The 134,393-nt window shown below is 36.2% G+C and overlaps 13 protein-coding genes and 2 pseudogenes across 25 annotated transcripts; 6 read left to right on the top strand and 9 right to left on the bottom strand.

The window, feature by feature from the left end:
* The first annotated feature begins 2,747 nt into the window (after window positions 1-2,747).
* LOC117913655 (histone H3.3) lies at window positions 2,748-4,817 on the top strand. Its single transcript, XM_034828690.1, has 5 exons — window positions 2,748-2,919; window positions 3,027-3,129; window positions 3,945-4,021; window positions 4,240-4,330; window positions 4,435-4,817. The coding sequence occupies exons 2-5, from the start codon at window positions 3,058-3,060 to the stop codon at window positions 4,603-4,605; spliced, it is 411 nt and encodes a 136-aa protein (XP_034684581.1). The 5' UTR covers window positions 2,748-2,919; window positions 3,027-3,057; the 3' UTR covers window positions 4,606-4,817.
* Window positions 4,818-10,012: 5,195 nt separating this feature from the next.
* Window positions 10,013-14,233, bottom strand: LOC117912270 (NAC domain-containing protein 37). 2 transcript variants are annotated; one of them, XM_034826797.1, is made up of 4 exons: window positions 14,147-14,233; window positions 12,288-12,464; window positions 11,563-11,834; window positions 10,013-10,706 (listed from the first exon to the last, which is right to left on the bottom strand). In XM_034826797.1, exons 2-4 carry the CDS (start codon window positions 12,451-12,453, stop codon window positions 10,134-10,136), a joined length of 1,011 nt encoding a protein of 336 aa, XP_034682688.1. In that variant the 5' UTR covers window positions 12,454-12,464; window positions 14,147-14,233; the 3' UTR covers window positions 10,013-10,133. The 2 variants fall into 2 exon arrangements, with proteins under 2 accessions (XP_034682688.1, XP_034682689.1); XM_034826798.1 differs by lacking the exon at window positions 14,147-14,233 and adding an exon at window positions 12,695-14,114.
* A 6,426-nt stretch (window positions 14,234-20,659) lies between these two features.
* LOC117913486 lies at window positions 20,660-26,170 on the top strand (annotated as a pseudogene).
* Window positions 26,171-27,633: 1,463 nt separating this feature from the next.
* LOC117913308 lies at window positions 27,634-29,335 on the bottom strand (annotated as a pseudogene).
* Window positions 29,336-35,558: 6,223 nt separating this feature from the next.
* LOC117912975 (probable LRR receptor-like serine/threonine-protein kinase At4g36180) lies at window positions 35,559-39,894 on the bottom strand. Its single transcript, XM_034827800.1, has one exon. It carries the CDS (start codon window positions 39,695-39,697, stop codon window positions 36,287-36,289), a length of 3,411 nt encoding a protein of 1,136 aa, XP_034683691.1. The 5' UTR covers window positions 39,698-39,894; the 3' UTR covers window positions 35,559-36,286.
* An 8,544-nt stretch (window positions 39,895-48,438) lies between these two features.
* On the bottom strand, window positions 48,439-57,733 carry LOC117912881 (kinesin-like protein KIN-7F). 7 transcript variants are annotated; one of them, XM_034827655.1, is made up of 16 exons: window positions 57,572-57,733; window positions 57,332-57,421; window positions 57,031-57,219; window positions 56,319-56,742; window positions 55,622-55,711; window positions 55,426-55,526; window positions 55,218-55,331; window positions 55,065-55,146; window positions 54,924-54,991; window positions 54,775-54,840; window positions 54,538-54,662; window positions 52,317-52,653; window positions 51,425-51,529; window positions 50,353-51,339; window positions 49,326-49,639; window positions 48,439-48,996 (listed from the first exon to the last, which is right to left on the bottom strand). In XM_034827655.1, exons 4-16 carry the CDS (start codon window positions 56,527-56,529, stop codon window positions 48,675-48,677), a joined length of 2,922 nt encoding a protein of 973 aa, XP_034683546.1. In that variant the 5' UTR covers window positions 56,530-56,742; window positions 57,031-57,219; window positions 57,332-57,421; window positions 57,572-57,733; the 3' UTR covers window positions 48,439-48,674. The 7 variants fall into 7 exon arrangements, with proteins under 7 accessions (XP_034683546.1, XP_034683551.1, XP_034683548.1 ...); XM_034827660.1 differs by having other exon boundaries at window positions 57,031-57,249; window positions 57,360-57,421; XM_034827657.1 differs by having other exon boundaries at window positions 57,360-57,421.
* A 4,269-nt stretch (window positions 57,734-62,002) lies between these two features.
* LOC117912181 (lactoylglutathione lyase-like) lies at window positions 62,003-63,153 on the top strand. Its single transcript, XM_034826679.1, has 3 exons — window positions 62,003-62,238; window positions 62,330-62,444; window positions 62,530-63,153. The coding sequence occupies exons 1-3, from the start codon at window positions 62,018-62,020 to the stop codon at window positions 62,857-62,859; spliced, it is 666 nt and encodes a 221-aa protein (XP_034682570.1). The 5' UTR covers window positions 62,003-62,017; the 3' UTR covers window positions 62,860-63,153.
* Window positions 63,154-75,249: 12,096 nt separating this feature from the next.
* On the bottom strand, window positions 75,250-76,065 carry LOC117913307. The gene has a single exon (XM_034828253.1). It carries the CDS (start codon window positions 76,063-76,065, stop codon window positions 75,250-75,252), a length of 816 nt encoding a protein of 271 aa, XP_034684144.1.
* Window positions 76,066-78,250: 2,185 nt separating this feature from the next.
* On the top strand, window positions 78,251-81,410 carry LOC117913666 (B-box zinc finger protein 19-like). 2 transcript variants are annotated; one of them, XM_034828703.1, is made up of 5 exons: window positions 78,251-78,630; window positions 79,648-79,744; window positions 79,854-79,969; window positions 80,062-80,304; window positions 81,122-81,410. In XM_034828703.1, exons 1-5 carry the CDS (start codon window positions 78,538-78,540, stop codon window positions 81,164-81,166), a joined length of 594 nt encoding a protein of 197 aa, XP_034684594.1. In that variant the 5' UTR covers window positions 78,251-78,537; the 3' UTR covers window positions 81,167-81,410. The 2 variants fall into 2 exon arrangements, with proteins under 2 accessions (XP_034684594.1, XP_034684596.1); XM_034828705.1 differs by having other exon boundaries at window positions 78,254-78,630; window positions 81,105-81,410.
* A 2,705-nt stretch (window positions 81,411-84,115) lies between these two features.
* LOC117912515 (probable serine protease EDA2) lies at window positions 84,116-92,731 on the top strand. Of its 2 annotated transcripts, XM_034827117.1 has the most exons (14): window positions 84,116-84,157; window positions 84,247-84,500; window positions 84,983-85,108; window positions 86,119-86,274; window positions 87,304-87,486; window positions 87,674-87,790; window positions 88,783-88,836; window positions 88,920-88,991; window positions 89,347-89,552; window positions 89,724-89,818; window positions 90,950-91,024; window positions 91,505-91,588; window positions 92,273-92,371; window positions 92,468-92,731. In XM_034827117.1, exons 2-14 carry the CDS (start codon window positions 84,342-84,344, stop codon window positions 92,473-92,475), a joined length of 1,434 nt encoding a protein of 477 aa, XP_034683008.1. In that variant the 5' UTR covers window positions 84,116-84,157; window positions 84,247-84,341; the 3' UTR covers window positions 92,476-92,731. The 2 variants fall into 2 exon arrangements, with proteins under 2 accessions (XP_034683008.1, XP_034683007.1); XM_034827116.1 differs by having other exon boundaries at window positions 92,273-92,731.
* Window positions 92,732-93,109: 378 nt separating this feature from the next.
* Window positions 93,110-95,152, bottom strand: LOC117912516 (fructose-bisphosphate aldolase 1, chloroplastic). Of its 2 annotated transcripts, none has more exons than XM_034827118.1 (6): window positions 94,908-95,149; window positions 94,456-94,725; window positions 94,252-94,361; window positions 94,063-94,153; window positions 93,698-93,967; window positions 93,110-93,557 (listed from the first exon to the last, which is right to left on the bottom strand). In XM_034827118.1, the coding sequence occupies exons 1-6, from the start codon at window positions 95,076-95,078 to the stop codon at window positions 93,279-93,281; spliced, it is 1,191 nt and encodes a 396-aa protein (XP_034683009.1). In that variant the 5' UTR covers window positions 95,079-95,149; the 3' UTR covers window positions 93,110-93,278. The 2 variants fall into 2 exon arrangements, with proteins under 2 accessions (XP_034683009.1, XP_034683010.1); XM_034827119.1 differs by having other exon boundaries at window positions 93,545-93,615; window positions 93,646-93,967; window positions 94,908-95,152.
* Window positions 95,153-97,296: 2,144 nt separating this feature from the next.
* LOC117912301 (protein CHAPERONE-LIKE PROTEIN OF POR1, chloroplastic) lies at window positions 97,297-110,945 on the bottom strand. Of its 3 annotated transcripts, none has more exons than XM_034826837.1 (5): window positions 109,880-110,945; window positions 109,532-109,758; window positions 109,344-109,447; window positions 97,963-98,407; window positions 97,297-97,748 (listed from the first exon to the last, which is right to left on the bottom strand). In XM_034826837.1, exons 2-5 carry the CDS (start codon window positions 109,681-109,683, stop codon window positions 97,598-97,600), a joined length of 852 nt encoding a protein of 283 aa, XP_034682728.1. In that variant the 5' UTR covers window positions 109,684-109,758; window positions 109,880-110,945; the 3' UTR covers window positions 97,297-97,597. The 3 variants fall into 3 exon arrangements, with proteins under 3 accessions (XP_034682728.1, XP_034682729.1, XP_034682730.1); XM_034826838.1 differs by having other exon boundaries at window positions 110,397-110,945; XM_034826839.1 differs by having other exon boundaries at window positions 110,536-110,945.
* A 957-nt stretch (window positions 110,946-111,902) lies between these two features.
* Window positions 111,903-113,727, top strand: LOC117912300 (probable pectinesterase 53). The gene is made up of 4 exons (XM_034826835.1): window positions 111,903-112,324; window positions 112,442-112,631; window positions 112,729-113,171; window positions 113,273-113,727. Exons 1-4 carry the CDS (start codon window positions 112,014-112,016, stop codon window positions 113,421-113,423), a joined length of 1,095 nt encoding a protein of 364 aa, XP_034682726.1. The 5' UTR covers window positions 111,903-112,013; the 3' UTR covers window positions 113,424-113,727.
* LOC117912299 (UPF0183 protein At3g51130) lies at window positions 113,453-119,742 on the bottom strand. The gene is made up of 15 exons (XM_034826834.1): window positions 119,531-119,742; window positions 119,112-119,194; window positions 118,435-118,509; window positions 117,834-117,901; window positions 117,653-117,758; window positions 117,494-117,554; window positions 117,251-117,417; window positions 116,800-116,862; window positions 115,818-115,865; window positions 115,478-115,591; window positions 115,275-115,374; window positions 115,115-115,188; window positions 114,167-114,271; window positions 113,925-113,986; window positions 113,453-113,753 (listed from the first exon to the last, which is right to left on the bottom strand). The coding sequence occupies exons 1-14, from the start codon at window positions 119,625-119,627 to the stop codon at window positions 113,939-113,941; spliced, it is 1,209 nt and encodes a 402-aa protein (XP_034682725.1). The 5' UTR covers window positions 119,628-119,742; the 3' UTR covers window positions 113,453-113,753; window positions 113,925-113,938.
* Window positions 119,743-123,384: 3,642 nt separating this feature from the next.
* Window positions 123,385-124,074, bottom strand: LOC117913306 (squamosa promoter-binding-like protein 15). Its single transcript, XM_034828252.1, has one exon. The coding sequence runs from the start codon at window positions 124,072-124,074 to the stop codon at window positions 123,385-123,387; it is 690 nt and encodes a 229-aa protein (XP_034684143.1).
* Window positions 124,075-134,393: the final 10,319 nt, after the last annotated feature.

The raw sequence follows: 134,393 nt of genomic DNA, 5'->3' as shown, positions 1-134,393 counted from the left end.
GAACCACTTGAAGATAATTTATCTAAAAGGATATCAATCATGCCATCATTACTTGAACAATTATCCACGGTGATTGTAGATAGTTTCCTATCCATATTCCAATCCAATAAAAAATCCAATAACACATCATAAAGAACTTCTTTTGTATGTGGAGGAGGCACATAAACAAACCTACATTAAACAATATATAAAGACATATTATTAATATAAGTGACATCATTAAACAATAATAAAATAAAATAAAATTTGAAAACTTGAACAAATAACATATCTAACCTTACAATATGATGTCGTAGTAACCAAGACTCATCAATGTAATGCATAGTGATAGCCATGTAACCTTTCTTTTGATTAGATGTCCATATATCAGTTGTGATAACCATTCTAGTTTCAAGCTTTTCCAAGTAGCTATTCATTTTCTCTTTCTCAAACTCATAAATCTTCATTATGTCGTCCTTAATTGTATTGCGGGAAACCATCTTAAACAAAGGTTGAAGGCTACTAGCAAAATCTCTAAAGCTTGCATGGTCAACAATTGAAAGAAAGTACTCATGCAATATAATTGCACATGTAAGCTTCTCTCTTGAGATATCTTGATCAAATATGAAACCACCAATTTGCACTTTTCCATAGCCTTTTCTCTCTACCGCTAATAATTGTTGCTTAATATCAACATTTCTCCGTTTGATGCACCTATCTAAATGTACATGCAAATGTTTAGTCTCATTCTTACTATCGGCCTTGAGTTTTGATTTACAATGCTTACAAATAGCATAATCTTGTCCATCTACTATGACTTTCTCAAAATCATTCCAAACAATTGAAGTCATCTTTCTTTTTTTACATGTCAATGATCCATCAGTAGTTGAAGTACTACCTGTAGTTGGATTAAAACCAATACTTGGCATGAAAAAATTTTACTCTCATTTTGATGTCATTTGCTAAATCCTTAGGATATTCTGAAATAGTTTGAAACCAATTTAGCCACAATAAAATTCTATTTGTATGTTTCTGGAAGCATGAATAATATGTTTCCAGAAGCTGTTTAGAAAAAAAAAATTAGGGTTTTCATCCATGAAAAAACAACATGAAATTAGATCATTCTCTTATAACAACTTGTTTATGCAAAAATGTGAATACCTTGAACCCTAAAATAATGAAAATCCCATAAATCATCATTCTTATTCTTATAAGCCTCAAAAATCAGTTTATATGTGGATGAAATTGATTTGGACAGGGTGAAAATTAATGTCAGAAACATGCACAATAAGAGCCAAAGACGAAAATTGATTCAACTGATATTTATGATAAAATGCATATAAGACGAAGACCAAGAATGCATATAAATTACAAATCTACTGATAAAGAATTGAAAAAACCTCAAACCCATAAACTAAAACCAAAACAAATTTGAAAACAAGCTAGATTTTTAACAAAGCTTCAAAAGTTAGGGTTTTTTTACCTGGAAGGAAGGGATCCATAAGAACTCCAATAATTTGTTGTCTACAAGACTGCAAATTTGGTTTTTAGAGCAAAAGATTTTGTTTTTAAGGTAGTTTGAACTGAGAAAACGAAGCCTTTCTTTTGAGAGAAAAAAACCTTAAAAATCTAGGAAGAATAAATTATATATAGGGAGGAGATTTTGGGTATTTTGTAATTTTTTAAGGTAAATTGGTAATTATATATCTAGGGTGGGGCGGATAACTACAAACCCATACCCGCCCCGAACCTGATTCGGTTTTCACAAAACTTTCCCATACTCGTCCTATACCCGATTAATTTATCCCATACCCATCCCAATAGGGGCGGGGCAGGGCGAGTGACCCGATTGGCTCGTGAAATTGCCATTCCTAGTCTAGTGCTAGAAAAAAGGAAACATCTGTAGGAAGCTGATGACTTTTGTTCCAAAGACATGAGTTACAATAATCCAAATGATTAGATGGAAATAGGAAGAGATTGACATCACACAATTTTTTTCAATATCCTAGATGATGGATGATCAAGGCAAGATATCATTGATTTAAGGAAACTATGATAGTGATAAAGGCTTATGTAGAAGTGGTTATGGATGGCAATGAGATAAGTCACTTGTAGTTACTCTTTATTCGATTCTAATGAGTGATGCTTTCACTCTCGAATCTTTCATAACAAAATTTTTTGGAAAGAATTCAACATAGTTGCTATTATTTTTGTAAAACCAAGAAATCGAGATTAGTTCATAATGTGAGGTGAAAAAAATGAAAACAAAAGAATTCTTGGTGAAAGGATACGTAATGAAGTGACTCGACATTTTGAAATCAAATCACACTTTTTTCTTTTTCTTTTTTTAAATTAATTAATTTTATCTATTTATAAGATTGTAAGATATTAGCAAGTAGTATTGTTATTGCTCCATGTTTATAAATAAGAGTTTTAAGCCATTATAATCCATTTTAATTTTAAAAAATCAAAATTAGCCTTAAAAAAAGTCCAAAATAATAATAAAATGCAATTAAAAACTGAATTTTGAATCTTTTATCATAGACAAAATCATAAGTCATAAGTCATTAGTCATTGACTACCCAATTTTTTTTTTTTAATCAAAATAATATAACCTTATAATGATAAATATATTTTTATATATAGGCGTATGCGTGTTTAAGAAGTAAGAGTTTAGAAATTTTTTAGTTATACAATCTATTTGAGGGATTTCTTCTATATGATGGAAGTTATAGCGGTTCAAAAACCCTATACACAGCCATTCAGATTTATCATACTTTTTTAATTAAGCATCCAATCAAAATTAGCCGCATGAAACGTGTAGTTTGAAGCTTGAACCGAATCAGTCCGTTCCATAAAAGCCCAATACCTGACGTAAAATCCCAATTTTCCACATTGTTTCCACCTACGATTGCGGCGAGCTTCTCTTCTCTTCTTCTGGTAATCGAAGATACTGCAAACCCTAATAAATTTTTGTAGAATCTGTATTACTTCTTTCTGTAATAATTTTTCTGTGTGTTATTGAGCTTTTGGAAATTGGTTTGCAGATATTCGCGGTTTAATCTTCATCTCATCGGAATGGCACGTACGAAGCAAACCGCTCGCAAATCCACAGGAGGAAAGGCTCCAAGAAAGCAGCTTGCCACAAAGGTAGGGTTTCTCTGCTTTACGTTTCGATTTTTTTTGGTTTTGTTTTCTTCTTCGTCCTTTTACCCCCTGGTTTTACGATTTTTGTCCTTTGATTTCGTTGTGTTCCTTTTGGTGGCTGAAAATGTGAAAAATGGGGAGGCTGTGGTTGTTTTAAGATTTCAGGTTGTTTTTTCTTTGGCTTCCAAATCTGGTTGGTCAATCAAACAGGGTGTTAGGGTTTTACAACATCTCAATGGCTTTCTTTTGGATTTGATTAGGGCTTTGCGACGTTTTTCATTCTTGGCTTTTATTTTCTGTTAAGCTTCGTTTGATTCCAAGAAAATTTAGGAAAAGAAGAGAAATTATACTTTTGAAATTCAAATTCTTTGTTTTTCGAGTTCTATAACAAAATTGTGGAAAAAACAAACTTACAAACTTCGGACGTGTTTGGCAACCTTTTCGAAATCTCAATCATTTTCAGGAATAAAATTTTGTTTCGTAAATCAAATATGAAAGCAGTTTTGTTGGCTCATTCTTCGTGAGGCACGGCACACTTATGTATGTTACTAAATTTTCAGAAATATTTTCTATCTTTTCAATTATTTCTTACAACATTCTACAAAAAACAAGTCAAAACACCTCAAATTTGTTCTCAAAACAATTTGTTTCATAACAAATTTTGAAAAAATTTCTGTCAAAGGTTTCTCAAAGAAACTCTCTGTTCTTTAGACAGAGAATTATGTTCAGCCTCCAAAAGGGAGCATCGACTGTGTCTCGATGAACATGAGAATTCTTTAACTGATAACCTTTTTTTTTTCTTTGTTTAATATGTGAAGGCTGCCAGGAAGTCAGCTCCCACCACTGGTGGAGTCAAGAAGCCCCACCGATACCGTCCAGGAACTGTCGCACTTCGGTATCAATGCTTCATTCATTTTATCATTTACTTTCTTTCAATCTGCTAAATTTGGGTTTTGTTTGAATCTTGGGGAGAACAGTTCAAATGAGATGAAACTCGTCTTTTTACTCACAAATGTTTTCTCTTCTAAGTTTTCCTTTACTGTTTTCTCACTGTGTCTAAGATTCAAATAGAGCCTTGAAAAGTTCTCAAGTCCTAATCTAATTTCTCCACAGTGAAATTCGGAAGTATCAGAAAAGCACTGAGCTCTTGATCCGCAAGCTGCCCTTCCAACGACTTGTCCGTGAAATTGCACAAGACTTCAAGGTAATAATTCTTGGTCTAGAGGCTTATTTTCTTTCCTTTAGTTATTTGTTTAATTTATGTAGGCTTAAATGTTAGCTTACTTCTTTTCTGTTCTTGTTGTTTAGACGGATTTGAGGTTCCAGAGCCATGCAGTTCTTGCACTTCAGGAAGCGGCTGAGGCTTACCTTGTTGGTCTATTTGAGGATACCAATCTCTGTGCCATCCATGCCAAGAGGGTGACTATCATGCCCAAGGATATCCAGCTTGCCAGGCGAATTCGTGGTGAAAGGGCCTAGATGTTGCTTGTTGTCTGTTTTTTAGTTCCTTTTCATGCACTCCAACTATTAGGTTTACTATGACTCTAATCTGAATCCCTGTATATTGGTTTCCCTACTGCAGTACTGAAACTGTTTTAGTTGTTCTATGAGGTGGCATGCTATTCTAAATTCCCCACATTTATTTCTTCTTTTTCTATATTCTGCAATGAATCGAGGTTCTATAATCTGCCCATGCTTTGGTTAGTGGGAAGGCAATATGAGTTTGAAGGGTGGCATGGATTTGTAGAATTTCATCATCCATAAGACAATAGCATGGTGTGTTCTATTTATAAAACACAACTGGGCTTGTTATAGAACATTGACCTTTTTTGGTTGTGTTTCAGCACTGGTCCATCCCTCTTGATTATTGATTGCAAGAGTGGTATAATTTGACATTCTGAACTGGGAAAGTTATATCGATTACTGGAATTATGATATGTTGAATCGAAGTAGAGCATTGTCTGAGTGTTGCTTTAAACCCAAAATGTTTGTTCTTCTGTTGGTTGTCTTGATCATCTTGGAGAAGGTATTTGTTTAGTTTGCTTGTATATTTTGATGCTGAAGTTCATTCCATGTAACTGTTCTAATTCAATTTTGCTGCTGCTAATTATTTTTCAAGTTATAAAATCCTTCTTTTGGCTATTGGAGAGGGAGAATATGCAAATGAGATAACCCTATAAATAGAGGTTTTGTGAACGGGACTGTCATCAGTGAGGGATGCAATTAGAGTAAAGACTCATTAGATAAGGATTCTAAACAGAAGAAATGACAGTATTATTCATGTTCTTGTGAATAGTGTTCATCTATTCAAGAAGCTTCCCTTCTTAGGATCTCTCATATTTGCTGCCATTCCTACTCGTCTATTCATGAAATCTCCCTTAAGACCTCTCTTATCTGCAAAGCATCATAGATTGGTTCATGTCATTGCAGTGCCTACAGTTGATTCATTACAGCTACAAATCACCATTGATTGGATCAGGTCATTCAAACCTGCCTCTTCTTTAGGATTTAATTATAGTTTTAAGGTTTGATGTTGTGTGGTTTGATGAACCAATTATGGGGAAGTTGGCTCATTCCCTCTTCAAGATATTATTATGCTGCTCGGTTAGAAGAGGAATTTTGTTAATCTTGGGCAATGGATTTCCTGGGGCCACTAGATAATGAGTGACGACCTCCTCCAGCCCTGCTATGTTGAAGCCCAACTCTTTGGGTGGGTATTGTGCATAATAACCGAATGTGATAGAGGATCAGCATTTTTGGAAACCTCCAAGCTGTTCTCTTAATTTAACCTCTGCTCTATGAATGAAATGGCCTTTCATTTCATCCTCCTAAGCTAATGACAATCTTTGTGAATTATTCTAATTCTGAAAGCAACACTGAGCTGAACTTTCTTTGTTCTTGCTGCTCTCCATCCAACACCGTCATTAGATTCTAAAACTCTTCTGTGTTGCTCTTAACGCCGAGAGGAAGATATAGATATGAATATTTCGTGGGTCTGAAATATAGTAGAATCATTTCCTTCAAGAGTTGGCTTGTATGGTTCAAACACTTGTTAAAAGTCATTTTGATATTTAATTGTAAAAGAATTAGTTCGCCTTTTGGTGGTTCACAATTTTGACTATGAAGGGAAGTTATTTGTCAGATTTGCTTGCATCTTTTTCTGAATTTAGTGAAATATGGTCAATGATCTTCTGCACCTGGAGCAAGCCGTGGGGTATGTAGAGTCTCCAGATTGGCCCCTGCTGAATCTACGAGAAACCAAATTTACGAGCTCAATGTGAATATGGCAATACCTGCCACAATATACATGATCTTTATTATACGCGTGACAGAGGGCTCTTTCTCAGACTTATAGGTTGAGATTGGAAGGCGACATAAACTTAATTCAGAACCTTTTTTGCAATATCTAGGATGATGCTTCACCCAGAGCTTCATGCTATTTTGGAACTAACCTTAGTCAGCTCATGTAGTGTAACGTTCTGATAGGATTTCACTTACGGATGTTGCTGTTACTCCTTAAATGCCTTCCATGAATTGATCTTGCTTTCATCTCAGCTGAACCAGTAGGCCCGTTTATCAACGTGGGTTTTAAGTTTAGAATCACCATTTGTGGTTGCAAAGATCCCTGAGGCTTAACAAAAGATGGTTGGTTCCTTTCCAGTTTCTCGCTGGCCTCCAGCTTTTTCTCAGGTTTCAATGTTTTCTCCATACAACCTTTTTATTTTTATTTTTTTAATACTAGTTAGGATACCATGATTCTTAAGGAACAAATCTTATAGTTAACAGATCCATTTCCTATAATATGATTATGTATGAAATTGATGGCTGTTTATAAACCCAATTGAAGTGGAGTTCACAGTGAGTTGAAAAATGGGCTCTCATAGCCTTTTTTTTAGGTGGGTGGCACTATAATGTTATATGTACAAAATATTAATGGATTGTGGGTGCGGAAATTGAATGAAATTATGATATGAAGATGCGAAATCATGTGATATGGATGAAGATAGTGGAATCCATATTTGATCTATATGGAATTCCAGGCATTGAGGGGGGTCTAGACAAAATGCGTATGCCAGAAGGGATGGCTATCACCTGTGGTGTCACGACTCTCGCCCCAAGGTTCATCAGCACCTCAAATCATGGTATGATTGAAGGGGATATGGGCAACCAAATAACTATAAAGATTATTAAAATCAAATTTAAATATATTAGTGCCCAACTCATGATACTACGGTAACTCCAATTAAATACAATATTATTTTGTTTCTTGTCCTTTTTACACTAACACGGCGTGATGTGATTGGCCTCAGCTAAATTGAAGTGTGTGGGTAGCATGGCATCTCCCAAGTTAAAACGCTCCCAAATGATTAAATTATTGAAAATCTGAAAGACATGGTTTTCACCTCCAAACAATAATGAGAGAGAGAGAGAGAATTTCCATTGTGAAAATGTAAGTGGGGTTGTGGATAGGAAGGAGGGGAGGTTTCCCTTTTCCCCCATAGTAGGTTTTCTAAGCTTATCTTGCATGAAAAGCTCATCAAAGATGGGCCTGTGATGCATTGATGCGCACCATCATGGGTATCATTGTTCTTCCTAAAAGGAAGCCTTGTTTGGTCAACCATTACATTAATTGCCATTCATCTTCATTATTTTTTTTCCCTTTCTTTTTTTTTCTCTCCCTTCGCTTTCCACAATTTCCTCACATTCGAAAAAGAGGGGAGTAGTTAAGGCGCAAAGCTCCGACCAAGCCTGAGATGGCATGTGTTTCATTTTATTTTCTCCTTAGACAATCAAGTGTGTCAATCACAATAGCAGAAATATTCTTTTTACACTGCTGATTAGTCAACATGGTTTCGCTCTACTCATTTAATGGAACGTGATTAGTCTGGCCCCCTCGGCCCAGCTGAGTGGGACGTGCCCTGGTGGAGGGGTCGCTTTGCCATAGGAATAATCCCGTTGAACTAAATCTATGAACAATGTACACCTATAGTCTTTGTTAATGGGTAGGTCTACCCTTGTTCATCTATGGACAGCTTTCCTACCAGACGATCCACACCTATATTTTGTAACATTCTATGATACTTAGGTCAAGTTGCAACAAATGGTATTTCTGGGGGCATTTTCTATTCAATGATTCAGCCATTTTGGGCACGTTTGTTTTACTTGCCAAAGAGCATTTATGAAAACTTTTGGAATACAAAATATTTTTGTATATTAAGTCAAAATACAACGCTATACAAGCCCAAATGGCTAGTACTTGAAATGCCTCACTTGCCATCTTTGCAAAAACCATCCTCCATGTTAAAGCTATTCAACAAAATAAATCAACTTTTTACCCATTTTTCTTATGACGTACGTTCCACTTTATTCTAAAGAGTTGGCTCGAATGGCCATAGCTCATTTTGTAGCTAGTTTTGAAGGAAGTTGGTGAAGGAAAAGTGGCTTCCTTTTAGTTAAAATGACTAGTTGGGGATGGTTCAAAGAGCTTGTACATGAAAAAAGATAATACTTAAACAAGAAAGCAAAAATGTCTTAGCAGGTGGAGAATATGAAAAGGTGTAAAATCAAATCTCCTTTGTTAGCCAAAATTAATTAAGAAAATTTTAGCTGTGATGTCAGTTTAGAGTGATGTGTCGCACGAGGAGGACATGAAGAGTGAAGCAAATAGGGTCAAAAAAAATCCATAAAGAGAAGGAAGCATGCCCAACAGGAGCGCCACGGTACACAGCGCATGCTAGACAAGTCATGGGCCCACTAAAACCATATCCAGATGCTCCCATGCTCAATCTCTTCAATCAACCAAGCTTTCTCATCTTCCTATTACTTTGGTTGGTTAAGAGATTCCTTTATGCTAGGTTTGGTGCTTGAGAAAGAAAAAGTCAAAACAAAAATTCTCTTCATGCCCTGTTTGGTTGCCCAGAAAAGGAATTACAAAAAGTCAAATATTTCAACCTAAAGGAGTAATAGATGATAACATAGATGTGAATGTTTGGGAGCAACTTCAAAAAGAAATGGTTAATGCATCTTGGGATGAGTATATATGATGCCTTCATCAGTTTAGTAGTGCTGTTCACCGGGCTTAGGCCACACTTTTGTGCAGTGCTTTTGGGAGCTCAGTACAGTAGGAGAAAGCATTGTGTTCCTATAATCAGAGACATAAAATTCTTCTTCTCCTATATTTTAGTGAATGTGGGCGTTGGTCTAATAGTCTGTCCTCACAATATCATCAAACTTTCACGTTCGGTTCGAACCATATATTTTCATGGTTGAAGTGACTGATAAGAGCCTTGCCTTTTAGAAGGGGCCAGCTTGTGATTCTTACCACGCTCTAAGTCAGCTGTCACTCAGTTCAACATGGTCATGAAAGTCGAGCATTTCCAATAGATGGTATACATTCATGATTGATCTTGATCATAAAACCTTTACATCACCATTTGATTGGGACACAGTCATCAGTTCGGCTTCTCCTAAGAATTAATTCTTCATTTCAATCCTTCAAAAAAAAATTGCTGTTACTTGATTAGATCGACATTCCACCTTCAGCCTAGTTTGTTGTGGAATTTTTATCAACAACTTAAAGAGTTCAGTATCCATGAAGGATTCATTATTTCTCAAAGCCTAAGAAACCAGCAAATTAAGTAGAGATGAAGTTGTTATCTTAGGTCTTTCTCATTTTCTCTATCTTGGTCTACGAAGATTGTTACTGTTAATATTCTGAGATGAAATATCATTTCTGCTCCCAATGTTACGTACGTAGCCATAGATGGGGTTGTGTTTTTTATAGGTCTATGTATCATTTTACAAGAACAAAGAAGATTATGTAGAAGATGGTTGCTTGTTTAGGTCTGTATGTGCATCAATTCATACGTCCATTAAGGTTATGAAATGAGTAAGCAAGAGAAGGAGAGGTATTTAACAACCAAATTTTTACAAATATATGTCCGAAGATTCATTAAGCCTTAAACATTGAAAATAATACCCATAAAAGCCTTCCGTCTTTCCACTCTTCATTTCTCAAATACACATATTCCGATGTCGCAGTCTGAGCTTGAATTCAAGAACCCATTTAGCTTGTTGGCTTCATCCCTACTACTCTGCAATAACAGCAACGCCATATCCGAATTATGATGTGCTCCAAAGCTTGAAACGCCATCACCCTCATATCTGTCTTCTTGACTCAACTGAGAAGCAACAAACTTGTCGAGGGCCCTCCAATCTGTGACTTTCTCAGCGTTGTTGCACCCTCTAGTCTGATCTTCCTCCTCATTGTTTTCTGATATTAAAGAAACTGAACTTGGCCTCTTCATTAATGGCAGAGATGGGCTTTCTAGCTGAGGAAGCTGCACAAAGTGTTCGGTAGCGTGCATGAAATTCAAATTATCTGCCTCTATCTCTTGCTTACACAAGAAATTCTGCCCCAGATAGTTCTGGGGCTGCCTTGAGATGTAATCAATTGGATCCATGACTGTGCTCACACCACTTGGTTCATCGTAGAAGTAGCTTGTGTCCCACCCTTCAATGCTCTTGCTTTGGCTGGTGGTTCTCTTTTTGAATGCTCGGCAGACTACCCATCCTTCTTCCTGCAAAAGCTTCACCCAGAAATTTGTTAGATAAACTCAAAAAAATAAAAAATAAAAATTTTCCGGTCTTTTCATTTTTTTTTTCTCTAGCATAAAGGAGGTTGAGAAGTTCATCCTTATTCAGGAAAGAAAAGTGGTTTTCCCTTTCTCTTTTTTGGTATATTTTCTTTAAGCTTTTGCGAGTCTTCTTTCTGTTTGGTAAAGAGAAAGAGTAGCGGGTCAAAGGCTACTGATCAGAGTCTAAAACTGAGTGGAGAATTGGAATTTTTCTTTTGACAAAATGAATAAGAACCAGAATGTTCCCACCAGAAAAAAGGAATGAAAAAAGAAAGGGATTCATATGCTTTTAGAATACAAGCTTTTGACTTGAGGTTGTAAACTCGTGATTGATGAAGTCATGCCTCTTTTTTCTGGCCAAACATTCACTGTAGTAAGATTGCAGATACATGAAAGCAAAAGCGATTACGTTTAGTTTGTAAAAAAAGGGGTTCTGGGATCCAATTAAAAGTGAAGAAAAAAAATATTGATTTCTTATTCAGGTTAGGTATGATGATGAATTTATGAGGCACTCACCATCTTGCCCCGAAACATGAAAGAGAGAGCTAATTATAGATGAACTGTTAGTAGTGAATTCCAAACCCTTGTCCATACACAAAAACTATGGGAAAAAGAAAGTGGCAATACTCATGTTCTTGACGACTATTAAGAGAACTTTCACCTTTCAGTAACATCTACGGGGTGAGACTTTTCTCAAACATCCCACTTAATGGCTAAATGGAATGATTGAAAGACAGGAAAGAGGTTGCATGATGGCAAGGGTTGATTAATTAGTCAAAAAAAAGAAGGTTATACTTGCCTGTGGAGGTCCATTCTCTTCCGATTCGAGCCTGTACTCGTGCATAATCCAGTCAGTTTTCTGCCCATTGGGCGCTCGCCCTTTGTAAAAGACGAGGGTTTTCCTCATGCCGATGAGTTTTGTCTTATCATACACTGCTTTGTCTCGTCCCGTCGCCTTCCAAAACCCAGCCATGGTCGCTCTATTGGTCCTCGTCCCTGTTGGATATTTCTTATCCTTGTGGCTGAAGAAATACCACTCATTCTGCTCTTCATACCCGATCCGGCATCTCTCTGTCCATTATAATTCAGATCAATTATTCGCTTTGAACAAGGAAAACACAACGGATTTACTTATTAGAAATAAGATGGCTAGCTTATGAAAGTGTTAGCCAGGAGCCTAGAATCGATTCCAGTTTCTGCCAATTAATCCTAGATCAACCACAGATCCAGGAAGGGCAGTCCAGGAAAAATCATCTGAATTATAATATGGTGCAACCAGTGACACAGTTGTGGAGCTAACTAGGGAAGAATATATGAAACACCATCCATGCTGAAGGTGAGTTCTTGGAGGCATTAGATTTGGAAAAGAAACCCATTATAGGTTTTGCAAAAAAGAAAAAGGGAAAATTATCCCGGATGACATAAACCCTAATGAGACTGATCTGAGCTAGACTGGGGTGGTGTGGGATGATATTCCAGTATAAAAAGACAAGAAGGAAAGGAAGGAAGAAGGTGAGTCAGTACCTTGGAGGTCCCAAGGTTCAATCCTATACAGATCGATATCCCTGATAACGTCGAGATCAATCTTTTGTGATGCGACCTTCTTCTTGAGGTAATAGCCAACAAGTTCCTCGTCAGTGGGGTGGAATCGAAATCCTGGAGGGACGCATGATTCCATAGAGTCCATCATATCCACTGCAACTGCATCAAATTCACCACCAAAACAAAACACCACCCTTTACTCCATCATCTTTAAATCATAAGCGATATAAAAGAGAGAGGATAGAAGCCAAAAAACCAGAAGCAAAAGGCTAAAAAGGCATAACAAAAATTAGAAAACTCTAAAAGGAAATAATGAACCCTCCAAATCAAAAGGTGACAAGTGTTATCAGATACAATCATCAAGCCATTTGGTGGTGAGCAACACTCACCATGTATCTCCCAAAGGAATTAAGCGCGTGTTATAAACAAAACCTATTTTTTCACATTCAATGATTTTTCTAGGGATAAAAGAAGAAGAGATGAAAAGGAAAAGAAAACCGAATCATGAGAGTTTGTTTTTGATAAAAACCAAGAGGAGTTGGAGCTTTGCCACTGAATGTGCAGTTCTGAAGAAACGGACAAGTAGAGGTTTGAACTAATGATGTTGTCTTGTGTAGGTGAATGGTGGAAATGATGCATCAAGAAGCGGGTTTTCATTACAATATTATATAAAAAAACATATTTTATCATTATCTAAATTAAATATAAACACACACCTAAAAGAGAAACTGAAAATGCCTAAATTACTTCAGTTGAAAATTCTCATTCCTAAATAATTTTTTAAAAAAGAAACCCGTAACCCTTAGATTAGAGGGGAACTTATTCTTCCATTTTATATTAGAAGGTTCAGTGGCGAAAATGGACAAGGTGGATGACGTTATCACAATTTAGCATGCGTTTCTCGAAAGAGAAAAGGCTAAGAGGCAAAAAGAAGGGCATCGTTCCAGAGGATCAAGGCTGCCATAGGTGGACAAGAAAAAGAGAAAAGAAAGCACTCTCAAGCGACTCTTGCAGGGCCTCATGTCTCACTCCAGAAACGGGACTCTGACCCTCTTGTCTCTTTGTCTGGAATTTCCATAGCACACCTGACTTTGATGGACTGCAGAGAAAAATGCTCATCTAATTAACAACAAAATTACTTCTTTTTTTTCCCGGTAGGACTCCTTCTCAAGATGGGGCGAATTTATTCTGCAAAGGTGGGTGCCTGGGAGAGATGATCATCGAAAGTGTTCCCAGACCTGAATTTTGCTTTGGAATTTGGGTATATGCTGAAGAGGGAAACAAAAATCTAGCCAACAGAAAACGCGTGTGCAGGAGAACGGTGAGTTTGATGGGCGTACCCCCCATTAAATGAAGAGACATAAACATTCTAACCATCTTTCACCAAATCTTATCCTTGTTCAGGTGTCTTGTTCAATTTGTGTTTTTCCTCTCTTAAGACCAAAAGTGAAAGAGACAAAAATGGGTTATGAATCTAAAACGAAATCTAGGTGACTGAGGTGATGTGCTGAGGGAGGTAATGTGGGCAGAAATGATAGGAAAATCACACAAGGAAGAAACCCTTTGAATTGGGAATCGAAACAATTCTACACCCCCATGTAATTCTATCTTCTTTTCTTGATGTAAAATCTTACTCCCCAGATCTTTTGAAAGCTTCATTCCGTTTGTTGAGACTTATTGAGAGAGAGAGAGAGCGCCCACGTAAAACATGACCTCAGTAATGAAGATAATTAAGTGGCAGCAGTTATTATGGAATAAGAGAAGTGTTTGTGAAATCAGAATTTCATTTCCATGCAAAATACCAAAGCTAAAAAATTCAAAATAAAAATGAAGAGGCTTACCTGGGAGTGGTAGTGTAATTAGTAGTTAAAAGACAGGAGAAATAAAGAAGAAGAAGACAAGAGGAGGAGGAGAAGGAGGAAAGAAGATGACAACTTCGGTTGGGACTGAGGCATATGAAGAGAATATAAAAGGAGGAGGGAGGACCGCTCGATTGCGCATGGCTTGATGGTTGTCCCATTTCATGACGTCACCCCCTAGTTCCCTACAGAAACTCCTTTTTCTCTCTCCATATCTTCTCGCGATAATTTCAAACACTCTTCAAGGAGATATCGGCCGTTGGACCTGATAATCCTTCCGCCAAAATTGTTTCTTAAGCCTGTTCGGTAAAGAGCACCCCGCTAATCCAAAATATAGTTTTTAAGAATAGTTTATAAAAAATAATCTTGATGTTTTATATAATAAATTTGAAATATTTTTAATTTATTTTTTATTTTTTAAAATATGTTTTTAAAATAATTTTTAATATTTAATATTTTACTTTTAATTATTCTATAAATTTATATAATTATTTTTAAAAATAATTTTAAAATATTATAAAATAATTAAAAAATGTTTTTTAAAAACATCTTATTTTATATTTTTAAGAGAAAAAAATATAAAATAATTTTTTGTCATTAAATATATTTTCTCAGTTTTTAAAAAAAATATTTAAGTTAAAAAAAATTTAAATAAAATTAATTAATAATACATAAAATATATAAAATGTAAACCCTAGATGATTAATATAAAATAATTAAATTGAAAGACTCCTTCCATCCCCTTAAAATGGTAGACTGCTTGGTTCATCTTGTTATCGTGAAAATATCGCGACATGGTGAAAAAAATATATTTCCAATGACCTTTTTGTGTTTTTTCCGACTTTCTGACACATCTGCCACGTGGTACCACATGACACCTGCCGCCAGAAGACCGCATCTCTACGCCGAGTTATTCCCCGCTTTTTTCGTGAGTGACTGGCGGCTTTAGCATGGCTCGCCGCTCGGCTTCCTTCGAGTCTTCCGACTAGGCAGTAAATTTACCAAAAGCTCCTTATATCGGAAACACTGTGACACAGAGACATCCTAGATACAAATCGAAACTGGCCAAACACGTTAACCCAAAAGAAACACATGGGGTTGGCAGTTGGGTTGCTTTCAGGGGCAGTCTGGGGAATTTGGAGGAGGAACCGCCGAGTCCAAATGATTTGAAGACAAGCATTTTGGAGAAGGAAGCGTAGAAAAAGCAGAGGAAACGTAGGGTAAGGGACACAATGGGGCCACGTGTAAGTCGGTGGTTGGTGGATAGACACAGTACTTTACGTAGAAGATAAACAAAAATATCCCAAGGCCACACTTTCGATGCTGCGGACCATGGTCTCCACTTCTCATTAATTTTACAAGCCTTCATATTTTCTATAACTATAACTAGTACTTGTATATGTGTAGTTGCGACCTTGTGCCGGCATTACTATATAATGTGGATAACAAGAATCTGTTTCTTCTTTTAATCTCTATAGTTAATTATCCTCTTGGATTACTTTTATTGTTATTATATTTGAAGTGGGATGGAATGAATTTGTATTATACTTTTACATCGGCATATAATTCCTCTTCCCAATTCTATACTAAAATATATTTAATATATGTATCTTTCATTTAATTTTTAAATCGGCCTTTTATTAGTTGATTTTTAGTTCGAATATTATGAATATACCTTTCGAATTAATAATCATGTAAATATATTTAATTTTTGCATAGAATCCAAAGGAGACTAGAGAGAAAATAAAGGAAATTAAAGAAAAAAAAAAAAGGTATAGTCTTCCATTAGAGTCTTTATTGATTTTCTTGTTGCGATTTTTAGGAATTTTTTTTTAAAAAAAACACACATGGTTCAATAAATTATCTACATCTATGGAAATAGGGAGTAAGACTTTCACTATATCCAAAATTAGGATTATATATAAAAAAAGAAAAGTATTTATGTTAACCCTCAGATATTAAAAATTCAAAAATACCTTTGAATCATACCATGAGGCACCCCCAACCTACCGTTCTCCCTTAATAATAAAATTATAAGCTTGAATATCAAATGTTGTCATTCCGTTCTACTCTAATATTTACCTCTTCTTCTTCATATATGTATTTCACTTAATATGAGTTATATACTATAACAGTCTTCTTATAAAAAAAATATAAATAGCAAAAAAAATAGTTTATATATCTAATTAAATACTATATTATAAAATAAATATAAATGATGTCTAATAACACGAAGATGAATCCTTCTTGTTAAATAAGATGAGTTGAGATATTGTCGTCTCTATTTAAGAGACATGTCAATTTTCCTCCATATTCACAAGTTGTTCAACAAAACAAAATATGAGGAGTCTTAGTTTTAATATCAATGGTATACACTAATTTACATTTCTACTTTTAATATGGAAGACTCTTCCTTTGTTTTGCACTTTCTCATATACGGGAGCTGTAAAAGAAAGAAGAAATAGAAGTGGAAAAATATCATTCATAATTAGAGTTGTAATGTGCAAAAACTCTTGTGGAAGTTGAGTTGGAACTTTCTTTAGGTTATTCTACTTTATGTAGAATTTAGTATAGACAGTTATAGAAAAATGTTTAAATTATTTTTATTATACAAGAATGTGAAAGAATTGTTTACAAGGGCATTATGTCATGACGTCAAACAGTGGGTTAAAAAAATCTGATTAAAAAACAGCCAGTATTTGGTTGTAATGATTTAACATACGGAAAATGGCTGTGCTGGGCGGAAAGGGTGGCAATGGAATAAGATGAAAAGAGGATAAGAGACTAGGAGCAATGGAGATGGTAAAGAAGAGGGGCTTGAGCCGGCTCGTGATGTGGACACGAAGGCCACGTAGGAGGGGTGGTGGTGGTCGGCCGTGGTCTCCAATCATGCGGCGGACCGCATCATTGAACTCATGACACCCTCGTGGGTCCCTACCATAAACAAACGCCTCTCAAAGCTGGGGCGGTGACCCAAAAAAAACGACCCAGCCTCTCCCTCTCCCTCTCCGCCTCTCTCACCTTCTCTCAAAGCTAAATGTATAATGTAACCTTCAGAATAAATTTAAAAGAAAAAGAAAAAATGTAGAGATAGCGTTAGCGTAACCAGCAAAAGGAGATCCTTGGGGGTCCTATTAGGATCTTAACTCTTTTGACATGGACACTCCTCCAAACTCTCTCTCAGTAACCTCTAGAACAAACATCTTACCCTGAAAAATTTAATGTTTGTTACTGATTGGTATTTTTAATTTATGGGTTGATGGAGGTTGGTGAATGGAAATGACCATGTAAGTTATAACTACGCTGAATCGATTGTCTCGACCAAACTCTTCATCTTCACTTCTCTCTTTAGCCTTTATACCGAGGTGTGAAACACAAGCCTCGCTCTTTCTAAGAACATGCACTATCATTGCGCACCCCCTTCTACTTGTAGCTACTAATTCCATCATTTTTTAAAAAGTAGGGAGGAAGAATTATGTTAAAAAAAAGTACTTTTTGTCACTCCTAACATTCCACTTAAGATAAAAAAGACTGATTAAACATGATAAATCAAAGCCAATCTTTTCTTGGTCGTTTTTTTTTTTTTTAAATTTAAAGCATTAATTTGTGATTGTATGGGATGATATTGATTGATTATCAGCATGTGAATTAGAGTGGCCATCCTACGGCTAATTAATGAATGATAAGGGTTTAGAAGCCAGTGAGTGATTGAAAGATGTAGAATACATTAATCTCAAATGCATGGTTGCATCTGTGGTAACCGTGGCTTTGATAATAGAATCATTAGAAGAGAAAGGAATACGTGGGAAGGGAGAGTATTGGAGGGTGAATTTCAATGACACACGGTGTCGCAAAGGAAAATGGATTCTAGGGAGCAAAGCAATGGATGAAAGAAATGCAGGCAAACGCCCATGAAATTTTAAGTAATGTATATGGTAATATGTGTAGCATGGGGATTGGTGTGTGGACTGCACATCAGTGCGGTTGAGTGGTGGAGGATTAATGAAAAGTATGATACTGATGAAGAAGTGATTCGGTTGGAGCTGAGGCATGAATGTGAGGACGATGGGGGCATTGATTGAGAAAGAATGGGAAACACAAAGGCATGATGGTAAGAAGGGAGGAGGTGAGGTGAGAGGGGTCCTTGCAGTGGATAGATGATAGCTAGAAGAATGGGTTGGCTCCGACTCTGCCCCGTGTCGAAGAGACCTTTTCTAAGTTTTCTCAGTGGGGGGTCCAACTCACATTCATCATAAACGCGTTGGAATTGACTCCTTAGATCTGTTGCTTGTGTCGCACAGACATGCTTCTTTTGGTTCTAGACATTTTTTTCTTTTTTCTTTTTTGGCCCTGATAAGCTATATATTCTTTCCGCTGCTTTGTGTTAAAGGCTATGATTCTTCTTGCACTACCTTTTTCTTCCTCATGAATTTTCTTGGTATATGCTTGAAGCTTCCTTGTTTAACCTCAATTAGACTTGTGTTATGTCAACCCAATGATGGTAGGGCACCCGCTTTTGCTCTTCATTTTTAGCCTTTTTTCCCCATCTCATGCCAATATATGGGAGCCAGCCATAGTGCTTCTAATTGAAAAACGGATCGTGCATATATCGATCGCTAGCCACCTGCCTCTGATGAGATTCATTTTAGATTTTTTTTCTCTCTCTCATGTTTGATTACACTATTAAAAAAAATATAAAAATAAAATTAATTAAAAACTTATATATTTTCAAATTATTCAATCTTTATATTAAATAGTTTAAATATATGATATAAGTTATAAATAACATGTTGAAATAATTTATTAATTTTAATTTGTAAAAATAATTTATTAACCTTAAAACTTTTTTTTTAAATCACAATTTTTAGGAATCCAACAAAGCTTTCGTGAATAGGGGAATATCAGCAAACTTACTCTATGTCAATTTTTTTTTTTTTTCAAATAAATTCTTCAATTAAATCTACAAGCATATCGACACACGGATTTTACATTTTTCTCACAATTTTTAGGAATCGAACATAGTCTTCATGAATGTTGGGATATAGTGAAACTTGCTCTATGTCTCTTTTTTTTTCAAATAAATTTCTCAATTAATTCTATTAAGTAAGCCACACATGGAAGATATTAATATTATTTGCATAAGATAGAATTGGGTTCGAATCCCATAACCCCGATATGGCGATGCCTCGAATAGGCAAAGAAGTAAGGTTTAGATATGATATGACACTACGAGAAAAAACCATTTCAGTAGTATCATACTTTAATTTAATAATATAAAATGGAGCTATGAACTTTCAAAGGGCAGGAATCATAGAGGAGGAGATAAGAAAATATATGGCTTATAACCATGCCAACATGAAAAAATAAGTACAACATTAACCATAAAAATAAAATAAAATGACTAATTTATCCTTATTCCTAAAAAGGCTAATAATTCTATTATGACAAATGACTTCAACAACTAATTTGGTTGCCACAGTGAACATGGGATCATTTTTATTGTACATAACTGTTTGAAATTACATATATGACCAAACCAAAAAATGAAATGAAATCATCATTAAAAAATGGGTAAATTAAATGATGGATCCTAAGAATGACCCCCATCCATGATTCTGAATAAGACACACCTAAAAATCTAAAATGCTAGCTAGAGGAAACAGAATTGACCCATCACAAATGTTGTGTAAAGCAGAACCACTCCCATTAGAATGTCCACGTACCCCTATAATTATCCCCATTGATGCTCCTATGGGGCTAGCTGCAACTACATTGTTATTTTTTTACTGTCCCAAACATGTACGTGGCTTGAGATGCAATTCATAATGTTTGAAAATGAACGTGGGGCTCAAAATTTTTTTTTCTGGTATAGTGTCGAGAATAAAATGTGTGCAATTTCTGGAAGTTACACATGAGAATTGCTCATCTTTAATTCATTATACAATCCTCAATAAGCATAATCAATGAGAAAAAAAATGTTAAAGCTAACTTTTAGGGTTTCAACAACATTTGTGCGCTATGAGCTTGATTAATGGCAATCATAAAAGCATAAAAATCATGTACACGTCTTTTTATCCGAAACCTAATGACAATGTTTGATTGTTAAGCATCCACCCATTTCTTCTATCCATTGAATTCTTCCCATGTCATTATATACAAAATCCTACTAAAATTTTTGAGCTTTTTCGGTTTTGTTCTTTCAACAATAAATTTTCGGAATTTAGAAGAGTATATTAAAGCTTCATCGAATTGTATTTCCAGGCCCAATGTCGATGTGGGTCAGGCCCATTTTTTGCGATTATAGGCTGCAGAGTCCAAATTCCATAGGGCATAGGTTAAGCCCATTTGGGAACAGACTGGGCCGGGGTTGTCAAGTATTTGATCACGTAAGCTCAACCGAAAATGGGCCCCAAAAGACGTATGGCCTAATCCGAATATGAAGGTTGCCTTCCTGGTGCTGAAAGCGTTTAGAAATTGGCCTGATGGGCTGACATCTGTGTAAATGAGGACGAAACGGCGGCGCTCCTGTTAGGGATACGTGTCGAGCAGCACCGCCTTCGGTGCAGATTCAGCAGCCTAGAATTCACTTGTATGATTGTATCCACAAATTTCAAACCAAGTCAACAAACAAAAGCACTGACGTGTGACGTTCATTCGTATCTCTGTTTAAGCGACGTCGTTTGAATGTGCTTAACAGTTATCAGTAGGGTTTGGAAGGTTTCTCTGATGGAAGGTGATGGGAGAATGGAGGTGGGACTCGCTTGGCTTCTGAGAGCGGCGTGGATTGCGGGAACATTGCCCATATTGGTCGCTTCAATCCCTTCTTCTCGGCTCAGTCCCGTTCATGGAGTTTTGTCAGGATTCGCAAGTAGAGGCAAGACTCGGCAATCTTCGTCCCAAGTATGTCTGCGTATCCTTTATCTGAGCTCCTTCAATTGGTGATTTTTGTCGGTGTTTTGTTCAGTGATTAAGAATTTCTTACGCTGTCTCAAGGTGCTGCTTTTGGTTGTTTCGAATTGGGTTTGATTTGGGATTACAACTAAGTGGAATTTGAAAATCTTGATTTTCCAATGAAATTGATCTTGTGGATTTGAGTTATTTAAATTCAATTCAAATCAAAATTCATTGCGGCGTTCACTTCCAGTTTCAAATTTTCAATTCCATCCAATCAAATGCAGCCTTAGTATTTGTTTAGGATTGGTTGAATGATCTCCCAGCATAACTGTTGCTTTGCTTTTGCAATCATGGTCAAGTTAATGACAACAGAAAAAAAATTCTGTAAGTGTAGAAGTTGACGGTGCCACAGAGTTTTTTCTCGCATTTTACTTGGTGGCCGTGGTGTGGACGACAATCTTGCTACTTGCAACATGGGACTATGCATATAAAATGGCACCATTGGATTCTGTGTCATTGGATTACTCCACCATTGCCAGCCACTTGACTGGAGGTTCCCATATACTTTCACTGCACAAGTCTCGTTCTACCTCTGCACAGCACAGATACAGGGTATGGAGACCCGTGTTTTTGCTTTTATTGATGGAACTGCATGTCATGAGGCGTTTATATGAGACGCTATATGTCTTTAACTACAGCAGTTCAGCCCGAATGCACATTTTCGGCTATCTAACTGGCCTTTTGTGAGTTTCTCAAAATCTTTGATTCTTGTTGTTATTGCTACTGGTTTTTCTTCTACCATCATTCCATTGTTGACTGCTGTGAATGAAAGTTTCTGGATCCCATAAGTTAATTGTTTGGTAAATCCCATGCTAGAATGAATCTTCAATTGATCATAACTTCAATTATCGTATTATAAGTGATTCAACCAGGTGTCTTCATTAGAGTATATTAATGTATTTGGTGCTTTCTGATTTATGGCTAATTTGGATATTGTTACTACTCCTGCTTTTTGGTATATTAGTCTCCCCATAGTTTAGATTCCAGGGTTTGGATATGTGGTAGTTTTACATCCTTTGCTTATTAAGTTATTGTTGTAACTAGTTTAGCTGAGACATCCAGATGACATCTAGGTGATTGATGCTCCCTAGGCAAAATATGACCTATTTCATTAAGAGAACATGGTTTTTATTTCAACTTTCAAGAGAACTTTTTATCCTTGTACATATTATGGTTTGCATATTGTGGGAAATTTGCATTTTATGTCCTGCTCTTGCACTGGTGAAGTCTTTATTCTGCTTGGCAATGTGCAAGTAAGCTTCTTTAACCCCTTCATTGCCAAAGCAGCTAATTTTTCCAGAGATATCCTCATAAGCGTGTACTGTCTTCTTTTTATAATGCAGAACCATCAAGAAGATTCTTGTGTCATAATATTTAAATGTTGTAATGTTTGGTTCCATGAAAGTACTAAGAAAAAGAAAAAAATGTTAAGGAAAATGATTTTTTCACATTTGGTTTACCATGAAAAACATAAAAGAAAAACAAATAAAATTAAAATTAATTAGAAACTTATTTAATTTTAAATTATTTAATCTTTATATAAAAGGGGAAAAATAAATGAAATGAGTTTGAAAAACATGTAAAAATAATGACTTTTTTATTTTCTTTTACTTTTTCTTTTCTTCAATTTTTCATCTCTAAGTTCTTTCCTTGCATTTTCCTTCAAATTTTCCAAGAACCAAACATAAGGTAGAAGATCCCTTATTTTTCACTATCATCTTATGGGGTTCTAATTATTGGAACATTTTCTATTCAGTTGGAGCTTGCTGATATTGACATTATCCGTTCAAGATGATATCAAATTTCAGGAACTTAAGTTTTCAACTCTGATTGACATTAATGAGTCAGTGCTCTTGCAAATTAAAATACCTACTCCAATGTCTCATGGCTTTCATTGATATCTGATTTTTGCAAACTGCACTGCTTCTATCAGGACCTCTGCTTGTAGAATATTGTGAACAGACTAAATGAACAAGTTATCCATTTATTCTGTTTGGTCATGCACACCCTCTTGAATTATTAAAAACTTAATATGTGAGGCATATAAATGTTTTGATACTATATGGTATGATTACTTTGTTGATCTAGGATTTAATCTATTAGTTGTGAACAAACTGAAAATTTTTGAACTGATGACTTCCATTTTGATTTCGCAAGAGGTTGTCCCCATCTTAGATGGGTGTTGCTACCTAGAAGTGTTGGATGAGCCACCAATTTGACAGCAGTATCGCTCATCCGTGATAAACTTAACATGATTATAAATCACCCCCTGGACTTACTTCCTATTTATATAAGGAAAACAAAGAGACCTGATAGTAAAACTCTTGCTCATTTACCCCTATATTATTTCCTCTTTCTCCCAACAACCAAACAAAAGAAAATGCTTTCCTCTGAGTATTCTTTTCTTTTTTCCAATGATGGTAAGAAATTAAGGACCTGTTTGGTAGTTTTTTTAAAAAAAACAATTCTAAAAAATAGTTTTTGAAAACAATTTTTGAAAACTGTTATTTGATTTTTGTAGAACAAAAGTCTATTTGGAAACCTAAAATGTTTTTAACCTATTTTTAAAGATGTTTTAAAAATAATTTTTATATCTAGTTTTTTATTTTTAATTATTCTACATATTTGTATAATTATTTCTTAAATCAACCCTCAGAAAACAAGTGAAAATAACATAAAACAACTAAAAGATATTCTCTGAAAATACTCTGTTTTCTATTCTTATAAAATAATTGTTTATTGTCAAACGTGTTTTCTATGTTTTTTATTTTGGAGAACAAAAAGCTGTTTTTTAGAACAGTTCCCAAACTGGCCTTAAAGTTTTGGCATGGAACTTAAACCCAAAAAAACTGGGTTTTGAATTTGTTGAACATGTTCATATCCCACTTCATATTCATTTCATCCCCATCAAACTTTCAATGAGTCTGCTCTAGTCATGTCTTTCAAATATTACACTACATGAATTGATTTTAGAACATTAATGACTGACCCTGTTATCAATCTGTAATGTTGGAATAAATAGCAATATTTGTATAATTCTTACTGCTGTCTATTAATTGTGTTAACCTTATTGCTTTGACCTATATGCAGAACTATGATTTTTATGTTTTTTTTTTTCCTTATTTTTTTAGTTTCTATATAGCAGCACCCCTTTCTCTTTGCACCTGTTGTGCTGTAGAGGTTTTTAACTTTACAGCTGATCAAGTGGCTGAGATCAATGTTGAAGACAGAGATTTGTTGTCAATCACTGGGTCTGATTGGTGGGGATATGTGAAGCCTATTACAAAACTTGGATGGTTTGAGTGGATTGGTGCAGCTATATTCATTTGGGGCTGGGTTCATCAATGCCGATGTCATGCAATTCTTGTAAGTCTCACATCTTGTTTTTATCTGCTGATTGTTTTGACTCTTTCTCTAAAAATGCACCACTGGTTAATAAATGAATTTTCCATTTCAGGAACTTCTGTCTGTCTAATAAACCAACTATGAATTAACTAGATGAAACTTCAATCCTTGCATATTCAGCTTTTGCAATGTCTGTCCATATCATTGGCATACTCATTCTACGAAACCTTTTTTTTTGTGTATTCCTTGTATTGACTTTTTCACTGCTAATTTGATATTATTGGGTTTTGACCATTCAATTCAAGCATAAAATTTTCTTAGCTGCAGTATTCACTGAACAATAGCACTTGATCTTATTTTGGAGCTTAGGTTTTTTATCCTTAACATCGTACACTCATGTTCTGGTTGATTGGTGATGCATATGAGGAAATGTATAAAAAAATGTGAATGTTAAAACTTTTTCTTTATCTTTTGCCTTTTTGACAACCAAACTAAGCATAAATTATTTTGTCTTTATCCTTTTTTGGGCTAAGGATAATTATTCTCAAGTTAAAACTTGGACTTTTGTTTATTACCTTTTCGTAGGCATTTATTTTAGTTCATTTTCTCTGGTGAGAAGAGAAAGTGCAATGAGTAATGGTTTCTGTACATAATTGTCCTATTCACAATTTTCTGGCCTTGCCAGGGCTCAATACGAAAAGAAAGAACTGGTGAATATCGAATTCCTCATGGTGATTGGTTTGAACTTGTTTCAAGTCCACATTACTTGGCAGAGATGGTATTTCTCTCTCTCTCTCCAGGCTTCATTGTTTCCCCTTATAAGATGTTTACCCTTAGGTTACTATTCAAATCATAACTGGACTTCCTTTACAACATATCCTGAGATAAACATTAGACAATAGCCATGGATACCAACTGTTCTCATCTTAATACATGCTTGCCCTGCTTTTGCACAGGTTATATATGCAGGCTTATTGGTTGCAAGTGGGGGAGCTGACTTCACTATTTGGCTTCTTTTTGTATTTGTGGTATTTATTTCCTCTTCAACTCCGCAGAGTAGTCTTCTAAGATATATAAACCAGCCCCACCCACACATCTTACTCCTATTTGAACCAATCTTGGGATTTACTTGGTAACTATATTTGGCAGGTGGCAAATCTGGGCTTTGCAGCTGCAGAAACACAAAGGTGGTACCTCCATAAGTTTGAGGACTATCCACGCAAACGCCGTGCTTGTCTTCCATATATCTACTAGCTGTGTAGTCATCCTTCACAGGCTGCAGAAGACATGGATGCTTCAGATGCTTTCGCATGATCACACAATGTAAACGACTTTAATTTAAATTAGAAGAAAAAATGGTATGTACAGAGAGTCAGGTTTGATAAAATACTAGGAGGTCATGTATTGGGGTTTTTTTCTTTTCAATTGAAATGAACAAAGAGATTGGGCTATGGGAAATCCGTTTTCTCCTTGTGAAAATAAGTAGGCTTATACTGGATTGCCCAACCGTATGTTACTCTTTGGCAGTGCCGTAGTGCTCACTTGGCAAGTTGTAAGGGCACGGGTGGCTCAGTTTTTGATTGTGAAAACCGTTGACCCAAATTTTGGCCACTACCCATGTTGCTTTGGAGCTTCCCCCAATTTTATTATTTGTTTGGGATTCCATAGTTTGGTTCTCGAGCCCTTCTATGTGACTGCTTTTTTTTATTGGAATACATATATTTTATCTTGTGTAAAGAGATTGACTATCATTTTTTTAATATAATGATTAAAATATCATTATTTTAACACTATGAATAGAAAAAATAACAAGCTACTATTATCCATGTGGAAGTTCTATAAATCAATTTTTTTTTTCACTTAAAGACTTTTTTTCTTTTATTAAAAAAATTATTTGATATTTGATTTTTTAGTTGTTAAAATCAAAATAGATTTGCTTTCTCCAATTCCAAAAGGAAATATGAGAAGTTATTTTGTTGATTTTTTTTTTCCTTTCCATTAAGATTTAGATTTTGTGATTTTATATTTCATTTTTTGTTTGTTGATTTTTTTTTAAATTATTTTTATTTCTAATGTTTTTCTAAAACCTCGGGTTACCTCATTTATGGTAATACTTCACAAAATAATGGTTGTCAGACCTTTCTTTGCCTTAAGTTTATCATTTAGAGGATATGGCTAATGAACTCATGTTACAATTCATTGTGTCATAGTTCTGACTTTATAGATCTAATCAATATGGATATGAAGTTGGGAAAAGTAAAAAAGGGAAGAGATGAAAGTAAATTTCATTAATGGTGATTGATCCATCGCTAATTCACTTTGATATATATTGATTTCTTTCAATGTCGGGGTAAAAGATAAATTGATATTTAGTGAACGATAAAAATATTCTTATTGATTGATAATATGTCATATGTTATCATTATATTTATTATTTTCATAATTTCATTTCTTATATGTTTTTCCAAAATATTATTCATATATAAAATTACATATATTATTTTAAAATGAATGAGGAAGATGTAGGTTTTGCAGATCATGAAACCACTCACACTCCGGATATATTATTCATGGTTTTTACTAGACAAAAATTCGATGTCTTGATTTTTCTTATTTACCTATTTATTTGTTAAATATTTCAAAATTGTCATATGCCTATATAATTAAACAAAAAGGGAAAATGTTTATTATTATTTCATTGCTATCATTTTGTGTTCAAAATAGTTATTATTTATGCATTTCAATATATATATATATATATATATATATATATATATATATATATCTAATGGCATGATTTGCTAGACTCCTTACATCAAGATGCGAATCACAACAAGACTCACAATTGAAATAGAAATAAGGGTACCTATGCGGTATTTTATTACATCATACTTTGCAGCTTCTAACTAAGCCCTTAGTGCATGAATTTCCTAGGATTAAGAAAAAGAAGACAACCCGAAAAAACTTTAGAAAACAAAAACAAAGATTGAACCTCATAGATATCCAAGTAATGAAAAACATTTCTCAGCTACACGTGATACTCACCTTATTAGTTTCTGCATTCTGATTTGCTAACTCAGCCCTTATCATAGCAATGACTTTGTCAATTTCATACTTGTGTTACAATGCATGTCATTGTCCTATTGAAGAAGTATAAAAAATATTTATCCTTACATCATATGAGGAAAAAAATTGTTGCAAAGTATCTTTGTGAAACCAAACCTTAGTTCACTGCACATCTTTTCTATATCACTTCGAAGTTTCTCAGTTTCATGTTGCAAGAGAGAAAAATGATCTCCATGCATTATTGTTTGTTGAGATTGAGTCAAAATACCTGACATGGAATTGCTAATGTAGTTTAAATGAAAAAACAATACATTCAAATATTTTCTATCTCACTTCCAACATATGTAGATTGTTGTGAATCTATATATATATAGTCTGCTGCACAAGTATTGCACGAAAACATAGAAGAAAAAGAAAAATAAATAGAAAAAAAAAAGTGTGCGTTATTTGGCTTTGTGCACATAATCCAATAGTAGTTTTTTTTTCCTATTGCTAATTGTAAATCTCTAGTGTTTTTTAGACAAGAATTAGTTTGTCCATTATTTTCATAATGAAAAATTTTCTAACCAAGCTAGGTCTAATGGTTTTTTTTTTTTTTTCCTTCACATTGGATGGTTTTTACCAGACAAAAATTCGATGTCTTGATTTTTCTTATTTACCTATTTATTTGTTAAATATTTCAAAATTGTCATATGCCTATATAATTACATAAAAAGGGAAAATGTTTATTTTTATTTCATTGCTATCATTTTGTGTTCAAAACAGTTATTATTTATGCATTTTAATATATATATATATATATATATATATATATATATATATATATATATATATATATATATATATATATATATATATATATATATATTTCTAATGGCATGAAAAAGGTTATCACTTGCTAAATAAGCCAGTACCTGAGAGCTTTCAACTTCAGATTTGAATTTGGACAAATTGGATTCTTGAGTCATTTCAATCTGTAGGCAACATGAATGCATGTGAATTGACAATACCAGAAAATGAAATTTAACATTGTAATTATAAAAGCCTAAAGCTGTTGAAATGTCTTATATATAAACATGGAGCATAACAAGCCATGGACCTACAGGCACCCCAGAATCAATAAACCTTACTTTCTGTATTTCGCCCTTAGAAACCAAGGACTGAGCCACATTCTCCAAACTGTCATTCAAGACTTCAATTATGGTAGATGTTATGGCCTTAGCATGTTTTGACGGTATGCCCTCAGCTTCTAATTTTCTAACCTGAGACAAGAAACCATGTCATTAGCGATTCTCGAATTCCATCCGAGATTAAACTCTTTGCTTAATTTGGTTGCAGAGAAGTAATAGAAATTACATTCTTGAATCATATAACTTTTCTTTAGTTGCCATACTATAAAATAAAATCTACACTGAAAAATGAGCCTAAATCTGATTTCCATAATTCTTGGAAATACAATTTAAATATCATTTTTTTACTTTCTTGGAAAACAAAAATGCAAATCAAGACTATAACTAAAAACTGAAACAGCAAAGAAAATATGAATATGATTACCAGAGCCAATGTGTCAACTAGGAAAAATCGCCCTCCGTTAGACTTCACGAACTGAGAAAACGGCCGATAATCAGATCTTCTGCAATATCCAGAAGGCGAAGAAAAAGAAGATAAAGAAGCTAAGAACTGCATCGCAGAGGTGGTATTAGATTTCCCCTCCACACTAAACGCTTTGAATTTGTAGAGAGCAGTCCCGATTCCTGAAACCGTGCCAATTTTCCCGGCGTACCTACAAGCCGCAAATCATGCCATTAGAAATATATATATATATATTGAAATGCATAAATAATAACTGTTTTGAACACAAAATGATAGCAATGAAATAAAAATAAACATTTTCCCTTTTTGTGTAATTATATAGGCATATGACAATTTTGAAATATTTAACAAATAAATAGGTAAATAAGAAAAATCAAGACATCGAATTTTTGTCTGGTAAAAACCATCCAATGTGAAGGAAAAAAAAAACCCATTAGACCTAGCTTGGTTAGAAAATTTTTCATTATGAAAATAATGGACAAACTAATTCTTGTCTAAAAAACACTAGAGATTTACAATTAGCAATAGAAAAAAAAAAAAAAAAAAAAAAAAAAAAAAAAAAAAAAAAACTACTCTTGGATTATGTACACAAAGCTAAATAACGCACACCTTTTTTTTTTTTTTCTTTTTCTTCGAAGTTTTCGTGCAATACTTGTGCAGCAGACTATATATATATAGATTCACAACAATCTACATATGTTGGAAGTGAGATAGAAAAGATTCGAATGTATTGTTTTTTCATTTAAACTATTGTAGCAATTTCATGTCAGGTATTTTGATTCAATCTCAACAAACAATAATACAGGGAGATCATTTTTCTCTCTTACAACATGAAACTGAGAAACTTCGAAGTGATATAGAAAAGATGCACAGTGAACTAAGGTTTGGTTTCACAAAGATACTTTGCAACAATTTTTTCCTCATATGATGTAAGGATAAATATTTTTTATACTTCTTCAATAGGACAATGACATGCATTGTAACACAAGTATGAAATTGACAAAATAATGGTTGTTAGAAAACAAAAACAAAGATTGAACCTCATAGATATCCAAGTAATGAAAAACATTTCTCAGCTACACATGATACTCACCTTATTAGTTTCTGCATTTTGATTTGCTAACTCAGCCCTTATCATAGCAATGACTTCGTCAATTTCATACTTGTGTTACAATGCATGTCATTGTCCTATTGAAGAAGTATAAAAAATATTTATCCTTACATCATATGAGGAAAAAATTGTTACAAAGTATCTTTGTGAAACCAAACCTTAATTCACTGCGCATCTTTTCTATATCACTTCGAAGTTTCTCAGTTTCATGTTGCAAGAGAGAAAAATGATCTTCTTGTATTATTGTTTGTTGAGATTGAGTCAAAATACCTGACATGGAATTGCTACTATAGTTTAAATGAAAAAACAATACATTCGAATATTTTCTATCTCACTTCCAACGTATGTAGATTGTTGTGAATCTATATATATATATAGTCTGCTGCACAGGTATTGCACGAAAACTTAGAAGAAAAAGAAAAATAAATAGAAAAAAAAATGTGCGTTATTTGGCTTTGTGTACATAATCCAATAGTAGTTTTTTTTTTCCTATTGGTAATTGTAAATCTCTAGTGTTTTTTAGACAAAAATTGGTTTGTCCATTATTTTCATAATGAAAAATTTTCTAACCAAGCTAAGTCTAATGATTTTTTTTTTCCTTCACATTGGATGGTTTTTTCCAGACAAAAATTCGATGTCTTAATTTTTCTTATTTACATATTTATTTGTTAAATATTTCAAAATTGTCATATGCCTATATAATTACACAAAAAGGGAAAATGTTTATATTTATTTCGTTGCTATCATTTTGTGTTCAGAACAGTTATTATTCATGCATTTTTTTTTCTCATAAGTAATATTAGAGCTAAATTATTCTTTAGGTGATTTCTTGTGCTAATCAAATGGAGGAATGAAGTGTATCTAATATCATGGTGCATCTTTTTTTGTACTTATAATATTCTTGTTCCGGTGTAAACCACATTAGCAAATAAGTAAAGGAACAAGACTGGCATAAGAAACAAGAAAAATTGAGGGCAAATAAGAAAAAAATAAGAATAATACAAGAAACAAGAAACATTTATATTTGATGATTCTATGCCCTTTAACCATATTAAAAATGATAACGAATATGTTCTTATCCACCTATATAAGCTCAAGGGGAGGGTCATTTGGAGCAAGTCATGATACATAGCTCTAATAGAAACAAGTGTACTCAATAATATTTTATCACATCATACTTTGTAGCTCTAACTTAACCCTTAGTACATGAATTTCCTATATATATATATATATATTCTTACATCAAAGGAAGAAAAAAAATGTTACAAAATATTTTTATGAATTAGACCTTATTTCATTGCACATCTTTTTCATATCACTTCAAAGTTTTTTAGTTTTATGTTGTAATACATTCGAATTTTTTTTATCTCACTTCTAGCGAATGTAAATTGTTGTGAGTCTATATATATATGGTCAGCCGCACATATATTGCACGAAAACTTAGAAGAAAAAGAAAAATAAATAGAAAAAATAGTGTGGGTTATTTGATTTTGTGTACATAATCCAATAGTACTTTTTTTTCCTATTGGTAATTGTAAATCTTTATTGTTTTTTAGACAAGAATTGATTTGTCCATTATTTTCATAATGAAAATTTTTCTAACCAAGCTAGGTCTAATGGTTTTTTTTTCTTCTTCATATTGGATAGTTTTTTCCAAACAAAAATTCCTATGTCTTGAATTTTCTTATTTACCTATTTATTTGTTAATTATTTTAAAATTGTCATATGCCTATACAATTACACAAAAAGGGAAAATATTTATTTTTATTTCGTTGCTATCATTTTGTGTTCAAAATAGTTATTATTTATGCATTTTTTTCTCATCAAGTGATATTAGAGTTAGGTTATGCTTTAGGTGATTTCTTGTGCTAATTAAATGGAGGAATGAAGTGTATCTAATATCATGGTGCATATTTTTCTTTACTTATAATATTCTTGTTCCGATGTAAACCACATTAGCAAATAAGTAAAAGAACAAAATTACTATAAGAAATAAGAAAAATTGAGGGCAAATAAAAAAAAATAAGAATAATACAAGAAACAAGTGTACCCCAATAATATTTTATAACATCATACTTTGTAGCTCTAACTTAACCCTCAGTACATGAATTTCCTATAATATATATATATATATATATATATATATATATTATTACATCAAATGAGGAAAAAATAGTTACAAAATATTTTTATGAAATTAGACATTATTTCAGTACACATCTTTTCCATATCACTTCAAAGTTTTTTAGTTTTATGTTGCAATACATTTGAATCTTTTTTATCTCATTTCTAGCGTATGTAGATTGTTGTGAGTCTATATATATATGGTCAGCCGCACAGATATTGCACGAAAACTTAGAAAAAAAAGAAAAATAAATAGAAAAAATAGTGTGGGTTATTTGGCTTTGTGTACATAATCCAATATTAGTTTTTTTCCTATTGGTCATTGTAAATCTCTCTAGTGTTTTTTAGACAAGAATTGATAGACAAGAATTGATTTGTCCATTATTTTCATAATGAAAAATTTTCTAACCAAGCTAGGTCTAATGGTTTTTTTTTTTCTTTTCACATTGGATGGTTTTTTCCAAAGAAAAATTCGATGTCTTGATTTTTCTTATTTACCTATTTATTTGTTAAATATTTCAAAATTATCATATGCCTATATAATTATACAAAAAGGGAAAATGTTTATTTTTATTTCATTGCTATCATTTTGTGTACAAAATGATTATTATTTATGCATTTTTTTTCTCATCAAGTGATATTAGAGCTAGGTTATTCTTTAGGTGATTTCTTGTGCTAATTAAATGGAAAAATGAAGTGTATCTAACATCATGGTCCATTTTTTTTTTTTTTTGTACTTATAATATGCTTGTTCCGATGTAAACCATATTAGCAAATAAGTAAAGGAACAAGACTGACATAAGAAACAAGAAAATTTGAGGGCAAATAAGAAAAAAATAAGAATAATATAAGAAACATTTATATTTGATGATTCTATGCCCTTTAACCAAATTAAAAATGATAACGAATGTGTTTTTTTCTTTTCTAGTTTATAATAATAGTAAAAAAGAAAAAGAAAAAAAATGTCAATATAAAAAAAACAAAAAATTCAATGTTATGAAGGGAAAAACCCGGATCTCTCCATTTCCCAAGTCCGAATCAAGTTAGAAACATGCATAACTATCCTAAACTTTTTCTAAATCCTATACACAGTAGAAAAATAACATTTTTATTATTTAAAAGGATTCACAAAGTGCTAACGAAAATCATACCTCATATTCGAATATTTCCAAATCAAATCCAGATGGTGAAAATGAAGATCAAAATCGCAGAAGTCTCGTAAACCCGAATGGTGAAGATGAAGATCAAAATCACAAAAGTCTCGTAATTCCGAAGTCTTTTGCCCGATGACTCTAACCTTGATCTTGGCACACTTCCAATGAGAAGGAAAATAAGGTGGAGGCTATGACCCTCTATCTTTCTAGATGGTGGAAGACAAAAGTTATAAAAACCTTAACCCCTATAGGGTATTTATAGGGTTCCTAAGTGGGCTTAAGTGATTTGAGCCTATATGGGCTTAGGTCACTTAATATAACCCAAAATAGGTTCTAATTGATTAATTAATTCAATAAGACCTACTGATTAATCAATTAATCCAATGTAGAGACCTTATTCACTTACTCCTATGCAACCTTACGTAATTACTAAAATGCCCTTATGCATACAAGTGAACCTAGTGTCAATTTGACTCTCATATTCCATACCAACAAGGTATATGAGTTCAAAACGGGGAATCATTGGAACACATAGGAATATTGGTTCCCTCAAAATCTAATTATAAGGTTGATTCAACATCTCACTATAGAGAATCAACTGAACTTCAGCATTCTATATAAATAACAACGAAACACCAAGTGCTTACGTCCATGACTTGCTATCCATTGTGTTCAATCTCCTCATGAACTGGTGTTCATAGTCTAACAAGGTGAAAGCTATCAGTCTTTCAAAACTACCTCTATCATTCTTGAGTTACAAATCCTTCTCTTATGTGTTTAATTGACATATCTTAACTCTCAAAGAGCCCATGTCAAGTTCCACTTAAGGACTACTATAACCATAGTTTCCATAAACACACTTCCTAAGGATCACCCAAGAAAACACATTATCTCAATCCCAAGAGATATCATGGTGTCTTTATTCAGAATACCTATTGCTATTAGCTTTCATCTATCCTATTAATTGCATATTAAGTTAACGGAAACTTGTGTTTGGGGTTGGTAATATCAGAATATATTATGAGATTGACATGTGCATTCTAAATTACCATATTCATAATTGAGAAATTAACATTTGCATGCAATGAAAAACTTGGCTTGTTACTCTTTTCATTCAACTTCATTCATTATTCATTTTAAATAAAAATATTATTAACAATAATTATTATTCATTTTTACCCAAAAAAAAAAAAAATCAATTATACTAATATCCATGTTTTTCTTACATATACTAAAATAGAATTTTTTTAATACAAAAAATAATTTATGTTTTTATTATAGTTCTACCAAAAAATTATTTTTTTTTAATTTATTTATAATTATAAAACTATTTTTATTTTTAATAAAACTTAAATTGAATTTAACTAATATTATATAAATTGAATTTACAATATTTTTATAAAATTTAATAGAAAAATTATTTAAAAAAAAAAACTTATACAAACAATTTTTTTGTCTTTTACTTTTAAAAAACGAATGGTCGAATACTCTTATTTTTATAAAATATTAAAAAACCATTTTTTATTGGTAAAAACAATTTTTAAAAATAAATATTAGAAAATATAGCAAAATGCAGTTTTTAGATTTTTAAATTTATATTAAAACCATCATTTTATTTTTTATAAAAATAAAATAAAAGATAAAAGGATGTGAGAGAATAAGTAGATTTTCAAAATTGCTCAAAAGTGTATAATTTAATGGCAAAAGGGGAGGGGGTTTGAAGCGAGACTCATTAACTCCGAGTAGTGGCCTCCCAGCAAATGTCAACCCAAAGATCTGACAAGACTCATTCAAGTGCAAGTTATAATGAAGCGTTCTTGGTGGAGTTGGCCAAAAACATCAATTCCAATGACATTATTATTATATTCGGCAAGCGGTGAAAATGAACGAATGAATATGGGAGGATGGAGGATGCTTAACGGTCACTGCTCCAGATTTGACAACACTTGTCCACTTCTCAATGTCATCCCTACTTAATACTCACCTCATACTGTTGTTGTTTTTTTTTTATGCCATTTAAGGAGAATCTTTTCATATACCTGCCTGTTGCCTTCATGCATCGAGGACGAAGCCCAACTGGATTTGGATTTGAAAAAAGTGATTGACTCCCTCAAAAAACCAAACGAAAACAGTCGCAACCGACGTGTATGTCCTCAGAAAAAAATGAAGATTAGATGACAAAAACAGATACACATTTCAATAGAATCCCTGTCCCACAAAAAGTTCAAAGTAATTTGTGCTGTAGGCCACCATTTTCCCCCCCTTCTCTCTCTTTACCCATCGGCCTGTGGGACCTGAAAATTTGGGATGGGACAGCGCAGAAACCGACGTGGCAGCAGCTGAGATAAAAAACACCTTGAAGCTGTAACTCACGCGGTTACGAATATTGATGCCTCCTCTGGGAAAAGACAGTCGTATTTGTTTGTTTGTTTGCCAGGGTGTCGCTCTGGCCCCACAACATTAACGGCTACTTTTTTTGCTAAAGTGAGCTAGTTACGGCCACGTGACGCAACGAGAGAAGTTCTCTCTGCTCCTTTCCTTGGCGGGAAATTAGCTGATGCTGGGCCCCACCCTGCCTACTTTCGTCCACTTTCACCGCGCCTCTCCCAATCGTTGACCGAAATTGTTGACTGTTACTCAAACCTCATCCCCTCCCCCCTCCATCAACATCACCAGCCGGCAACAGAGCGTAAAACAAAATTAAAATAATAGAGAAATAAATTAAAAATAAGACTAAACCTACTGTTACAATTTCGAATAAAAATTGTTATTTTTTCATGCCGGCGAGGGTTGGGATGTGGGATCGGCCGACGACGGAATATCGGGTCCGACACGGCAACCTTCTAGCATGAACACTGTGTCCGCCATGGTGGGTCGGTCGAGAGGGTCTGGTGCGGTGCAAAGCAAACCCACTTTCACTCCCAGCAAGAACTCTTCCCATTCTGATGATTCGGGATCGAGTTCTAGGAGTCCTGGCTCAAGCAGTTCTGAGACTTGACCCCTTTGCAATTGTCTCTTGACCCACTTCACTATGTCTTCGTCTTGTGTAAACATCACAGGTCTTTTTCCGGTCAAAAGTTCCAGCAAGACAATGCCGAAGCTGTAAACATCTGATTCCTTTGTGGTTTCCCCTGTTAGGACTGCTTCCGGGGAGACATACCCTAGCGTGCCAACAGATGTGGAGGAAGTGGAAGCTTCTGCTGGGGCAGCAATTGTCAGCCGGTCGAGACCGAAATCTGATAAATGGGCTTCAAAATCCGCGTCAAATAGGACGTTTTGTGGCTTGACGTCGCCATGAACCATGGAAGCTGTGTGTAAAAATGCTAAGCCCCGAGCGATTCCAAGTGCAATAAGGTGGCGCATTGGCCAATTGAGGACATGACCATCTTGGTGGGATGCTTCTTGTAGGAGGGTTGCGAGGTTTCCATTGGGCATGTAATCGTAAACCAGGAGTCTGACATCAGATGCTCCAGCATAATAGCCGCGGAGGACAGTTAGGTTACGGTGTTTCACTTTTCCTAGTGCTTCAGCCTCTTTGCGGAATGTGTTTTCATCTAGCAGTCCATCAGGGAGTCGGCGAATTGAGAGAACCATTCCATCATTGTAGCAAGCCTTGAAAACTAGACCATATCGCGTTCTGCTCAGCACATTTTCCTCATCAAATTGCCTTGTTGCTTCACTTGTTTCTGCAAGTGTGATGTTGTTATTGAACATAACAAGCTTTGGTCCACCATTATCAGTGCTGCCACGGCCCCCACTGGCTCCTGAACTTGCCCTCGCAGGGCTCCTTTTCTTCTCCCCCGCAGCCCCCTCTTTGAGCCTCTTGCGCCACCTCAAGAGGCTGAAAATATAGAAGCAGCAGCATAATGCCATGAGGCAAGCTCCACTTGCGGCCACAGCAAATAACAGAATCAGCCTCTTCCTCCTACCACCCGTGTTTATTTCTTTGCATTTCCTATCCAGGGGCTTCCCACATAAGTTTTCGTTCATGGCAAAGACAGATGGATTGTTGAATCGAGAACCCAGTAGTCCTGGAATCTCTCCTTCTAGATCATTTCGCGAGACATTGAAGTTTACCAAGCCAGAGATCAGTGTAAGATTTGCCGGAATCTCCCCAGTCAAGTTGTTTGTAGAGAGATCCAGTGTTGTTAGGTTTGACAAATTAGACAATGAGTTTGGAATGTGACCAGAAAGATGATTAGTATCCAGCAACAGAGAAGTTAGTGCCGAGCATTTTGAGATTTCTTCAGGGATTTCACCTGTTAAATTGTTCCTACCCAAATTAAGCTCATTCAGATGCGAGAGACGAGAAAAATCAGCTGGAATGTCACCCGACAAAGAATTTGATCCCAGTTCAAGGACTCTGAGCTCGGAGCAGTTGCCTATCTCTGATGGAATCAACCCACCTATAAGATTTTCAGACAATGAAAGAACAACCACTGACTGAAGAAAGCCAAAGGTGGCTGGAATATGACCGGAAAAGGAATTGGAACTGAGGTTCAAATAACGCAGACTCACTAAGCTACTGAAACCTTCAGGAACATCCCCAGATAACATGTTCTCCTGGAGAGCAATAAGTTGCAAATTGGGCAAGCCTGAAAGCTCATCCGGCACCTCACCAGAAAGTTTCTGCTTGCTCAAATCAAGGGTCGTTAGCTTGAATAAATTTCCCACCGTTGCAGGAATCTTCCCTGAATATGCGTTACCACTAATATTCAGAACAAGTAGCTTACTCAGATTCCCAATATTTGCTGGAATTTCACCCGAAAGCTTGTTCCAGCTTAGGTCCAATGTAGTCAAGTTACTCAATCTCAATAGCTCCTCCGGTATCGTTCCGGACAAATTGTTGTGCCTCAAGTTCAAGGTTTCTAGCTGTGAGAGCTTACCAAAAATCGGTGGAATAAGACCGGAGAAGAGATTCTCCCCAAGGGACAAAGTTTTCAAGCTTGTCAGATCACCCAAAAACGCAGGAACCGCCCCTGAAAATTGATTTCCTTCAAGATCAAGAACACGCAAATAACTACACTTCCTCAACTCCTCCGGAATCTCACCGTCTAACGAATTATTAGCCATCTTTAGTTCCTGCAACCTCAAGAGGTTTCCGATCTGAACAGGAAGCGCGCCGGCGAAGGAGTTACCTGAAACATCCAGCATTGTTAAGGAAGTGACAAATGTTAACCACAAAGGAAACACGCCGTGCATCAGATTCTGTTGAACATCCAGAACCTGCAGAACACTAGAACACGTCGCTGTCCCGGGCGCGACAATGTCCGTGAACGCATTAAACCCTAGCTGAACGATCCGAAGCGAAGAAACGTTGCAGAACATAGAAGATGGGACCGCACCAGAGAGATTATTGTGCGAAAGCGAAATCACTTGAAGCTTCGGCAGAGACGCAATCGCTACCGGGACTACGCCCCGAAGCGCGTTGCCCTCCACACTCAAATGTATTAGGGCTGAGCAGTTGGCGATCGCCGAAGGTAGAGTTCCGTCCAAAAAATTGTAATCAAGCCAGAGGTACTGAAGCTGTTGAAGCGCGCCGAAGGTCACTGGAATCTCTCCGGAGAAGTCGTTGTACGAGAGGTTGATGAGCTGAAGATCGGATGCGGCAGAAAAACTCGCTGGAATTTGACCAGAGAATAAGTTGGATGAAAGATCCAGGTATCGCAGAGTCAGAGGAAGATCGCCGGGAACTTCACCGGAGAGAAGGTTCTGGGCAACATTGAAGACTTGAAGATTGGTGAGGTTGCCGATCTCCGGCGGAAGATTGCCGGAGAATGAGTTGTACTGTAAGAAGACGGCACGAAGGAGAGTGCATTTGGAGAGGGAAGAAGGGATTGTACCATTGAAGGCGTTGGAACGGAGACTGAGCTTGCGCAGCTGGGTCAGGTCACCAAGGTGATCAGTGAGTCGACCGCCTAGTTGTAGACGAGGGAGGCGGAGGTCGCTTACTCGGCCACTGCTGCAGCCCACACCACGCCAGTCGCATGGAGCAGACGGCGTTGACGAATCCCAGCCGTTCAACACTCCAAGCGGATCATGAAGATTGAGTTTGAAAGCCGTGAGCGCTTCAATCTCAGCCAGAGTTTCAGCACTCCGTTGAGCGCAAGATAAGAAGGGGGTGAAGATAAGCATGAGGAAGAAAAGAGGAGTTAGTGTCACAGCCATGGATAGCAGCAATGGCATAATGAAAATTTAGTGGTGGTGTGCAGTGGGTTGGTTGAGGTTTTTGGAAGCGTATGATAGCAGTGATCGGGAGGAAGAAGGGAGAGGCGTTGCCATATGCTGCGGCAGAGTGTGCATTGGTCAGAGTCCCACAGAGAGAGAGGTGGTGGGGATTCTCCTGGGCTTCTCCCTTCCCCAAAACCCTTTGAGCAAACACTTTTCAAATAGTGAGTGTATGGTGTAGCGCTTTCCCACTTTTTAACCTCATATGGGTTGAATCATTGAGCCCTGCTCTGATCTTATCCCTGCCCTTCTTTTAACCTTTGTGCAAAACTCATCACTGCTCACTGCCCATTCTTCACCCTAGGATTTGAATACTCCCCTCATCAATTGATTTTAACATTATTTTTAAAAATATTTTCTTCAATTTTCATCTTAATTGATTTTGTAGGAAAGGAAGCTTCCACTAAACACTAAATATGCAGACAGCCATCATTCAAAGGCTTTGTTGCCACGTCAAAATGCCATGTTTTTATCTTTTCTTCTTCTTTCGGCCTTATTATTTCATCTAAATGTTTTTTCAAACTTGGATTTTTTTATTGGCTTTCAAAATCTTTTGATTTGATTTAATGGTCAAAAAATGTCAAATGGCATGTGAAGAGAAAAAAGGAAGATTATAATCATATTCTTTTGAATTCTAAGTTTGAAAGTATAAAGTACGTGAAGTAAACATGCTCTTGGTTTAAATTTAAAGAGGCGGATCCATCGAAGGGAGGGCAAAGAGTTGGGGTGGGCCAAAGAATGGTCCCGACGTTTTGACTAATGCAAATAGAACCAATGGCACCAATCATACATAACACAAATCCACCACAAATTTGAATTAATTTTTGCTACTGGGGCTGCCTCCACATTTAAACTTCTAGATTAAATTTTTCAACACCCTATGGATAACAGGTGTTATGACTTATCAGACAAATTATTAACAACTTGACCAAATCTCCTGACCATTCTGACTTACCATCACTGGTTTTGACATTCTGACCCAATTTGTTGTAGCTTCAAATTCATTTAATCCCCTCCCTTTAGCATATAAGATCACCTAATTTGTAAGATGTCTTTGTAATTGGTGTTTTTGAGTTTCTAATAAAGTCTGCCGCCCAAGACCCGGAATCAAGGTATGCTTTTCTCTCAACCCTTTTCAGATGCCTCTTTCGTTCTGGACTGGAGCTATGAGAAAAAGGGGGGAGAGTAAGAGCGAAAGAGACATGTAAAAAATGTCCAAGAAAAGCCTGGGTTGATTTTCAGATCAATTTTGACTTAGGAGCATGGGAGCTTTTTCATGGAACAACCCCCCGCCTAATTTTGCAACTTGCAGCAGGTGATGGTGATGGAAACAGGGAGATACTGACAGAAATTTACCCATATGCATATCGAAGCTTTTAAATTAAATGGTCCTTGTTTCCATGAATAGCTTTATAGGGTGGACACAATGGAAAAAGACCATGAAATCCTAGTGCGGAAGTGAGTTAGTTCTAGGCACATTTTTGCAGTAGTTCGGAAGGTTGGACCACCAATCGTCCTTGGACTCACCCAATTCTTAACCACTGCTCGCTTCTGCGCTTTCCCCATCTCCATCTAAATGATGCCACTGATAAAAGTGACCAAACGCACCATCCCAAGTGAAAAAAAGAACCAAAGATCCAGAGATTATTTAATACTCGCCCACTGGCATCATACTACGCATTATCTTAGTGTTGCTGAAACTTGAAAGCTACCCAGCGGCAGCGCTGGAACCTTAACGCAGCTTTGCTGGACTAGTGTGCCAGTTAACTAATCCTCCCTGGGGTAGTTTTAGTTGTTGCACTGTCCTACTTTTGAAGAATACAACAGTAAAGGCCCTTTCGGCCTTTCCCACCTATTCAACCACGGAGTGAACCTTATTACTTTAATTGATCATTTAACATGAATCATAGCCATAGGGCAGCAACCACACAGCTAATAAAAGTAAAGGGCGGTAGTCCCCCCCATACTGACGTTTCATAAATTGGACACATTTTAGTCCCGTGGGGCAGCAATCTGGGACTTATTCTCCCTTTCTTGGGTTGTTTGTTGGGTTATCTCTATCAAAGGCTAAGTACAATTCATCAAGCCTAATCAGAACAAATTAGGAAAACAAACAAATCGAAAGCAAATTTTGGTACCCCACTCATGTACTGAGTAGACATGCCTATCATGAAAAATCTAGCAGACTTTTTGCCCTTTATCCCAACCAATTATGCTTATCAATCAGGTCATATCATCTTTCCCCAACTGGGTAAAATGTTTGTTCCTCGATATCAGTGGGCTTGGATTTTCCAAGATCATGGTGGGGGAATAGAAAATTTCGGTTTCCGGGTAATAATATGCTGTCTACAACCACGCTTGTGACAGCCTTTTGGCATTGGGCCATGGCCATGAATTAACCGGCCCACATGTTGGATCTGTTAGCTTAAACTTTTCGGTCCAAGCCTAGACTCTCTTGGGCTCGCTGGTGGAATTAATATTAGTTTAATCATATACTTATTATATATATATATGGGGAAAAAAATTTACAAATCGAATTGAATGCTACTAAAAAAGAATTAGGTGGCATATTATTAAATTATGAAACATGGGTTACAAAGTAATAATGAAGTATATAATTGAGGATTTTGTTCTACTAGATGTTCAATTGTGAGGTTATGGTTATGGTTATGCAATGATGACATAATTTAAATTTTGTAAATTGAACTCACAATTAGATTTAAAAATGGAAATATAAATATTTTATTATGGTAAAATTTGGATAATATTGCAGGTTTGTGATAATCTCTATAATTTTTCTCAAATTTATCTCTTAATAATTATCTAAATTATAATTTTATTTTCATGAAATTAAGAATAAAACTTAGAAGAAATAAATTAATAAATTGTTATAGTTCCTACTGCATCATCTCGCTTTTTCTCCCTTCAACACATAATCAAATCAAACAAAAACTACAAAACCCAATGAATACCTTCTTCTAAAAAACCCTAAGAAGAAAAAAAAAAAAGAGGATGGAGCTATACGAGGGAGGAAGTCCTTCTGAAAAGACGAAGGCGACGGAGCTGCAGGCGGACAAATTCGACATCCGCAAGTACCAAGGCTACTGCAATGCATTCCAGAAAGAAGTATAGTCCCAAGGAGGCAGCGTCCCATTCATCATACAACATGTAGCATCCGATAAACAAGCAAACCCCGATTGATGCATGGGATGCTGCCACTATACCTCCCCGTATTATTTCCAGAACTGGGCTCCCTCCCTCCCACTCACCTGCTAAATTCATATATATGTAGCGTATTGATTCATGAATATTTTTTTTAGGAAAGAGAGAGAATGAAGCATGTGATCATGTACACTACGTACCCATTATCTCGGCGTGGTTTGACGAGGCAGAGGAGCTTTGACCTAAAATAGTGTGTTTTAAAAAAAAATTCCAAAATATAAAGTTGTTTTGAAAATAATATCCGATCTAATGCGTCTGTGCCACATAAGCTGTCATCTCATTTATTTTTTTAAAGTAGTTAGAAACCATAATTACCAACCACGCTTTTAACTTTAAGTTTAAAGCCATAGTTGGTGATTACGGCTTTGACTTTTTTTTAAAATGGTCAAAGCCGTAGTCACCAATTGCGGTTTTAACTTTATATATATATTTATATATAACTTTAATTTTTTTAATAAAAATATTATATTATTTTGATTTTAAATATACTTATTTCATTATTTTAAAAATAATAATATACGAAATTAAATAATTGATATTTTTAATTTGATATAAAAATATATTTTTAAATTTTATTAAAACAATAGGCACTATATTTAATATAAATATAATTAATTAATTAAAATATAATATAATAAATTATATTTATTTAAAATAAATAAATTATAAATGCCTATTTAGAAAAATAAAAAAGTAATATAAATTATCATATTAATTAATAATTTTTTATATATTATATATAAGTGGTATATAATACCTCACACACACACACATATATATATATATATATAAAAGTTTAATTTAAGTTTAAAATTTATCACATTTTTATTTAAATATATAAATAAATTTTATTAAAACAATTGACACTATATTTAATATAAATATAATTATTTAATTAAAATTAAATATAAATAAAATATAATAAATTATGTTTATTAAAATAAATAAATTATAAATGCAAAAAAAAATAATATAAATTATTATATTAATTAATAATTTTTTATATATATTATATGTAAATAGTATATAATATCACACACGGATATATATATATATATATATATATATATATATAAAAGTTTAATTTAAGTTTAAAATTTAGCATATTTATTTAAATATATAAATAAATTATTATCATATCGATATAATATTATGAACTTAAATTAAAATATGATAAATTTTAAACTTAATTGAACTTATATACATGTGACATTATATACCACTTACATATAGTATATAAAAAATTATTAATTAATATAATAATTTATATTATTTGTTTTTTAATAGGCTTTCATAATTTATTATATTTTATTTATATTTAAATATAATTAACTAAATATATTTATATTAAATATGGAGTATATTATTTTAATAAAATTTAAAAATATATTTATATCAAATTAAAAATATCAATTATTTAATTTCATATATTATTGTTTTTAAAATAATGAAATAAGTATATTTAAAATCAAAATAATATAATATTTTTATTAAAAAAATTAAAGTTATATATAAATATATATAAAGTTAAAACCGTAGTTGGTGACTACAGCTTTGACCATTTTAAAAAGAAGTCAAAGCCGTAGTCACCAACTACGACTTTAAACTTAGAAAAATAAAATCGTAGTCACTAACTACGGTTTTATGATATGACAGCTTATATAGCACAGACACATTAGATCGGACATTATTTTCAAAACAACTTTATTTTTTGGAATTTTTTTTTAAAACACACTATTTTAGGTCAAAGCTCCGAGGTAGAGTGTATATAGGAAAAAGCCGAAAGCCACAGCTGCTACGACGAGCATGGAGATAGCCAAAGAGGAGGCATAGGATGCGTAAATCATAGCCAATTCATAAGGCAATTGAGAAGTGTATTGTACGGGAAATTCCAAACGGTTCGCTATATCTCGAGTTATGAGATTCAAAGCAAAGAAGAAGCACAAGTGAATCATCGATCCCAGTGCGTAACTCCATGCTGTATATTCATGGTCCTCCAACTCCGACCTGTACATGTCCATGCCTCTCAACACTACTCAACACAACCACAAACTCACGCCATCAACTCTCAATGATAGCACAAATAATAATGGCATATATAAAAAAAATAAAAACCTTACCCTTGTTGAAATGATTTTCTTCACAGGCGTCGAAAAGCTCTGTGAAAGATACGGGAGAAGTGTAGGGTGATTTCCAATCTGCTTGGTGTCTACGTTTCAGTAATGCTACTCCTATATGCATTTCACTTTCACCCAAATATTCTTCTACTACAACTCTACTTCTTTTATGCCCACCAATCATTTTTTTAATGTGCATGAGAAAATATCGCAATTGAACGAAATTTCCTTATCGATAGAAAGCTGTTGTTACTGGTATGGAAAATCTTAAATTATTTTTAACCTAAAAATCAATTTTAATAACATCATGTCCTTTTTAAGTTAGGTTTGGTTCAAAGAAAATATTAGGTGAAATGATTCACTAATGTTTGACTTTATTATAAAAATAAATAAATAAAATTAAAATTAGTTAAAGATTTATATAATATTAAATTATTTAATATTTATAAAAAATTATATAAAAGAGTTGAAATAAGTAAAATCAGTTTGATATAGTATATAAAAATATGTTATTAAATTTAATTTTTTTTTTTATTATTTTTTGTTTTCTTTCACTTATATTTTTTATTTTCATATTTTTTAAGAATCAAAATGTGTTGTAGAGGAGGATGTAAGTACTCTAATTTTCGATTGTCTTTTTCTTAAATGTTCTTAAATATTTATATTTATTAAGAACAAAAATAATCTCATTTTAATTACATAGTTGTGTTCTCAAGAACATGGCATCTAGTTTGTTCATGTTCTCGAGAACACGATAATTGGTTCATTTCTTCAAGAATAATATTTAGTTTGTATTCTTATAAATACGACTTAATTTGTGTTCTTATGAACATGGCTTGATTTGAATTCACAAGAACATGACTACTAGATATCGTTTAATGTGATCAATGGGGCCCTTTTATTAGCAGCTACTTCAAAGGAAACAAAATTCAATTCTATTTTGAGCTATAAAATAATAATACCAAACTTTACCCTACTTTATCTACAATCAATTAATCAACTTCTATCATCTTTTTCTCCAAGACTTAAAGTGCTTGACTGCTGATATAATTGATGCTTTTCAATTTTTAGGCAGATTTTAGAATATTGGAAACTGAAATTTTTTTTCTGTTTAAAAAATAGAATGACTAATTTTTGCAATCACCATGCCTTCTTGGGCTGGAAATTGAAATATTAAGGTGGATTTACTTGGTCGCGGGCTCGGAAGAATCTGAATGTGCTACATTGGCAAGGTGATGGTGGACCAAAGTTGGGGAATAGTAATCTTGGGCCAGGTTCGGGCCGGACAGACACCATCAATTTAATAGATATTGGATCTCAAGGCGAAGTATTGCGGCCCATGCCTGACCTAGAAACACAACAACGACCTTCGCCACACAATGAAATTTAGAAGTATAAGAATGAGTAAGCATTCAAGGTCCCCCGCTGCAGCAACAACAACACTCAAATCATGTTACCTTGTCCCCTTGAACAAGCCATAACCATACTCCCTGTCTAGCCTGCAAGGATTGACATTGTCTTGGTTCCACTAGTTGCCTCCTGAATCAGTAGGAGACTTTATGAGTTGGGGATGTTGTTCGCCTCCCAAAAGCTGCAAGCCTGCAACACGGCCTGATAGATAAAAGACCTAGACACTATCTTTTTCTTTAAATAGAAAAAGCTCCAAATAAATCCCTACGAAGCTACGTCTGAAGATTCAACCTTGAACATAAAGACCAAGGAACAGAGTACAACCCATTAAATGTGTCTTAAACAAGAATCATGCAGAAGGTCGAGAATAAAAAATCATCGTCCCTCCTAGGGATGCTAGGTATCATGAATCAAATCAATATTTCAAATATCATGAGGAAAAAGATGGCACTGAATGAATGATTGCACAAGCCTAAAGAAGTAGGTAAAGAACCTATTAGGGACCACTCCAGGAGTTTGTCCAAAAAAAAAAAAAGTTCGATTGGGAAGCAACCAACATAACCACTAGCAATCAAGCTGAGGGTAGTCAATAGCCCACCGTGTTCGGCGAACCAATTGCCAAACAAGAGAACATGAAGCAGATAATATGAACAGTGAACCTATGGAGGAGGAGTTGGCACTGAGCTTTTATCCATTGGTGGAATAGGATGGTATATCATCGTAATCCTAGTCAAGAAAAATCAAAGAAAGAATTACCATATTCGAGATATTATTCTCAATTTACGGAATTCCGCGATACTAATCTAATATTATTTATTTTATATAAATCTAAAGGTGAAATAATAAATATATTAGTTTTGGTAAATTGAATTCATCTAAGAAAACTAAGTAACAATTAATTTTTAATTCAAATGCTTCAAGTACGAAGGTTTCACAATTTAGTTTTAGGAATAAAGTTTGGAGTAAACAAAGGTTTTCGGTCTATGATGATTTTAAGGTTTTTAAGATCCATGGTCAATCACATTCAATTTGAATTATGTAACTCATTATTATTTATAAAATCTAGTTCTTCCTTTTTAATCCTCATCCCAACGAGAAAGAAAGAAAGAGGTAGAGTAATACCTCCGAATATGAGAAGTCAAGAAAATATAAGTACAACAATTAGGTAAAAATTCACGAGGCATGAGAATAAGGAATGATACACTCTTCTTAATATCATAATCTATGTGAAAGAACGAAAAAGCTTTCCCAAGCCCCTAAGCTATATATGTGTGTGTGTGTGTTGGGGGGGACTTATTACGAGACTATACTAATCAAGTATGAAGCTTTGAGAAATAGATTTTATTAGGCAAGTTGGCATAGTATTAAAAATTTATGCATTGAAGGTGATTCTTGGATTGTTATAGGTATTGTTAGCTTATAAAATAACTTATTGACCAATATTGTTATCTTAATCAAGGATATTTCGTTAATAATGAGTGAGTTTGAGGTCATTAATTATAAATATATTATTTAAGAAAACAAATAGGCTAATTGATTATATTGCTCATCTGGATTATAAAATTAATAAAGAAATGATATGGACATTTCCTTTTCTTATCAATATTTTAGAACTATAAATGAAAATTTAATGTTGAAAACAATCGAGCCTAATTTACAACATCGTTGCTAGAAAAAGTTTGACAAAGGGATTCGATTTTGGTCCAGCCATTACTGACAATCATCCTTCTCATCTTCTCTGAATTCCATCTCTTGTTTGTGGTTCCAGCAACTCATGTTTTCTTTCTGTTTGGCCTTCCAAATTTCCATTCTAATCCATGGCATTGGGTGTTTGAGATTATATTATATGGAAATAGCCTCCATTCTCAGTGGCAGATCTGAATGAATGGGTCAAAATTTAATCCAACCTAAACCTATAAGGTGAACAAAAGTGAAGAAAGAGAAGAAAACTTGTAGAATAGCTTACCAATGATATATTTCTCACAGGAATTACATAATTCGTTTCCACCTTGATTATTAGCATTAGAGAACCTACCTTACAGCAAAAGCAGGAAGCATACCAAGGGAAAAAAATACAATCAATTGCAATCAAAATCAGAATATACAAAGTAGAGAGCTATAAAATTAGAATCACCTATACTTTTACAGAACGACAAAGTATTTTCTAAATGGGGATGGCCACAAGCTTACAAGAATGGCTTAATGTTAAGTTTCCAACTATGGGATCTCCTACTCATGCGCCTGGGCGTGAAGTTGAGCCCAAACATCTCCTTGAAGGCCTCCTCTGGCTGTACAAACTGCGTCAAACTTGCAACAATACTGGCACTCTCTGAAATGTGGTTCATGTCCTCTGTGTCAGTCCACAAGCGGTAGGCTAACTGTAGTCTCCTATTCTTTGCATTCAGCTGGACACCCCACTTAAGGAAGAGGCTCATTCTCTCATCTTCTGATAGCTTCTTCTGCATTTGCTTACACAGCATCTCCCTCTCACGACGAAGTGCTCTCACGCTGTTTCCAAGGGAAAGATGTGAAGGTGCCATTGTAATATGTAATTAATTAATGCAGTCCTAATTGTTAAGGAAATGCATGCAAGCCAAATGAGAACTCCAGTCAGTGCATTCACCAGTCTGTTGCCAATCAAAGTGCACCATATCAAAATATAAAGGCATAACACCATTTCACATGGGTTTCCCATCACCCTGAAATGGTCCCATATAGTGATGCAGCACACTAATTTTTTACAAGCTGGTGATTGCACTGAATGAAAAAAAGGAGTTCAACACTAGCAAAGGTGCTATTTTTCCATTTTGTATTCTGAAAAGATACAAATGTTGTACCTTGAGGCAGGGGTGAGAGCCTGACCATCAACTACAGTCTGATTACCCCGAGAGAATGTGTCCTTGAGGAAGGATAGCCTTCTAAGCTCTACCTCCATGTAAATGGAATCTGCTGGATCCCCTTGAAACAGTAGGAAGAAGTACGTTCTATGAACCAAGGACACATTGCAAGAATGCCAGAGTTCAATAATCTCTTTTTGGAGTCTCTTGAATTCGAAAGGCCATCTTGAAGGACTTGCCAAATCATCTTGTATTGGATCCAAACCAACATCTTTTACATTCTTTACAGATTTGTTGGCTTCTGGTTCTGACTCCTGCAGTTAAAAATATGTTTACATAAATGACAATAACTAAATTCACAAAAAAAAAAAAAAAAAAAAAGATTTTCCTGAAGTTTCCCTGAAAGGGCAGAAAGTGATTTTCTAGAAGTTTCCATTACAGGGAAAAAGTAAGGAGAAAAAAAGAACTAATTCGGTGTGTACACACTCCAGATATTGTACATGGATTCCCTTTAATTAGCATTCTAGAAGGGAAAGTTCCAAATGCCCTATTCGCCAAATCTCTTAGATAAACGGCAGCCTGTAATCCTAATAGAAACTAGACGTACACAAGAAAAGGGTATAACAGAAAAAGAAACATATAGGCATGTCTCTAGTTCTTACCACACAACTGAACATTGTATAAGAATGTGAAGAGAATTCATATAAAATGGGATATAAAATGTTAATTCACAAACATGCTTTTAGGTATGCATATTAGTGTTTTACAGCCATGACATGGTTTGTGCCATAGGCATGAAACTCTGAGTTTCTTGTGAGAAGAGTGAAATGTGGTTATTGATATATGAAAATAATATAGGACCTCGCTTGCTCCCACCTTTTTTAGGTTATGATGTTTGTAATAGATTGATGAACAGGATAGGAATGCAGATGGATTAGAGCTTGGTCCATTGGTTACCATTTTACCATAAACAAGACCTATGTTTACAATACTATGCAGAAGAAGTGACAAAAAGAAAGGCACTCACCTGATCATCAGCAAGTCGCTCCTCATACTGAAACTTGGCCATTTCCTTTAGTCCTGCAACATAAGTGTTGAGGCTGGTAACATCCTCATCAGTTGAAGTCGTGACAACTTGTTCTTTGAGTTGATCTACAGAGGAACTCCCTCTGAAAGTTTGACCACCTTTCCTTGATATCTTGTCAATTTCAGTATCATAATTTAATGAAGCAAGTTTCTTTTGGAACCCCTCAGGTCTTCCTATAAAGTCTTTCTCAAACACATTGGATGGTGTGTACTTGTCTTTTTCTTCCTTCTCAAACCAGGGTGAAGACGAGCAATACATGAAACTTGCTTTACAACTTCTACTCCTTGTTAACTTCAAGCTTCTACAACTAGAATTTTCCTTTTCCAGCAGCCATGGTGAGAATTCTTGGGGAGAAGGAATGACCACAGTACGCTGGTTGCAATTCAACTCTTTATCCTCCTTCAACAGGGGTGAAGTAAATTCCTGGTTTGCTCCATCTCCATTCCCTACCACCTTCAATTCTAAGGCATCTGTGTCTCTTACAGGGGACAATGTATTAGATTCTATATCTCTTTTCATGATTGAATGCTCTATCTCAATACATCTGACTTCCTTGCAAAGATCCTCCGAGTTTGCATTACTCTGTTCTTCAATCTTGTCCCACTGTGAGCTCAGATCAATTGCAACATGATTAGGGGTATTAACTGACACAAGTGCAGATGTACCATTGTGAAGAAAATTATCTTCAGATTCAGGAAGTGGTGGATAGTGGTCGTCAGAATCATCCACACTGTTTCCATCAGAGTACTGAGATGTATCACATGTTCTGAGACCAACATCTGGTGTTTGATCATCTGCCAAAGCAAATGTTCTGAGACCAGAAGCTGGTGTTTGATCATCTGCCAAAGCAAATGTCTCTGATGTTGGATTTTCAGATTCCCATGATCTCCTCACTCTTAATTTTGGGTAGTGATCATCCATATCTGCCTGGAGAACAGAAAAGAATAAACTTAGCATTGAGGAAGCACATTGACATGGGATGACGTGATTCAATTAAAATAACTACATATACCCATATCATTGGAAGTCTATCATCTCCAACGACTCCCAGTAAATCCTCAACTTGAGATTGAGCAAGATCTCGTTGCAGAGTCAGCTCTCTTAACTCTTTCTCCAACTGCATCACAGGGGAAAAAGGTGGTGCCTTCAAGCTTACAGACATTAAAAAAGTTGCATCTTGTTGCATTAAAAGCAAAGTTCATGGCATGTCCTAGGACATATGCATCAACTCATGCTTCAGTTAAACTGAAAATTTTGCGACAGAAATTGCTTTGCTTCAGAATCCAGGGTTCCAGATCCAGAACATATTATATGCAATACGATTTTAATGTGAATTAAGATGTTAATTGACATACTCTAAAAATTAATTACTGTAGGAGCAACATGTAGCACCACAAGAAACAAAGTTCTATAAGTCAACAAAAAGAACTTCCATTTTCTCTGAATTACAATGCCAAGCAATTGACAAAGTTGTTGTTAATAAAAAAAAAGAGACCATGATGTTCATTTTCTCTCTTTTTCCTTTTCATGTAGAATGGAGAATGAGAGGTTTTTCTGAAAGAAAAGTACAGATCTAGTTATAAATGGATGAGAAGGATGCAGGGCTTGAAGTCAACTACCAAGAAAAGGATTCAATAGCAGAGGTGGCACTTAAAATGATGACCAAAGTTAACTCACTCTAGTCAGTATGATTTGATTCAGTTAAAATTCGCTTTACAAGCATTTTCAACCTAGTTTAGAAGAGGAACAAAATTTTATATACCTCATACAACCATCATTATTTAAGTAAACATCTAAACATTTATTAGATTCCAGCATTTCCGAAAAGTTATTAGACATCAAAGGAATGAATTCTTGGATTTAATAGGTATAGAAATCTGGCACTAAGAATCAAGAGTCATTACCTTTTCAATCTGAAGGTCTTTATCTCTCAGTAATGTGGCAGTATCAAGACTGATAGAAGTTGGTTCTGGACTTCTCAATGAATTCTCCAGTCTAGCCAATTCTCTCTGCAGGTGTTTCACTAATGCTTTATCAGACATGACTACGTTAACCTGTGCATTGGTAGTCACTTCCTTAGCACAACTCGCAAACAAGAGGGTGTTTCTTGATTGCTCAACATGGCTTCTTGCAGGACTCATAGTACATATGATAGCAGTTTTGGCATTGCCTCCTAAGGAGGACTGCAATATGCGGGTTAATTTTGAATCTCTATAAGGAATATGTCCACTTCTTCCTTTGCTGCATCCAAATACCCAATTATATAACTAGCAGATTTGATAATTATCCTTTCAGCTGCAGAATTCAACTATACAAGCACTAAGAAATGAAAGGGAAATTAAAAAATAAAAAAAATAAAAAAAAGGGAGAGTAAAAAGAAAATTTTAAGCTCAAAACTCCTCAAAATAACATAATAACCATCAGAATGTAATTCGAGAAAGCTAAAGCAAAAAGTTTTTATGTGAAGCGACCATTTACTGTATCCTGAATCGCTGAATAATAAAAACTGCAATTTGCACTTAATAAATGTCCAAAGGAATTTTCAGTTAAGTAATATGGCTAACCATTTAGACACATTGAGTTCAGAAGGCAATTCTAGCCACATTATCTGTAGTTCAGCAAAACTTGATACATCATTGTTTTCAACAGCAGAAAGTGTGTTCAAAATGATAGCAACCAAATTGATACACATTGTCCAGGACCAAATTAAAGTGCAGAAATTCAATGAGAAAATGTTTAAGACTGGTACTCTGTTTTGAGCTATAACTATATCAAGGTCAAAACAATTATTGAGGAAGAGTTCAGGAAGAAGAGTTGAGAGTCCTTGATTTACTGAATGAACCACGAATGTTACCAATAAATTCATTTCTACTTTTTAAGTTCACAACCAAATTTGGGTCATTTAGCTACTCGTGCTTTCAAGATAAAGATGTGCCAATCATTTTTACTCCCTGAGATAATATTTTGCACACTGTCTTCATCATGTACAATTTTGTTCTCTTTAGAATGCCCAGTTTGAAGGTGATATGTTGATCTCTGGATGAGGTGTCTCTTCAGTGCCTATATAGGGGCCATGTAAAGCCTATGGATTGGTTTCAAGTTACAAATCCCACAAAAATAAAATTAGAGAATAACAAAATGAAGGCTATGGTGATAATTTGCCCTATTTCCTAGCCTAGTGCTGTGACACCTACTGTCAGAATTCTATTTATATATGTTCCTTTTGGTAAAAAATATCGCATAGAGTATTTCCTATATTGATATTTTCTTGTAAAAATAGGTTTTCTCATAAAATAAGGAAAGATGTTAAAGAATATCGGGAAAGAGTGGGGAAATATGCGGAAATATTATGAGATTGATATGGGCTTGTAAAGATTGAATTGGTAGGTAGAGATGTGAGAGAGAGTGGGAATAAACAGTGAAGCAAGGCTCAGATTCAAGGTGTAGTAACTAAAACCTGGGAGACATGGGATGTTTCCGAGCTCGGAGGTTATATCTGTTTTCTTTTTCCTCTTTCCTCTGTAATGTTGTCCATGGAATAGTAAATGCTTTTCACTTATCTATATAGGCATGGTTTGTGAAAACACATTAAAACCCCATGCACCCTTGTGTGCATGGATGTTTTATTCTTACCATGCAACTTATGATATCAAAGCTTCTACTAGCACAACACCTACAACTCAGCTCTATTAACTAACTAGAAAAATAACACCTAAATAGTACAATGTAAGTTGTAACATACGAAACAAGAAGACTGATGGGCTTATAGAGAACAATTTTTGGTAGCTCTATTAACTACCAAGCAAGATAATACCTAATACTGTTCAATAATCGATGGATTTGATGTCTACATAGAAACATAAAGAAAGAAGGAACCCAGCCAGCACCTGCTCCAATAGTGGTTCAATATATTATAAATTACATGCAGTAGATGCTGCCAGAAATGAGGTCAGAAGTCTGTAAAGCTGCAACGATGCATTTGTAAACTAGATGTGTTTAAGGAATCATTACACCACATCTGATATCATGAATACATGGACCGATTCTCGGGGAACAACCAGACGCTTACTTGTAAACAAAATGAAAAAAATATATATAAAAAAAAGAATAAAAATAAAATCTAACCTTAGCTTACGGATAACAGTTCCCAGGGTTAATAAACTGCGGTTTATGTGGCAACCTTCTTTCAGCCTTGTGCCAGCTGATAATGACTGAGATGCACGCTCACTTCCAGCAAGATCAACAAAATTCTATACAGGCAGGGTTAATAAGAGTGAGGATTGCTATATGCCTATCATTATTTGTTTGTTTTCTGCAAGTATTAGCTGAACTATTGGTCTATAATAAATTAATGATCCATACCACAGTAGATGTAAGAACACTTGAATTGTCATTGCCTAAAAACTCACGAGCAGAACTTTCAACTGTCTGTAGAAAGCTACAATTAAGTAAGAGGAGATATCTTACATCTGAAATTCAGCTATGTCAATCAATGAAGGTCATAGTCATACCAGTCTGAGAATTTGATGAGATCTAGAGCTTGTTTCATTAAGTGCGGTCTCCCCTATTTGTCTCTGGGCTGCAAGAATTCGCAGGATATTTAATATTCGCGTTCATCAGTAATAGCTGGACTGCTTTCGGAATGTTGTTACCTTCGCATAGGGAAAGGAGCTCTATTAGATGGTTCCAGTCTCTCAGAGTTTCCTCAGTGAGTTTCTCAACAATAGTTCCTCTCTGTTAAAATAGTGGACCATCAGTATTTGAAATATAAATATACTAGTTGGTACATTGAGAAGGGAACTAACCTCTGGATCATCCAGAAGTCGAAGCGGAGCAGTATCTGAGCTGAGAAGGTCTCTGACAGATTCATTGTAAATCTCCATAGCAGAGAACTTCAAAAGAAATTCTCTTTCCTTGTGCTACAAATGTAGAACAATTTTTTTCATCAAAGGAAATGGGAAATTATGGAACTGAAAGAGAGGAAAGGGGATGATATAGTGGTGTTTTGATTACCCTCTCTATATGGTCATATATATCTGCCATGGTATACTCAGTAATTCCACTCATAGTGAATGTCTTTCCACTGCTTGTTTGTCCATAAGCAAAAATACTTGCTGGAAAATATTTTGTTGAGTATTTATCAATGAGGTCCAAGTGAAGTTCAAGAAGCAGGAAAAGGACACAAAAAAAAAAAAAAGTTTATACTCACAATTAATACCACTGACAACCGAAAGAGCAACTTCCTTGGCTCCTGCCTCATATACCTCCCTTGTAGTGGAATCAGACCTAAATACTCTGTCTAGAACCAAAGCAATAGCACAGAAAAAATAAACAGAAGAAATATCAGAAATCAGAAGAGGCCCTGAGAGTTTTGCAGAATGATGTAAAATTGTGGGAACAATTGTCCGTACAAACTTCTTTGCTATCAAAATCCCACAGTAACAAACACAGATATTAGATCTTTAAAGTCTGAACAAGATTTTATACAAAATAAATTCTGGAAACTAGTCAGTTAATAGCCATTTTTAAGACTGCTGCAAATGAAATTTCTCAATGCTCTAATTTGTAGCTCAGGAAATATGGGAGATCAAAGAAGTTGAGTCTTAGGAATTTTGTCATGCAGAAATGAAGAATAAAAAAAAAAAACCTACACTCCAACGAGGGCAATAAAATTTGGCTTGTTTGAGTCAATTTCATACAAAAACAGAAAAAGAAAGAAAAGAAAAAGATCCAATTTGAAGCTATTCAGGAAAAAAACTGGAATTCAGAAGGAAATTCCAAACACCCAAAATTAGAAACTAATTCAAGCAAAATGCTCCATTGTCCATCGGAAATGAGTTGTTTCATATTTAAATTACTTCAAACACCCTATATTCCTTCTAAATTCATATTGGAAATTTCCTTACCAAATGTATAGGCACTTGGGTACATTGATCTCTCTGGAATAGGAAGGTGGTTCTTGAATATTATAGTGGTGTCATTGATGCATTCCCAGTCCAATGCATCATTCCTTGAAATCTCCTTCTCATTCAAAGGTCGCAGCCGAACTGACACAACAACCCTCTCTCCACGGCCGCTCGGTCCTCGCATAACCTCCTCACCACCGGCAGACCCCATTTCTCACCCTCCAAACAAGATCGAAGATGAGACCAGAAGCCAATAATTCATATTTTGATGAAACTATAAACCATAGCCTTCATTCTGCAGACCATTGCGACCTTTTCCCCCACTATTCTAAAAGGCTTAACTTGTTCAACAAAGCAATGTATGTTGAATTGTTCTGTTCATACAAAACATAAGGGCCACCCAACCTCCTGCATCCACAATCATCTGCGTCAACAAACTAATCATGGGTTAGTACTAATTTACCAATTCTTTATTCACTGTCTTGTCTCAAGTTTCAGCCCAAGGGTTCCTTATTTGTTTTTTTAACTCAGAAACGGCGGTGTTTCTTGTATTTTAATGCCGATTTGGATTCTTCTGAGATGGTCCCGCACTACAGACTGTCTATGTCTTCTTCTCCTGTTCGGTTTTTTGTTCAAAATTCACAAGCTTGAAAATGGAATTATTTTTTTATTATTATTATTATTGAAACAAACAAGAAAGAGAAATTTTCACCTGGGGAAACGTAAATTCTCAATCGCTTTCAAGGAATGTATGTGATTTCAACAGAGTTTTCACGAACTCCTTGTGTAGTGAACCTGAGAGAAAGTTCTGAATCGATCCTCCGAAATGTGGGTAGATTCTCCGGCGACATTCGTCTTGCGGTTTGTCTCACGGACAAAATTTTCGCGGCTTTATCTCGTTCTGCAACAACAGAAGCCCAACAGAATTTAACTGAAATTCCCAAAAATTGAACGACATCAATGTGTTATTTCTATATTTGAGACAAATTTGAGAAAAAGTGAATCATAGTTACCCGAAATAAAAATTCAGAAACTTTCTACCTTCTTGTCCCTTGGGCTGTCGAACTTTGGAATGTTATCAGATTCCAAGTGTTTCTCTTTTCCTGCAATTTCTCCGGAAACAAACAGGACAGCACAAGACAAGACAGAACGTTAACCAGAGGTTCATTAAGGTTTTCTAACGGGGTGAATCTTCAAATTTAACGTTTGAAAACGGAGAGAGGACCACGAGTATTCTAGATATCTTCTCTCACCTCATGCAACACCGTGATCTCAATTGAAGCTGAAACATAAAAGAGAAAATGCAAGAAAGTTAGGTGGCGATCTCTGGCAATGTTTTCAAAGACACAGCCAAAAGCATGGGAGAAGGGGATTTTTCAGTCTTTTTATGGCGTGGACATCTGTAAATGATTGTTTTTTCGCCGTGCTTATTTCTAGCCTTTGAAATAAAACTGCCGCGCTGAACCAGAGGAATCCCCAAGCATGGAAATGACGGTTTTAGCCACAACGTTGAAAATCGGGACAAAGCTTACTCGGATCCGGAAGAAGCAAAGAAAAAGAAAAGGTGCAAGGTTAAACTTAGGCTTGAAAAAGAAAAGAACAAAATAGCTTAGAGAACAAAACACCTTTACAACCATAATTAAAAATAAAGTTTTCTCTTCTCCTTGTCCCCATGTCCAGAGTTTGAAAATTCATCTATTTCATAATAAATTATAATATTTTTTATTTATAAATTATAAATATTATTAAAATTTTATTTATTTTTTTAAATACGAGATATTTCATATTTTTTTAAATGTTAGACATTGAAATACATATTTTTAAAAAAAAATTATAAATCAAATAAAATATATTATATTTTGAAATGATCCCATTGAATGAATTAAAATTAAAGACTATATAAATAATAATTGAATTAAGATTATGTCTATTTTTTTAAATCCATGAGACACAATGTGGGAAAGTTCTTGAAGCTGTGTAAGTATGAATTCTTTTTAACCCTATAAACACATTTTAAAGTCGTAAATGTTCATTTTAATCCAAAATGGATAATATCTACACGATTATGAGGAAATAGTTACAAAAAATTTAAAATAACTCATTTATATTCGTCAACATAATTAAAGTGACATTATTATTAATAAATTTAGTTTAATTATATTGATGGATATTATTATATTATTTTTAGTTAAATAAAAAAATTAAAACATTTTAATTTTTTTATTCAGAATAAACAAAAAATGAAAACAGGGGATCAAAGATACAATGGGTATACAATGTAGCCTCAATTTTTGTCTGGTTTAATGGTGATCAAATGGGCCTACAGGTTGGGAGTTTTGTCACTGTGCATGCCCTGAAGTAATTAAGTCAAACAAAACAAGTGTAATTAACCTTATGTACTAGCACTTATCATACTTAACCAAAATCTCCCTTTTTTTTTTTTTTTTTTGGTACAACCCCAAAGCTATATACACATATATAGTGAATACGTTAAATAGTACAATTTTTGTCATATCTAACACACAAAAGTCTCCATGGGACCAAAGAAATGACAACATGTTTAACTTTATTACATGAAGTCTAAAATTGGTTTTAAGGTGAAAAGCATGATTACCTCGGAAATTCGATCTCTTAAAGTAAACTCTCGAGAAAGAGAGAAAGGGAAAGATGTAGATATTATTATTATTATTATTTTCTCCTTTTCAGGACAAGACCATGAATCCTCACCGGTCATGGGAAATAGTTTTCCAACCGTTACGGTGTTTCTTTCCGAACGGATAACAATATTTTCGTGACATCTGCCCCTTCAATTTAATGAAGCCATAAGCAAAGTTGGTAGGCCACTGGTCACATATTGATGTAAGTGTAACCACAAATAAATAAAAAGGTAAGGTGGGTTGCCCAGACCTCAAATTGAAGAAAGAAAAAGCTGCCAGGGGGACCGCCTTTTGACCGGAGATTTGTATTACATCCCATGTGATGAGAGAAGCAGTGGCGGATCATTTCCTCCTGATTGGAGGACCCCCCGCAGCAGCCCCGCTCATGCATGTGTGGATGCGGTGTATACAGAACTTTATGAGAGCAAAGAAACTGAGCAGATATAATTAAATTAAATTAATAAAGCATATCGTACGGTTGACCAAAGCTTCAGACTCATGGAGATGCCTGCATGTGCCCTGGCCCATTATCCAGTGGTATTTTTGTAGGGTAGGTGGCTTTTTTTTTTTTTTTTGGTTAAATTATTTTCATTTTATTTGCCGACAGTGTCAAGGACTCAAGTTTGGTCTGGGTGGTATTCAAAAATAATAATCATGATAAAAGAATTTCTCCTATCTATTCATTGATCTTCCGCTTCTAGCAATCATGGAATTTTTTTGTTTGATTGGCAGGATTTACAATTAAAAAGGTAATAATTCCATTCCACTGTATTCTTCAATTATTGTTTTCAATGGAAGTTGCGTCGTTTCATGCATTATTATTATTATTATAAAAGAATATTAAATTGAATTTAATATTTTATTTTTGATTATTTTTTTTCTTTTATCAGTCCGGTCTTTGCATTTTCTTAAGACTTTAGGATTCAATGGGGCTCTTTCGTTTTTGGTTCAATGGAGGCGAAAATGACACAAACAGGAGGGACCAACAAAAGAGGAAAAAAGAAGAAGCCTAATTTGAAAGTTCAAACAAAGTGGAGGCAAAGCAAATCAGGCAGAGGCCACAACCTTTCAAAATAATTCAACAACTTAGCCTTTGGACTGAAATGCTGGGTGTCCTCCTACCGCCTGCAGGCTGCCCTGATGTGAGAGCTCTATTATTTAACTCTTATCAACCAAACCCAACTGGTTTTAAGACCCCATGAACTGAATCCCACTTACAATGAATGTTTGCAAGTGAGACTATTTGTTAGGAGGATCCGCAAATATGGATACTTTCAATAACGCCATGGACTATTCAAAACAGAGACAAAGCAAGTGATACCTTTGAAATCAAGGGACATGTCAAATGAGGCCTGTGCCCTCTCTGATAGCATGATACCAGACATTGTAGCATAGCCTAGTCAAGCCTTTTCTGCATCTGGGTCCCTGTGTATGTAACGAATTTATATATATATATAGTGTTATTTTTAATTAATTCAAAGCTCAACTACCTAGATTTACTATATGTAACCTAAATTAATATCATAGTAATTTGTAGATTAATATATTTTTAGTGTATTAGGTTTTGGCAAGGTGGATTAGGTTCCCCATGTCATCCTTTATCGGGTTCATCTACCACTTTCGAACCGACAAACATACCCCAAGTAGGCCATTGCGTCATCCACTAGGGTGTCGTTACTCTTTAAGCTTTTGTGCAGCCTGGCATGTACCAGGCCAATTCTTAGGGGCCCAAAGGACAGGGCGGGGTGAACGGATTGGGCTTGGAAATGGGCCTTGTTCTTGTCCTAGCTAAATCACGGCCTGCCCAAGCCTACATGGGTTCCCAAAGCAGCCCAATTGGTTTGCCCAGATTCTGCTTAACTTCAATGAGCCCATCCAGTTGGAATAATTATTTTACTTCTAACAAATTGCACTCTGCCTTTCCTTTACATTTGATCCCAAAAGAAGTGATATTAGATTGCTTTTCTTTAATTGTTCCTTGAATAATTGAATTGCCTTTCCAGTTCAAAGAAAGACAAAGCTGTTAAAGAATTGTAATAAAGAAGCAATTCGAAAAACATGTGGTTTTTCCCACCGCACGGTAGATATCAAATCAGGTTGTGGCTGGAGTGAATAAGACCCCCTCTCAATGATCCAGGCTATCCTCGATAAAAACATGCGGAGTCAGAAAGGATCCAAATGGATGAAAGTTAGAAACCAAGAGATGAAAAATCTTTATTGGAAATATAAGGGCGTTGGCAGGAGCGATGATCTCCAAACTTGTGTTGGAGGAGTGTAACATCAGAGGCACGTCACGATATGTGTGCGTTACGGTGTCAAAAGAGGACGAGTTCAGCTCTCGTTATCCATTGTCTGTTTTGAGTTAAACCTCTAAGAAGGAGAGCAGAAGAGGAAAAGACTGACTTGTGAGACGAAATAACAATGAAATTTCTGGGGTTTTGGAAACTAGCATCTTACATTCGATTTCAGGTGCTAGCAATTATCACGTTCGCTGTAGAACGTTGATAACTACGGAACGCACCGCTCTTTTCTTTGGTTTTGCCTCCTTCCTTCTGTGACAAGCCGCAAGGTTTTGATTGTCAAAAGTGAATTTTGGTTAAGGGCTTGAGATTCTTTCAACTTTGGAATCTGTATTCATATGTTTTATGTTAATAACTTTTTTCTTTTCTTTTCTTGTGAAAAAAAATTGAATAACAATGTCTAGTTTTCAATTATCTCTAGGAAGGATAAAAATTAAAAATTGATCTCTACACACCATTTAAAAATGAAATTTGGTGGGCACCACCTAGTACATAGTGGACTGGTTAGTGAGTGGGGTGAGGTCTGTTGGAATTTAAATGAACACCTAGCCTCTTCCCCATGCCCCCTACCATTGAAACTATCCGTGATTGTGACAACATTGTATTTGTCCGATTGAGTCCTGAGAATCTGCCAGGAAAGTTCCTCGGTCCCAGAATCCGAAGGGCAATCGAGAGTAAATTTGAATGAAATCAGGGAGATATTCTGGACACACTTGCTTATAAAAAGGGGCAGAGCCTAGTAATGAAGCATCCAGCACAAAGAGCTAAAGCAGAGAACGAAAGCAGAGTGACAAGAGCCATGGAAATCGAGGAACTGAACTGCCTTGAGTCACTGCCCCTACTCTCATTGAACCATGTGTCTCTGTTGTGCAGATCGGTATGGAATTCTGTACGATTCTATGAAGACGTTCTGGGATTTTGTCTCATCAAACGCCCCACTTCTTTTGATTTCAATGGAGCTTGGTTAGCGTCCTCTTATTCCTTTCTTTTAACGGCATACTTTCAAAAAAATTCTATCCCAACTTGAGTATTTAATTCCTCTGTTTGTATGAAGGTTGTTCAATTATGGCATTGGGATACACCTGCTGGAGAACCCGGCAATGGAGGAGTACGACCAAGTCAATGATCCTCGACCCATTAATCCCAAGGATAACCACATCTCCTTCTTGGTAAGTATTACGTAATACGAACAAAGATAATCTCTCTTAAAATTCTTTTTGAGCAGAGAACTGAACATGGGATTGCTGTGAACAGTGTACTGATGTGGGAATTGTGAAGAAGAGGCTGCAAGAAATGGGGATGAGGTACGTGACAGCAGTGGTGGAGGACGACGATGCGAACAAGGTGGATCAGGTGTTTTTCCATGACCCAGATGGCTACATGATTGAGATATGCAACTGTGAGAACATCCCAATCATTCCCATCTCTTCCTGCTCACTCAAACCCAGGGAGAGTCTGTACAACAGCACCACTGCTGGATATAAGTGTGGATTCATGGAGACTGTGATGATGGACAAGTGTGGATTCATGGAGACTGTGATGATGGAGTCCCTGAGCAAGGATATGATGAACTTCTCATTCTAAGTTCTCTCTGCTGAAGAGATAATCAATTACTCTGCTGCAAATGTATTTATTATTAAAGGGTCTTCCTTGGTCTGCTGTTTGGTTTGATACAGAGTCTAATGGCTTTGTGGTATTTGATAAAAGGTGCGCGAATTGGTTGAGATGTACTTATTTCCTTTTCTTTTTCTTTTCTTTTTGAGAATGGGAGAAAAATATGGTGATGAATAATGGAAATGGTTGAGATGTACTCACTTCTCTTCTTTTTGAAGAAGGGAGAAAAATGTATTAAATGAATAACAGTCTTCTACCCAACAACCTCTCTAGTCTGTCTTTATTTCTTCATATATATATCTGGTCTATTCTCTTTGGAGGGTGTCTGTGTTGTACGCCTCTCTGTGAAAAAAGTAGCTTTTAATTAGAAAGACAGTAAAGTGGCTTTTCCTAGTTGAAATTGGTGGACAAAATTGAGCTGGGCTAGAAGATGAGGCCCCGAATTGTTTTTTTTTTTATATATAGTTTGGACTAAATTGTCATACTAGTCTTGAAGCTATGGCTGCAAGCCCACAAGTAGGATTGGTTGAGTCCGACTCTGCCTTGGGGGTTTTGCATCGCTTTAAGGTCTTGCATACGATGTAAATATATTGTCATTCTATATATTTTATGCCATATTTTAATATTGTTGAAGTATTGACATTTTAGGTCAAAAATAATATGAGAACTCAAACTGAATAAGCGGCCAAAGTCCATATATGAGCCGAGTAAAGTTTGATATAATAGACATATTAAAGAGTTGTGAAACCCTAAACCTAAGGTTGGGTTAACCTTGTCAATTTCGCTTATTCAGTATAAGGGTCAAATAAAATAAAAAAAATTAAATAGTAAAAAAAAAAAAAGCTAGAGATTTTCATTTAAAAGTGAGCTCGTAGGGTTTAAAGTATCTTTTATGTTCAAGTTAATATGATAGTTAAATCGTAACATATAATTTAAATCAACGTATGTCTAAACAAAGGCGTTTAAGGCCAAACATAAATTGAACTAACAAGAACCCTTTTTATTCCTAACGTCAGTCATCTACATTCGGGGTACTTAAAATGGGTTTTTAAAAGCAAATATAGTGAGTTTTAACTCAATAATAAATATATTACTAATAATTTATTTTATAAAAATAAAAGTAACATAACATGTTATGATATAACCTTCAAACATACAAAATATGAACAATTTTTTTTTTCAAAAATTAGGGGGACCTTAAAAAACAGAAGACTTTTCAACTTGGAAGGGACTAGTCAATCAAATGACATTATCATGTCAGTGACTACCTCCTAATAATTAAAATTTTCGATTCTTATATAACTAAGCAATGAACGTCAACAACATTACCCTTGTTGAGTAGGGTTAGATATTAGAATATATAACAAAAGTGATATTTTTCACAATATAAAATTTTCTTATTATGGTAAAATATTTTCCTATCCTTTTAGAAAAATAACATTTTAAAAAATATTTAAGAGTCATAATTCATTACCTAATGTATAGGTAAAAGTCAAAAAAAACAAAGAAGTTAATTAAACTTATGTTCCATCTAAACAAATAAAATAAATCTCATTAATACAGACCTATTTTAACCTAACATAAATTTTATATTACATGTTATTAATTTGTTCTTATAATAATTAATTTTATATTCGAGAATTTATTCTTTTCTTTTTCATATATTTTCTTGATTTACATTATCATATCAACATATATTTTTTTTCCAACTATACTCATTAATAATTTTTTTTCCTCTACAATACACCTCATATTTTATTTTCTTACTTTTATCATTGTCCACCAATCACATCAAAGCAAAAACATCATCATTTTTTTTTCTCAAACTTTTCCACTATATCGTAAATTATATTTATCCATTTTTTTTCCCTATTTCCCCTTATTATTCATATTTTCTTCACTTTGAATATCCATTTTATATTGCATTCTTTCACTGAATAACTAAAATATAATTTCTATGTATTTATCTTTATATTTTTCTACAAAACTTTGTAAATCTATAGAATGTTCTACATAAAATAAGAAATGATAAGACATGTACAAGCAAGGATAAAATATCCGTTTTTACTTAAAATAGTTTAATTGTATGGATATATCGAGATACTAAAAAATATTGATGAAAATTAATCAAAAATCATAGAAATGTTGGAAAAAACTTTAATAAATGATAAAATAAGTAATAATATAAATATATTTATACATATGTATGTATGTATGTATGAAAAAAATTGTAACATTTTGACAATAATAAATTAAACTTGAAAAGATATTTAACACTAAAATAATGATGTATTTAATTTAATTGTATTCAATTATATAAAAGAAATGATGTTATATGTATGATTTTTTTTAAAAATAATTTATATTTATTTAATATACAAAAAATATAAAGAAAGACTTGTTAAAATAATTATCATGATTGTAAGTTCTATATTTTAAACCAATTAAATAAAATTAATCAATTTATTAAAATTTTATTTTAATATGTTATTTTTTCATGGATATATATATTAAAATTAATTTAATTAAAGCTAAAGCCTAGGGGGACAAATAATACATATAATTTTGTTCATATATACTTTAAAGGGTTAAGGTATCTAAATTGGTTAGCTAGTTATCAATCACATAGGAGACCAAGGTTAATTTTTTATCTTGCTCGTCTTTCCTTTTATTTTATTTATTTATTTATTTTATTTTTTTGTGGCTTTGACCAACCAACTATGGCCCGGTCATTATGTATATCCTATCCATATATTGGTGACATTTTTGTCCATATGTACAACTTGGTTTATGACCATTACAAAACAATATTTGTGTGCACACACTCATTCAATGAATTTGTATTTGTACATTATAAATAAAAGATTTGTACTAAATAAATAATTAGGAGGTTGTCTTAAAAATGGGTTATTAAATATATCATATCCATATATTAATAACATTTTTGTCCATTTGCACAACTTGGTATATGACTATTACGAAACAATGTTTATGTGTACACACTCATTCAACGAAGTTGTATGTATATTATGGATAAAGCCTTTGTACTTAAAAGAGGTAAGGGATTTGTACTTTACATGTAAAAGGAAGTTGCTTTGAATGTTCGACGCATGTGCAAGACAACTTTTTATTTATTTATTTATTATTATTATTATTTAATCTTCAAGGCTAAGATGCTAATTTTTGTCTTAATTAATGAAAATGTCATTGACATAATTTCAAATTATTATAATATATTTGGAATTTGGTCGAAATTATTTGAAAACCTTATTGAGCTAAGTACATATATTACTCATCATATTATGAAAAAATGAGAATGATAGGTAATATTTATTTTTCTTTTCACTCACCTTCCTTATGGTTTGAACTCAATATGTTTAATTGTCATAAGTTTGAAATTGTATCAAATACCTCCATTGTTTTTAAATCAAAGAGGACGTGGGTCAAAATAACTAAAATGTAGTTTTTATGTATTTCTCTTTATATTTTTTCACATAGAATTTTCCTTTGAACTAAATATTTATATTTATTTCATAATTTATTGTATATAAATTTCTCCCAAATAATAACAAAACTCCTTGATCATGGTTTAAAATTTGTAGTTTTTTTTTTAACTTTCTTTTTCAATGATGTATCATCCTCCTCCTCCTCATTAGTATTATTATTAGCATTAGTATTAATTCATATGAGGATATATAACTATAAAGTCGAAGGAAAAGAATTATAATGTCTAAAAAAAAAACATATATTGTTAGTTTATTTACATTTGCATGTTGTATAAAATGTTTATACTAAATATAAAAGGCAATTATATTGCATGTACAAGATGACTAATTTTTGCTTTCCAAGGCCAATCTTTCTCCATGAACATGACTTATAATCTATCATGAAAGATAAGAATATGTAATTCTTGAGGTCTTAGTTTTTTAAGTCAACTGTTAGTCTGTTACTTATTTGGATATATTGTATATTAAGTTTTTTTTTTTTTAAAAATGTCATGGAGATTTGATGGTTGAACCCTACAAGCAATGGTAGACACAAGATTTAAAGTTTGGGGGGCAATTAGCAAGTGCAGGTGCACCACTATTTAGGATAGAATTAGATTCTTCCTTTGATCCCTTAAGGCAAGTTTTGACCTCCAAACAAGTATGCTTTGCTTCCTTCCCATTACCTCTCGATGGAATTAAAGTGCACCTTTTTGGGGGTTGAACTTTTGAGGTAATTTGAATTAGGTTGTATTTAAATCTTGCATCCGCCATTGTACAATGAACTGGTAGTCTTAGTAATTGAAGAGAAAAGATAGGGGAACAAAAAAAGGTACTCTAGGGGGGCCACATATTATTTCTTTTAATATTACCTATAAATTTTTTTTTCAAGTTGGGGTGGGGGGTTGCCTAACATAACAATGTTTTCATTAATGCTTACAAGCTAGATTAACACGATTGCATTTACTTATTAAACAATTATACTAAACGTATAAGGCATGTACAAGGATAAAAACATCGAGTTTTACTAAAATATTGGTAATTGAGTTGTACAGATATATTAGGATATCAAAAAATATTGACATAAATTGATCAAAATTCATAAAAATGTTTGGAAAAACTTTTAGAAATGATAAAATAAGTAATATTATAAATATTAAAGTTGTTTTATTGAAGAAAATAGTGTATATGTATGATAAAATTTATAACATTTTGACAATAATAAATTAAACATGAAAACACATCTAATACTAAAATAATGATGTATTTAATTTAACTATTTTCAATAATATATATAAAAAAAACGATGTTATATGTATGATTTTTTTTAAAATATAATTTATATTTCTTTTGTATTTATTTAATATACAAAAGATATAAAGAAAGACTCCTTAAAGAAATTATCATATTTATAATTTCTATATTTTTAATGGTCAATTAAAATAATATTTAAAAATAAAATTGATTAATTTATTGAAAATTTATTTTAATATGTTATTTTTCCATGGATATATATATATATATATATATATATTTAATTAAAGCTAAAGCCTAAGGGGACAAATAATACATAAAATCATATTCATATATGCTTTAAAGGGTCAAGTGCCTAATTGGTTAACTACTTATTGATCACATAGAAGACCATAATTAATTTTTTGTCTTATCTTCTTTTTTTTTGTTTTTTTGGTGGTTGTAACCAACCAAACATGGCCTCGTCATTATATATATGAATATATCCTATCCATGATCAAGGAGTTTTATTACTATTTGTATTAAAACTTGAGTGCTACAGCCTTAACACAACATGAATGATGTAAGATATTTGTAGTTGCATGAAAGGACACCTCGATTTGAAATGGTGTTTTCATATGGGTGGTTGTGGTAGTTGCACAACCACCACCGCTTCCTATCATGTGTATAAAAGCATCCTGCATGATAAAGATAGAAATTTGAATTTGTACATTATAGGTAGGGATTTGCATTTAATATATGAGGAGGTTGTCTTCAAAATTGGTCATAAGATATTTCCTATCCATATATTGATGACATTTTTGTCTATGTGCACAACTTGATATATGACTATTATGAAATAATGTTTACGTGTACACATTCATTTAATGAATTTGTATGTATCTTATGGATAAAGGATTTGTACTTAAAAGATAAGAGATTTGTGTTTTACATGTAAAAGGAAGTTGCCTTGCATGTTCAAGGCATGTGCAAGACAACTTTTTTCTTATTTAATCTTCAAAGCTAAGATGCTAATTTTTGTCTTAATGAATAAAAAATTTCATTAACATAATTTCAAATTATTATAATATATTTTAAATTTGGTGGAGAATGTTTGAAAAACTTATTAAGCTAAGTGTAAATATTATTCATCATATTGATGAAAAAATAAGAATGATAGGTAATATTTATTTTTCTTTTCACTCAGATTCCCTATGGTTTGAACTCAATATATTTAATTGTCATAAATTTGAAATTTTATCAAATACCTCCATTGGTTTTAAATTAAAGAGAATGTGAGTTAGACTAACAAATGAAAAATGGAGAGATGGTATTTAATGAAATTTCAAACTAATGATGATTAAGTGTATTTAATTCATACATGTGAATGAAATTAACTCATAACAATAATAAATGGAGCTTTGTAAAATAACTTAGATATAAAGGTTTTAAGTAATATTTTTAGAACCTTGAACTTGAAAAATTATTGAGTTATTGTTCACTAGTTGGACACGTAGTTTAATCTCAATCGAATTGTGATGATAACTTGATATCATAAACATATAATTTATATACTATTAAAATTAAAATTATTATAAGAAACTAAAAATTATATATGTAATTAAAAAACTTAAAGATGTTTTATCTTTTATCTTTAAATTAATATTAATACATTAAATTATGATTAAGATAGAATAAAACATTAATGTGTTAATATATATATGAAAGAATGAAATGTAGTTTTATTATTAACATATTTGATGATTCAACTATTATATATTTTATTATATTAAAAACTAATATATTTAATTTCATGTTTATTATCTTAAATTAAGTATTTAAAAATGATTTTATTATAAATCATTATATAACATAAATAATAATAATAATAATCTTATGATTTATTTACCACAAAAGAGTCTACATCCTTTTTCACATAAGAGACCAATTGTTAAGAAAGAGCAAACACCAACTTTAATCATTTTCATTTTTCCATGATAAGTGTCACACCTAGTAAAATCACCACCAATTTTTATTTTTATTTTTAAATATGCGATGCTAAGAACCCTTCTTACCCAATCTTTCCCAAATGTCCCAACAAAAACAATGTAAAGAGGCAACAATCAAGTACGAGAACCTTTCCTAACTTGTATTATTATTCAATTACAAGAATAACAAAATTGCTTTAAGTGTCCCAACACTTGTTCAGAGCCAGAGAATCCACCCCTCAATGCTTTACAAATCAAACATTCTTTCTCTATCTCTCTGTCATGCAGAAGACTTTTATACACATGATAACAAGTGGTAGTTGTGCAACTGCCATAATTACTCATTTGAAAACATCATTTCAAATCAAGATGTCCTTTTATGCAACCACAACTATCTCACGTCCCTCATACTGTGTTAAGGCCGCAATACTTGAGGTGTCTCCTCTTAATGGGTACTAAATACTCCTTTCAAGGTGTCTCTTGTCAACGAGTGTCAAGCAACTCTTTCAAGGTGCCTCTTGCCAACAGGTGTCAAGTAACCTCTTTCAAGGTGCCTCTTGCCAACATGTACCAACCACTTCAAACCAACATTTTGTCTTAACCATCTAATCATGTCTACAACCCCCTTTAATACATTAATGTGCTTTACCTCACACATTGATGCCCACCCCTATGCCATGTCAAGGTGCCTATGGCACATTGGGGTTTTGTTTTTGTGTTAGGAACCATCTGTTGCAAGGCCCTCTTATGTCTTGTCCAATCCAACCACGCATCACCATGCCTATTAGTGTAGTAGTATAGCAACACACCATGTCGTGCCTAAGCTTTCTTGGTCACAGTAATGAGCCATAACATTATGCTCACATCTTAATTGTTCTTGTACACAGGGCATTATGCCCTTATGCCATACAAAGTCATTCAATTTGAGTCGATCATGTATGATGTCGTACTATCATGCTATGACATTGTGCCCATATCTTCACAAATCACCTCAATGCACAAGGTTAAGTGTGCTCGTGTCAGTGCCTAGGAGGGATAGGTCGTACCACACCCCTTGCCATTACAACCCTAGGTTGCACGCCACACATGTCGTGGAGCCCATGTGTGCATGCTAACATGTTGTCCAAATGTCAGGGTCATGTCTAAGGCCATGCCACAGTACCTCCTTGGTGCGGTTAAGGCTTGACCTTGATGCCCCCCTTGAGTCACCTACCTCCCTTTTCAAAGAACATTTTGAGCTACTTGAGAAATCATAATAGATTTATTTATTAAATAAATAAATAAATCATTTGTAAACTTCATTTGGCATCAATTTCATTGTTGTGGTTGTGTTTAGGCTTGTGTCTAGGTGTTGAGGATGCTCAAAGGCACGGATGTGCTGGAGTGCACACAACCTTTGCACATGGGCATGCCAACCTCAATTGTTGCCTTAACACTTGGCTTCCAAAGTAATGTTCTACTAAACCTCCATGTCTTCCTTACTTCCCTCTTAAGGTTCTTATGGGTGCAAAGCCAACCCATTAGGCCTTTAATGTCATTTAAAAGGATAACGGGCTAATAGTAAGGGCATTTTGAGGAGTCCTCCACAAGCCAAATATTACTTAGAATAATAAGCTCTATTGAGCAAATATTTCAAAAATAGTTTTGAAAACATAATTTTTTAGAATAGTTTTTTAAAATTGTTTTGTAGAATGAAAATCTATTTAGGAACCTATAATGTTTTTAACTTCTTTTTATGTTTTAAAATATTGTTAAATATATTTTTAAAAATAATTTTTATATATAATAATTTATTTTTAATTATTCTCTTTAAATAATTATTTTTAAAAAAATCTTAAAAAACATTTAAAATATATTCTCTCAACATATCTTTTTTCTTTTTTTATTAAATATATTTTCTTATTTTACAAGTAATAATAAAACATACTCATTCACATTGTACTTCTATCTTTCTTTCATTGGTAATACTGCTTTAGATTGAATACATTCTATGGTCGGGGCAATGGGCTTCCGTCTAGCTTTTGTAGATGATAGGTTCCACTTTCACTTGTCTTGGACACTATGTAGGGGCCTTCCCAATTGGCTTGAAACTTCCCTGCTCCTGTCTCAGCAGTGTTTTCGAAAACCTTCCTAAAGACCAGCGTTCCACTTTTGAAGCTTCTGGGCCTTGCCTTGCGATTGTAGTAAGCGGCTGCTCTTTGTTGATAGTCGGTCATCCGGATGGATGCGGTCTCTCTTGTTTCGTCTGCCCAGTCCAAATTTCTTCCTAATTTCGCATTTGCATCCTCCTGGTGTCCTACCTCGGTTCGGATAGTGGGTAGCTCTATTTCTGTAGGAATGACAACGTCCATACCGTATGCGAGGACAAAGGGAGTGTTTTCTGTTAGACGTCCGGGTGTGGTTCGATAAGCCCACAGGACCCTGGGTAGCTCTTCCACCCACTTTTCTTTGGCTTGCTCGAGCCTTTTTTTTAAGGCAGTTATTAGGGTCTTGTTTGTGGCCTCTGCTTGCCCATTACTTTGAGGATAACGCAATGTGGAGTATGAATTCTGGATGTTTAGTTCCGAACAGAAATTCCGAAAAATTTTGCTATCAAACTGTGGACGGTTGTCAACTATAATGGTTTAGGGGATTCTAAAACGGCAGATGATGTTCTTCCATACGAACTTGGTGACATCCTTGTCTTTAATGGTGGCGTAGGCTTCAGCTTCCACCCATTTACTAAAGTAATCCGCGGCGACGAGCAGGAACTTCCTCTAGGCAGCTGCGGCTGGTAGAGGTCCTACTATGTCCATGCCCCACTGCGCGAAGGGCCAGGGGCCTGAAATGGGTTTCAACGTCTCTGACGGCACATGCGGTATGGGGGCATGCCTTTGACACTTGTCACATTTTTTTATGTAGGCTACCGCATCCTTTTTCATTGTGGGCCAGTAATATCCTTACGAATGGGCCCTGTGTGCCAGAGATCGATCGCTGGAATGATTCCCACATACCCCATCATGCAACTCAGCTAATACATATAGGGCCTCTAAGTGGTTTAGGCACCTGAGATAGGAACCTGTAAAGGACCGCTTGTACAAGTGCCCCCCAATCAGGGTGAAGCGGGCGGCTTGTACCCGAATCTTGTGTGCTTGCTTGGGCTCTTCTGGTAGAGTGTCTGTTCGTAGATACCTTATAATGTCTTCCACCCAGTCTTGGCCGTCTGTTTGGCTTACCTCAATGGTATTGCAAGTGGAGGCTTTCGCGACAGAAGGGTTGACTTGCACATATATAGGCAATAATATGGCTTCTTTGATGGAGAGAGAAACAGCTATGCCTGCCAGGGTGTCGGCACATCCATTTTCAGTTCGTTTAATTTTTTCGATTGTCCATTCGGTGAACCGTTGTAAAGTGTCCCTTACTTTAGTTAGATATCGCGCCATGCGCGCATCCTTAGCTTCATATTCCTTCTGGACGTGCCTTACTACGAGTTGGGAATCACTATAAACCCGGAGCCTGGAGACGATAGAGCCAGGGCGAGGTCCAATCCGGATAGGATGACCTCATATTCCACTTCATTGTTAGAGGCGGGGAACCTCAGTCGGATGGCTTGCTCCAGATGTTCTCCTGTTGGGGATTGCAACAGGAGCCCTACGTCGGATCCTGATGACCAGGAGGCTCCATCAACCCGCAAAGTCCACCATTCTTTTTCACTTGGTTCCTTGCACTGGATAGGCCTTCGTGAGTACTCCAGTACGAAGTCAGCCATCACTTGGCCTTTCATGGACAACCTGGGTTGGAACTTGATTCCAAATTCGCTCAATTCTATGGTCCATTGAAGCATTCTTCCGGTTAGGTCTGGCTTGTGCAGGATGTTGTGAATGGGCTGGTCGGTTAGCACGACCACTAGGTGGCTTGGAAGTAAGGGAGGAGCTTCTGGGCGGCACTTCGAAGGGCCAAGGCCGTTAGCTCCATCTTTAAATACCTTGTTTCTACGTTCGCCAAGGCTCTGCTGATGTAGTAAATAGGTTTCTACTCCTTGCGCGAGGGGCAACGGAATAGAACCGCGCTAATTGCCCACCCCGATACAGCCAGGTACATATACAATTTTTCTCTAGGGAGGAGGCTGCTTAGAATGGGCGGTTGTATGAGGCAATGTTTAATTTTATCAAAAGCGCTCTGACAGCTGTCCGTCCATCCGCTCGCTCCAGCTTTTCATATTGCCAAGAAGAAGGGTCGCATTTCATCAGTGAAGCGGGCTATAAAGCGCCCTAGCGCGACGAGCTTGCCTGTGAGGCGCTGTAATTCCTTTTTGCTCCTGGGGGGTGGTATTTCTATGACTGCCTTAACTTGATCCGGGCTAACCTCTATCCCCCTTTTGGCTGACCATAAATCCCAGGAATTTGCCAGCACTTACGCCAAATGCGCATTTAGAAGGATTCAGCTTCATGTCATACTTCCTTAAGAGATGGAAAACCTCTTGCAAGTGGAGGACATGTTCTTTTCTGGTTTTGCTTTTAACCACGATATCGTCAATATACACCTCTACTATGCGGCCGACCAGAGGTTTGAAGATCTTCGTCATCAGTCTCTGATAAGTGGCGCCATCGTTTTTGAGTCCGAATGGTATGACTTTGTAACAATAAAGACCGTGTGGCATTATGAAGGCTGTTTTTTCTTCGTCAGCCGGGGACATGGGGATTTGGTGGTATCCGGAGAAGGCGTCCAAGAATGAGAGCATCCCTTGCCCAGCAGTGGAATCCACAATTTGATCTATCCGTGGCAAAGGGAAATTGTCTTTTGGGCATGCATTATTGAGGTTGGTGTAATTGACGCACACCCGCCATTTGCCTTATTTTTTGGGTACCACCACTACATTTGCCAACCAGTCCGGATACTCCACTTCTCTGATGAATCCGGCTTCTAGCAATTTGTCAATCTCATCCTGGATAATCTTTTGCCTGTCCGGGTGAAAACTTCTAATCCTCTGTTGGACGGGTCTTGCTATTGGCAAAATGTTAAGCCTATGAGAGACGATGGAGGGGTGAATTCCCTTCATATTAGAATGCGCTCATGCGAAGACGTCATGATTTTGTCGAAGGGTGCTTTGAATGTTCCGGGTCTCTTCAGGCATCAAAAGGGAACTGATATATGTAAGGTGAGTTCCTTCTTCCGAAATTTGGATTGTCTACAAGGGATCCGCTACCGGGGGATCTTTGTCCGCCGGACACAGTGATTGCTATTGGTCCAATGCATGGGTGGACTCAAGGAGGGGTTTATCCTCCTGGCTGGTCCCTGCTTCTCGTGCTATTTGGTAGCATTGGCGAGATGCTAACTGGCTGTCGTATAGGTCGATTTGCCCATCCTTGGTAAGGAAGCTTACCATTTGATGATACGTAGAGGGGATGACTTTCATGTAGTGCAACCATGTGCGCCCCAAGATGACATTGAAGGGTGATAAATCTTGTACCATCGAAAATTGTACGTTGAGAGTGACTAGGCCAGCTTGGACCGACAGTACAATATCTCCCAAGGAAGTAGTTGACGCCCCGTTGAACCCGGACAAGATTCACCCAGGGTTTTCGAGGCCTGTGAGATTGCGTCCCATGTGGCTAATGACCGATGCTTGTACAAGATCGGTCGAGCTGCCCGGGTCAACTAGGATGGGTCTCATGTCAAAGTTTCATATCTCGAAGGACAGAATGAGGGCGTCGCGGTGCGGTTGCAATCCGTGTGGGGTCTACTGGTGGGAAAATGATTGTCTCATCTATGGGGCGAGCCCCCCCCCTCCCCCGCGTTATCCCAAGCCGAATGGAATTGATACGCTCACGCATTAATGTTGCCCGCAACAATCTCTGTCTTTTTCGTTTGGAGTCGTGCTCCTCGTCCAATGGACCTCCATTAATATAATTTATAATGGTTTTGGGGGCAGTTGGAGCCGTGGGGGCTCCAGAGTTGTGATTTCGGGAAGCGTCTCTACCTCCGGCATCTGAGCGGAGGTATTGCCTCAAATGTCCCGCCTTTATAAGCCTTTCGACCAAATAATGGAGGCTCCTGCACGTCTCCGTTGTGTGACCATGCTCCTTATGGTAGACACATTTTTTACTACGATCCCTTTTGGATGGGTCCGTTCCGAGGGGTCTAGGCCACCTGAAGTCGGACATATCTTGGATCATAGGGAGAAGATTCTCATAGGATATGGAAAGGGGTGTGAGGGGCGGCAGTTCCGGGCGACTTGGCCCTTCCTGCCTTCGATCAAATGGCCTTGGCCGGTCCGGAGGTTTGGCACTTCTTTCCGCACCATTTCTGGATGCCTGTCCGGCAACCAAGATTTGCTGGGTGGCTACTCGCACGTCATCTTTGAGCATTGAGTATTTGCTCGCACGCCAAAACAATTCGTCCATCGTTGTAGGAGGCTTCTTAGTGAGTGATTTGAAAAATGGGGTGCTTGGACAGATGCTTCGCTTGAAGATCTGCAGGACAGCATCCATGCTGTAAGCCTCTACCTGTAGCACGGCCTAACCAAACCGCTTCACGAACTCCCTCAAGGACTCGTTATCCTGCATTTTTATGTTTTGTAGAGTGCTGATGTTCTGCTTTTGCCGAGCAGAGCATAAGTATTGTCCCACGAAGGTTTCCGACAGGTCTTTGAAATTATCAACAGAGTTGGGAGGTAGGCGGTGAAACCATGAGAGGGTCTGCCTTTGTAGGCTGGCGGGGAATACTTTGCATAGCAGCGGGTCGTTTTCTATATCGAGAGTCATGAGTTGTCGATAATGCATGATATGGTCGAAGGGGTCGTTGGACCCGTCGTACATGGAGAATTTTGGTACGAGGAATCCCCTTGGGGGCTCGTAATGAATAATATGAGAGCAGAAAGGCGTGGAGAACATGTCGTCCAGCCTTTTGATGATGGAGCCAACAGATGGCTCGTTTGGGAGGCTTCTCCCAATTTGTCGTACCGCTTGGTGCGGGGGAACGTTCTACACCATAGGGGTGACCATAGGGTCAGGGTGCGGAGGAACGTTCTGCACCATAGGGGTGACTATAGGGTCAGGGTGCGTTCCCCAAGTTGTGGCTACTGGCGGCCTTGGCCTGCCAGGCTCCTGGGGGCCTAGTCTCGCGCGCATCGCGCCCGACAACTGGGGTCTTTTGTCACGTTGTCTCTTTGACAAGAGACGAGTAAAGTCCAAGCTTTCCTCACGGGGAGCTCGGTGCATGGGCTTGTGTGGCTCATGTGGCATATCGTTGCATGTTTCAGGGATTGCTCCTGCTGTCCCAGGGTATATTGACTATGGGTCAGGCCTTGAGTTTGCTACCTGGCCTCTTGAACGCTGACGACGGGAAGGCCCCGTCGATGAAGCCTGGATGCGCAACACCGCGTTTTCTTCTCTTAATCTTACTGTCTCCTGGAGGAAAGCTTGCAATTGTTGCTTGCTTGCCAACTGTCTTCTTTCGATGGCTTGGGGCCATTCAGAATTATCTTCCTCTCCTCTAGCAGATGAGTGGCTTCTGGAAGGTGTGGTCATCTTTGCCGGTGACTGAATCAGCGAAGTTCCCACAAACGGCGCCAATGTTGAGGCCTCGCGTCCCCGTGATTCCCGTAACTGCCAAATGGACGCACGTTCTTAACCAAGATTGAGTTCTAGTTCAGTTGTCCCTGCAAAAGATGTCCGGATGGGGTGTCCGGACACACCCTCCCATGGTTTTGTCAGCCATGGATAGAGAGATTAATCAGTTGGCCTTTTACTAGGTATAGCAAGCTTACCTTCTTCCTTGTGTGAAGGTCCATATATATAGTGTCAGGAGCTCTGCCTCCCTCTTTAATGGTGAGAAGACTTTTTGGCTCGTCATGATGCCTCTAGGTGATGGCAGGGCCATCATCACCCCACGGGCGGCTGTTAGAGATCGTGAGAGGTGACTTGCCATCATTCCTATCCTTTTGCTCTGCAGGCGGCGGAATGTGGGATATGGCAAACTGTCGGGATGATGTAGCAAGGCATGCTCACTTCAATCAACGATCCGGACAATATATCCGAATAGGATATGGTGGTCGTCCGGATGTGATGTTTGCGAGTGTCGTGTGCCTCTCCCTGAGGGAGTCCGGATGGGTGGAGCGCGCCACGTGTCTTCTTGGGGAAATCCGGATGGAGCTGATCCGGATAGAAATGCGTACCACGTGTCATCAGGGGGAGGGGTCCCTACATAGATAACAAAAAATGTCCTCAATAGTTAACAAAATGGTCATGTAATTCAATAGGATTGCTGCATGAATTTTCCTACTTTGGCTGCCATCGGCCCTCTCGTATTAAATTGAAAACTCTTAAAAAAATAATTAAAAAAATCTCCGTCACTCAAAATGTGGACCAATCGCCATGGAGGTTCTCTAGGGCTTTTCAAAATGACCAGGGATTGGGGGTAGGGGGGCGGCAGGGTGGAAGATTAAACGTAAACGAGGGAATTAAGTAGAGAAAAAATAAGTATAAATGAGATGGGCCCAGGGGAGATATGTAACTGGTGGGCGAGAATAAAGAGAGGGCCATTTTCAGCCCCACTTCCTTTCGAGTTTGTGGCCAGCGTGCTGCCGAGTGGCCCTACTCCTCATTACCCCGTCTTTTCTTTTTTCTTTTTTTCGCACTAAATTCCACACGATGTCTTCTCGAATCTCCCTGAGGCCCCCCAATCCGTTTATCCCACCCAATAATCCTAGTCCAACTCCGTCATCGTCATTATCATTTTCAAACCCAACACCTCCACCACCCACATCAAAAACATTTGAGACAATACAAACTATATATTTTTATTATATTATGATATGATATGATATTCCCGTAGAGTTATTGCAGAGAGATTTGTTGACTTGTATCCCACTTTCTCTCTTGTGCCGTGTTCTCCGACCGGTGTTTTCTGGCACATAGATGAATCGCTATTTGGAGAAATGAGAGTGGAAGGCAATAATAATTATGCGAACACTTTGTGACGTCTGTGAGAGCGCCGCTGCTATTCTCTTTTGCGCTGCCGATGAGGCTGCTCTGTGCCGAGACTGCGACGAGAAGGTACCTCCATTTGATCCCTCGTTTTTGTTTTGATTCTTCTTTGGAATGATGAGAAAACCTCTTTGGTGCAAATGGACGTATGCTTGGTGTGCATATACGGCTTCAGTTTTTTTTTTTTTTTTTTTTTTTGGTGATTTTTATGGTAAGAGTGTCTTATATTTACTAGGGGAATGTGAAGTAGTGTAGGTGAGACTAGAAATTGTTGTAGTAGCTTGAGAGTTTGAAACTGCTCGATCTGGTGTCTGGTGCTCAACCACCAGGAAATCCAGTTATGCGTGAATTTTGGGGTCTAATTGTATATGCTGATGAGTGGCTATGATTTTTATGTATAAAACACTGAGTAGCTTCAGGGTTTACTTTATTTTTGTTTCATTTTTTGGTGTGGTTAGGGGAAGGGAACGAGGGAAATATAGGATTGGTCTTGCTGCATAAACCGGATTTGCAAAAACCACATTGTTCTGCGTAGACTTGGCCTTGTGCTTTATGTCAACAATTACTTGCAGAGAATTGCTGATTTATGCTGAAAAGGGCCACTTTGCAATTTGATTTGTACTTTCTGCCATATGCTTGATGAAAATCAGTTGGCTGTTCTCCTACAATTAATATTTGACGAGTCTTATGCTTCTGAATGGCTGATGATCTCAGATTCCATCTGAATCTGCAATAAGGACCCAGTTGCAGCTTATTTGTTAAAACAGTAGTACCAAGCTTCATGTTCCTTGGACTTCATATATTTCAATTTTATAAACAAGTCTTTGGTCATATTCCCAAAGGAATTTTATGAGCTGTAACCAGAAGTTGTGGTGATAATTTGTTGCAACCAAAATGGTGTTTGATGTCGTCTATGGTAAATGTCTAAAAGAAAAAGTAGGAAATTCCTCTGCTAAACGCTTCTTTTACATTCTCCACCAAAGGATCATTCTTCAAACACGTCACAATCCAAATTTCTGTTTCGTTTTCTCCTGGCTGTCACTCTATATCCGTGCTGTCAAGTAAACCCCTTAACTGGAATGGCAGGTCCACATGTGTAATAAGCTCGCTAGCAGGCATGTGAGGGTAGGGCTTGCTGACCCCAGTGATGTTCCCCGGTGTGACATATGTGAAAATGCACCAGGTATGCATGTTTCTCTTTTCTTTTCTTTTTATTTTTTCTGAATATATGTTTTTTTTTTCTATAAAAGGGGTTCAAACTTATGTTCTCTCGTTTGGAAACGTGCATACAGCATTCTTTTTCTGTGAGATAGATGGAACTTCCCTTTGTTTGCAATGTGATATGATTGTACATGTTGGAGGTAAAAGAACTCATGGAAGATATCTCCTCTTGAGGCAGAGAGTTGAGGTTTGTTGCTTTTTACCAGAGAGGACTGGGTCACATCCCTCCTGTTGCATAAGAGTCCTCTTAGAGTTTACCCTTTCTGGTTTCTTCTGTAGTTTCCAGGAGATAAATCTGGGAATCTTGAGGACCCAGCCTTGCTACCAATGGAACCAGGTGAGAACAGGAGAGGACAAAATCAGTCATCTAAACCAACAGTGGTAGAAAACCAGCAAAATCGCAGAGTCTCTCCTGTTCCCACAATGGATGCTAATGCTGATGGGCATGCCAAAATGGACACTAAATTGATTGATTTGAATATGAAGCCACACCGGATACATGGACAAGCTTCAAACAATCAGGTTAGAATGCTTTCATAGTCCTTAACTCTGGAACTTGTATTTGAATTGGCTTTGGTTTTGAATGGATCTCTACTTTACAAGGGTTGGTTTGGGCTTCCCACAGAAATGGAATGGTTTCATATTTACCTGAACTATGAATGCAGGAATCTGTCCTTTCAAATGGTTTCATACACAAAATGCTGCCATCATTAAATATTATGGTGACAGATTGAAACAATATCCATTCATAAAATCCTAAAATTGATTATTTTTCAGCAATGAGACTGCTCTTATTTCAAGCATATAACAAACAAATGAATGTGTAATCTAAGCATAACCAAGGCTTTCAGATGTATTGGGACCAATCTTTCTTGAAGCAGTAATTTTTCAAGGTTTCTTAGTTTACTTAGGAAAGTTGGAATGCAGCTGAAAATTATAGCATTCACAAAGAATTTAATAGTTGAAATTTGAAAATTATAGATTGCCTTGGAGAAGATAAGATCAAATACCTTTCTCCTCCATTCTTCACCTGTAATTTTTTGGGTCTCCTATCATTAACTCCATTTTCTAACAATTCTATTTATGATTACATAGCAATTCTGATTTAGTGGTTGAATTACAATTTGGGATGTGGATTTTAGGATCCAAGAGTTCAGATTGCAATTCTAGCAATTTTGTTCATGATAAAAAGAAAACCATTCCATTTCCATGGGACATCCAAGCCAAACCCACCTTGATTAGATAAGAGTAGTTGTTTAATGTTACTTTCACACTCATAATGGCTACTGACATTCTAAGGAACAATTCATTGTTCCTAACAGCATTGATCATGACACAGGAGGCATGCTTCCTGCTGGATTTCAGTACAAAGCCTGGAAAGTGAGGAGGGTTTCATTTATACTTATCTTTTCTGCTGGTTTGCCTGTCACTTAATTTCTCTCTGTCCCATTTTTTTAAGTGAAGTGGATTTAGGCCTGAAGAATAGATTTGCTATTGTTAATGAAGCAGATTTGTTTGGACTAGTAGTTTGACAGCACAGGTAACTTATATTATGAAGCATAAGATTGTACCTCAATGCAATTAATTGCATGGTTATTACTCATTGTTGTGATTTTTTCGATTCTTTTTTCCCCCTTGAGTGCTGGTATGTGCAGAAATTAGGATTTTTGTTGGAATGGCAGAGGAAAAGCTGCCTTCTGGGATTTCTCAGCAAAGGTTTACTGACTCTTAATTTTGCAGCTATTCTTTGTTTTGGTTTTGATTGGGAAACAATCTATTTGCCTTTGAAATGGACTTACTAGCCCTTTTGAAATAAAACCACTGGTGAAATTGGACATTCATATACTTAGAGGGGAAGACTTGCCTTTCACAACAGCTAACATCTGGATGACTGAATCAAAATTCGGAAGTAATGACAGTGGGCTGTTCAGGCCAAGATGAGTTATCCCACCAGCTAGACAGGACATGCGTTGTCTACATTCCAAATTTCACTGAGGATCCACACAGTTGGGGAGCATCCGCTGGCGGAGGATGAAGGCTCTTTTGACGGCATTCATAATAATCAATACCCCTCAACAGATGCGACAACAATCGCCTTTGTGGGACCCGTCTCCACTCAGCGGCCAAAACTCTAAGAAAAGAGACATCATTTCTTACGTTTGAATTCACTATAAAAAAAATATATATATAATTAAAATTAATTAAAATTTTCTATATTTTTAAATTATTTACTCTTTATGTAATAGTGGAGGATGAATGAAATGAGTTTAAACAAGTATATAAAAATAATTTATTAAATTTAAATATTTTTTTTATATATTCTTCTTTATTTTTTGTCTCTCAAATTTTTTCAAATAACCAAACATAGCCCTTAAACACCAGTTGGCTCCAACGAGGAGAGATTGGATACAAGTAACCATTGCCTCACATAACCATTATCTCTAGTGCCTGTGTTGAATCTTCACTCATCCCACCATTATGTTTGTTAATGTTTTGTTTGGTTGTAGAGAAAATGAACACTAGGCAGCCAAACACACCCTTCTTTGTACTTTTAACTATTATACTAAGGCTAAGTTCAAAATATGACCACAAAATCGCTACCTTTGTTCTTCTGTATTTGGTGGATGTACAAGCTGAAGGATGTGTATCTGACAAACACGAAATCAGGCTTCTTGAGATGGAAAAACGACACAGCAAGATCAGAAGCCCTATTGGGCTTGCCTTGATCATTTATGCAGGAAAGGAACAAATTCGAGGGGCCGTGGGTGTACCGTGACCCAAACAATTTGGGCTTGATTTTCACCCAATAAAACCAATAAAAAAAATAAAAAATAAAAAGGAAAAGTGAGTTTTAACTCACTAATATGAAAATATATTAAAAAAGAACTTGAAATTTTTTAAATTAGTATTATCTTTATCTATTTAAAAATAATTTTAAAAAAATGCATTTTTTATGAGTAATTTAATTATTCTCTAAAATATCTTGTTTACTTATCATGTCATCAACATCAATTGACAATTAAACTTTTCGATTAAAAATTTTCATTTTTTTAGACTTATTATTATTATTTAAGATTTTTTTTTTCTCTATAGAAACAAACACCTCTTAAGAAAAGTCTGAGACTTCTTTTTTTCTCCATGAACAAACATTTCGTTGCAAAAGTGAGGTGGTTTGAAGAGTGTGAACATTAAAAGTAATGAAAAAAATCTCAAATAATAATAATCATAATAATAAATCTAAAAAAAAAAAAACATTTACATGAAAGAATGTAGTTATCAATTGATGATGATGACTTAACAAGTGAAAGTGGTATTTTAGAGAATAATCAAATGATTCGTTAAAAAGTGCACGCATTTTAAATTATTTTTAAATGAATAAAAATAATGTTGATTTAAAAAAATTCAAATTATTTTTAAATGAATGAAAATATTTTTTTTTTCATATATTTTTATATTAGTGAATCAAAATCCACTTTTTCCCCAAAAAAAAAAAAAGGGAAAATTCCCTTCGGCCTGTGAAACATTTAAGATACATTAAAAAAGTTCCAACTTGGAGAATTGTTTATGGTACAACTAAAGTTTCTTACTTTTGGTGGAAATTCCTCTCTACCTTATTTCTAAAGCTATATAGTGTCTTTTTTGACAAAGGTTTTCAAGAATAATTTTTTGTTTTCTAAAACAAAAAAAGAAAAAGAAAATATGTTCGATAATAAGAAAATTATTTTCTATTTTTTATTATTGAGAATAGAAAATAAAATATTTAAGAAAATATATTTTACTTATTCTAAGTTGTTTTCACTTATTTTTTAAAAATTATTTAAAAAAAATAATTAGGCCAATATGTATAATGATTAAAAATAAAGTTCTAAATATAAAAATGATTTTTAAAGCATATAAAAATATCAAAAGCAGGTTAAAAACATTCAAATCTTCAAACATATTTTTGTTCTACAAAACATGAGAACAATTATGAAAAATAGTATAGAGAATGGTTTTTAAAAATTGTTATCTATTTTGTAAAGCAAAAGTCTATTTACAAATTTAAAATACTTTTAACGTGTTTTTAATAATTTTATATCAAATATTTTATGTTTAATCATTCTATATATTCTACATATTTGTGTAATTATTTCTTAAAACATCCTTAAAAAAAAAACAAGTGAAAACAATAGAGAAGAATTAAAAAATATTTTCTAAAAATTATTATATTTTTTATTCTTAAAAATAGAAAATAAAAAATAAGTTTTGGTCAATAAACTTGTTTTTCATATTTTTTATTCCCAATAATAGAAATTTTTTCCCAAAAACAGTTTCAAACTACTCCATAGGCTTTGTGTTTTCACCGAGAAGAGCTGTTGCCCAAACTTCCACCGGGGTAAATTGGTAATTTAGTCGTGTCAAAATGATCCACTATTGTAGACTCGCCACGTAGGTAGTTTTGATTACTAAAACCAATAAATACAGGCGCTGAGGATGTTTGGAGGCTGGGTAACTGCGAAGACAAGGCTCCGAGGAAGCTTCGACTTGTGTCGAATCGAACAATCAGAGAACTGAGAGACATGAGGCTGGTCCTCATCTTGACAACGTTTTCGTTGCTGTGCTTGGCCTCCAATGGCGCTATAACTTCTCGATTGCTTCAGCGCAATTCTCATAGCAGCAATTTCTTGACCACCGACGAACTCTGGTTCAATCAGACTGTCGATCACTTCTCCCCTTTGGTATGTATTTCTCTCTTGCTTATGTCCCTTTTTAGGGCTACTCTAATTACTCTGTTTTGGTTCCATATGAATTGAAATGAAATCGGGCCGTATATACACGATGAATCCATTTGTGTTATGTTTAACCTTGCGCTGTTGTGCTTGAGCCAAACACAATAGTTGAACTGGTTTGTATATGATTACTCTTTATTGCATACGCGACAAAGGATGGATGACTCTTTGTGGCTGAAATTGTAGGTTATGGGACCGCAGAAAGGAAAGTCCTCAACAGAAGCTTTTACCTTTTTTTTTTTTTTTCTTTTTTCTTTTTTCTTTTTTTGGTTCATTTAGGCTATCTGGATCGATGTTATATTTAGAAAAAAAAATGGCATTTTTTAATTTGGAGCTACTGTTCTTTCTGATTTTTTTTTTTTTTTTGTTATGCTTTTAAGCGCACTTTCATCAAATTTGAGATGCCCTTGTGCTCTTCTTTTTGGTTGCAGGATCACAGTAAGTTTCCGCAACGGTACTATGAATTCACTGACTACTTTCGACTTCCTGATGGACCCATTTTTTTAAAGATATGTGGAGAAGCTTCATGCGATGGGATACCCAATGATTATATCAGTGTAAGCAATAAGAGTTCTCGACCTTTTTCTTTTTTCATTTTTTTTTAGAAGCAAAATTTGATGCGGCCTTGAAGCCTTAGGGAGGTCTGTTTGTTGATACTTTGTGAAGATATTGCTTATTTCTCACTAATGTGTCCCATGCAATAGTTGACGATATGTTGCCATGAGCACAAACTACACATGATAATTTGAAGATGCTTTGGGTAGTCTATAGATGCAGTTTGAATGAATATTTTCAATTTCTGTGACTCTGGGAGTCGGGACCTATAACCTTTTGACTTGGACATGAGGGTTGCATGTGGTATGATTGTGGGGTGTTAGACACGAAAACTCACAATTTCTAGAAAGGGGGCCTATCCAATAAGTCTCTGATTGTGAATGTACAATGTCAAATATGTATAGTAGTTCCCCCATGTATTATAAATTCCAGAATGCAATGGCATAATGCACTTCTTTTGCTTATTGCTTTCAGCGGGTATAGTTGGACACTTTCTTAGGATGTTCAAACTGGTAACATGAGTGTGTATCAGCAAGTGTGGCATAGAAATCACCTTGTAATTTTAGCATAAAGATTTTCACTATTTATCACGTGCCTTTGTCTCCCATTCTATCTGAGTTTACTGTCTCTCTTTCTATGAAACAATCTGGATATACCTCAAACTCTTTTTGGTGGGGTCACCAAAGAGTGATGACAAATTTTTTCCTTTTTTCCCTATTTTTGTTCTGTCAGATCAAATCACCCATCAAATATTGAATGACCGAGAACTCAGATCCTATCAAGAATCATGACACATAATGTCTTCCGTCCTTTTCACAATTTTTATTTGGATTTCCTATTGGCACATTTAATCTAATTCATGACAGTCAAAAGATGCTACACTAGTAGAGTATGTTAGGTAATCATGAAGGGCTCAAAACTAAAATCCATCCTCAGATTGTAGGAGCAAGGAGGGGTTTTACTTGTATAACAAACTTGCTGAAAAAATTCTGAACCTTGTAATGTTGGACAGGTTTTGGCAAAGAAATTTGGAGCAGCTGTGGTTTCTCTTGAGCATCGCTACTATGGAAAGAGTTCCCCCTTTCGGTCTCTGAGAACAGAAAATCTGAAATATCTTTCATCTAAGCAGGCACTTTTTGATTTGGCCGTTTTCCGTCAATATTATCAGGCAAGTTTTTTGCTAATTACCATATATGCTGTTCAATACTGAAGATGAGCTGACTCTGCTCTTGCTTAATAAAAATGTTGTTCTTATTCCCAATCTCATCATAAGACTTGTGAAGCATTGCACTGGATAAATTTGACCAGATTAAAATATAGAATGTGCATAAGATCATGGATCAAGGTGAGCAGTTGGTTAAGATTGACAGGTAAGTGATATCAATTATGCCTGATTTTGGGGCCTAGCTCGAGTAACAAGGATTTGGATGGGGATAAAGGGAGTTCCCGGTTTGATATTTTATAACATAAACAATAAAGAAGAGAGATAAATAAATAGATAGAGATAGACAAAGATAGAGGGAGGGAGGGAGGGAGATGTATTTAGTTAAGTGAATGAAGTGGAGACCTGCTCTAATTATATGACACATGGGTACTAGCATTATAAGCATACAAATGAAAGAGTCCTTTGTGACACCAACCACAAAATACTACTAGTCGTACTTCATGGTATATAATATTTTCCAACTAAGAGGTGACATTGTCACCAGAGAGCAGTAATAAAGATGTGGATATTGTAGCAGAGAGCTTAAATATTTGAAATGAGTGGGAAGACCATAGAAGTGGTCCCAATAGGTGTTAAAAGAGTACTGATTTTGGTGCTTTGGCCTTGCTAGAGAAGATCCCAATATTCCCAAAGGAGAGTGATTAAGTATGCTCAGATCCATGTCATCATATTGTAAGGAAATGTAGTGTATTTCTTATATGTGTGTATGCATTTCTAGATGCATATGCATGTACAAGCAAAGATACAAACTATATGTAAGCTAATGGTAAACCTGGTTGATTTGTTTTTCAATTTCTCATTGTATGCCTTGATATATTGTCACTACATTATTGTTCTTTTAATTTTTATAGTTGCTTTAGGGTATGAAGTCGACAATGTTATTAAACTTCTGTCTCTGAGTTCTCTGCTTTGATTTTTCTATTAGTGGGATCTTAATTTATCCTTTCCTTTAAATAACATATTGTCTTGCAGGAATCCTTGAACGTAAAAGTCAATCGATCAAATGTTGAAAATCCATGGTTTGTTTTTGGTGTTTCGTATGCTGGCGCTCTTAGTGCATGGTTTCGTCTAAAGTTCCCACACTTAACATGTGGAAGTCTTGCCAGTTCTGCAGTTGTCCTTGCTATTTACAACTTTACTGAATTTGACCGTCAGGTGAAGATAATCATATTATTTTTCATGTATGCTGATTAAAACGATATATCCTGTCAAGTTGGAGTTGAATGTTCATGCTAGCAAACTTTTATTGCCTCTCAGTTATGTGTTGCTTTTACTCATCTTACAGGTGTTTCTTTTATGTGCTATTTGAGAAGTCTTATCAATTTAGTTTTTTTTAGTGCAGATTGGAGAGTCAGCTGGTGCTGAATGTAAAGCTGTATTACAAGAAGTTAATGGACTTGTTGAACAGAGGCTTGCAGTTGATGGAAATGCTGTGAAGTCATTGTTTGGTGCTGCTAGTGTATGAATCCCTTTTAGTATTTCGTTTAATTGATAAAAGGATATTTTACAAGTAGAGGAAAATATAAGGCTTATGCACACAAGTAAATATATACCATTTAACAACTAAAAGACTAGGGAAGCACTAGAAAGAAGTAAGAACTATACAAACAGAGCCAAAGAATATAATGGGGTTGCAGTACATCAAGCTTTTCAAATATGTATCTTTGGCCCCTTATATACCCATTCAACAACCAAAAAGTTAGAGAAGCACTAGAAAGAAGTAAGAACCACACATACAGAACCAAAGAACTTAATGAGTTGCAGCACATCAAGCTTTTGAGGTATGTAGTTTTGTCCCTTTAATTGCCTTCTGCTAAAAGAAGCTCTCCAGACCTCCGCCGAACATGAAAAAATAGCATTAGTAAAATAACTGGAGATCAATGCTCCTATAGAAAGGAACAATCAAATAATCCTCTAACCCCTTAGACACTGTCTTCACACTTTCTTAACATATGCAACATTATTCAGGAGCCTCCATTTCATGCTGGTAACAGAGAACTGTAGTTATATTTGTTTAACAAGCATGCAGTTAATATGCACACTTGAAAAAACTTTTGGAGGACCATAAGCAATTACTAGAGAATTTTAAGTAACTATTAATTTGTTACAATGAATCTTCTGACAGGTGTACGATAACTGCATTTGCACGACATTTGCTATGCCATATTTAATGACCTCCTTTCACATTAAAAATAAATACAAGATCTTCATTGGACTACACTTATTTTCTCCAAATTGCAAAAAGTCACTTCCTTCCTTGCTATGTTCTCAAAGCCATATAATAAAATCTAATGACACCTGTTGACAAAAAAGCAAGTGTCTCCTTAAAGTTACATTGAACAAATAATAAACACTTAATTATTTGATCATTGCTTAATTGTAATTATTATACTTATGTGAGGATTTCTTTTACACCTTAGTTAAATGTGGACCTTTTATTTGCTTTTGCAGCTCAAGATTGATGCTGATTTCCTGTATCTTCTGGCAGATGCTGCAGTTACAGCAGTAGGCGCAGTTGCTATTTCATTTGTATTGCTTAATGTATAATTATTTCAAATTAGTGATCATTCTGTTTACAAACCTTGCAGTTTCAATATGGTAATCCAGATATGCTATGCTCCCCTCTCGTTCAAGCGAAAAAGGATGGAGAGGATCTGGTGGTATGCTCCTTTTTCTTATCATCCATTTGATTCCTTTGGCTAGATTATTCTTAAAAAGGTCATATAAAGCATACTCATTACACAAATAATGTCAAAATGCCTACGCTAGTTCTGATTGCTAGTTACAAGTTCAACATTTATTTTGGCTATGCATTTCTTGGATTTTGCTATAATTTCCAGTCTTATGTGTAAATTGGGAAACCAGCTTGTCCTGGTACCTGAATCCTGGTACTTGTATAGAAACGTGAGCAATGCTGATATACAACTTCTTGCTAATGCTTTATATTGAAGACCTCCTGCATTTTGCTCTAGAAGGTGTCCTTTTTGTGATGCTTAGCAAAAATGTTTTATGCAGAATGCGTATGCCACATATGTAAAAGAGTATTATCTTGGAACCTTTGGTGTCAGCATTGAAACTTATAATCAGCAGCATTTGAAAAGAACTAATTCCGCTGGGGATACATCTGATCGGTTGTGGTGGTTCCAAGTTTGCACTGAAGTTGCATTCTTCCAGGTGGCACCCTCAGATGATAGCATGCGCTCTTCAGAGATTAATACAAAGTGCGTCTTCGCACCTCTTTACGTGTTTCACAGTTTCTACTTACCCAACTTCTTTTTTATATTATTAAAATGCTATGGCATGATTATTTGTGAGTTATAAGTATTTGGTTTTGCTTACTTTACTCTTTTGTACATGTATGATTATACAAATTGGTTGCTCATATGTGGCAGGTACCATTTAGACCTATGCAGGAATGTCTTTGGCAATGGCATCTATCCTGATGTTGATGCAACAAATATATACTATGGAGGCACAAAAATTGCTGGTTCAAACATTGACTTATTTACTTTTACAGTTGTCTAGTTTTTTTTTTTTTCTTTTCTTTATTTGCCCCGTACTTTATGCTTTAGCATTCTAGCCCATATTTGTCTCTTAATCATAGAGTTCCTTCATTTTTGTTTTATTCTTTCAACTTCATGCAATATAGTCTCTGATGCATCATTCACTCTGCAAGCTTTCCTTGTGAATGCCCTGTTATATTTTAGTAAGATACCAATCTAGGTGAAAATAATAAAACAATATGTAGAACTCAAAGCACATGAATGCAGGTTTGGGAAGAAGCCCACTATTGTTCCCCTAAGAGGACCAGTTATTTAATTTCATATTTGGAAAGGACAATTACTGTTCTTCTCTTGAGTGTTTGCACACAGAAAGCATGACAAATTCAGCCAAGGCAACTTGCAAATTGTAGTTACATTCTTATTCTAAAGGATTACCAATTAAAATCGACCTATTTGTATGACATGTGATAAGTTTAGTTAACGATCATGAAATATAATGTACTGAGTTGGATTGAGAGGTGAGTATTTATTTTTCTTTTAGTCTCACCAAACAAATCTTATGGGCATGTCAAGTTGCATTAGTTGCTTAAGCATTTTTATGTTCTATTTTACCATCATGGAAGATGAATATGTTCTGAACTTTCTTAGCTGGGACCAGTCATGGTTCCCACTTCTAAGACTTGATCCTTATGAAAATTTTAGTGAAACCCACTTCCAAAATCTTTATTCTTATGACAACAAGTGAATTTGAGGTCTCCCTAAGGTTTCTGACGCAATTGTATTACATAACACATTTTCCCATCAAAGTTGACAGTTGTTTCAATCTAATTTTCCATTCTTTTGGAGGGTGCATTTTCTATTTCCCTCCCCTGCTTCTCTTCCTTTCCTATTTAGCTATGTTAGATTGCATCTGACAATTTTTTTTTTCTGGAGATTGTATGCCAGACCGTATGCAATGAAGTTAGTCATATGGAGGGTTATTGAGAGTCAGATAGATTATATTAGTATTATTTAGTAATAATGCTGTTGAGGTCCACTTTATTATTATTATAATATAATTGCCAGGATATATTTGGCTACATCTCATGTATTCTTTTGGAAATGTAAATTGGCAGGTTCAAAAATAATTTTTACGAATGGCTCCCAGGACCCCTGGCGACATGCATCCAAACTGACCTCAACCCCGGACAGTGAGTTCTAGTAACTTAAATTAGAAATTTTATTATTATTTTTTCAGTTTATATTTAATTCACTATAATGCACAGCACTGTAGAGTACCTTGTCAACCGAGTCTATGTTCTGGAACAAATATGTAGTCCACCTTGTAATGATTTGGAATTTTCAGTTGATAGGCTATCTTTTGATAGATGACATCTAATAGTTCTGAGTGGTGATTGATCTAGACCTTTCATTGTAGGTTAATCTAGCTATGCAACCTGATCTACTGCATTGAACTGTTATATACGAGCACTTTGCTGCTTTGCTTGTTCAGAAGAAATCTTTGTGTGGTTTCTGCTTAACAAATCTAGTTTCTGGTTCCATATTTATATTCTTACATCAATCACTCATTTTCATCAGTGTATTGAACCACCATTTAAAGTATTAGTTTTCACAAATATGTATTATCATATTTCATTATTTCACTGAAACCTTCTTTTGAATATTTTCAGTGCCTTCCTTCCTTATTTCTTGTCATAATTGTGGCCATGGAACTGATCTGCGAGGATGTCCCCAATCTCCTTTAAGCCCTGAAGGTATGTTAACTGGTTTCAGCTTTTTATGTTGCGAATACTCTCTGAGGTTTCAACTGAAAACCTTGTATGCCTCAAAAACATGGTATACAAGTAACATAAGGTTGAGTTTCAACAAAAAGTCCACTTGACTCCCTAACTACTTATTCTATCCTCTCTTTTTGTTAGTGGTTCAAAATTAATTATGTTTCTCATTCACCCTTTCACAAAGAGATCCATGCAAAAAAAATCTCTTATCACTAGTATATCACGAACTCTATTCAGTAATAATGACTTTTAGATAACGCCATATCGGGTTCTAGCTTGCGATTCCAGGCACATGTACTTTTGAATTATTGTTATATTTGGCAGTCCTTCCACTGATGAATTGCAGCATGACACATTACTTTGAGTTCCTGTGAGATTCAAGCCACTTTACTTTTCCCTATTATGCACAAGGGCAGTTTTATTCAGAATTATCAATTTTTGCATCAAATATTTAACCCTAGCAGCTATTGGAAGCCACTTATTCTCAAAACAGGGCCCATACGAACTGGGACCACTTCTGCTTCTATTCAACCATAAAATTTTATTGAACTGCTGCTTTGTGTGGCATTCTGACAAATTATGCAAAGATAGCCGTCTCATTGCTCCTCAGTCCCATTCTATGAATGATTGGACTTACATCTTCTTGCCTTTTGGTTTCAGGTGATGCCAAGAACTGTAGCTCTCCTGATGCAGTTCACAAAGTTAGGCAACAGATCATAGAACACATAGACCTGTGGCTGTCCCAGTGCCAGGCCACAGGTAGGAGTTATATGTGATAGATTTATGGCAGAGGTACATGTATGTGACAGCTTTTTCTTTGACTAACCTTGATCTCCTGTATTACCTTCTCAACAGATGTGTAATTGCTCACTTATGAAAGATAAGTGCCGTATCAATCTTCTTATGTATGTAAGACCAGTATGAACAGAATAATATCTATTATTTATCAATATCTTGTTTATACTTCCCATTATCCCATCATGGTTTGTAATCCTATTACATGACAGAAAACAGTTCCAAGTGCTGTGTTATTTCACTTATTTGGAGATAGTCTATATGTTCAGACACTATTTGTATTTTATCATTGAATTATGAATGATAGCAGAGGCACTTGAGAGAGAACTTTGAAAGACTGGTAAACTTAGAGAGGAATGCTTTCAAGTATTCAAATACTCATCCATCATGAAAAGACAAATCAAGTCATATGCATGGACTGTTTGCTGAATGCCTTTCCTAGTTAAATAAGTATTGTCTGGAAGAGGATGTTTGGAAGATGGAAGCTTTGTTGCAAGAAAATCATGAAAATGTGAAAGTTGGATTGTTGAGCTGTTGGTTATGATAAGGGTTGAGGTTCTGGGAATCTAGGAATGATGTCCATGTGCAGTTTAGAGGATCAATGTAAATTTATAGATTGTGTTTTTTACATTTTTTTTTCTTTCTAATGATTCCAGCTACCTGCACTGGCTGTTAGTTTTGAAATGGCAATAGATTATAGGCTTTATATATAGTAATCTCACTGGCAAGAAATTTATTAGAATTTGGTAAGTACATGCTATGAACAAAAATAGTCCCCATTGGCTATTAAGCATAAAACGGAGGAAGGCCTCTGCCCACATCCCTGCATCTTAACCACTATCTGGTTCATCCATGCAATAGATTGAATGGCTTAGTAGACATAACCCTTCACGAACATTCCTTTCTTGGACTCCTCAGACTCTCCCTCGCCGGTATACTTGCCAAGCTGAGCAAGAGAGTTGGCCTTTGCCCTGAGAAGAAGAGTATCTTGAGCCTCCTTCACGTTCTCAGGCCTTCCTCCCCACGTCTTCAAGCAAGTGTTCTGAAGGGCTCTTGCGTATGAGAAGGACACGTGCCATGGGTTAGGAGCTTGGTTCATTGCATTCAGGTTGAGGGTAGCTTCCACCTCAGATTGCCCACCAGATAAAAACTGCTCAATCAAAAGATTAACGACTTAGATATTTGAGTTAGTCGTTGAGTGTATGAGGAAGAGAGAGAAAGAGAGAGAGAGAGAGAGAGAGAGAGAGAGAGAATAATTGATTGATTGATTTTCTCCGGATGGACGCATACCATGATTCCAGGGACAGCTGGGGGGATTCTTCGGCTGAGGAGCTTGAGGGTGTATTGGGCAACCTGTTCAGGTGTGGCTTTGTCCTTGCACTCGGCCCCAGGAGTAACCATGCTGGGCTTGAGAAGGATACCTTCAAACATGACATTGTTCTCAGCAAGGTAGAAGAAAACCTCAGCCCATACCTTCTGGGCCACTTCAAAGGTCCTGTCGATCCCATGTTCCCCATCAAGCAGAATCTCCGGCTCCACGATTGGCACCAATCCATTGTCCTACATAATCAAACACCGATGTTTCACAATTTATAAATCATCAAAGGATGAAAAAGGAGATTATATGTACTACTCTACATCTTGCTAAAAATTACCTGAGAGATGGCAGCATAGCGAGCCAGACCCCAGGCTGCTTCCTTCACAGCAAGGGCAGATGGGCCGTTGGGAATGCTCACAACCGTGCGCCTGTCATCGTCAAAGAAAGCAAGAGAAAATCTGAATGAATGGTACAAGGAGCATGAGTATGCATCATAGTGGAAAGCAACCGAAGAAGGGATTTGTACCATTTTGCGAAACGAGCACCCTGCTGATAGTAAGCAGCAGAGCGGGAGGCGAGGCCATCTAGACCCTGGCACCAAGACTCGTCGTTTGAACCGACCAGAGGAACCAAACCCTGTAAATTAATCATCGTTATTATTTACCTCTCACTGCTTTCCATTCTCACTAAGATCAAATCAACTATATGTAACTGGACTTTGTTCACTTACCTTGTCAACCTTAATACCAGGCACAATTTTCTGCTCAACAAGCACATCAACCATCTTCTTCCCGTCAGTGGTGGATTGGTAGAGTGTCTCCTCGAAGAGGATAGCTCCTGAGATGTAGTTGCCAAGCCCAGGTGCCGTAACCAGGAGTGTTCTGTAAGCCTGGCGGTTGGCCTCCGTGTTCTCTAGCCCAATTGATGCCAGACGCTTCCCGCAGGTAGCATTTGACTCATCCATCGCCAAGATTCCACGCCCAGGAGAGGCAATAGTTTTCTACACTCACCCGCCCCAGTAAACAAATAATTGTATATCACAAATGTATGTATTTATATTCTCACAGTCCTTGTCTAAATTATTCTCAAATCCATATATATATTTATATATATATGATATGGTTATGCCATAAGAATTAAGATGTGAATTTAACAATCCACATACAGTGATGGGAGACGTACCGCGGTTTTGACAAGCTCATCAGCGTATGAGCCAGCTCGAATGGTGAGCGCTGAGGGAGCAACAGGGTTGCAGCGGACCACGGAAACGGAGGGTTGGCGAAGTGACTGGCCCTTCACCCACTCCGACTTGTCGAGAACCGGAGATGACTTGAGAAGAGAGGCAGATGCCATGGTCTACTCTTGTTATCTTCTTATCTTTTTCTCTCTTCCCCAGGAACACCCTCTTCTGCCTCCTCTCTTTTAACACTCCCATTTCCCTCTGCACTGCGTTTTATACTCCTACTCTCCACCCATAGATATCTCGTTTGAGGCTGTGATGCATTGGCCAATGAGCCAGTGCCGGGTGGGTGATAACTTTCTGATTTGGCATGATGCAGACGTGGCTCTACTCCGTGGATTACGATGGTTTGGGAATTAATGGCTGCCTTTTGTTCAATGTGCAATACCAGAAAAATTCGAATTCTTGGGAAACCGGCAACGTAATGAAAAAAAGTACATGTAAATTTTGAGTTTGAATTGGAGGCCCATGTGGTAGCTTCTAATGCCCCGGCATAACTGAAAGTTTTGTTACATCAGAAATTTTCCTGGGTAAAATAATTTTGGCAATTTTTACTAAGTTTAAAATAACTGGGTATCATCATAACCTGAAAATAAAATAAGTGAAAAAAAAAATTCCTATAAATATACTTAAAAAAAAAATCATATGTTTCTTCTATCCCCAAGAACTTAATGGTATCTTTGCATGGCATCTTCTTGTCAGTCAAATTTCTACCTCGATATAATAAAAGGTATTTTTTTCATTTATTAATTTTAAAATTTTTGGATATTTAATCGCTACAAACCACATAGTAGCATTGTAAAAGTTGTGACAGATATTTTTTTAATTAAATCTTATATTTGGGAATTATATTTTAAAAATATTTTTTATAAAAGAAAAAATAAATTATGATATGTTAACATTTAGGAGTTGATACTTCTTCAAAATACAAATCAACAGTGTGGAATAAAATCTATTTTTGCGTGATGTTTGAAAAGTGCATATAAATCATGTTGGGGAAATATAGAATAAAAATCTATTTTCGGATGAGGTATGAGATTTTATACTATTTCAAAAAGTAAATGGAGCTAATTTCACTCCCTTATTTTAAGATTTTAATTAAATATAATTATTTTTTATTGATTTAAAAATTCACCTTATTTTGAATTAGAAGGAAATTGAGTGAAAGTATCTAATAAAAAGGGAAGAAAATGAAAGGAGTTTAATGAAATTTTAAATCAGTGTGTTTGGTTGTGATTCTAGAAAACGTTTCTAGTCTTTCTAATATTTGAATGATAAAAATTTTTAAAGTATTAAAAATGTTAGAAACGTTTCTTAAAATTACTATCAAACAGGTTCTAAATATATTTTGTTAAAACCTCGAGAGAGAAATGTATGAAATTAACTCAAAAATATATATTATCTTTGGTAAGTATCAAACTGGTTTTAAATATATTTAGAAATTCTGTTTTAACTGTCAAACCTTTAATTACAAGTATACATTTACATCCCATTATCATTTTTGGACAAAAGCCATTTTTAAAACTAAAAATTAAAAGCATCATTTTGATAATATATATGCTCAGCATCTGAAAGAAGGGCAAATTGATTTAAAGGAAAAAACAAAGAAAAAAAGGAAACACAGGGACTTATGTTGCTTTCCCTTCCAGTCAAGCATCTGGCCAAAGGCCTGTTGAGCATTCGCCCCTGAGAGTATTAGGAACCAAAAAGATCATTAAGCAGGATACTTCGTCCACATCCAGTTAATATTGTACTTTTCCCTCTATTTTTTTCTAATAAAAAATTTGATCTGATCGCCACTCGGGTTATATGATTGTTATCATTTTCTTTATTTTCTTTTACCATGCAAGATTGATGGTTTTTCCTGCCATTAACTAATGGAAGAAGAATGAGAAAAGGTGACACCCGGAACTGGAAACTCGAATGTCACCGTGAAACGACCGTGCGCTCACCACCTCAAGTTTGCGTCTGGTTCATAGACAGTGATGGGGCTTTGGCCCAAAATATCAGGAAATTTTGTTTGTATTCTCCTTCGTCACTAACAGAGGAATTTTGAGGAGGCATCCACTTGCACACTTGCACGTCATGGGAACCAAAAGGCGTGGTGTGAACCTTTGTGGACAGGGTTCCACAATCCCCCCCCCCCCCAAAAGGCCTAAGGCCCAGAAGTGTGAAGACTATCAAAAGCACAGTCCTCAGCCACCCGATTGCCAGGACACCTCTCACCTCAGGTGATTAACATGCTACATTACAAATCTCACGTAACCACTCAATCCACCCCTACACATCTATCGTCTTGGTCTTAATATGCATTTGAAGTAGACATGGCTCTGAAGCTGATTTCCTTTTTCCCCCAATTTACAGCTAATCTTTTTGTCACAATTCATTTCCAATATTTGCAAATATTCAAAAAAAAAAATGCTAGAACAGTAGAAAGGAAAAAAAATACAGCAATTAAGGAACATGTATAAATGAATCATTTCGAAAGATCAGCTGTCCAGAAACAGAATATAGGCCACTAGAATCTTATGGAAGAAACCTAAGTTATTTTTTGCTCTTCTGGTTACTGTCTCACAGACCAAGAATACCTGTTAATCACTCCAAAACTGGGGTCTCAAAGAGGAAACTGGCACTATTTTAGGTATGTAGAAGTGACCCAGAGAAGCACATAGGTTATCAGTGAAGTTGAAACTTCCAAACTCCTTGGACCTTTGAGTATAGGTGGAACCACAGACACCATCAAGAATGTTCCCAATAGCCATGAGATGATAAAAGCTCCAGCCCTGAACATAGCAACAAATTCATTATTTAAGAACAATCTGCTGATGTAACAATTAAGAAATTTTCACTTTATTTCAGTGGGGAAAACCAATGCAGGTGTCAACGATAACCTGTTTAATTTGAAGATTCACTAAATTTTGGAGAATTCTGCGAGTGTGTGGGGAATAGGAATAAAAAGGAATTATTTAATAATGAAATGGATATAACAACACATACCCATAAAAGAAAGCTCTCATTTTGCTCTTCAGCCGATCATATATCAAATACATGGTGGCGATCAGGGAAATGGCTACCTGAAGGGTCGGCCCTTCTTCCGTAGGAAAGAGAACAGTAAGAACCCCAAGTACTACAAATGCAATGGATGTTTTTATAATAAATTTTTTTGATGGAGTTCGGAACCTGCTTGTGATAGCCTGCATGACACGGGACTGAGTTACTTCCCTAACCTTTTTCTTTAAGTCAATTTTTGGGTTCTTCCTTTCATAAAATTTCTGCATGATTATCTTGTCATGGGCAGATTCAATTGCATCCAGACTTGGCTGGTGCCCAGCATATTTCTGTACCAGGAAGTTCCTTGCAGCTTGGATCTCTTCTTCAGAAGCCTCCCTGCTGATACCAAGTCGTTTGTATGGGTCTCTTATATTGATTCTAGGAAAGATAGCTTCAAAAAGGTAGACAGTTAAGTAGAAACTTCAAGAAACTTCAAGAGACTAAAAGAATGATCATTTGTCCTAATAGCTAAGAATCAAAATCACAAGCCACATAACTCAACAAGAACTCTGTGTAAATGTATATTAGTGTTGGCAGTTGGTTTTTCTTTTAAGTTTGTATCTTTTGTATCATATCATCTTGAGTTTCATGACCAATCACTAAAGAAGACATCATCAAGAATTCAAGGTTGGTGGACAATGCCCAGTGAAAACTGAAGATCGGGTATGCTTGGTTTTTAGCACACTTCATACATGGAAGTTCCTCAAGAGGAAATCCAAAGACAGAAAAATTGGTATTGACTTGATGCTCAAAAGGATGGGAACAGTGTGCAAAACAATCCACCAAAAGGTTGGAAAGTTGCGTGGAAATTCAGCTTTATTTTGGAATTGTTTTTGAGCTGAGATTGCACATGGAAAAGTGCCAGGCACTTACTGTGACTGGGAGTAGCACTTTCCAGTAGGTACTCTCTCTGGAAAAAGTGCCAGGCGTTTTACATGCACTACTAGGTAGCACTTACATGCTGGACTACTCTTTTGGGAATTTTGCAGAGCACCAAGCACTTGGATTGCACCAAGTGGTGGCACTTTGACCATTTCTGAGCAAAAGGATTTTGGGAGCTATGATTTTCATATTTCAGCTTCAAGATTTGGTTTTTTATATTCAAATGCATTAGGAAAGGTGTAAAATACATTCCAGTAATGGTTTTTCGCTATAAATAGGTCAACTGGCTCCAAGTTGGAAGTTCTCTCAATTTTAGAATTTCATAGAGAGAATTCTTGAAAGAGTCGGGCCTTTTTTCTGGTTCTTCATCGAATGATTATCCGGATTGTCTTCATCTAGTCAGAATTCTTATAGGCTTCATCTTCTCATCATTGAGGTCACCAATTGTAAGAAGTTTGAGAGAAGAGTTCAATATAGATTGAAGACTTAAAAAACATTCTTGGGAAATCAATCTGAAGCAAGTTCAGATCAGATCAATGAGTGATTCCAAGGTTGAAATGACTTTTTTTTGATCGGTAAAAGAGATTCTATTAAAGAAAGAAAGAGACACCAAGAAGGCGGCTCAAGAATTACAAACCTATACACCCTCCTTCAAGAAAATGCTAAAAGAACACAATGCCCCAAAATACAACCCTAATTAGAGCCCATCCAATCTATGAAATTAGCTATAGTTAGAGGGCAATCAACTATGAACAATTTTGTTTCAGCCCAAAGAGAAAGAATAAAAGAGTATTTCAATCTTTGAATTGACAATATATCATCCTTGAAAGCCAAGCAATTCCTCGCCTTCCAAACCGTTCAAAAAATGTGCAGAGGAGCCGCTCTCCATACCTTCTTACACTTTTTGCCCACAAAAGAACCATGCCAGCTTAGAAGTGTTTCTTTAACAGAAGAAGGCAACACCCAAGAAACCCCAAAAACAGTGAAGAGAAGATCCCATAAAACCTTTGTTCTTGAACAATGAAAAAGGAGATGGTCTATGGTCTCCTCATTCTCAAGACACAAAAAACATCTATTTGCCAAAGCCCATCCTCTTTTCTGCACCTTGTCCAAAGTTAGTGCTTTGCCCCACGTAGCCTCCCATGCAAAAAAACTCATTTTGGGCTGCACATTCTCATTCCAAATAAGGCTTGAAGGAAACCGAGCCGAACCCCCCGCTTCAAGGGCCAAGTATAGAGAGTTAACCGAGAATTTACCACTCTTAGTTTCATTCCAAGATACCCTGTCTTCCACCTCCTCAATAATTCTGTGACGATGTAACCGCTCCATAAAACTTGACGCTTCCTCTACCTCCCAATCATTGAAAGCTCTTAAAAAACATGGATTCCAACCCCCCCTTCCCCCCTCACCAAGGAATCCCAAACATCTACCACACTTTCTTCCTTCTCAATAGTCAGAGCAAATAGAGACGGGAAGGACGAACACAAAGGAGAATCCCCACACCACTTATCCTTCCAAAACCTCACCCTCCTTCCATTACCAACAATGAAGACCAACCTATTGCTCACTAATTCCCAATCCATCCTTATCCCTTTCCACAACCCTAAGCCATGAGCCTCTCTCACTTCCCGAGTGGGCCAACCCTCTCTCTCTTCTCCATATTTCCCTCTAATCACTTGATTCCATAGAGCTTCTCTCTCATTAGCAAACCGCCAATTCCATTTAGCAAGAAGGGCCTTGTTGAGAATATATAGGTTTTTTACCCCTAAGCCCCCTTTTTTCTTACTCAAGCACACCACCTCCCATCTCACTAGATGAGGCTTTCGCTCCAAATTACCCCCACCCCAAAGGAAGTCCCTTTGAATCTTTTCTAGTCTCCATCTGACTACACTTGGTAGGCACAACAAAGACATAAGATAGATTGGTAAGTTCGATAACGTGCTTCGAATTAAAGTCGTCCTCCCTCCTTCGGATAAGTATTGCCTCTTCCACATTCCTAGCCTCTTACGAAAGCGATCTTCCACTCCATCCCAAACTGATGTTGATTTGAAAGAAGCCCCCAAGGGCATCCCCAAATATGTGGACGGCAAACTACCCACTTTGCACCCAAACTCCCAAGCAAGGTCATCCATATTCTCTACCCTTTCTACAGGAATGAGTTCACTTTTTTCCAAATTTATTCTCAATCCCGAAGCGGCCTCGAACCACATAAGCAACCAACTAAGATAAGTCAAGTGGTCTTGAGACGGCTTACAAAACACCAAAGTATCATCGGCGAACAACAAATGGGATATAAGGACCCTTCTTCACTTCTTCCCTTGACTCTACACCCCGATAAATAGCCTCCCTCTACAGCCCTTTTGAGAAAAGCACTAAAAACCTCCATTGCTATAACAAAGAGATAGGGGGAGAGGGGATCACCCTGCCTCAATCCCTTTGAACTTTGGAAGAAACCTGTAGGGGTTCCGTTGACCAACACAGAAAAACTTGCAGTCGAAATGCACCATTTAATCCACCTGATCCATTTCTCCCTAAAACCCATTTTCTGCATAACTGTGAGAATAAAAGTCCAATCCACATTGTCATAGGCCTTCTCTATGTCCAATTTGCACAAGATGGCACTCTCATTATTTTTCAGAGTCGAATCAATGGCTTCATTGGCTATCAGTACTGCGTCTAGTATTTGTCTTCCTTCCACAAACGCCCCTTGGGCCTTGGAAATCACCTTTCCAACCACCTTTTTTAGCCTATTGGCTAAAACCTTGGCCAACCACTTATACAAGCTGCCCACCAAGCTTATAGGCCTAAAGTCCCCCAAATCTTCAGCTCCCACTTTTTTTGGAATTAAAACCAAAAAAGTTGCATTTAGGCTTTTAACAAATTTTCCATTTTCAAAGAATTCCTTGAAAAAACACAACACATCCGCCTTCACAAAATCCCAAGCAAATTGCCAGAAAGCCATAGAGAGTCCATCTGGCCCTGGAGCTTTATCCCCATTGCAACTCAACAATGCATTGAACACCTCCTCTTCCGTGAACGGGCTCTCCAACGTACTAGCATCCAACTGATCCAGAGTCTCTAACTGCAGCCCGGATATAGAAGGACGCCAGTCCCCCGAACTGGACAGCAGTAACTTAAAGCATTGAGGATCCCTTCCCTAATTCCATTCTCCTCTGTGCACCAAACTCCATTAATCTTGATTCTGTCCACATTATTCCTCCTCCTGTGAGCATTAGCCATCTTGTGGAAATAACCCGTATTTCTGTCCCCCTCTTTCAGCCACACTTCCCTAGATTTTTGCCTCCAACTGATTTCTTCAATTAAAACCCATTTTTTATAATCTTCCCTCGCTTCTTTCCTAGCTTCCAGCTCTTCCAAATTCAGTCTTCTAATTTTCTCCTTTGCATCCCACAACTGCACCTACTCCAACGCCACATTTTTTCTAAGCTCAATCCTGCCAATTGAGTCTCTATTCCACTCCTTCAGATTAGCCTTCAGAACTTTTATTTTTTCAGCCAAAATAAAACTTGCTGATCCATTGATTCTGACCCCCTCCCACCAAGACTTCATAAGCTCTTTCACACCTTCCACTTTCAACCACATGTTTTCAAATCTAAAAGGGGAGGGGCCTCTTCTTACACCCCCTACATCTAGCAGAATCGGGAAGTGATCGGAGACTGGTCTTGGAAGGACACACTGCCTCACGTCACCAAAGTGGATGTCCCAACCCTCATTAATCAAGAACCTATCCAGCCTTGAGAAGGTCTGATTATTCACCCCTCCGTTCCAAGTAAAAGGGCCCCCGACTAAAGGCATATCCTTTAACTCTAAGTCTTCTATGATTTCTAAGAACCTTCTCATATTCGAATTCAGGCTCCCCCTCTGTTGCGCTCTTCAGGACTTAGGATGGCATTAAAATCCCCTGCCACACACCATGGCCCATTCCAGAGCCCTTAATATCCCCCAACTCCTCCCAAAAACTCTCCCTTTCTCTCCTCAATATCGGGCCATATACCCCTGTAAACATCCACATGAAGCCGTCCTCACTGTTTTTAAAGATACAGGAAATGGAAAACAATCCTTTTTGAATATCAACCAAGTCCAATACTCTGTTGTCCCAAAACACAACTATACCACCAGCTGCCCTCTTGAGTCCACTGCCCCCCAATCAAGATATCTTCCCACCCCTAGGCTGCGAATAATACCCTCTGACATGTCTTGGATCTTAGTTTCCTGGAGACAAACCAGATCCACCTTATGCTTCTTTATCAAAGCTTTTATAACCTTCCTCTTGTCACAATTGTTGGCCCCTCTTACATTCCAAGTGAGCATACGGAATTTCATTTAGACCTGCACGTGTTTACCCCTTCCTCTCCTCCTCCTTCTCCAATATAGTTCACTGTCCATTCCAATTTCCTCAATTCTCTTTCAAATTTTGACGACTTCAATTTTTTCCTTTTTCTGCCATCCAAATGTCCTCTCTGAATCTTCCTTTCTTTCATTCTTTTCAGTAATAACAAAATTTCCCTTTCGAATCCCTCCGTCGGCATTCCAATATAACGACTAAACTTAGCCAAACTACTAGATTGCCAACCAGGTTCCTCCTCTTCTTCCCTCTCCTCCATATCCTCAAGGAGGATCCTATCCGTACCCCCCTCTGGTTTCTCTCCGAAAACCCCTGCTTCCCTACCCGTAATTTCCAATACCTCGGCCTCCCTCCCATCTGCCCATATCATCCTTAAGGGACCCATAACTGCTCCCCCAATTTCAGCCGAGCTACTGCTCTGAATGAAGACCCCAGCCATGGCTGCACTTTCCCCATCTCGACCAGAAAGAGTAGAAGGAAGAGATATTTCCCGCTTCCCCAAAAAAGACAAAGACCGAAAAGATTGATCTGAGTACCTGGACGCCTCCTCCAACAAGGCTTCGTTGGTGAACTCTGTGAGATTGACGGCCGGTGAACGCGACCCCATCTGAGAGCCTATCATCTCCCCCTCAAGCTCTCCGCTGACGCCCAGTCCCCTGTCGGGAGCCCTAGCCTCAATGAATCGGTCCATCACTACCTCAGGGCCTTTATAGGGTGAGGTTTCAACATAAAGTCTCAGACTTTGTTATTCAAAAAAACTTTAGAGAGTGGACTGGTGGAAGATCAAGGAAAGTTGCAAAAGGATTGTTCAAAGAGCTTTGATTAGTGACTTGGTTGAGGAACACTTCATTTGTTAGGACCACACTTTGTAATTTCCTTGATATAGTGGACTATTCATGGATGAGATGGCTACCATGGTTTTTCATCTTGTGAAGAGGTGTTCCATGTAAGTTCAGTATCCATCTGTGATTGCGTGGGTTGATTTTCATTACAGCAGCATCTCACATTAACACAAAAAGTGGAAAGCATTGTCTAAGTAATTTAATAATTAAGTCTGATTAATTGACTCGACTGAATTGGTAACTAGCTTATAGATTGAAAGGAATTAAATTTAAATTAATTTGGTTGTGTATCAAAGGCCAATTAAAGATCGCTCACAGCAAACAAGACAAGATGCACTATACAAAGCAAAACTTGGTTTTTCACTCAGCGATCATGCAAACACTTGGGCAAACTGATAAAATAAACATGATTTATGCAAATGATAACTATGGTTAGATTATGGAAATTGCAACTAAAAAGGATTTATCAATGTATATATTTAACCCATAGTGTTGGTTCAACTTGGTTGCATGGTTCAAAGTTGCAATATTAGTCATTGACTCAAGATGTCCTGAGACGCATCAATCTAAGCATCTTAGGTCAGCAATGGGCTCAAGAATTTTTTTTAAAAAAATTATGAAAATTATTAGAAAAAGAAATAAAATTAAACAGACTAAAAATAATAATAAAATAACCTTATACTAATGTAATATTATTTAAATAGTATAAAAACAAGTGTTTGGATTAGTTTATGATAGGATCTAGAATTAAAAACTTTTTTTATTTAATCATTTCATACTAACTTTAATTTTGTTTATTTAAGGTTCTTACATGTAGGAAGTCAACCACAAAGGACGATGAGGTATCAATAATTTGAGGGGAGAGTGGAGTAGAGTGAAAGGTGAGAAGGGGTTGGAGAGAGTGGCAGTGAATCAAGGACAGCACCAAGGAGCATTGGAAAATCCTCCTGTTGTTTGGTAGGAAATGAAGCATTTTTGGTGTACTCTAAAATAGTAACTCTCATAATAATTGATTATGATAGGGAAGCTCTTGAAGATGATACATGTCTCAAAGACACAATGGTCCCCTCTAACTCTCATTCTAGTCGAGATAGGTTTGATGCATGTTAATCCCACCTCCATAAACCTCCAATGTTCCAGTCCCAAAATGCTCGATGGTGGGATGGACAATTTCTCTATTGAGATGTGTCAAGTCCATTTTGGATCCCTCAAGCCTTGCTCTTGACTCAAGCAAACGTACTAGCTTCAGGGCGCAATGTCAAGGGCAATACCTTCAAGGGGAATGTAGAAGATCATCTAGCCACAAAATATTCTAGAGGTAACATCCTCGTTGTAGTAGGAGTGAAACAATCAATCCTCTCGGGTGCACAGTGTCCACCTTCACAAAGGGGTATCGTAGGAGAGACCCCTCACCATTTGCCATAGGTGGACATCCATGTTTCATAGGCATCCGAATAACCAAGAATATATTTGGAGATACGCCTCGAAGTCTAAATGGTGCAGCATTATGGCATAAGAGCTATATGGGGAGAACAGGGATCCCTTCGTACATTAGAGATCAAGGACAAGACACACTATGTGTCATGTTAGTGGAGAGTGGTCTTGAGCATGTATTATTAGATACAAAGACATGTGATGGCTTGTAATTGTTGTGTAATAATGGAACTCGCATGGCATATATTAGACATGTGGTAGACCATGATTGATCCATGTGGATTTTACAAAAACAGGGCAAGAACAAATTAATTATAATTTTTAAAATTAATTATAACCTGTGATTAAGCATTGCTATTAAGTAATTATTAATTTCCTGATATTAGTTTATATTAAAAACAACTAAATTAAATTTATCTCAATGATGTAATTGTATTCAAATAAATTATAATTAGTCTCATAAAAAACATAGTCAAATTAAAATCTTATATAACTTTAATTCCTTATTTTTATTTATTTAGTTAGTTATTTTAATAAGCAAAGTAAAAGAGAGCCAATGAAAGGGGCATGCCTATTTAACGTATAGCCAAATTTTCATCATATACCCATTGCCAATTTAAACCCAAACACCTAATGATCCAACTTCCCATCAAATAAGTTCCCACCAAATACCCATTTGCCCATTTAAGCCCAACGACCCTTCAAATAATACCCCATACAGCACAAATACTCATTCCTATGTCAGCTTGAACTAAAGCTTGAGATGAGTGAATCAACAATAGCAAAGAGGATCCCAAAGGTACGCTACTCCCATCTCTCCTTCAATATTCTTCATTTTCATACCTCTTACTTCTCTTCATTGCTCTTCTCTCATTCTCAACCTAGAAATACAAAGGCAATGAAGGGTTCCATAAAGGCTTTTTTTTTTTATATAGACAACAAAAGCATGTATTAAGAAACGCTAAAAAGAGGAGGCGCACCTTACGTATACAGGCAATATACACAGAATATACCAAAGCAAGCACCAATTAAGACAGAAAAATCCTAAACAAGTGCAAAGCTAGCCACAATAAAGAGCATCTAAGAAATTCAAAATAAAAGGATTCTCTAATTCCAAAGATTCCTAGGACCACTCTAAAAGTGACCGGATGAAGAGATCCTTAAAACTTTGACCGGATTAAGAGATTCTTAAAACTTTGATCTAACAATTCTTCATCTTCGAAAGTATTTCAGTTGCGTTCTCTCCAAATACACCAAAATAGGCAAATTGGAGCAAAGCGTCAAACTACTCTTCTCTTCTTCCCTAACCCCTTAAGTTTCCATTCTAGGAGAAGGTTTCTCACTAAAGCCAAGAACACCAAGCCAAACCGAAAAACAACAAGGTCTAAAGCTCTTGTCTCATCACAATAAATCAAAATATGATCAACTAGTTCTTTACTATCTTTAAAAATGCTACATCTACTAACCATGGACCATCCCCTCTTCATTAACGTGTCTACAATTAAGATCTTCCCCCAAACAGCTTTTCAAACAAAAAAAAACGAGATCTAAGAGGAGCATGGGATCCCCAAATCTCTTTGGCTGGGAATATTAAATTATTTTCAACCCTTAGAGGATTACAATATGACTTGACATTGAATTTTCCCCTCCTATCATCTTTCCATATTAAAGTGTCCTCCCCTTCTTGCACTTTTAATGGAAAAATGTGCTCCAAAAACTGGGTCACCTTCTCTAACTCCCAATCTTGGAAGGGTCTTCTAAATTGAACCTCCCAACAACCACCTTCGCCCCGTTCCCTTTCCCATAAGTTTGCAACTATAGCATTTTTGTGGAATGTTATTCTGAAAAGTGTAAGGTAAACGTCTTTCAACTTAGACTCCTTATCCCAATTGTCCTACCAAAATCTTGTACATCTACCATTTCCTATTTAGATATTAGCTCTAAGATTGAACTCTTCACTTTCTTAGGGATTACAAAAAGAGACATAAAATAGATAGGGAGGTTTTATAAAGAGCTTTTAATAAGGACAAGTCTTCCTCCTTTGGATAGGTACTATTTTTTCCATGTAGCCAATTTCCTTTTCAATCTCTCTTTGATTGCATCCCACACACCACAAGACTTGTGAGGGGTTCCAAAGGATAAACCTAGATAAGTAGGAAGCTTCCCTGCTTTACACCCAAAAAGATAAGTTGCTCTATCAACATTCGTCATCTCCTGCACTTCCAATATTTCAACTAATTTCATTATCCTTGCAAAAAAGAAGAATGTCATCTACAAACAATAAGTGTGAGACTTGAGTCCCTTCTTCCCCTTTACCTTCAATCTTGAAGCCCCTAATGAAACGTCCCTCCTAGGTCTTAGCAACTAACCTGTTGAGGGCTTCCATAATCAACACAAATAGATAAGGTGAAAAGGGGTCCCCCTACCTCAAACCTTTATAAGTTGAGAAGAAGTTCGTAGGAGTATCATTAGCTAGTACTATCAACCTCACAGAAGAAATGCAAAAGTGAATCCACTGCCTCCATTTAGGATCAAAACCCATCTTTTCCAAAACCAAAAGAAGGAACTTCTAGTTTATATGATTATAAGCTTTTTCTATATCCAATTTGCAAACTAAACCCACATTGGAGCTTTGCTTCCACAAATCAATAGCCTCATTTGCTACCAAGGCTGCATCTAGAATCCGTCTACGGGCACAAAGGCATTCTGACTATTTGACACCACTTTGTCAACCACTCTTTTTAGCCTGCTAGCTAGGACTTTTGCAAGAAGTTTATAAAGGCTCCCCACAAGACTGATTGGCCTGAAGTCCTTCCCTTCACCTGCCTCTCCTTTTTTTGGGATAAGCACTAAAAATGTTGCATTAAGGCTACAGACCAAGGTGTTCTACGGACAGGGTTCCAAAAAGGCATTGAGCTATCACTTGAGCGCATCTCGAAGTTGTCTCAAATTCATCATGTGTATCATCCCGAGAGTATCAAATCATATTTGAGTTTGTCAATTCCCTTCACGATTCAACAAAATACCAAACTCAACCGAGTCACCCTGATCTTAGCTAAGATTTTGAATCTAGTTGAAAAGCTCATATCACATTGAGCTAATGCCATGCAAGCTTGGGTTTCCAATAGCCAAAAATGTCAACACAACCAACATGTAATTACATATATTGTGAATGTTTTGGTAAGATAGGTTAGCACACCAAAAAAGGTTTGCAACAATGACCACCCTAGCTCCCAACTTCTATAATCCTTTTAACTCTTTCTGAAACTAATCATCACTTGTGCATCCAACCATAAAAAATAAATGAAAAATGATATGGAAAATGTGTTTGATAGTGTTTTTATGTTTTTGAAAAAATTTCCTCTAAATGGTTTGTTTTCAACAAAAGTCACAATGTTGCCTTCCATGTTTCAAAAGTGTTGGCACTTCAACAATTGAAAGGCACCTAAATAATAAGTTTTCAAAATTCCATCATCTTCATTTGAGAATTTGACGAACCTCAACAAAGTAAAGTTCTTAGCCTTACAGGAAAAACAAGAGCTATCATCAATGTTTTACAATGCCCTCCTCCAAGTTTCTTTCTCGTAAGAAAATTAAGAAGGGCAAGAAGATTCTTGCAATTTACTCGTTCCACCAAAAGTTTCACCAAATAACAGGCATACTTGTTCAATTAATATAAACATGCTTCCAATAGAATTTTAACACACTCGAGTACCAAATAGTAATCTCCAATGAGGTAATAAGAAATAAATATTATAGAGTCATCAATCAATCACAGAAATAAAGCAGAATGTAAGTTGTACCAGTTGGGTCATCAGCCATATCACCGTAGGAAGCACCCATTGAACACTTGATCAAGTGAGCCTTTTTTATGCTATATCCATGTGTAGAAATATCCCAGTAACTTCTGTACAATTGTTATAATAGGAAGAATCATGATACGTCCATCCACCATAGGAAAGGTAAATAATTGAAGGTCATGAAACTATACCTTTTCAGACAATGCAACGCCATATTTTCTCCAAATTTTACAATATTACGAGAAGCTGAAACTTGCCTACTCAGTGACCCTAACCCTTGTGCAGGTACATGGAGACAATATCTCGAGGGACTACCAGTTAATCCAGACACAGTCATCTCCATACTCAGGTAGCTGTTGTCACACTGCTCACCAGAGTTTCATGCAAAAGAGGACAATGGGAGGACAATGTCTCAAGGCTGTAACAGATGAACATATTAGATTGTATTAACAACAACTTAAATCATCCTTATGAAGTTAAAAGAAAAAACTACTTTGAGAAGCTTGGATTTATCATGGATCAAGAAATGTCTCAGATACCAGTTGTGTAGATCCAATGATGGTCTGCCCATGCCATCCCCATTCTTTTGCACAATATGTCAATGAATGTGACTGATGCTACTTTGATAATTGCATCAAAAGAATTCAAGACCAATAAATTAACTTGATAGATGACTCCAACAATCTACTGTTAGGAAATTTTGGATGGAAAACATGTCTCTGTGTTTCCCTTTATGGTTGGGGAATAGTTAGTTGTTAGATTGTCATTAGTCAGAGAGAGGACTAACAAGGTGTTCAAGCTCCTAGCAAACATGTCAACAGTTCAGCATAGGTAAATTTTTGGCAGTTATTGATGGGTAATCATGTCCTGTATCATGAATTGATAAGGGGCATTTGAATACACTTTAGTTCTTATACAGTAAATGCTGAAATGCCTTCCTCGTTGGAATTTTATCATATATGTCTTGGGTGATGATAGTTTCTTGATTAAAGAGTAATAAATTCTAATGCAATAAAACGAAATATACAAAATGGAAAAAAAGCAAACGGAGCATACAAAAGGTACGGCTAATGGAAATGCTCCGTAATGGGGAAGATTATCTCCCAATAAAATTTCAGTTGCTCTAAGCTCCTCTCTTAGTCAAGAAATCTGCGTGTACGAGAATTAAACCCCAATTGAGATTGAGTTTCAGAACCTGATTTACAGGGAAGAAGGAATCATACGACAGTCTATTACATAGACTATAAGAAGCATTGAACTGAGAAAGCCTTATTTCCATGTTTCGCTGGTGCTTTCTACACTCCATCTCATCCTACTAACTGGTGTGTCAAAACGTCTATTTCTGAATCCGTTCAAATTCGGTTTAGGGCCCCTACCGCCATTAGCTCTTACACAATCTTCACAGCTTAAACCCTAAGCCTAACTTGCACACGGAAAAATTAAATCAACTAAAAAAATATAAAACAAAAATAACAAGGGATTCGAAGGGGAGCAGAACTCTGAATCACCAAATAGATGAAGTACAACTAAAAAAACAATAAGCAGAGCAAAATTGAGCTTTATCCTCTACTTCAGAATACTCTCAACAACATTGAAGTGAAAATGGAGAAACCTGCCTGATTGATAGAAGATTTTCAACAAGGACAGGGGTTTCAGATGACACAGAAGGAGCGCGCCTCCACAAAGTACGTGCAAGAGCGAGTGTAGGTCCAAGCACCGGCACAGGCAACGTGTCACGACGTGATTGGAGGCTGTTTTACATATATTGTAACAGCCGGCGGGACTAGAAATAGTCTGAGAGCAAAATAAACGGATTCTCTTTTTCCCTAGTCACCATGAGGATAACCCAAGGCCTGTAGCCAAACAAGTCCAAGTAATCTTGGATGTTATTTACCATCATCACCGTATTTTATCGTCTTCTACCACGCCTCTTCCCAAAACGTACCTCTTCCTTGTTCTTTTTCTTGGCATATTCACACGGGCATGATTTTCCAGCGAAGCCAAGAGGGCATGATTTTCTACAGTCAATCATAACCGTTCGTTTTGCATTCCAACCAAATGGCGGACCAGATTTATATACATCTCTAGGTTGAATAACAAGATTTGGAGCCCCTTGAATAGTTTTGAAAGGATTAAAAAGGCTTTTTCAAATGAGTAATATAGTGTATAGTACCGTCAATATCATGACCAAACAATTTTGGCTTTTCTTCTTACATTTTTGTCGTCTCTATCGTAGTTGTCATTCGCAGCTGCAGGCTCCATTGAAATGAAGTACACACATGACACACCATGGTAATTTGCAATTTTACAGTAGTGTTGTAGCGCACCGGCAGCAGCAGCGCTGCTTGATTTTTTTTTCTCTTTTATATATATTTGTACATGCATAGCAGCTCCTCGGTCCTCGGCAGCCGAAAAAAGACAAGAAGAAAAAACAGGGTCAGTAAGTAACGAGGTGGAATGAGTGTGGTAAGTGGAGATAACTCACATAAGGCCATATTCGCACTGCTAGATTCCTCTGCGCTGCCCTCCTTTGTGTTCAAATTTAAACCTCCCATCTTAGTACTCATTTCTTCCAACCTTACCTCTGAAGTTTCAAACCAGTATAAATAAGTTTTTTTCAACCTGTTGTCATTTTCCCTACATTATCCAATCCTAGTAAACAGCAGTATTGGTATGGCGATGATGATGCCGAAGCTGCTGTTGTTGATTTTTCTACTTGCGAGTGCAAGTTCAACGCTTAATGCAGATGGGTCTAATGAGTTGGTGATGACTGAAGAAGCCTACCGAAGTTGGGTAAAACGAGTGGGCTCTTTTAAGCACTCTGTCTTCCAGAAAGCAAAGAATAAGTTGAAGCCTTGCCTAACCATAAAAGTGGATAAAGACCAGAGCTTGGGTCATTTTGCCTCCGTGCAAAAGGCTGTTGATTCGCTTCCAGTCAACAATCCATGTCGGGTGGTTATCTCAATTAGTGCAGGGATTTACAGGTAATGTATCAATGGGATACTTCTCTTCACTTTGTGATTTATATATCAACTGTTTTTCTTTGGTTTTATAACCTTTATATGGATGAAATCTATGTGCTAAAATTCATGGATTCGAAGGGAGAAGGTGGTGATTCCTGCAATCAAGGCTTATGTCAGCCTGGAAGGTGCCGGTGCAGACAAGACCATTATTGAATGGAACGACACAGCAGACCTTGTAGGCCAGACTGGACGGCCGCTGGGCACCTTCGGTTCTGCAACATTTGCCGTTAATTCTCCTTACTTCATTGCAAAGAACATCACTTTCCAAGTCAGCCAATCTTCAATCTTATCATTTACAACTGGTTTTATAATATATATATATATATGTAATCAATATGGGTTCCAATTAAGCTTATCTATGACAGAATAAAGCACCGCCACCACCATCAGGAGCTCTAGGAAAGCAAGCGGTGGCACTAAGAATCTCAGCAGATACAGCAGCCTTTATAGGCTGCAAGTTCATTGGAGCTCAAGATACACTATACGATCACATGGGCAGGCACTACTTCAGGGACTGCTACATCCAAGGCTCTGTGGATTTCATTTTCGGGAACGGCCTCTCCCTGTATGAGGGTTGCCATTTGCACGCTATCACCAACAGCGTAGGAGCCTTGACAGCTCAGAAGAGGGATAGCTTACTTGAGGAAACTGGCTTCTCCTTTGTTCATTGCAAAGTGACTGGTTCAGGCGCCCTTTACTTGGGCAGGGCTTGGGGTACTTTCTCTAGGGTGGTTTTCGCTTTCACTTTTATGGACAAGATCATCAACCCTAGCGGATGGTATGACTGGGGCAACAAAAGCAGGGAAATGTAGGTTACTCTCTCCCTCCCTCGATGGTTAATTCAATTAGATATAGTTTACAAACGCTACATGACGATTTGGATTTATTTCTAACGGCAATGCTCTGCAGGACTGTATTTTACGGACAATACCAGTGTTCCGGGCCAGGGGCTGATTTTGGAAGAAGAGTTTCATGGTCAAGGGAGCTGACTCAACAGGAGGCCAAACCATTTATTTCAATTGGCTTTGTTGATGGCTATGAATGGCTTACAAACTTGTGACCAAGAAATAGATATAACAATTTTGAACATAAATATCAACCCTTACTGCCATTAGTACAAGAATTTTCTAAGCCACCAGCATGTTCATCTCGAAGCTCATGTAGCACAAATGTCTAGTCACTGAGGAATTGCCTCAGATGCTGGAAGGCATTGCAGACAATTTTCCATTCAATTTACTGGCAGAGGATACCTGGTGAATTACATGTACAAGACTTTGAATAAACTGTACAAATCATCACACAACTGTACAATTATTTTACTTGCTTCCCATCAAGAGGATTTGGAGCAGTATTTACTGTTGAAACCTTGACTGTACAAATCATCTGCTCCCTGCAAAATGGTAATGTCTAATCAGTGCTGATGGACATGACATAATCAACATTGAAAAATCTCAGTGTCAATAGCCAGCTCTCGAGGTATATGCGTGCGTCGACCGTGGAGAAGAATAGTTTTTCAAAATTCAAGGAGACAACATTCCAAATGAGGACCGACAAAGCATACCATTCAATGTTTAATCACGACTGGAAGAGAGTTACAGTTGCAATATATCCATTCTTCATTACCTGCAGTATCAGCAAGATCTTTGTTAAGAATCTCCTCACCCATAAACTGAAGAAATTGAAAATTGATTGTGCCATTTAACGAAATACATAAAGCAATCAGAACATGGTGGTGGTTGCTTTGAATAGATAAAGAAGTTTCCAAAGCAAAACACATGGATTGAGTATTCATCAATAACCCACCTCAAATGCAACATTTTGATAACCATACACAAAAGTAGATCCAAATGGATTGTTTGTAGAACCTTGCGTTTGAATAGCTGCACGGCCACAGTCCCCAAGGATTTCCTACAGGAAGTTCATTTCTTTTATTAAAGCCATAATTTGAAGCATGAAGAACAGAAACGGAGAAGGAGCAACCTGAAACTATATAGGGAATGAATCACTTGAAAGAATGAAGAAACTATTACGGCAAAGAAAAGCCTAAGGCTATGTCTGAATTCTGGAAAATTTGTGGGAAAGAATATAAAGAGGAAAAGTGAAAGAAAACAAAAAAAAAAAAAATGAAGAAAAATAAAACATAGATTTAAAATCAATAAATCATTTTTTATATGATATTCAATCTCATTTCACTCATTTTAGCTCTTCGATACAAAGATAAAATAATTTGTAAATGTATAAATTTCTAACTAATCTTAATTATATTTGATTTTTTTTTGTATTTGATTTTCTTTGATATTAGTCTTAATTATTTTGATTTTCTTTGGTATTTTCTTTAGGACAATCAAGAAGCATGAGAAAATTATTTTTTTTAACATTTTTTTTTCTTTCCTTAGTACTTTTTGGGAACCAAACATAACTTAAGTGAACCATGTTATTGCACTCACACCCATAAAGAAAAAAATTGGCACCTAAGGTCCATTACCAGATTTCAGCATAAAAGTAATGGATGGAAACTACCATGAAGCTCTGTTTGATAGTGGATAGCACAAAAAAGAAATTTTCAGAATATCATCTCCTCAGCCAACAAATGATATGAATAGAAAAAGAATATTCAAAATAAATGAGACTATTAGACCACACCCTGCAATCATTCTCCTTTGGTCCTGCACTCTGATCATCTGTTTTCTTGTTCTAAGTAAAATATTTTAAGTTAAAACATCTGAACAGCTAAGGGAAGAACATTTATACCTTCACTTGCTCCCATTTTGTGCTTGGCGTAATTCTGTGTTTGGACATTTTTACTTCCTGAAAAGAACCACCAACTATATGCAAGAAAATAAAAATAAATAATTATCAGCCCTGTTGACAAGCTTTATGTGAAATGATTAAAAATGAAAACAGAACTTACAATCAGAACCATAGATAACAAAGTTGCATTTCATGTATGAATTAAAATCTGCATGCCCAGGATAGTTTGTGTGCAAGACAAATTTCTTGATTTTATGAGTCTGCAAATCCAATACAATAATCTGAGAACTTCCAAGTACGATGATATATATGCACAATATCATTGAAGTAATATATATTTTGATACACAATAAAAAGGAGTACCTGCCCATCAAATAGTATGTCCAAACCACGATCAAAATAATTGTAGAAGTAATCACCACAGAGAGTTGTCCGTGGGCGAGGATCTGAGGCAGAGTGAATTACCATTTGGTCAACCTGTGTTACAAGCAAAATCACCCTCCATCAATACCATCAATAGGTAACATAAATAATAAATACTATGAAGACATTGGATTAAGCATATATAAAGTTTAAAAGGAAAACCATCTTCAGGTAGTTTGCATATAACTGCGAGAATCCCAGACTCAATGATATAAAAAATTAGAAACTTGTCCAGGATGTGTAATAAGTCGTCAACACTCTTATGAAAACTCAGCAATACCTGCTTTTGATGGATTCCACAAGGACGGCCTAATTCAGTCCACACATCCTGAATAGAAAACAAGAAATATGAGATCATTATACACTGAATGAATGAACCACATAACATCAAATTGCTTGACACAAGAATAGAGACAAGATATTTTGGAACAATAAAACTCAGTTTTTTATAAGATTTCATGTAGTCCTGAAAACAAATGAAATAAATAAATGATATTAAAGAATTATTTTGTGCATAAACAAGACATGGCCATAACTTAAATACAGCGACAAAGTTCTTGAAACATTCCTAAAACAACCTAATCAGCCTAACTTTTCTTTTTAAAAACAATAACAAATAAAGTTGGGGTGGCCCTACGTCATCATCCAATAAATCTTTTTACCCATAAAATTCATAACTCCTAATTTATTCACAGATTTCGAAAACATAATTAAGAAATTCCAAATTACAGTCAAAATTCTTAAATTATTCAACTTTGTAACACTTTATGCTTCTTTTTTTTGTATTGCTTTTCTACCTTTCAATTTCATTCGTTAGGATTTTCCCTGATTATTCCAGACATTTCCCAACCAACACTGACATTAAAAATTATTCCAAGGCAGAAAGTTCCCAAATCATGAAATTATCACCATGCCATCAACTTAGCAATGAGAAGAAATAGACAAGATAGAAGTTCCAGCATGGTGCCAATCTACCTGACAAAAACCAAGGGAACTAATTTCTTTGTTCACCATGAAGGAAGATATGATGATCCTTTTTACCCATGTATATATGCAATGGCCTGTTCTAGAGAGTGGATTTCTATCACACATATACCAGAGAACCCTGGGTCCCATACTCCAATCTATACTTTCTCAAAAAAAGTCTGTAGGAGCCTGTGGTGGGACTACCAAGAATAAGATAGTGATAGCATACTCAAAACAATAAAATATAACTTGTTTGGGGCAATACTTGAGCTCATCCACATTAAATCTAAAGTTACCTGTGGTGATGCACCAAAGGGAATATGCTGACCACCAACAGTAAACCGTAATTCTTCCCCAAGCTGGATAACAAGGACATTGAAACAGAATCAGATCCAAGAATAACCACCATTTTGATTCAAATAATAAAGTTTAAAAGATAAAATTAACTCCATTTTGAAAGGGGGGAAATCAAGAGCTATAAAACCCTATCCCTGCAACTAATCATTTTAGTGACGCCCCACCCTTTTCCAATAGAGGAAGGACAGGGCAGGTCACCAGATAATCCCCTGCCCTTGCCTTCCCTAGCTGTGCCAAATGTAAAACATGCATAGGCAAGGCTTAAAACACATATTAGGAATTTGATGCAAGTAAGAGGAAAGAAGTAGGTAGAACTCACAAAATAAAAGGTCCAGAGCAATCTTCTAGACAAAGTAATAGAAGTAATACAGGGATAGCAAGAGGTCAAACCTTAACATGCACCTCTTCCATGTAGAGGCTGCCAGCAGGTAATGGAGGAGCAGAAGCTTTTTCCATCGAGGATCCCACACCAACCTTACTGTCTGTAGAACTATCATATATAGACACACGGCATGTAACTGGAGTAGTACCATCTGGGAACTCTAGAGGCAACTCCGCTGTTGGGGATAATACATTAGTGAAAATAAACAAATTGATTACGTAGATGTAAGTGGGCAATTATTGATATGATACCTTCTCCATCATGGCAGCAATCTGTATACTGGGTGGGAATCGGAAAAGCAAAAGATAAACCCTACAAAATACAGACACCAAAGAAATCTCAGCATGGAAGAAAACAAATTTTCAAAGATAAATGAACAAAATTTTGCTTAAATATCTTCTTGTATATACCGGGTAGAACAGAGTGTAAACACCTCTATCTTTGTCGTAACTTCCTGGAAAAGTTGGTCCAAAAAGTGCATATACAGCTACAAAAGTAGCTAGAGTTGATGGACCCCTGAAATTAGAAATGAGGATCAAGAATAACTTATAAGCACATAGATAAGAAAATTAAGGTAAATTGAGCACCCACCCAATCAGAGAAGTGGCATAGCGCATTTGAAGCCGTTTAACATCAAAAATCTCAATAAGGCGTAGCCTCTGAAACAGAGTTCAAAATAAGATCAATCAAACCGTACGATAAACCAGTCATAGACATTTTACTAACAACAACTTCCATTGAAGAGCAATCCATTGTAACTCATTAAATTATTTGTTTAATTTATGCTCAGATTTGTAAGCAAGCATTTGTCTTTAAACATACAATTGTTTGGAAAATGAGAAGTTCTCAATATTTATTTTTTCATTACATTTATTAATCATTTCATTTTATGGGCAGAGATGTTGCCTTTATACATCAATCAAAGTGATGTTTCAAGCATGGCATTTGATGCAAGAATTTCCAGTGAAGTTTTTTTCTAGCTCGTATGGAAATTAATCTTACAAGCTGAATATTCAGCCAGATTTCTGCACTGGTCTCCTTTTCCAATAAGGCACATGGAAATTTTTAAATCCATCCACCATCAAAACTTTGATATTAGTACCAAAAGTAATTTAAATTTTTAGTTGCATGAAAAGTGTGGATGTGTGCACTTTGTTTCGGGTAAAAAAATAGCAGTATGCACAAAAATTACCTGCGACCAAGGATCAAAACGAAGATGAAAACCATGATCTGGAAAGCTAATGACTATATCCAGCTTTAATGGCTCCTGTATAAATTGTCATAACAGTGAGATGTTTCAGTAGCAAGATCCTGATATGCCCCTTAGCAATGCTGGAAATGCAAGACACTTAACAAGAAGATGACACTAAAAATGGCATTTTCCCATATGAGTGGTCAGTTTGCAATAATATTACACTGTATGGATCAAGCCATCAGGGCCACAAAAGTAACCTATGTGCATCACTGGTATACATCTCAATTCAAAATTTGTCCATATATTTTTCTTTGTTCAACTATTTTTTTTTACCTTTATTTCAAATAGGAGGCATCCAGCAATTGGGAAAATAATTAACCAGGTAGCCAGCACTGGCAATTGCAATTCCTCCTTAAAAAAATTTAAAATAAAACTATATAAAAAGAATTACAGAAACCAATTTTCAGCTTGAAAATATTAAAATTTTCATGTTTAATTTGGATGCCAAATATGTAAAGAATCTTCAATTATGTTTAGAATGCTACATATCCACCTAAATAGTATATAATTTTTGAGCTTGTTTTAGTGCAGCAAACAACAGATGCAAATTGCACAAAATATTCTTAAGAAACTAGATGACAAAACGATCTCTTATTAAATCTCATGGTGCATACCTCGTCAAAATACTTGACGTGGACAACATCGTAAATGTTAGGCTGTTGCTCTATTTGAGCAAACGCTTTGGAGATCGGCATCCCTGAAACAAAACCAAATCAATTAAATACAGCTCCGGATGAAAAAATTAATAAGCACAATAGGATAGAAGCCACAGGAAATTGTCAAACAGAGTCGATATTAGGAATAATCCTTGGATTCGGCTGATTTCCTCATTTACTACCCAATAATCAAATCAACGGCAATCCAATACACAAAAACACATAATCAGAATCACAAAATCTGCAAACAATTCAAACACAAAGCATCGATACTTTCACATAACTCGACTCCCTTGCGATTGCCGTATCGGAAATTGTTATTTAATTGAATCATGAGCAAAAAAATTGGGAAAAAAAAAAGAGGGCGAAGGAATTACCAAGGGAGAAAGGCCCTATTCCAAGCCCGGGCTTAAGATCCAGAACGATGGCACCCATGGCCGTGCCCTCGCACCTTCGTCTAGGTCTCTGCAACATGCTTTGTTGTTTTGTTGGGTAATCTCCGTTTCTTTCGCGTGAGAAAGACACAGTTGAGTCGTTGATGGCTTATATATCAGTCACGGTCCCCGCAATGGCCCGCACTGCACGAAACTCAAGGAGTTGGGGGAATCGGATGGGATCGACGTTCCACCTAACCGAGTCTAGGAGATTTGAGTTATGAGATTGGGGCGTACGGTTGAAGCATCACATGGTAAGAAATTACAAAAATAGACAGGACTAGTGAAAATTCTTTTTATTCATCACCAAGATAGGATATTTGATTAAAAAATCCACCTCATTTTTTTTAAGTAATAAAAATAATCTTTTTTTAATTCAAGTGCTTTTTATAAAATATTATAAAACCTATTTTAATCAATTTTAATAATATTTATAATTTTAAACATATAGAAATTACTTTTTAAAGTGAGAAATATTTTGACATTTTAGCACAAATATTTCTATAATTTATTGATGCAAATTTAAATTGAGAGTGCAGTTCTATTAAATAGATGGACCTACATCTTGATTGCATTTTGTTCTAATTAATGAAATGTAAAATCATGAATTATGATTAGAAATATTTTATTAAAATGAATGCTAGGAAAATACTTAAATTAACTTTATTATTGATAAATGGATAATTGTGAACCCCGCATTTCGGCTCATGCGTTTCCCACTCGATGGCGAGCTCAATTTTTATTTGAAAAATTGATTTTTATTGATTAAGAAAATGACTTAGAGTCGCCACTTATTTTTGTTTTATTTTTTAAAGGGTAAACAAAATAAGAAAGAAAAACCCTAAGTGTGACTCCTTATTTTGGAAAAGGCGGTATGTGAAAAACCGGATCAGGTTCGGGGGTCAGGTTACTTATCGGGAAGGTACGGTAAAGACCGTAGCACCCCTTTAAATCCCTAAAGTCGGGTCTCTACTAATAAAGTGAAGCTGATATAGTAATCAATGAGAAAATCAATGAATACTCGAATCGATCATGCACATATGAGCATCAGAATATGCATAGAGAATAACCAAAGTAGAAGTGGATGCATACATGATCAGCAAACGGCAACGCGCTATCACAAAATGGGGTTAGTGCATAGTAATGAACATAAAATATGTCACTCATATCACCCAACCAGATAAAGAAGCACCAATATCCTACATGACATTATTTCAATTCCATTTTTATTTTAAAGGAAATTTATTTGATGTCGGGCCCCCACCAAAGCCCAATTATTTATGAGTGAATCAATTTCGTGAATTCCATCACTTGGAATTACGAAAGTAAATTCATTCTTATTTTAAATTAAAAACATTTTGAAAATCAATGAAGGTTTGAAAGTGGTTTGTCAGAAAGAAAAATGACAACCAAATTTTATTGAAAATGATATTTTGGTATCTAAAGAAACTAAAAAAAGGTAGAGAAGTTGGAATTATTTGAAAAAAAAAAACTGAATTTGAGAAAATATTTACAAAATAGGATTTGGAAATTTGCTTTCAAAATCAGAATGATGCAAAGGGAAATGACATGTGGCAAAAGAGTGGTCATAGAGACCATGCAAGGAGAATAGAGCCATTCTAGAGGATAACTCATGCTACTGCCTCTTATTTCAATGTAGGGAACCCGACTTGAAAAGCTAGGTCAATTTCAAAACTTGCAGCCTTCTAGCTTCTTGACCACTTCTGAAATTTTAGGGTCATGAGCGGGCAAGTGTAGAATAGATAACTGAGTCACTTCCCTAGTATCATCACCCTTCGCTTCCTACTGTCTTGAAGCCTTCCAATTAGCAGCCAAGGATCCCTCCTAAGTGAATCTGGAATTGAGATTTGCAAAGCAATCCTGCAATAGGAGTAACGTCACTGGTTCCCCAAGTAACTGTTAGGCAATGAAAGTCGCTCTCATTCAAACAAGTCGTGTGTCGGAAGTATGTGAAGGCAGAACAGAGCTATGTGAAGGCTATTGAGCATTGGTTACTCAGTTTTGAACAAGCCTGGATGAAACACATGCAACATATGCGATCAGCCACCATGGCGCAACAATCGGCAGCAACCTTAAATATCACATCTGCGTCCTCAGGTGGCTTTGATTTATCAAAAGAATTGAGAACCGAAGATTTAGGCATTGAAGGGGTCATAGGTGTTAGTTGCCTAGATTGCTTAATTGCCAATTCCTAAAGTCGTTGTGTGTTAACAGGCAGCTGTGGTGTAATGTGAGCCCGTGATGGAGCCTGTGCCAATGCTTCAGCCATATTAAGACCAGCTGTAGTACTTGGAAGCCCAGATGCCGGAACAGAAACAACAATCTGTTGAACAGATAAGGATCCTATGCTATTGCTTCCAGCCATATTAAGACTAGGTGCAGTACTTGGAAACTTAGATGTCAGAGCAAGAACGATATTCTGTTGAGCAGATGAGGATCCAATGAGCAAATTCTGAACAGCCATGTTCAACCCAGGTGATGAAACCCTCCCAAGATCAGGTTCAGTTCCAAGTGAAGAGATATCCTTATCAAACGATGCCGCCTATGATACTAGCCTCAGAAACCATGCCATTGACATCGTTGTGCTTGTTACTATTGCCATCTCTATCTCACATGTGAGAGCCCTTGAGAGAATCAATCAAAATAGGTTGTCCACCAACTGACCTAAAGACACGAACAGGTGAATTCACACCACTAGACATCAACTCCTTCAATTTGGCCTTCTCCAAGTACTCCCAGATTCTTCTCTAAAAGGCAAATCTAATCTCAGTTTCGCGTTCAAGTGGTTCATTCCATACATCCTCAGAAACCGCGAAAGCTCCACCAGCTTTAGACTCCTGTACATACTGTTTGTCATCATTGTGCTTGATAGCAACAATCACTTTCTCAATCACCAAGTAAGCCGGGTAAAATCTTGCACCAAACTGTCTAGTCGTGCCCACATCAACACCAGCAGCTGAAGCTTCCATGCATTACTTATGGGGGGTACGTAGTGTGAAATATGGGTATGTAGATGATGGACATATGTTAGTATAAATATTAGAGAGAATGGATATGGGTTGTTGACAAATGGATATGGAAGATGGTAAAAGAGAAGGTGGAGTGTTGATGACGGGTATGGAGGAGTGTAAGGTGATTAGTGGGATGAGTGGCAGAATGTAGAGACATGACGGGTATGGCAATGTGCATATGTAAGAATTGGTGATATGCATGGTATGGAATGGTAATGGGCATGATGATTGGTTTATTAGGTGATGGGATGGAAATGGCTGCTAATAGTAGGTATGACAAATGAGGGGACAACAGCCTTGTCGTTGCATGTTCATGAGCAGCATGAACAACCTCCTTCGTGTTAGGAAATGAGGCTCTATAGCTTCCAGATCTTGAAGGCTGCATGAATAGATAAAGATTTCGACTTCCTGTAGGTCTACCACATCCTGAACGATAGACCTGAATTTTCTCTTCTTTCGGACCTGAAGCCTTAGATTAAAAGGGTCTGATGGTAGAGTGTTGTAATGCTCATGATTGAAACAAAATATAGCAGCGAATTCGAACCATCACAAAACTGAGCATCGGGATGAATTACTAGTGGATTTCATTGTGCATGGGGAACTTAAGCAGATTAAGCAATAACTCTATCAATCCCAAGGGTAAAGATCAGCTTCTCAATTATGGTGATTTGTGACTCCCAAGTAAGTGGGAGTCCACCTTCATAACTAGAAATTGACCATGGTTTCACCTCAATCATCTTCATGAGATTTTCACCATTGATAATTTCACCCATTAGATAACCATATGATTCCATGTTTTGCAAGCTTCTCTTGAGCCCACCAATTTTGGCGAAGCAAAGACTGCTTCCTTGAGCATTTGGATTCACATTGCCCTTCAACAGTAGGAATTGAAGCCTCCAAAGACTTGCTCAATAGCCCATCACTGCCCAAGTTTCTTTCCACCAATATGTCTAGAAGTGTTTTGACCAAGGCACCACAGTCCCTCTCAACCGAAAATATGAATAGAAATTTGAACCAAGCAAGGGAATAATCAAGACCTGCAAGCATAGAAGACTTCCTTAGGAATAGCCATCCAAGTTCATTTAAGAAGTGCAGAACTTCTTCCCTAGGACTGGGCTGCCCAGAATCATAAACCTGGTCTTCTGAAATGACATCACACACTTTTGCCTCCTCATCAAATTCTGGTTCAAGGAGTCTCGACTCCTTACAAATAGTGGCATCAGCTACTATTATAGGAAAGTTGTTGCATAAGAAAGCACAAGGAATGAATACCAATAAACCCGTGAAACAAGATGAATGATTGGATGGTGCATTCTTTCTTTCAGTCTCAGAGGTGAGATTGCCTGTAGTTGCATTCATACCCAGCACATCCTCATCCGCAGGCTTCTGTCCGGTTGTTGCAGCATTGACATCATTTATTAATGAAATTGATTCCCCACCTAGTTTCTCAACCATAACTGTCGGTTCCTTTAATAGCAGATCACTGCTACACCAATATTATGCACTCAAACCAGCTTCAACAAGTTGATTCACCCTTCTTTTTAACATGTTAGACTCTTTGATTACTACTCAAAAAGTGCTATTTGATAGCTTATAATTAATCATTTTAAACACTTTTGAGTAGTAGTTAGTGCCTTTTAACCCAATTAGCATGTTAAGGCCCCTTTCAATCAATTCTAATCAAAATGTGTAAGTTTTGGTGTTTTTGTTAGTATTTTGATCACCAAAGCATTATGAGATTGAGGAGAGTTATTTGGAATCCATGGAAAATCAATGAAGAGCTCAAATTCATGAAGAACCAAGATTTGGAGCTCCATAGCCCTTTGCCAAAGTCGTTCAAAGTATGCAAGGAGAGAAGCAAAGAGGAGAAAAGCAAAGAAGAAAACAGAGGACAGCAGCTGCAGTCTTCTTTAGCACTTTTGGAGCACTTCCCGAAGTCCATTTTCTACATGTTATATACCATTTCAAAGCTCAGGAAGTCAAGAATCCAATGCTTCAAACGGTGCACGATTTGGAGCTGAAATGAGGAAATTACAGCCATTGGAAGCTGATCACTCCAAGCTGAAGGAAGGAAGGCTTCAAAAAAGTGCTGCGAAATCACCATTTTGTTGCGAAGTGATTTTGCAGCCTTTTTGCACAGTGCTATGGATTTCCCCTGAAGCTTCACGCCAAGATGGAAGCCAAACACCACAAGATGGAAGTCAACTTTGCAAAGGTGTTGAATCAGCTGGTTGCTGTGGAGTAATTTCGCAGCCCTTTTTGTACATCTGCAAAATCTCGCAGACCTCATTTTCACCTACGAAATGGTCCTGAAGCTTCCCGATAGCTGTGCACCGACTCTTTTAGATCTTTTCTTCTGATATTTTTGTGTCTAAATTTCCATTTTCTCCTTGTATTCAGCCACTCATGTAATTCCTTAGTTAGGAAGTATGCAAGGAAAGGTAAATTACCTTCCTATATAAACTCTCAGGAGGACTCTCGGAGAAGGTTGTTCCAGGAGAATCCATCATAGATATATGTAAGCAACGAACAAAGCACTTGCTCTGTTTCTTCTATATATTTTTGTTTTCTTGTTCTTTTTCTTTCTAGCCAACCAAACTCTAAGGATTTTTCCTCAGAGGATGAGTGGCTAGGTTCTTTGTCTCTTGGAGTGAAGAAAGCCGGGTAAGTTTCTGAATGCATAAATTGGAAGTTTTGTTGTTTTAGTTTTTAATGAAGAGAAAGTGACCCGTTAATGGTTTTTATCTTTTTAGTTAACTTAAAACGCCTTTAAATCACATGGGCCAACACTTGGTAAGGCAAGTGATCTCCATTCATGGAGATGCATTAGTTTACCCCTTGCGAGCCTCTGGGAGGTGAGTTGAAGGTAGGATTTTCTAGAATTGCCAACACTTGGTAAACTTTTGGACTCTAAGGAGACATCCATTAGTTATCTCTTGCGAGCTTGTGAAGGGAAATCCAAGGTTAAAGATCACCTTGAATGGCAAGTGCTAGGTGAGAGGTATGAGCCATTGCAAGTTGCATCAGTGAGAGAGATTTAGTGTTTGAACCCATTAATGGGAAGCATCTGTACAACACCGGTTGGAGAAGGAACTATATGTTAATTCTCTAATGCGAGGAAAAAAAACAAGTGACCGGAACTCTCTTTTTTGCATAAGGAATCTGAGCCTAGTGATCTAAACTCCAAGAAACACTTTTCTTTATAAGTAAAATCAGTTACTACTTTTGGTTAGCTTAAAACCTTCCCTTTTTCATTCAAACATCTTTATGTTTTCTTTTAAAGCTAACCTTGAAATGAAAAGGCACCAATTCAGCTTTGAATTAATATCATTTGTGAAGTGAAAACCCATCCCAGTGAACGATCCTAGAGCCACTATGCTATAGTAGCTTTGTCTTTGCTACCCTAGTATATGGTGTTATAGGTTATAAATTTTGTTGATTAATCCCTCAATCAAGGAGCACCAGCTGGACACGAATCAGCTGAGACACCAATTAGGCATGAATCAAATGGCGCCGTTGCTGGGGATGGTGCCACTTTGCAGTGATATGATCTTTTGAGAGTACTTGTGATCTTCATCACAAGTTTGGTGACTTTTCTTTTCCTTTTACTAACTCTTTTTATTTCTTTTTTGTTCATAATTTAGTATACCTTTTATTTAGTTTTTAGTTTACCTTAATTTTCTTTCTTTGAATTGTTTTTCTTTTGTTTTCTTTTGTGTTCTCTGTTTTTAATTCACAAATTGCTAGTTGTGCATGCCATATTGAATACGAGATAGCAGAGGAAGCCATGAACTTCATGAGTTATGTGGCTGAATTCTCAAGAGGATGGGATGAACCAAATGCTAGAGATATGGGAAGAATGATGTCTCAACCTAAAGCTAAGGGTGAGATGTATATTTGGAATGACGGCATGGACATGAAGGCAGAGATTGCAGCTATGGAAAGGAGATTGAATGAGCTAGAAATGAAGAACATGCAAGAAGTGCAAGCCATCTCTCAGACACCATTGCAAGCTATGCCTTGTGCCATTTGTCTATCTTATGAGCACTTGGGGGAAGAGTGTCCTACCATTCCAGCCGTGAGGGAAATGTATGGTGATTGCAACACCTACAATTCCAATTGGAGGGACCATCCAACATTCTCTTGGAAACCACAGCCACCTCAGTATCAGCAACCTGCTCAAGTACCACAGCAAGCCTCAAACCTTGAACAAGCTATGATGAATCTTAACAAGGTCATGGAAGACTTTGTTGAAGCTAACAAATCCATCAATGCTCAGCTCAGTCAAAGAAATGGTTGTGTAGAGAAAAAGATGGATGAAGTGCAAAATGATCTATCTCAGAAGATAGATAATCTCCAAGATTCAATCTCAAGGTTTGCTAACCTCAACAGAGTGCAAGAGAAAGAAAAATCTCCTTCTCAACCTTATCAAAATTCCATGAGTATCCATGAAATGGAGGCTAAGGAGGGAGAATCTTCACAAAAAAGGGAAGTCAAAGAAGTGATCACTCTGAGGAGTGGTAAAGAGGTTGATCTGCCCACATGCAAGCTAGAGCATATGGTAGAAAGTGAAACAAAGAAAGAAAATAGGGAGGAAATCAAAGGAAAGAGAAAGGGGAAAAGTACAGAAAAAGATGGCTATGATGTTAATGTACAAGGAGAACCACAGAGGATAGTCATCAAGGAAGAAATGAAGAAACACATGCATCCGCTTTTTCTCCAAGCCTTGTATGGCAAAAAGGGAATTGGTTTTGTTGCCATCATACTCAGCAAGCCTCAAGTGAGAGATGCAAACTTCATATGGGATCCGGGCAAGCTAAATCAGGATCAAATTTTTTGATGGACTTAGTCTTTCTAAAGACTAACTAGTCCATAGCTTTTTGTTTTATTTTTTACTTGTTTTAACTTTGATTTCAATGTTTTAATTTTGATTTCAATGCTTTAATTTTGATTTTAATGTTTTAATTCTACTTTGTTTTGATGTAATATAGGTTTTTGGATGATCAAAATCAGGAGGAAATGCAAAGGAAGAAATCGGAGCGAAAATAGAGCAAAAACAGAGCAAAAACAGGGGAGAAAAAGAGCTCTGCGAGATTTCGCAGCCTCTGCGAAAACGGCCTTTTGTTGCGAAATCAGTTCGCAATACTTTTAAGCCCTCTGCGAACGATTTCGCAGCTGCGAAACCGATGTTTGGCACACGAGTGCCACTCGCAGCACAGGAACCCCCATTTCGCAGCTGCGAAGTGCTCTGCGAACCACTAAGGATAAGGGTTTTGTTAGCATGGCCATTGGTTTTCATATGGGCCCAGTTTCTGAATTTGGGTAGATGTTGTTTCATTGCTCATGGAGTCACTTGGTTGCTTTGCTCAAAATTAGTGACTGCCATATCAGGGCATTAGTGTTATCTTTTGACTGTTGATGATTCTAGATACTTAATTAGGTCTTAGCAAGGGTAAGGTTGTTGGCTACCCACCAGATATGAGACACTAGCACTTTGGGAACATGGGTTGGATGTTCAACTAAGAGTATTAGCAGAGAATAAGAATGTTATGGAAAATTGAACCCAGATTAGAGAGAGGGTGCACATTTTTGTTTTCTAGGAAACTGGTGGGAATCTCCATTGCACTCACTTTTGAAGGTACCCATGGATCATGATTATAGGGTCCTTCTCGTGAACTTATTCTTCTTATATTCCCAGTGGTGACTGGAGAACTGTCAAATTCAAGTTGTGCCATTCTCCAAGTTCCTTTGCTCCACTCCAGATTTCAAGGAATGGAACAGGAAGATCTTATACTATGAGCTTCCAGTCACATCTTACAAGGTATCATGTTAGAGGTATTCATGAAGTCTACACAAAGAGATGGGCTACTAGGACAGGGTTCTACACCTTGTAAGAGGAACTTGATGTCAAATGACAATCCCATATCATTGTGTTCTATGCACTGCAGGGACTGGTCTCATTTTGCTCCTCTTATTCAATCTTTCATAGCAGTCTTGGCCCTAAGAGAAAGCGTCCCAGCAGCAAAACCACCTGTTAACTCTTCCATCTGTACCAATCACTTTCCCAAGAGTTGGTTTTGGCTATATTGTCAAGACCCAAATTCCGGGCGACCCAAAATTTGGCCCGTGACCCCAAGTCGAAGGTTTGACCCCAAGAGTTTCTCCTATTCCACGTTGGTAGTCAACTAAAACACTCTGAATTTTTTTTTTTTTTTCATATAAGTCCCACTAGGGTTCTCACCAACTAACAATATTTTAAACCTTACTTAAACACATCAAGATTTAATAAACATCATTGCATCCCAAAATAAAATTTCATAAAAATCCCCTTAATCAAACTAAGGTCTTATTACATTATCCATAATTCACTTATTACATGGTCTCAATACTACAACACAATAAAAAAATAAAACCTTTCCACTAAACCGCTCCAAGGGCATCCTAAAGTCCTCTCTGTCCCATCTGTGGATCCTCAGGAGTGATATCTGCATCTAAAAATATATAAAAAGGAAAGGGTGAGCATTTCCACATTGCTCAGTAGGGTGCCTAACACCCAAAGGGTTAATGGGGAATTACTATATTTTAAGAACCCAAACGCAACAATTCACCAATATAAATCAAATCACACAATTTAACATACAACACTATACTTAATTCCACAACATCCACTCATTAAATGAATGCATATAAATGTGTGACACACAATTATACAATGCACTATCGTTCTCGAGCTTTCACCGAAGGATACGCGTCCGCACCCAAATATACTCCCCATTTGGAGTCTTCCCGGGGTAAACTTTTGGGTCTTTCACCCTAGGGATCTCTCTCCCTTCTTAGTTCGCCTCACACGGGCTTTCACACTTTTCATCACTATTTTATTTTTTTCCATTTCATACACTTTTCACATTTTTTTTTCATTTCTTCATACAACCATGATGCAAATGAATGCCACAAATTCCAAAATTCCTTAATAATTTCTACAATTCCAATAATTTCAACATTCTCAATAACCCAATAAAATAAAATTTTCACATTAAAATTCCCGAAAATATACCAACAAATTTTCGAAAATTCAAACATCAATATACTTGAATTTATATCACAATTTCAAAATTTTCAATACTTCTAATAATTCCTAATATTTGGAAATAACTAATTTTCCACAATAAAATTACCGCAATTATTCCAATCAGTTTTAAATCACTAGATTTTAAATCTTGCCCTAATTCCGAAATTTTCCTACATTTCTAACAATTTTTAACAATCTAAAATAATTATTTATCAATTTCAAAGAATTATGGAAATTACAAAAAAAATCCAAAAAAAATCTCAAATCATTCCAGAAAATTCACACAACATCAAAATTACCTACTTAACTCATAATTATCAGATTTATAATTTTTTTCCAATGAAATATACATTAAATTTGAGTTTTAGGGTTAGTTTTCCCTTACCACAAATCTGAGGATTTGGCCGTTAAAAACGAAATCAGCCACCGTAGACTTGTTCATCTAGTCGAATAGAGCACTTCCTCCGAATTTGGGCCAAAACGAAGGTCGTTTGACGGTCCAAACGGCCAGTCAAAGCTCCAGCGAGAACCTCAAAATTCCACAGTCGCTGCTCCTTTCCTTCTCCCCGCGTTCTGCCCTTTTCAAAAACTCCTCCTTTTCCTTTTTTTTTTTTTTTTTAACAGCCCACTTTTGTATTCCTACCACTACCAGCCACTAAAGCCAAAAACCAAGGCCCAAAGATTTTATTTCCATCCATACTTACGGGCCACTCCCAAAAAGCCCATTTGCATAAAGAAAAATTTATTTCTTTTATTTTTACTTTTCTTTTGTTTATTCTAATTGTTTTATTTAATTTTCAATTTTTTTTTAACACACAAATTTATTTATTAACACCAATCTAAAACTAATTTTTCTCAATTTTATTATTCATCAATTTAATTTAATTTTTCTTAATTAATTCTAATTAATTTTTTTTAATTAATTCATTTTTTTTTCCGAAAAATTTCAATTTCTAAAATCCTAAGAAATTTTCTACCCTAAGGCTGACATGGCATAAAATTTCAACTCGTTTAATTGACCGACACAATAAAACGAAATTCACCCATTTGAAATTGACATGTGTTCTCCAAACACTTTTCTTTTTGACTTTTCAACCATCACACAAAATAAGACTTTTCAAACTAAAAATGATAATGTGTCATAAAATACCCGGTCATTACATATATACTTTCCTTCAGTCGAGTAAGCTGCAATTTCTGCATTGAAAAGAGCATTAAGTGCCTTAAACACTCACCTTGTTTCAAACACTTACCTGGTTAGACACTCTATGACATTAGCTGATATTATTATGACATGCAACTTGGTTATGGGATTTAGTTAGATCATGACAAAGAGTTTTACCTCAGAGTTCCCACATGTTGAGAGATATTTTTGAACCATGGTTAATCAGCCAAATTTTCGCAAGATATTAGGTGAAATGAAACAAGCAGAATCTGTTCCACTTGTTTAGTCATCAAAAAGACCTTCACAACCAGAAGAACCTAAGCACAATGATGAGACCATCACTTCCACCTAGTGTCATTCCCACCTCCCACTCCAGCATAGCCACCATACCCATGCCATACTCACCTCCATTAGCCTAAACCACTAAACCCACCGAACATACCCATCATACTCACCAAACCCATCCCGTTTCACCATCATCTCCCAATATCCACTAATCCATTTCTCTCCTTATCCACTCCCCCAATGACTACCCACACCATTCATGCCCGTCCATCAAACCCATCACTACACTCTCCCATAAGCCTCTTTCATTCACCCCCATCATACATGAACCTATGTACATCACCTTACAACATCATGCCATTAATCACTTTTCATACCTACTGAAGTTGTCTTCATACCCATTTCTCTTTTCCATCTTTTTCACTCTGGAACCTACTTTCTCTCTCTCTCAAAAATGCATGAAACCTTTCACGTTCGGCGTGGGCAATGTAAGAACCCAATCGAAGCCAAGTTTTGGGAGGTGGTCTACACTGAGCATGACATCGACTCCACTGGGCGCTATGAAGACGACACATAACTTATTCAAATTGATGCATCTATGGTCCAAGTAGTCAAATTTGGGTTGTTATCCACACAATTAAGGGAGCATGTTGAAAGGTATCCAGCCCGCCCAATGATTCGTTCCCAATTGGTATACCTTGATTTTGGTCCTCAGACGGGAGTAATCAACAAAATTTATAACCTATATCACTATGTACTAGGATAGCTTCAGCTAGCATAGCATAGTGGCTCTAAGATCGTTCACTGGGAAGGGTTTTCAACTTACTATTGAAATTAATTTAAAGTTGAATTGATGTTTTTTCATTTCAAAGTTAGCTTCAAAAGAAAACATAAACTTTGGTTTAAAAATGATTGGTTTTGAGCTAACTAAAAATAAAGTAATGGAAATTACTAATAAAGAAAAGTGTTTCTTGGAGTTTTAGGATCACTAAGGTCAGACTCCTAATACAAAAACAGAGTTCCGGTCACTTGAATCTTTTCCTCGCATTGGAGAATTAACATATAGTTATTTCTCTAACCGGTGTGGTACAGATACTTCCCTTTTATGGATTCAAACACTAAATCTTTTTCACTAATTCATCTTGCAATGGCTCGTGCCTCTCACTTAGCATTTACCATTCAAGGCGATCTTTAACCTTGGATTTCCCTTCTCAAGCTCGAAGAGATAACTAATGGATGTCTCCTTAGAGTCCAAAAACTTACTAAGTGTTGGCTATTCTAGAAAATCCTACCTTCAAACCACCTCTCAAAAGTTTGCAAGAGATAAACTAGTGCATCTCAATGGATGGAGATCACTTGCCTTACCAAGTGTTGGCCCAGGTGATTTAAAGGCGTTTTAAGTTAACTAAAAAACATAGAAACCATTAACGGGTCACACTTTTTCTTCATTAAAAGTTGAAACAACAAAACTTCCAATTCTTGCATTCGGCACCTTACCCAGCTTCCTTAACTCCAAGAGACAAAAAGTCTAGCCACTCATTCTCTGAGGAAACATCCTCAGAACTTGTTTGGCTAATAAGAAAAACACAATCAAAGTGAGTAGGTAAGGTAGAACAAAGCTCTGTATATTACTTCTTTCAAAACTATACAAAAGGTTGTCTTTGAGAACAAGTTCCCGACATATCTCTGTAAAGAAAATTACAAACTATATATATGAGGTTATTCACCATTTGTTCTTACTTATTAACTAAGGAATCCTATGATTGGTGGATTACAAGGAGAAAATGGGGATTTAAATAACAAATATCTGAAGAAAAAATCTAAAAGAGTCGGTCGCAAATATCTGGAAGCACTCAGGTGGATTTTGCAGGCATGCACGATGGGCTGTGAAATTTCGCAAGCTGAAAGTCTCCATTTCGCAGCCAAAGGCTGATTTTGCAGCTTCCAGCTTGGTGCAATTGGCTTCCAATGGCTATAACTTCTTCATTTCAGCTCCAATTCGTGCACCGTTTGAAGCGTTAGATTCCTGACTTCTCGACCTTCGATACAACATATAGTATGCATGAAATGGACTCCATGAAGTACTCTAAATGTGTCCAACAGTTGCTCCTCTTGAATTCTTCATGTTAGATTTCTCTCTTTGCTTTCCCTCCTTGCATTCTTGATTTGCTTTTGGAAAAGGACTATAAAGCTTCAAAGCTTGGGTTCTTCATGTAAATGAGCTTCCAATTGCTTTGCCATTGATTCTATAGAACTTTCCTCAATCTTGGATTGCTTTGGTGATCAAAATGCTATCAAAAACACCAAAACTTAACACAATTTGATTAGAAACGATTGCAAAGGTTCTTAACATGTCAATCGAGTTCAAATGTAATAACTACTACACAAAAGTGTTTAAAAGAGTTCATTACAAGCTATAAAATAGCATTTTTCGAGTAGTAATCACCTAGTCTGCAATGAGTCATGCTGCCCTAGATGAGGTAAGGGAAATATCAAAAAATGTTTAGAATAAGTAAACTGATGGCACTACTACCATGGATGCTGATGTTGCATCGGCCTTGCATAAGCGAGAAGTTGCTCCAACAAATTATTCCTTCAAGTTCACATGGTTCTAAGACCATGGAAGCATAAGTTATATACTCTGGATCTGAGTTCTTGGAAAGTGCTTCTACTAGGAATGAAGTTGGAATTTTTCTAGAAACAACAAGTTTTTATGTTGAACAATGTGATCATATTTTGATATTGGGTCACTTGAGGAAATCTCCAGGACATTTCAAGTCTGTAATGTTCAAATTTAGGGTGGCGTCATTCTTCATATTGGTTCATTTACTGAAACATCTAGCAAAATCTTCTGAGCCTTGTTGGTGAACCAATGACCATTGTTTCTTGGGGACTTAGAGATTGATGAAGTGTTCAAGAGCTTCAGGGCATTGGACACACCAAATGAGGACGCATGGCTAGGAATGATATCCTTGTCTGATTTTCCTAAGTGACCTCTTAATGATCTTACAACTGTTATCCCAAATCTCGAATCAGCTTGCATTGATCTATTTTCTAAAATGTTGTACCTAGATTCCAATAGAAGAAGAATGAGGACATGGGTGTATTTTTCGAGGGGTTGTCAGCTGGTTTATTCAAACAAGCTACATATATCACTGCATGACTTGGTTTGTTTAGAATTTTGACGGCCAAAGCCAATAAAGCCAATGATGGGAAACTCCTACCTCGATATCAGAAAACTCTTTATGGGCCAAC

This window comes from Vitis riparia, chromosome 4, assembly GCF_004353265.1.
Source record: "Vitis riparia cultivar Riparia Gloire de Montpellier isolate 1030 chromosome 4, EGFV_Vit.rip_1.0, whole genome shotgun sequence".
Taxonomy (NCBI): domain Eukaryota; kingdom Viridiplantae; phylum Streptophyta; class Magnoliopsida; order Vitales; family Vitaceae; genus Vitis; species Vitis riparia.
The sequence above is the reverse complement of the archived record's forward strand: the minus strand, read 5'-3'. Positions and strand labels throughout refer to the sequence as shown.

Coding starts and splice junctions, on each gene's coding strand:
- LOC117912181 (XM_034826679.1), top strand. CDS start 62,018: ATGAAGCATCCAGCACAAAGAGCTAAAGCAGAGAACGAAAGCAGAGTG. Junction 62,239..62,329: donor TTTGATTTCAATGGAGCTTG/GTTAGCGTCCTC, acceptor GTTTGTATGAAG/GTTGTTCAATTATGGCATTG. Junction 62,445..62,529: donor ATAACCACATCTCCTTCTTG/GTAAGTATTACG, acceptor TGCTGTGAACAG/TGTACTGATGTGGGAATTGT.
- LOC117912515 (XM_034827116.1), top strand. CDS start 84,342: ATGAGGCTGGTCCTCATCTTGACAACGTTTTCGTTGCTGTGCTTGGCC. Junction 84,501..84,982: donor TCGATCACTTCTCCCCTTTG/GTATGTATTTCT, acceptor TTTTGGTTGCAG/GATCACAGTAAGTTTCCGCA. Junction 89,553..89,723: donor TCTTCAGAGATTAATACAAA/GTGCGTCTTCGC, acceptor CATATGTGGCAG/GTACCATTTAGACCTATGCA.
- LOC117913655 (XM_034828690.1), top strand. CDS start 3,058: ATGGCACGTACGAAGCAAACCGCTCGCAAATCCACAGGAGGAAAGGCT. Junction 4,022..4,239: donor CCAGGAACTGTCGCACTTCG/GTATCAATGCTT, acceptor ATTTCTCCACAG/TGAAATTCGGAAGTATCAGA. Junction 4,331..4,434: donor AAATTGCACAAGACTTCAAG/GTAATAATTCTT, acceptor CTTGTTGTTTAG/ACGGATTTGAGGTTCCAGAG.
- LOC117912300 (XM_034826835.1), top strand. CDS start 112,014: ATGGCGATGATGATGCCGAAGCTGCTGTTGTTGATTTTTCTACTTGCG. Junction 112,325..112,441: donor ATTAGTGCAGGGATTTACAG/GTAATGTATCAA, acceptor ATGGATTCGAAG/GGAGAAGGTGGTGATTCCTG. Junction 112,632..112,728: donor CAAAGAACATCACTTTCCAA/GTCAGCCAATCT, acceptor TATCTATGACAG/AATAAAGCACCGCCACCACC.
- LOC117913306 (XM_034828252.1), bottom strand. CDS start 124,074: ATGGTTGAGAAACTAGGTGGGGAATCAATTTCATTAATAAATGATGTC.
- LOC117912975 (XM_034827800.1), bottom strand. CDS start 39,697: ATGCCATTGCTGCTATCCATGGCTGTGACACTAACTCCTCTTTTCTTC.
- LOC117912301 (XM_034826837.1), bottom strand. CDS start 109,683: ATGGAGATGACTGTGTCTGGATTAACTGGTAGTCCCTCGAGATATTGT. Junction 109,448..109,531: donor GCGTTGCATTGTCTGAAAAG/GTATAGTTTCAT, acceptor ACAATTGTACAG/AAGTTACTGGGATATTTCTA. Junction 97,749..97,962: donor ATGAGAGCTTTCTTTTATGG/GTATGTGTTGTT, acceptor TGCTATGTTCAG/GGCTGGAGCTTTTATCATCT.
- LOC117912270 (XM_034826797.1), bottom strand. CDS start 12,453: ATGATGGACTCTATGGAATCATGCGTCCCTCCAGGATTTCGATTCCAC. Junction 11,835..12,287: donor TGAACCTTGGGACCTCCAAG/GTACTGACTCAC, acceptor TATAATGGACAG/AGAGATGCCGGATCGGGTAT. Junction 10,707..11,562: donor AAGAGAATGGACCTCCACAG/GCAAGTATAACC, acceptor AAGCTTTTGCAG/GAAGAAGGATGGGTAGTCTG.
- LOC117912516 (XM_034827118.1), bottom strand. CDS start 95,078: ATGGCATCTGCCTCTCTTCTCAAGTCATCTCCGGTTCTCGACAAGTCG. Junction 94,154..94,251: donor GGTGCTCGTTTCGCAAAATG/GTACAAATCCCT, acceptor TGACGATGACAG/GCGCACGGTTGTGAGCATTC. Junction 93,968..94,062: donor GCTATGCTGCCATCTCTCAG/GTAATTTTTAGC, acceptor TTGATTATGTAG/GACAATGGATTGGTGCCAAT.
- LOC117912299 (XM_034826834.1), bottom strand. CDS start 119,627: ATGTTGCAGAGACCTAGACGAAGGTGCGAGGGCACGGCCATGGGTGCC. Junction 117,418..117,493: donor TTGCTGCCATGATGGAGAAG/GTATCATATCAA, acceptor TATCCCCAACAG/CGGAGTTGCCTCTAGAGTTC. Junction 113,987..114,166: donor ATCAAAATGTTGCATTTGAG/GTGGGTTATTGA, acceptor CTGATACTGCAG/GTAATGAAGAATGGATATAT.
- LOC117912881 (XM_034827654.1), bottom strand. CDS start 56,529: ATGGGGTCTGCCGGTGGTGAGGAGGTTATGCGAGGACCGAGCGGCCGT. Junction 55,712..56,318: donor CCCAAGTGCCTATACATTTG/GTAAGGAAATTT, acceptor CTTTGGTTCTAG/ACAGAGTATTTAGGTCTGAT. Junction 54,992..55,064: donor GCTCCTTTCCCTATGCGAAG/GTAACAACATTC, acceptor GAATTCTTGCAG/CCCAGAGACAAATAGGGGAG.
- LOC117913307 (XM_034828253.1), bottom strand. CDS start 76,065: ATGGATGCTGTCCTGCAGATCTTCAAGCGAAGCATCTGTCCAAGCACC.
- LOC117913666 (XM_034828703.1), top strand. CDS start 78,538: ATGCGAACACTTTGTGACGTCTGTGAGAGCGCCGCTGCTATTCTCTTT. Junction 78,631..79,647: donor GCCGAGACTGCGACGAGAAG/GTACCTCCATTT, acceptor CTGGAATGGCAG/GTCCACATGTGTAATAAGCT. Junction 79,745..79,853: donor CATATGTGAAAATGCACCAG/GTATGCATGTTT, acceptor ACGTGCATACAG/CATTCTTTTTCTGTGAGATA.